Below are 144,179 nucleotides of genomic sequence, written 5' to 3' on the forward strand. Positions count from 1 at the left end.
TGAATTTCCATATGTTGTGGGAGGGACCCAGGGGAAGGTAATTGAATCTTGGGGCAAGCCTTTCCTATGCTGTTCATGATAGTGAATAAGTCTCACAAGATCTGATGGTTTTTAAAATGGGAGTTTCCCTGCACAAGCTCTCTCTCTCTTTGCCTGCTGCCATCCATGAAACATGTGACTTACTCCTCCTTGCCTTCCACCATGATTGTGAGGCCTCCCCAGCCATGTAGAATTGTAAGTCCACTGAACATGTTTCTTTTGTAAATTGCGCAATCTTGGGTACGCCTTTATCAGCAGTGTGAAAACGGACTAATACAGAGGCTTATGTTTATATTTCTTTTTTTTTTTTAGATGGAGTTTTGTTCTTGTTGGCCAGGCTAGAATGCAATGGCATGATCTCTGCACACTGCAACCTCTGCCTCCTGGGTTCAAGCGATTATCCTGCCTCAGCCTCCCGAGTAGCTGGGATTATAGGATGTTCCACCACCCCCAGCTAATTTTTTATTTTTGGTAGAGACAGGGTTTCTCCATGTTGGTCAGGGTGGCCTCCAACTCCTGACCTCAGGTGATCCGCGCACCTCAGCCTCCCAAAATGCTGGGATTAAAGGCATGAGCCACCATGCCCAGGCTATATTGCATTCTTAATAACAATTAGACTCTGTGGCATCAAAGTTAATCCTTCAAAGATATTTTTTTTCTTTCTGTTCAGAAGAAGAACAAAACAAAAAGCAGAAGCAGAAGCAGAAGAAGAAAAACAAGAAGAAGGCGAAAAGGAGGAGGAGGAGGAGGAAGAGGAGGAGAAGGAGAAGGAAAACATAAAGAAGCAGCAGCTGCAGCCCTATTTTACTTTCTTTTCAGGACAGGACCTAAGACCATTGTAAGCCCTTGATAAAATGACCATTACTTTTTTTGGAACTATTAACCAATTGCTATTCTCAGAATAAGGATAATCTTTCATAAAATGGTGCCTCAAAGTAGCTGTTTGTCATGCCCAGACCTTTCATTCTCTCGAAGTTTAACTCAAAAATAAATAATTTTAGTTGGGTTTGGGGTGCTAGCAGTCTTCCCTGGGTATGTTGTGACATCTGAATAATTTCCAAATGAAAATAAAAACCGCTAAGTTTGCCTTATTTTATGGGACCCCAAATATACCACCCTCTTAGTAAAAAGAAAAATAAACATATTTATTAACTTCAAAACAGTATGTTTTTAAAAAATAACATTTTAAATATTTTTCCTTTATACAACTCATCATGTTCATTGGAGAAATTTGGAAAAGCATTAAAAAATTGAAAGAAGGCTAAAAGTAACTTAGCTGCTGCCATTCTTTTTCCTATTTCTAAAAACGGTAATGAGTACTAATAGATAAATGATATTAACCAACGATTGGGCACAGTGGCTCACGCCTGTAATCCCAGCATTTTTGGAGGCTGAAGCGGGTGGATCACCCTAGGTCAGGAGTTCGAGACCAGCCTGGCCAACATGGTGAAACCCCATCTCTAGTCTCTACTAAAAATACAAAAAATTAGCCGGGCGTGGTGGTGAGGGTGCTTGTAATCCCAGCTACTCAGGAGGCTGAGGCAGGAGAATCGCTTGAACCTGGGAGGCAGAGGTTGCAGTGAGCCGAGATCACACCATTGCACTCGAGCCTGGGTGACAGAGTGAGACTTCATCTCAAAAAAAAAAAAAAAAAAAAAAAAAAAAACTAACAGGGAATTGACTAAAAGCCAAACTAGCTTTTCTATATGAATGATGTCATTGAGTTGCCCATCAATTGTATTCTGTAGGTTTTGCTATTTTTGATTTTTAGATTAGAAAAAAATATCTTATTTAGAGGAGTTACAGAATTTGTTTAAGGCTCAGCACTGCTGCTATTTTGGCTAAGTAATTCTGTGTTGTAGGGAGTGTCCTGTGCATTGTAAGAAGTTTAGCAAGATCTCTAGCCCATTAAATGCCAGTGGCACTCCCACCTTAGTTGTGACCATCAAGAATGTCTTTAGACATTTTCAACTGTCCCCTGTGCAGCAAAATCAAGCCCCAGTTGTGAACCATTGGTTCTAAGTCACTCTCCTGGTTAGTGACAGGGGCAGGAATCCAAGCCTATTCCATTTTTCTGGATAGTTGTAATCTTATTCTAAATACATTTTACAACTTGTCTTCTCAATTTCACTCCTAGTATAATTGGCTTAAACATTCTTCTTCTTCCTCTTTTTTTTTTTTTTTTTTTTTTTTGAGACAGGGTCTTGCTCTGTCACTCAGGCTGGAGTGCAGTGGCACAATCACAGCTCACTGCAATCTTTGACTTCCAGGCTCAAGTGATCCTCCCATCTCAGCCTCCTGAGTAGCTGTGACCACGGGTGTGCAACACCACACCAGGCTAATTATTATTATTATTATTATTATTATTTGTAGAGATGGAGTCTCCATATGTTGTCCAGGCTGGTTTCAAACTCCTGGGCTCAAGTGATCAAGATGGTTAAAAATGTCCCTTGAGAAATAAAAGCACATGTGTTACCACTAATGTCATTAGTGTAATAAGTTTTAAGTACAATACAACAATTAACCCCAGCTATATTTAGCCTACTAATAATTACTGGCGTTCCATGACCTTTGGATTCCCGTGGCCACTCTCAGTTTTCCAGGGAAAGCTCTGGCCAAGGAAATAATTTTTATTAATACTTGTGAAATGAGTCATCATCTTCTGAATTGTGTACCAATCTACTAGTATTGGTTCTTTCCACAGAATTTTGTTTCTTCCCCAAGGCCTAGACACCTGCAGTTCCATCAAGGAGGTGATCATAAAGGAAGCTTAGTGTATTATGCACTTACTAGAATTAGAGTGCAAGGCTTTACATAAGTTATCTCATTTAATCTACATGGAAAGCATTATTTGCATTTTGCAGATGAGTACACTGAGATTTGCTAAGTATAAATTATTTATTCAAGCTCAGAAGCGAGAAAATGGCAACACTGACATTTTTTACCAAACCTGTACTGTTTGAACTTGCATCACATTAATGGACCTCAAAGACATTTCCTCTGACAAAAGCCTTAAAATTTACAGATAATGCAGAGATTGTTCTACTACCATCAGCTTTGATCACACCTGCGAAGTTGCTACAAATACAAATGCAAGACTCTGGGAGTAGGGTACAGCGATTCCCTTTACAAATCCTTCAGTGATTCTGAGGTATACTTAACATTGAGAACCAATGGTCTCCCAAAAAACTTCCTCCACTTCACCTCCCTCGACCTCGGTCAGTAATGTGCGCACCTGTGTTCATTTTGAGTAACGGCAAAGCGTTTTTGTCATTTTTTTGTGTGTCACATGTAAGGTTTTCTTGCTTCTAACCTGACTTTAGAGAATATCTATTTTTAAGAATTTCTCCAATTTTCCTCTTATTTCTCTTTTTTAAAATAATGTTTTTATTTGAGATGTAACTTACATGACATGTAATTTACCCACTTAAGGTGTACAACACCATGGTTTTTAGGATATTCACAGAATTGTACAATAATCACTTTTAGTACATTTCGGTCACCTGCAAAGAAACCCTATAATTATTGGCACTCACTCCCTTGTTCATTGACTTCTGACGTCTTATACCTCTTTCTGTATTTCTTCATATTGTTAGGCTTGATTTTTACAAGACTCTTACCTGACAGAGGCTGAAGAGAATGGCGTATTACGGTGTGCATAATACACCAAGCTTCCTTTATGATCACCTCCTTGATGGAACTGCAGGTGTCTAGGTCTTGGGGAAGAAACAAAGTTCTATGGAAAGGCTAATTCCATCTTTATCATACATTTCAAAACAGATTTCCTAATCATTCATCACATTTGTTCAAACAGTACAGGTTTGGTCAAAAATGTCAGTGTTGCCATTTTCTCGCTTCTGAACTTGAATAAATAATTTATACTTACTTAGCAAATCTCAGAATTAATCCTAATTCTGATATTGTTTTTGACACATTCAATACTGATATTGAAATTATAGTCATCAATTGTGGTGACTAGTTGTTTCCTTTACAAGTTTTCTTACATTGTTTTAGATCCATCATATGAATAACACTGTCAAGCTTGTTTCACCCTAGTTGACTACCTTCCCCAGGCTACAATGAAGTTTCCAAAAAGAGATCTCTTCACACTATTTCAGTTTCCCCTTTCACAGTCAATTAGTAATGGCTTCCAATGAGGGGCAAGGCAGAAGAGTTGGAGCACTGCCCTTGAGAAAACGCCATGATGAGATATTGCCACAGAAGCATGTGTCATCAAAGGTCATAAGATAACTGAGGTGTCTGTATTTAGGCAAAAGCACAGGCTCAAAGATATGAAAATTGCTTAGGCATACACATCTTTACCACGGCCTTTTAGCAACTGGGCTAATGAAAAGGAATAAACAATAAAACCTGGAAATATTTGAGATTAGAAAATTAATCTGGCATAGTCCACGAAGTCAGTATTAATAGGTTAATTCCATCTTTATCATACATTTCAAAACAGCTTTCCTAATCATTCATCACAAACCATACAGAAAGTTCTTTGACAGGTCAGAAGTGTGGCCTTCCTTTCGGAATAATTTAAGGTCTTACCTCACTCATGGGGGCTACTTGGAAAGCCCCAATAGACCAATAAACACTTCTTTCTGCACAATGCCCTGCCACAATCCATACCACAAAAACATGTGCATTAGTGACTCATCTCCACCATGCTATTTTCTCCATGGCATAATAAAAGTAGTTAATTAGATCACACTAGAATGCCTATCAGTAAACTGCAGAAGTATAAATGGCCCCTTTTAAAGCTATGGAGCAAATAAAAGCCTCCTTGTGAAATTCTTCTGAAATGAACATGTAAGTACTGGGAAGAAACTTACCTGCATTCTTTCCTTTTATCTGCACACCCCTCCCTGCTGCTTTATTTTTTAAGTCACCCAGACCTTGTCTTTTCAGTAATGTCATAATCAGCACGCTGAAAGCAAGGTTGCTGATAATTGTTCTTTATGTTGCTCTTTGTTTAGTATCTGATTCAATACATCTGTGTAGACACCATTTCATCACCTTCTTAGTAACAGAGGTGAAAAAAATCAATGGCAATCAGATTACCTTGTTAACAGAAAGGCTAGAGGGTCAGTGTGTTAAGTTCACAGTGCATCACCTTTCATCTAAAACATTTCACTTTTTTTATTATTTATCTTTATTATTATTTATAGCACCAAGCCCAGAGCATTTCCTAACACAGAGTGTGGCCTTGCATTTGTCTTCGGCAGAGCCAAGCATTTCTGCCACATCACAGATAGGTTGGAGACCTCTTGTGCAGGCTGGATTAAAAGTCTGCAGACAGCCCACCGCTGCCATTTCTCACAAAGTGGTTTGGACCAGTCCCGAAGGACTCTGGTTGAAAGGCCAATTTTGTGATTTGAGTTGTCATATGATATTGTATCTATTGTCGTGTTTGTTATTTACTGTTTGTCCTTATTAAGATCACTGTTATTATCCATAGGAGAAATGTGCCCCAAGCTATGTAAGAGGTATTATAATGTGTCCAAACAGCAAAAGCTCTCAACGGGGAACTTCCAGATGAAAGACATAGGACTGCACAGGCCAAAACAATGGAGACGGATGCAGGGTAGTCATACACAGAGGGTTAGGTGATTACTGCAAGAGGAAGTGCTTTGAAGAACAGGTGGGTATGAGGAGGTTTTTGAAAGTGGAGAAGGATGTTATGTTATTGCAAACATGTTATTGTTTGAGCTTAGTGGATAATTCAACAACATTTAAAAAAATAGAAAGGCACGATTGGACCTAAAACTCTAAGACCAACTGGAAGACACAGAAAGCATGTAGGAGAGACACCGGTTTCATTGCAGTTGATTTAAATACCAAATGGTAAGGAAAGACTTGGCCAGTGCTTATCTTTGATTGTAATGCATGGGTCAAATGTCTGTTCGCCTCTGCTCGACTAGTGGCCCTGCCAGGGTCTGTGTGGGATCCTTGAGCTTGAGCTCAGGCCTCTGCATCATTGGAGTATTCTAGGACCCTCGAGAGGCCCCTAGAAACAGAAATTTAGCTGAGTTTCTGGAGATGAGGCCCTGGAATGAGCTGAGGTGGCCCTGTAGCTTGGTATAAGTGAGCTAATTTTTCTGGACTATTTCTGGGCTATATTTTGGAAACAGGAATCGAACTTAGATGATGACCTGAGATCATGCCAAATATTCAGATTTCACGCCAAATTCAGCAGGCCATGCCCACCACAGCCCCAGGTTGGCTGCCAGGTAGACGTACCAGTTGCTTTCAGAGAGCCATGAGATTTAGAAACTTCATTCCATTGACGCTTCATAATATTCTCAACAAAGTGTGTACTAGGATTTCCTCTTCACACACAGAAATTGGAAAGCCAAATTATGTAAGTTGTAAGAGGCAGAATAAGGATTTGAGCTCAGGCTCATTTGATTTCGAGGCTGTGTTTGTTCCCCTGCATTGTCGTTTCTTAGACTGTGATCCCTGGACCGACAGCGTTGGCGTTTCCTGGGATCTTGTTAGAAATGCCAATTCTTGCATGGAAGGCTTTGTGCCAGTAAGTACAAATGGCTGGACCCATCATTTCAGGGATCTATACTCTCCCCAGCAAGCTTTCTAGGTCGTCACAGATCTACTGAATCAGAATCCTTGGGCATGGGGTCCAACAATTTGTGCTTTCATAAGACCCTCGGCTTATTCTGGTACATACTAATTTACACACATTATCAGAGGCCAGCGCTGCATGTCCTATAGTCCTCAGAATCATTCTGGAATCCCGGTGTTTCAGCTAGCAGCACAGCACAGAGTGGGAGACCTGGAACGATCTCAACACCAGGACTACTGTCCCTGTCTCCAGTGCCACTAGGACAAGGTCAGAGCAATTTGGGTTCCTTAGGAGATGACATATTGATGTCATGCATTTAAGCATAATTATTCATTATAAGATGCAACATCATAAGGCCATATGCAGATTAGGTTAAATAGCAGAGCAGTCTAAATAGACAACCAATGATGTCTATCTCAGAGCAATAAAAAACTCTTGTTTTACCAAAGAGCTATTGCCCGGACCTGCATTTTCAAATTTCTAAAGGGACTTTTGTACACTAAATTCTAAATTCCCTAGAGAATTCTTAATCAACATTTTTTAAATTTTCAAAATAAGTCATGCAACCATCGATTAGGATTCTTCAAAATTGTCAGAGGTTACAAGGATATGTGAGTGGTCCTGGATTAGATCCTGGTCCAGGGAAGGACAGAACAACCACTTTGTACCTCTTTTATTAATTCGCAAATTGTCTTTGGCCTCTTCAGGGAAAATCCGTGAGTTCTTTTGATAGAATCACGACTGTGATTCTATTATCTTTGATAATTTCCTTGCTCTTCACTGAACCTTTTCTTTTTTGTTTTATTGTGTTTTCTTGCACATATAACTCTTTCCTTTTCTTCTCTATCTTTGCTACTTATTGTGATTTAGCTTTTAATAATGGTTTGAATTTTAATTTGAAGGGAATTATGCTGTAAAACATCTGTAAGTAAATAAACTTACAGATTTACTGTAAGTAAATTTACTGTAAGTAAATAAACACATATATATGCATACATTATAAACCAACAACTCTTTTTAGGTATCATTTTGGCAGCACATATTTAAAATGTTTGTAGAATATTTATACCCTTTGGCAAAGCAGATACATTTCTGAGGGTCTATCCTGAAGAAATACCCATGAATTTGGATAGAAACTGTGTGTAAAACAAGACATTATGATTTTCAAAACCAAAAAAGTGATAACAACAAAAACTATAGCCTACAATCCTAAACTTAGCAAAATGAAAAGAATTAACTGAGCATCATACCATCATACAACTGTAAATATGTAATTATGCAAACACTTTAGTATCTTGTAAAAGTACTTTTATATAATTAAATGTGAAAAAAGCATAATATGAAATTGTCGATACAGTATGATTACAATTATAAAATACATATGCCTATGATAAGAAAATACGAGGTAATAAACACAAATGAATAATAAGTGTGTTGGTAGGTTAATTGTATAATGAACAATTTTTCTTGATTTCTTTTACAGTTTCTGTAACACTGTTATATTAAATTATAATTTTAATAAAATTATTTAAACCATTCCAATTGATGCTAGTATCAGAATGGATGGGTGAAATATATTGATCATCTTCTTTTCGTTATATTTATCCATCACTTTATTATGTATAATCTGTGAAGATTATTTGCATTAAAAGAGAAATTAAAAAAAAAAAAAAAACACTCTGAGCTCTTTTAGAGGCACCTGGTTGCTCTTCCAGGTTTTCCAGGTGTCTTGTTGCCAGTTCATTTCCACAGCGTCGCTCCTTTTGAGCAGCTCAGACACTGAATGGTACTAACACTGCCTGCAACGTGTGCCTTGCTTTGACTCCATTTGTGCAGGAGGACTCTGAGGAAAGCTGCCACTACTAATGGCTTCAGCTTCTGTTCAGATGTCCTAATAAAACTGCATAGTAAAGACTGAATAAAATGGGACACAGCTGTACTTTCCACTGAGCATTATGAAATATGTACAGGTAGACATATATACATAGATAAGATCCAAAACTCACTGATACAATCAATGTTTATATCCAGATCATCATTCTAGGCAACCAAATCTATGTCTCAAATCAAGATCACACTAATTATCTATATTCAGTCAACGATATAAATCTTAATACTTAAATCCTGCATATCTTTTATTTTGCATCTCAAATGTGGGTTGAACTAAACGTTAATAAAAGTATAACCACTAAATCTTGGAAATCTACAGCTGCCACTGTCCAATCAAGTGTCTCCAATTGCATCTACTGGTATGATGGAAAAATAGTGGGTTCGTAGCAGGAAGATTTGAGTATGAAGCCTATTTGGCTACACATGTACAAAACCGGGTAGCCTTGGTCAAACCTCAACTACTGTATTTCTTCATGTTAAGAAAAAGATTATAAAGCCTCACCTATTTTGCGTGTTCACTTGAGATCATAGTGGAAAATGTAACAAGTCACTTTTCTTATTGAATTCAAGAATATGGAACTTTGTCTTATCAACACTGCTCTTTTCCCCATTACTGTCATTTTCCCCATTACATTATTAAGGGTTTACATCCATCTGCATGTACTTGTTATAACTGCTTTCATTGATTGAGCAAAATGACAAAATCTCACCAGAGATTTTATTTGTGCTGCCACTGCCAAATCTTATTTATTTGTCCTATCTGTAACTGCAGGCTTCATATATACCTCAGTCACAGAACTAACTTATCACCTTGTGCTGAAACAATCTGCTGATTTACCTCTCCATTACTTTACTTTTTAAGTTCCTTAAAGTTGGGGACTTTTTTCCCACCTAGAGTATACAATTCCAGGACTCAGCACGGCTTCCAGATGATTTTAGGCACTTGTGGAATATTTGTGTGAAGTCTTTTGAGGAGACACATCAAATTGATTGGAATGAGAAGTGTTGGGTATAAAGATTGAAAAAGATGAGAGAAAACCTTAAATGATGGTTAAATTCATCAGACTTTATCCCAAATCACTAAATGTTTCTTGAGGATGATGTGAGCGAAGTTTTAGGAAGATTAATCAGGGGGAAAGCAGTGTAAGTCCTGAAGAAGAAGGAAGCCAGGAGACTAGGATAAGTTAACAGGGGCCTCAACCACAGCTATGGATGAGGGAATAAAAATTCAAGAGGCGATGGATGAGAACTTACCAAAGATATATCAAAATACTACTGTGGCATTGCCTCCATCTTTAAATACCAGTCACTTCTTTTCAGATGCTGTGGTAGATTTCAAAGGCTAAGGCTACCTTGTTAACTTTTGTTGCACTAGATCTTGTCTAAGTTCTAGAGGTGCTGATGATCTAGATCATTAGGAGCTAGATATAAATGGGTTTATTCTTTAGTGAACTGCACTACTTAAGCAAGACTCTCTTATCAGTGATATGGTTGCTCCTCTCAATAGCCACATTTATCAGACTAGCGTGATATTGTTCCAAATGATGTCATTTTGATGAAATAAACTGGAAGGGCACTTTAGAATTTTTTCACTAAAAAAATTATCTCAGCCGGGCGTGGTGGCTCATGCCTGTAATACCAGCACTTTGGGAGGCCGAGGTTGGTGGATCACAAGGTCAAGAGATTGAGACCATCCTGGCCAATATGGTGAAACCCCGTCTCTACTAAAAGTACAAAAATTAGCTGGGTGTGGTGGCGGGTGCCTGTAGTCCCAGCTACTCAGGAGGCTGAGGCAGGGGGAGCTCTTGAACCTGGGGGGTGGAGGTTACAGTGAGCCGAGATCACACTACTGCACTCCAGCCTGGTGACAGAGCGATACTCCGTCTCAAAAAAAAAAAGAATTACTTTAAGACAAAAATTAATCAACATTTGACACCTTCTTTAAATCTACTTAACAAATGTATTTTTAAAGTTTTATTTAGGAAAGAAAATTGTCAAATCCCAAAGGAAGAAACGAGATACAGGAGACAAAGAGGCCAATGATTGAGTGAATTCAACAAGGTTTTCATTTTTTATTCATTGATGTGTGTTTAAGCATCTTTCAGATTTAACTGAATTTCAGGTTGAATACATGTAACTACTAGGAACCTCTTCACCACAGAATCCCATGGCTGGAGTCATTTTAATTAATTAAGGGTTACAGACGTTAGTAACGAGTTTAGGCTGCAGAATGAAATTATTTCATGAAGTGGCAAGTTCCTCCTGTGTTTTCACTTCCTTCATCTGGATTAGGGCAGGCAGAAGTGGAATCTTGTCAACAGATTTTTAAAAGCCTTATCCCTAGGATGACTTCAAACCTAAATCTAATGACTTGTATAGAAAAGTAAGGAAAAATAAGTATTTATAACTAATATTATAAGTAAAAAAAATATTCACATAGAAGCAAAAGTAATTCACTCCTATTTGGGAGGTTCTTGCAAGTTTCTGAAATGTGGCAAGTTTCTGAAAAGTTTAGAAAAGGGATCAATAGAAATTTTTCCCATCTCTACAAATCTTACAGAATATGGAAGAAAATCCTATTTCTTGTTGGATTCTTCTTAATACCTGATGTAAAATAATTTAAAGACAAAATAAGAAAAAATTCTCCAAATAATTTCTCTCTCTCTATATATATATCTCTATATCTTTCTATCTATATATCTATAAATATCTATATCTATAGATATATAGATAGAAAGATATAGAGATATCTATATATCTATAGATATATATAGATAGAAAGATATATAGATATAAAGATATATACAGAGATAGATATAGTGTATGTGTGTGTAGATATATTTAATCTCTCTCTATATATAGATAGATAGATATAGTGTGTGTGTGTGTGTGTGTGTGTGTGTGTAGATATATTTAATCTCTTTGTGAAGTCCAGTACTACACTAATTAAAATCAAGAATAGTAGGAATACTATGACCCTGTCCTCCAGTAGTTCATAATCTTGCTAGTTACTTAAGATGTATATACATAAGAAACACTTTTTTTTAAATTTTATTTTATTATTATTATACTTTAAGTTTTAGGGTAGATGTGCACAACCTGCAGGTCTGTTACATATGTATACATGTGCCATATTGGTGTGCTGCATCCATATACTCGTCATTTAGCATTAGGTATATCTCCTAATGCTATCCCTCCCCACTCCCCCCACCCCACAACAGTCCTCAGTGTCTGATGTTCCCCTTCCTGTGGAAAAAAAAAAAGAAAGAAACACTTAAAAATAAAGGCACGATGTAATAAAGCAACAATATATAGAGTAGAAGGAAGGAGATATAAAAGAGATGAAAATGACCAAAATTAAATGATGCTGACTTAGTGGCAGATTCTGTGCTAGGCAATTTTAACTTAAAAATATTTTTAATTACAAAATAAAAAATAATTTTCTTACATTTCTTAAAATTGAGAAAACACATGAGAATAAAGGAAATGCAATCTGTGAATTCACTGTCTAGAGTTAAACATCAGCCAACATTAACATTGAACATGTGGCATTTCTTTCAGAATTTCCTGTGCTAGCGGCATATCACTACATATTAATTACATCATATAAACAATTTGATTGAATTTTTGCTTCACACATCATGAATACTTTTCCATGTCATGAAATTTTTTTCTGTAATGTCATTTTAAATCTCAGAAATAACCCCCTTTATGGATGTGTCATTATTTATTTAACTAATCTACAAAGTACTCTTCTTATCTCCTTTAATTCCAGCAATTTTCCATTTTAAAAGTAACTTTCCCACTTCATGCATCTAAGTAGTTACTATAGCAGTGACAAAAAATTAATATTTTGTCATAGCTATTATGTTTGATTCTAAGCTCCTTGTTTGATTCTAAGTTCCTAGAAAATGGTATCTATATGCTAGCCATCCTCTGGACTAGTGCAATGCACAGAGTAGAATCAGTAGTATTGATAGCTGATCACCTAGCTCCAAATTGAGTACAAACATATTTATCTTAGTTTGTGTATACACACAGGGAATAAAGGAGAAGGGGATTGCCTTAACTGATGTATTAACTTGCCAGTTGCACAAGTAATAAGAAAGGTGGAGAATTAGAGTTAGACAAGTAAAAATAATTTTAAATTAAATAAAATTTAAATTTAAATAAACTTATTAAAAAATAATTTTACTCTAAGTTAAAGAGACAAATGGAGGAACAAAAAAGTAAATTGGTTCAAACACATGGAAATTAAAGACAGTCTATTGTATTTGATGGGATTTTATAAAAGAAGGTTATGACATAATTAAAGCCAAGGAAAGAAAACAAATGGGGTAATAATATTTAAATAGAAATACTGTTATGAGTTATGTTAGAAGGAAGGTAAGAGAGAGTAACAGGAAACAGATTTACCTTCTTGCTTGGAAAAGAAACCCAGAAAAATTAGATAAAATAAGCAAAACCAATGTTTTTTTATGGTATCTGATGCGAGACAATGAAGTACAGTAATTAGTAAGAGACAAGTAACAAAGAGGGTAAGTCCTGTGACTGCCTCAGTTTACTTTCTTGAGAGAGTTTCTTGTCTGTGGCACAGCGGGCATAAGTCAGGCCGACCATGACCATCTTCCTGAGCTGAGACAGAGATGAACGTCCAGAGAGAGTAATTTGGCAAGAGCTGTAGAGAGCTGAACTAAGGGAATGCCAGAGAGCTACAGAGGACTCCCCTTCAGTGCATGTGTGTGAGGAAGCCACTCAAATCCAGGAAAGGAGCTACCAAAAAGGACCAGAAGAAACAGTACCCAGTGTTTGAATAGGATTGAGAAGAGTGTCTATTCCTTATTGCCAGGTTGGAAAATTTCATAATTTAGGAATTGTTGGCTGGGCGCAGTGGCTCACGCTTGTAATCCCAGCACTTTGGGAGGCCAAGGCAGGCGGATCATGAGGTCAGGAGATCGAGACCATCCTGGCTAACACAGTGAAACCCCGTTTCTACTAAAAATACAAAAAATTACTCGGGCTTGGTAGCAGATGCCTGTAGTTCCAGCTACTCAGGAGGCTGAGGCAGGAGAATGGCATGAACCTGGGAGTCGTAGCTTGCAGTGAGCTGAGATCGCACCACTGCACTCCAGCCTAGGCGACAGAGCGAGACTCCGTCTCAAAAAAAAGAAAAAGAAATTGTTGAATGGAGTATTTAAAAGGGGCATTAGTGGGGGATAATTGGCTCTAGACACTGCTCTGGCCTTGCATGACAAACATTAAAAGCAAGACACCTACACAGACACAAAACAAAACAAAACAAAACAAAACTATTTCTGAGTAACTTAACTGCATCCTAAAACAGAGCTCTAGAATATTTATAGTGACACAAAATGACTCAACACCCGACAAGGTAAAATTCACAATGTCTGGCATCTAATCAAAAATTACCAGGAATGCAAAGAAGCAGAAAAACATAAACTACCATCATGAGAAAAACCAATCAATTAAAACCAGCCAAGAACTAACACAGATTTTAGAATTGGCAGACATAGACATTTAAACAATTATACTGTATTCCATATGTTCAGATGGTAAGTAGAAACATGGGGATATAAAAATGAACCAAATCTAAATTCTAAGGAACAATTTTACAATGTCTAAGATAAAATATACACTAGGTGGGTATATTAGTCAGTGCAGTCTACTATAACAAATTACCATAGACTGGGGGACTTAAATAACAAACATTTGTTTCTCACAGTTCTAGAGACTGAGAATCTAGAGACTGAGAAGCCAAAAGATTTGGTATCTGGTGAAGGATCTCTCTCTGGTTTGCAGACATCTATCGTCTTGCTGTATCCTCACATGGAGGAGAGAAGGAGCTAACCCTGTGGTCTTTTCTTATAAGGCCACTAATCCCATCATGAGGGCTCCACCTTTGTGACTCGAAACCCAATTACCTCCCAAAGGCCCTGCCTTTAAATACCATCTCATTGGATTAGAAAGAACACATTAAAGGTTATGGTTTCAACATACAATTTTGAGGGGAGAGAAAAATATTCAGCCCATAGCAGTGGGATTGACAGCAGATTAGATATGGTAGAGAAAACAATTAATGGATTTTAAGATATAGCAATAGAAACATTCCAGAATTAACTCACAGGGGTAAGCACTAGTGTTGGTCAGGAGGCAGAAAAGCCATAGGCCACAGTCTTATGGTATATTCTGCAGGAAAGGCAGGGCATGGCATAGTAAACAGTTTAAGATTGGCCAGCTTGAATAATTCTAGCAGGCTTTGGGAACTAGGGGTTGCCCCAGGTTGTCTGGTACCTGACCCTGGGTTGATATAGGGTAGAACTATCGGCCTGATGTATGAGAGTTAGAGGAAGGAGGTGATTGTGGTATTGATTGTGGATTCTGTAGTTTGTATATAAAAGGCAAGCTCACTGGCAGGTTGTTTCCCTTCTCTAGGAATCTGCTAGCCCTAGGAGGGACATTCTGTCCCCAGCCAGCAAGGACCCCTAAGGATATCAAAACAACATAAAATATAGAAAATAAAAAACATGAATAATACAGTTGGTCCTCTGAAATTCTGACAACAGATTAAAGGAATACAAGTAGAAGTACAAAGAGTACTTGTCGTTCAGCCCATAGCTAAGTTTCCCATTTTTACGGCATTATCCAGGAAAATAGAGCTGAAATTTTGGGGAGTCTCTAAAAATATTTTGATGGAGCTGTAAAACGTGTTAGAAATATGCTAAGATCAAGGTGGCAGGTCCATTAGTTATGTTGTTGGAGGGTATGGACTCCTAATTTAATAAAGATTAGTGACATTTGTGTGTAATCCAAGGGAATGAATGGTAATGGCTGGCGATGCAAGGCAGAGTTCACGATGGAGGAGTGTAGTTGGAGAAAGCACTACTCCTCTCCTTAAGGGTCAAGAAATTGACTGATATAAGGCAAATACCTTCTGGGGAAATCAATAATCTGTGTTATTTTTTAGAATGGCACAGATAGTAGTAACCTCTGCCAGGTTTGTCTTTAGGCACGGGAGTGTAGTATGTATGCTTGGCAGAGAGCAAGCAGTATGCCAGGATCACGGACTGAGCAGACAGCAAGTTCAGAAGCATAATGGAATGTCTAAGTTAAAGGAAGAAAAGCAAAACTCTCCTATGTCCAGTTGGTGCCTTTCAAGAGGCAGTTGACTGGTATCACAGAGGTGGAGATTTTACTGTTGAGATGAAGTCATCTCTGGTGCAGGAAGTGAAGCCATCTCCATTGGTAGGGTTGTTGGTTGGGGCTGTGTCATCTGACATTACAGCATCTCCAGCAGTGAGCCACAAAGGCCACAACGATTTCTCTCTCTCTCTCTCTTTCTCTCTCCCTTTCTCAGATTAGAAAAAGAATACTTGCAAAACAAAGGACTTGTATCTAGACTGTATGAAGGATTTTCAATCTACATAAGAATATAATTCATTAAAAATGTGCAAAAGAGTTTAACAAATACTTCAAAGAAAGTGTAGAGGTAGCAAATAAACGTATATTTGATTAGTCATTAGGGACATGACATTTAAATCACAATAAAATACCATTTAATACCTATTCAAATGTTTGAAACGAGGTGAGACAGAGAGAAAGTGGGGAAGCTGACCATACAATATGTCTGTGAGGATGTAGAGGAACTGGAATTCTCATATATTCCTGGTGGGAATATAAAATGACGCAATTACTTTGAAAAACAGTTTGGCATTCTCTTAAAAATTTAAATATTTATGCACCATGTGATACACCCATCCCACTTCTAGATATTTACCCAAAAGAAATAAAGGTGTATACTCATAAAAAGACTTGCACACAAATGTTCATAGCAGCTTTATTTGTAATAGCCCTAACCTGGAAACAACCCAAATGCCTATCAATATGGGATTACATTAATACATTTCGATGTATCCATAAAATGGATTAGTACTGAGCAATAAAAAAATAAACTACTGACACATGCAAAAGCATGGCTAAATCTCAAATTGTACGGAGTGAACAGAGAAAGAGCATACGTATCGAATGATTTTATTTATGTACATTTCTGAAAAATTCAAATTAACTGATAGTGAGAGAAAGCAAATCAGTGATTTCTTAAGGATCGGGGATAGGAAGCGAGTGGGGAGTGGGGAGAAAGTTCAAACGAGTGCAAGTAAACCTTGGAGGTAATGGATAGATTTACTGTCCTGACTGTGGTGATGATTTCATGGGGTGTATATGTGTGTCAAGATGTATCAAAACGTGCACTTTAAACTTCAGAAAAGAAGTTTTTCAAATGGCAATTTAGGAGAGACATGGAACAATTATTATATTGAAGACATAATAAAATCCAAAGCCTGAAAATCAGACCTCCTCAATCAAAAGAGTGGACAGAGTATCACTTTTTTTTTTTTTTTTTTTCCCGAGACAGAGTCTCGCTCTGTCGCCCAGGCTGGAGTGCAGTGGTGCGATCTCGGCTCACTGCAAGCTCCGCCTCCCCGGTTCTTGCCATTCTCCTGCCTCAGTCTCCCGAGTAGCTGGGACTACAGGTGCCCGCCAGCACGCCTGCCTAATTTTTTTTTTTTTATATTTTTAGTAGAGACGGGGTTTCACCATGTTAGCCAGGATGGTCTCCATCTCCGGACCTCGTGATCCACCCGCCTCGGCCTCCCAAAGTGCTGGGATTACAGGCGTGAGCCACCGCGCCTGGCCCACTTAAATATTTTTAAAGTCAGGAAGAAAATGTGTTGCTTTTGATAGATAGGTAGGTAGATGGATTGACAGATGATAAATGATAGATTGACAGATGATAATGATAGATGATTAGATGATAGATGATAGAGATAGATGGATAGATGGATAGGCAGGTAGATAGATTAATTGATAGAGATAGATTGATTGACATATTGATAGATGATAGCTGATAGATGAACAGATGATAGATAAATGTTAGATAGATATAGACAGATATAGATAATAGATAGATGATAGATAGATAGATAGATGATAGATAGAGATAGAAAGATTGATTGATTGATAGATTGATGGGATAGATAGATAGATAGGAAACTGCATAGTTAAAACAAATGAGACGTCCTCCTTCTCAGCTATTTAGCTATCACAATAAACTCCATGATATAGGAGGATCCTCATGTTACAGTGTGGGAAAAGCCAGGTAGAGGGGGTCACTGCCTGGGGCTGTAAGGATCCAGGAAGTCAGTGTCTGAGCCCCTTTGCATTATGTCTCCTGTCTGTGATACAGCTGGAAAGGGCTGGAAGGGTTGAGAAGAAATCCCTCTACTCCCATCCCTTATGGCCAGAGCTTTGTCACTCTCAGAAGACACTTAACAGCAGACTCATATTTCTCATTTAACCCCTGTGCAGATTTAACCATGGCTACCCAGGATCATAACATGAATTTGTTGAAAGTTCAGAATGTTCTTGGCATATGATACAGCAACTCTGCAGGGAGATTTTAGTTCATTTTGTGGCACTTCTGCTGCTCTAACAAGATATACAATAGCACTGAACTACTCATCAGATGATTTCCAGGAAGAAAGCACTTTGCAGATCTATTAGGAAGCCACAGGGTCAATGCCTAATGCTTCTTCTGCACTCCAGGATTTGAACCTTGCAGTTTTCCATTTTGGCCAGGCTCTAAGGGAAAGAATAAGGCTTTTAGTTTGGGAAATAAGTACAAAGAAACAGTTATAAAATTTCATAATGGGAGATAGTGTTTCTCTTATTAAGCCCCCAAAACTTTTACCACTGAACATCACTCTTGGCTTCGAAGAGCAAGACTAAAATAATTATTTGGTGCTTCTTTTTTAAAGTTAAAGATTAAACGAAGAAAAAAAAAGTTGCAGAACAGAAGGAAAGCCTCCAATTGCACTGTGTAATACTAATGTCTCCCTAGGAAAAGAAAGAGCAAAAGTTTGAGTTAATTGTATTAGTTTGGTGTGTCTGAATAGTTAGCTAACTCTAAAAACCTGTCAGGCTGCTCAAGAATTTTTGTTTCTTAGTTTTTCTACCTGTGCCTGCCCCACCCCAGTGAGACCCTGGGACCTTATGCATGCCTAAAGTAATAGAGAAAGGGGGAGTCTAATGTGGAATTCTGGAGGATCTGTGTATGCAACAATGAAAAATTAGTATTACATTTTATATATATATATATATATATATATATATATTTTTTTTTTTTTTTTTTTGAATCAGAATCTTGCTCTGTTGCTCAGGCTGGAGTGCAGTGGCACGACCTCGGCTCACTGCAACCTCTGCCTCCTGGGTTCAAGCAATTCTCCTGCCTCAGCCTCCTGAGTAGCTGGGATTACAGACACGTGCCACCACGCCTAGCAAATTTTTGTATATTTTAGTAGAAATGGTGTTTCACCATGTTGGTTAGGCTGGTCTCAAATTCCTGACCTTGTGATCTGGCCACCTCAGCCTCCCAAAGCGTTGGGATTACAGGTGTGAGCCACTCACTGCACCTGGCCTGTATTTGATTCTTTACAAGTAGGATAGCACTTACATTATCAAGAAGCTGAAAATACCACAAATTTGACTCTGACAATCCTGCTATTCTTAAATTATCAAGTTAAACATCAGATAGAGAAAAATATTACCATCCATTTATAAGAGAGTTTTGAAGACATCTAATATTCTACGAATTGTACAGAGGTGGGGACCAGGAGGGTGTTTTCACTTATAAATGGATTATGTACCCATCCAATTCACATTTTGATGAGTAAATCTTTCTGCAGTTACTGAGGTCCTTTTGTCTTATCAATCAGGCTTCAAATTCACTGTCCATTTCAGGTTGTACCACCATGAGGAACTTTCTCAGGGATTCTAGTAAGTTCTGTGATTATATCATGAAAATCTATAAATATAGCCCATATATCCTTGACTCTAGTTAAAAAAAAAAAAAAAGAGGAGGAGCTACCATTATCTATGATTTTATCTAAATCCTCTGGAATATTTATGTGTTCATTATCTTGTACCATTACTATAGTCCCCAGGATTCAAAAACATGCACTTGGTTATAAATGATTAAACTAATATGGCATGTTCTATAATTTAGGGTTTCATTTAATTCTCACAATAACTCTGTGTGGTAAGTACTATTATTGCTTTTTTTAACAGATAAATCTGAGGCATTGACAAGATAAGTAAATTTAATCAAAGCTAGTTGAAGCTAGAATTATGGTATGAATTCAGAAATTATTATTTTAATAGCCTGCATGCTTAATCACCACACTGTGTTTCAGAGATAGTCATTCTCTACTGGTTTATAAGATTTACAAAAAGGTTGTACATTGATCTTATATATCATCATGAAAAAATCTTTACTGTAAATAATTAAAACTGATTCAAGACTTGGTTCCACCCTAAATGTATTAATTTTTAGGCATGAATCTATCTTCTTTTTGAAAAAATCCATATATATAATATAATAAATTATTATTACCATATGATTTTATTTAGAACTGTAATAACTTAATTATAATATTTTATTTAAAAATTAAAATAAATTTTTATTTCTGACGAACACTGTAGGAGAGACTTTGTGCTAGTCTGACCTTCCTTGGGCTTTAACTAACAGACACAGAAAAAAAAAGAAAATGTCATTGGATATAGTAACTTTGTTGATAAAGATGTTGCTATATCAATAAAAAAGACTGTCTTTTTCTCCAGGCCTCACCTTTGCTTGTTACACAATGATATCCTACCACTGGCGGGAATACTAAAAACCAGCAATGCTATGTCTGTAGTTCAACAGCTCCTAAAGCTGTTTACTTGAAGTAACAATACTTTCCACTGTGCATTGTAAGTGAAGAACTGAAATGAATGTACTAGCAGTGCATTTAATTAGAAGATTTAGTCAGGCAGGCAAGAAAATCCCCTAACCAGAAATAGCGACATGTGGGCTAGTAGTGTTCTAGCCACTAGTAATTGCTTAATGGTACAGAGAATCCCGGTGAAAAGCCCATGAGATATTCTTACTATTAGTGTAAACTGAATTCAAAGCTTTGGTTTGCTTGCTTAGGTATTATGTGCACTTAGGAGATTAGATTAATAATAGCCCAAACGAGTTCTGTTATGGCAAGTACAATCTTAATGTCTCACGGCTTTAACCATATTATTTCAGCAAGTCCTAGGTCTTAAATGAACCTCATTATTACAATCTAAGTGGCTTTGAATGAATTCAATCTCATAACAGAAAAATGTCTAAACCTCCCCTTCTGAGTCCCCCATTTTTCTATGGTTCTATAACCCTACCCCCATATTGAGAACTTTGAGGGATCTTGTCATCTGTACTTCACCGTGAAGACCTTGACTCACTGAATTTTCCATACATTCACAGCTCTCTTCATTCATATAGACTCTTTTCTCTCTTTGTCCACAAGTATTGACTTGTGGTAAGCCCAGTCGTCTTTCTCTGGATGGAGATTAGAAGTCTGCTGGCAGGCATCTGGGGTGCCAGGCCTGAACTCCCTCAAGTTTCTTCAATTACAGTGGTCATATTTGTTTTACTTGGATGCTGAAAATGTTTAAGAGACTCACCTGCCTCTTACATCAAATTGTAACTCAACTTATCTGGATAATTGGTGACTTCATGTTTGTCATTAAATGCTTCCTTAACTTCTCTCACCCTCCTCATTTATCCCTGTTTATTAAGATCATCTTGCAGCCCTAACACTTAGGAGTCTCTTTAGATCTTTTCCTTCATGCCCTGTGCTTTAGGACCAATCTAGCCAATCACAGGTCCCACCTGCTGTTATTTTAATTTGCAATTTAAAAAATCCTGAGTAAAACTGAGAATCTAAATATATTTATTGGCCATTTGTATCTACTTCTTTGTAAATTGCTAGTTTTCTATCTTTTTTATTGATTTGTTTGAGCTTTTATTAGTTAAAATAATTAATTATTGTGAAAGAATAATTAATTATATAAAATAACTAATTATCTTTGTAAAAAGATCAATTATTTTTTCGTTGGGTTGACTCTCCTTAGACTTCTAAACATTACAGTGTGTACTTGTTATCCAGAATATTTTTAGTCACATATATCTAACATTTTCTAGTATGTGAATTTTGTGTTTATTAGGAAGATCTACTCACAGCTCTCACTGCCTTTTTATGCCTATGGTGTTCACTTCACTTCAAGCCCATGCCACTGTATGCCTATATAACTACTCATTTCTGGAATGACCCTGCAAACTCATATCTCTTCTCCTCTTTGCGCATGGTTGCCAGTCCAAACTGCCTTAAGACAAACAAACAAACAAACAAAAACAAAAATCCAACTAATGATTTAATGCATTCAGGTTTCAGAGCATGTTCTTACATTATTTTGATAATGCAGGTTTTCCTACCTGAATGTGTACTCAAGAGATTCAGAATGGAGGAGATTTCTTTGGGAAGCCAAAGGTAGTGTACGGACTGTAACTGGGGGCCTGTGAGTGAATTGCCTCTTCCAGTTCCAGCATATGGCCACTACCATCTCGTAATTTCCCTTAGTTTCAGAAAAGGTGCAGCTTCATTAGGATGGCAAGATATACATAAGGTGTCATTAAAGATCCTATGTAAGTCACAGCTAAAAATATGTATGAGAAAAAATAAAGTTCAAAATGATTGCCCAACAACCATGAGCCGTTCAAGTAAGTTATATTGCATCACTGAATCATGTGTTATGCTCTCAAAGATAATGTATTGCCATAAAGAAATGCTCATGACACAATGTCTCAAAAATGATATAATGGTAGTAGTCATATTAGTTCTGAGCCTTCATTGAATGCTTAGCTATTTACCTAATTTCCTTTTTAAAATGTTCACTGCAAAAGCAAGATATAAAACTGTTCAAACTGGGAATTTTTTGACTTGTCTGCATTTTTTCTGAGTTTAGTAAATGAGCACTATATGAGTTTATTAGTCAGAAAATATTATTTCAAAAAGCTAAATATTAATTCAAGGCCAAACACAATGAAGCATTTCATTTATATCTTGTCCTAGAAATCTCTTAAGTGCCCTTAAAGGATCATTAAACACACCTTTTTATTATCGTTTGCACACTTCACTGGAATATATATACCCCTTACTAGAATGTAAGTTTCCTGGGGGAAGAGCCATGTTTATGTTTTAATACACTGCTCGGCACAATAGGCCTTCACAGAACATCCACAGACACGAATTACCTCTGTCCATCCAGATAGGAAAAGCCTGTTTTCTAAATTCTCTACAATCACATAGGGAGCAAGAAAAAAAGTATTTTAAAAGTAATTTTGATTGTTTCTAGTGAAAAATATCAAGAGGAAAACAGTGAAGTCAGCAAAATGTGCCCAGAAGCTGAGTCCTCTTATTAACAATGTGGATATTAATTTATAATACAAAATAATATATATGCATAACTTAAAAACTCAGAATATCCAAAGTAACATCCTTTTTTTATAACAACCCCCACCAGACTCTAAATGCAACTAGCATACATAATTTCTTATGATTTATTCCAGAGGCCCTAAACATTCATAAATGTATTAGATTATGCAAAACACATGGAGATATAGATATATTTGTTTATATTATTTATAATAGTAGAAATATATATGAAAAATTTGTATATGTATGAAAAAATGTGTGTATATATCTAAATATATACATACTTAATGAAAAATATTATGTACACATCAGAAAATAATCCTATTGTACTTGATTTTTTAAATTTAACATCTCTAGCAATCTTTCTTTTCAGAAAAGTGCATTATTGTGCACTTTATTTTTTATTTATTGTATCTAACAATCTTTCTATTCAGTGGACTTTATTATAATATAATACCACTTTATTGACAGATACTTTGGTTATTGCCAAAATTATGCTTAATGCTTTTGTAAAATATATATATATAATTTATATATGTGTGTCTTATATATATAATAAAGTTGATATGTATATAATATATATAACACATATATAAATTATATATGAAAGTTAAATATATGTATATGTATGTATATGCATACCTGTGTGTTTCTGTTTGTGTAACTTACAACACTCCTAGTAGAATACTCTTTTCAAATATGGAAATGCATTAGTAAATTGCTACCTAGAAAGTTGATAGGAAGTGGCAGCCTGGCTCCACCCACTTCAGCACTGGGGAGAAACCAACCTTAGCATTCGTTTCATCAGAGAGATAAAAAATGGTAACCTGCTGTTATTTTAATTTGCAATTTAAAAAATTCTGAGTAAAACTGAGAATCTAAATATATTTATTGGCCATTTGTATGTACTTCTTTGTAAATTGCTAGTTTTCTATCTTTTTTATTGATTTGTTTGAGCTTTTATTAGTTAAAATAATAGACCTTTGTGAAAAGATGAATTATTTTTTCCCTGGATTGACTCTCCTTAGACTTCTAAACATTATAGTGTGTACTTGTTATCCAGAATATTTTTAGTCACATATATCTAACATTTTCTAGTATGTGAATTTTGTGTTTATTAGGAAGATCTACTCACCCCCTGATGATTAAAACAATCCACGATTTGTTTTCTAAATGGTTTACAGATTGACTATTGATCTGGATTTTTGTTTTGTTTTGTTTTTGCATGTAATTAGTCACTTTCTTCTCTCCCCTCCTATGTCCCCTTCTAGGAGCCACACTTGAGAGATGAATTTTCTGTAGCCTGAGGATTTGATGCAACCTCAGTGGCTGGAACTAGTATCTGCCCTTTCCTCTTGTTAAATGTCTGATGTCAAGATTGGCTTCTCAGGGACCTACTTGACTCTAGTAGGAGGTACAGTGTGGGCCCTTGGAAACTTTGTACCAGCGATAGCATTGATTGTTTACTTTCCTCTTCATTTTCACTTCCATTAACTCAAGTGGCAAAAGACTTTTGACTTCTCCCCTGATTGTGCAAAAGGCTGGGAGGAACTGCATGTGGGTCTCTCTACACTACACACATCTCTGCCCACCTCCGCTGACCGAAGGCTTTGCAGCACCTCCCGGCTCGGCGCTTCCTACAATATCTCCTGCCATCTTTACTTAGTGATGTGGATGATTGGAAGCTTCTAGCCACCAGCCCTTTCCACAGTTTGAGTACTGCTGATGCAGTTTTGTTATTGCTTGTTTGTTTTCATTATTCTCTTGTAGGGATGTCAGGGGGTGGCAGTGGGAAGCATTTGAGATCTGGCTTTACTCCTCTATCTTAAATAACAGGAAGTTCAAACTATTGTAATCATTTCTAAATCATCCACTGCCATGGGAAAATGGCTAAAATAAATAGCCCACAGCAATCACTTCTATAAAGAAAATTGTGTCTCTTGAGAAAAGATATTAAAATCCAAGGAAATTTTCAAAAGGAAATTTCAATGTTATTAATTGGTCCATATTAATATAGAACTATTTCTTATTCTAATCTTCTTTGGAAGTAACAATCCTTATCAAATTCTTCAAAGAATATCTAAACCTGAAAGTATATAATATTAATTCTTTTTGTTCCTGCTTTCCATCATCACAGAATCTGGCAGAAACAACATAAAAAAGTTATGAACCAAGAATACTAACATAGCAATGGAATACATGAATTTTTTTCCCATGGCAATTCAACAGCTGTTCTGTGGGGATCAAATACCTCTACCATTAAACAATACAGGAAATTAATAATTTCAAGCACAACTTAGATCACTGCTTTACTTATGAGTTTTCAGGCCCAAATCAGATTTTAAGTGTGTGTGAGCAGCTTTTAAATAAATGTTAAACAATTGTATTGCTCTAGGAAAAGTTTGACAACATTGAATATGTAAGCATTAACATTTTTGTATTAAAGTCAGATTCAAATGATCATCATCAGAAGTCTATTCTTTACCTATTTTTCAAAATTCTTGATTTCTCTTCCTATTTAGGACAGTTGCATTTTCACAAAGCTGTTTGATGTGGTTTTTTTTGTTTGTTTTTTAACAGACAGATAAATCTGAGTTCAGTGTTTAGTTTCTGACTCTATATAAGCTTCATGTTTCTCACTTATACAAGGCTTGTGGAAGACACCCTCCAGGACAAATTTTCTTCTGTACCTTCAAAGATGAAAGACTTCTACCAAAGGGATAAAATTTGCCTCAAGCTTTCAAAAATGTGATACCCAAGTTCATTACTTGTGCTCCATTCCAGTCAACTGGAGTCAAATCCACATAGCAGAATCGCCACCCGAGACCTTGTCTGCCATTTAGAAAATAACTTCCCAAACCACAGAGGGTTAATTTGGAGCCCATCTCTCTATACATGGATTTGTTTTTCTCTCTGAAGAGTCCAAGCCAGTGATAACCAGGGCAATATCTTGTCGGACACTGATATTTCTGCTGTCAAAAAAACAAAAACAAAAATAAAAATGGGTAACTTTTTTTTTTGTCTCCCTAAACCTCCCATACAAGGTCCCAAACTACCGCCCTGGGCCTATGGCTTCCTCGCAAGCTACCAGATTGTGCAATGTACTATCACAGAATGTCATATTAGAGCCCTGTTCCAGTCGCATCCAATAAGTAATCTGGCATGAAGAAAAGTTAACTGAATTAGTGGCCAGTTGGGACACTTTGTGACCTACTCTTTAGGAACCAAGTCCTCTGAACTTTTCCATTCCGCTTCGCCTTCATACTTTAATAGGGACCGAATCTCCATTAACAATTGAACGGCGACAATAAGTGCCATCAGGAAAAGGAAATTCAATTTTCGTGGGGGATGACAGCCTTACCTTTTTGCGCTTAATTGGCCGTATTGTCTCCAAAAGTTAATTGGTTACTTAGTCCAGGTAGTTAGTAAAATGTTTAGCTGCGTCAAAAAGCTCAGGCTCCCACTGTTAATGGGCCATGAAATGGAATGTTTGATACTGCAAATAAAATCAGTGATATTCAAGGATGTTATGGTAGGTAATGCGTTGAAACTGCCATTTAATGGGTCCTGGAAGATTAGGGTAGTGTCAGCCGGAACCGCCCGGTCTCTTTTCTGACATTGTTAGTTGCCTCTTCATTTACTTAACGGCTGTCTGCACTGATTACATAGGCATAAAACTCCCTACAAAAAAACAACAGAGACACGCTCTATTAGCAGTCCAATTAGAACTATTTGCATATTACAGTTCATTTCTGCTTAAGTGAATCCCTAATACAACTTTAGGAAAAAAAAATTCTATTGTGTCATTTGAAAGAAAGAGAAAAGAAAAGCCTTAAAGGTGAGCTCTCCTTTCTTTTTCTCACTTCATTTATCTCTCTCTCTCTCCCTCTCTCATTTCGAATATTATCTACTTTGAGTTGAAAAAGAGAAAATAACAGCTTTGAACTTGAGACGATGTTGTTGAGATTTATGAAGACTGGAGCATTCTTATGATAATTCAGTCCTTCTGCAAAAATCCAGACCAGTGTCACACATTACCGTTATGCTTCACTAAGAGAAAGTGTCTACTTTTGAGATACGTTTATCGTTTGTTTTAGATCCGCATTGCTTTGAATTTTCCAGCAAAGATGTTAATCTCTGTAACAATGTCCCAGGCAGGGCAGAGTCCTTTTTGTGGTGTCCCTTACCTGCACCATTACAGAGAGCAGAAAATGCGGTTCTGCATCTGTCTCTGTGCCACTAAAGGTTCTGACTGTGTACACCTGGCGCATCGTCAACTGTGCATAGTATCAACACACGTGAAATCAATTCCTTTTCACATAGGTAAGGACGGTGACAAGTAGGGTTAAAAGCAAAACTGGAGACTTCACTTTACCAGACATTTCTCTGATTTTCCAAATCTTAGTCCTTAGAAATGTCATCATTTGATGGCTACTTATAAAGGCATTAGGGACACTTTATTTGCATTATTATTAATATTAATAATGATGATCATATAGAAATCAGAGGGTTTTTTATTGAGGTTGGAAAGGAATCTTTCCCTAGCATAGGCCCTGATAAATACTACTGAGTTAAAAGCAACATGCTTTCTTAAACTGATGCTTGAAGTGTGTGGAGAGTGTTTTAGGACAGCAAGCGCAGTTTGCCACAAATGTTTTCAAGACGCTCCATGGACATTCACATCATTCCCCAATCTCACTGAGTCCTGTGAGTTTATGGGAGACTGGGAGATTACAGGAATAATTATTAAATGGAAAAGGAGAGTGTGGGAAAGGAGAAATGGATCAACTGCACTGAGTCTCTGGTAGGTCCTGCAGGTGACAGGAAGAGGACAATGACGGCCCACTGGGTACCACTGACAGTTTCAGTGGATGGTCGGGCAGGAGGGTAGTCTGAACTGTAGGAGAATGAGGATGCCAGTATAGGAAGTTTCAAAGCACTTGGCATCTCATGGCAGTCACTACGACTGACTGCAATGGTTATAATGATGGTTTTTCAATCTAATGTTCAACATTTTATTTGAGATGCATATATAACTCCTTCAATTAAAAAAAGTACAGAAAGCACAAGACTGGAAATCCCCCTCCAAAACATCTGGACTGGACAGCAGAAGATCAAGAAGCATGAGAGGGAAAGGAGTTTGTTATTTTGGGGATTATCGTGATGTCAGCAACTCATGTTGCTGGCAAGTTTCCCTTTAGACAAAGCCCTGGCTCCCACCACAAGCTTATAGCCATGCCCTTGAATTTTCTCAGGCCTGGGACCAGTGAAAACCCTCGTCTGATGAATGATCCTCTTGCCCTGAATGGACTCTAAGATGAGATATGCCAATAGGGATGCATTAGAGCCATTTGATTGGTCCTCGGAGTAGTTACCTAGAAGAGCCACACGACACATTTGATGTTCACACACTTACGCTAATACCCACAGAGTTTTTCCAACACTCACATCACCCACTTCTCTTTTGTCCTGCAAACCTAATTTCACAGATCAGCCCACCCTCTACGATTCTCTGAATTTGCCAGTCACTGGAGGAGTTCAGGTGTTGACCATGACAAATGGGAGAGGAAAGAAGGGGATTATTAAAAGTGACAAATAAACTATTCAAGAAACGTGAGCAATTCCTAACTGGCCCTTTTTCTTGTTCATCTCTAAGCCACCATTTTAAGTGTAACAAGTACACAATTGTAAGTAAAAAGCAGAGAGGAAAGACAGCAATAACAATAGCAGCCACCCAACCCCAAAGCAGTGTAAACAAACCAAACAAAAAAGCCTATCAGAGGGAAAGGCAAAATCCTCGATCTGTCATTTTCAATTCTTTTCACCACAGGAGCAGAGGCGCAGTGTGAAACTTGCTGGCTCTGCCCGCCATAGGTATTGTTTGGACACCCCGGTGGGTCCTCTGTGCCCTGCCTGCTGCTTTCATCCAGCTCTCATTAACACTACCACCAGATGAGCACCGGCAGAGGAAGAGGCGGACACGCCGGCCCATTGCCTGGGTGCAGCGGCCCTGCCAGGGGTGGCAAGGCAGTGAGTGCCAGGGACAGTGAGCCAGACAGCTTCAAAACACATACTTTTGCCCCTGAAAGCAGTCGTTGCACCCCGCCAGGAAAACAGCTCTCTGGAAAAGCACTGCCTGCTAGTAAAATGGACTAAATCAGTAAACAGTGATTAAGGCTCTGGCTCCACGACTGTTGTCGCCACCTCAGACACATGGCTTCTCCTCCCTACACACACGCACACACAGAAAAAAAAAAAAAAGAAAGTAAAACCAAGCAATAGAGCCAAAGTTGAGATCCAGAGGGAGTTGGCTGAAGAGTTAAGGAGAGAGAACAATTCATGTTCCTTGATGGGGAGATGCTGTTTTCCTGAAAAAATGAAATGAATATTTTTGGATATTCATTTCTCTCACTTTTTGGATTTGCAATGAGAATTGCCTTTCTAAATAAAACATCAAGCAATGAATGTAAGCAGTAGGTTGTTCAATTCAACATCTACTCCTTATTTGTCTGATTCAGTAATGTGCAGAATCTAAATCCCTCCAATAGGTGGGATAAACGGAAGCAGCAAAACATGTCTTGATGTGTGCTGTTTAGTAGAAACATGTCACTTCATCAAATTGCTTTCTTGAGTCAGAAGAATAAATCCTACATGCACAAGTATACATACATATGTACCCTTCGATCTTCCTATGTACAGATATAGACAGATTTCATATGTAAATACTATTACATAATTTCATGCTTTTAATTTTTTTATAATGCTATTACCATAATAATTTAAAATATGTTGTAGCTTTCACCATGAAAATGTGTTTACATGGAGAGTAGTCACTGTGGAGTCATTGTGGCTGTGCTTTGAACCCAGCAGAGAAGGCTGACTGGAACTCTAGAATACAGGAGTATAATTCAAAAAGACTCAGACAACTTGGAGAAATGGTCAGAAACAAGCAGAATGAGGTCTTCTGAGTGCAGGGTCACATATCAGGGAAGGAAAAAAACCAATGAACTCCACAAATGGGGATCTAGGGCTGGCAGCAACTCCCAGGCTGACTGTGAATCAGAAGTATGGACCATGTGGGCTAGCAGACTCCTGAGTAGCACCCTGTCAGGCCCCAGGATGAAACTGCATGTAGCCTTAGCCCCCCCAACTCAATCCTGGTTCAGAATGAAATGATTCAAGTGAATGAAGAGGAATCCAAGCAGGAAATTTTAATCAAAAGGAAAAAAGACCAACCCTCAAAGACTTAATGTCCACACATATATAGATGGTAGTCCTCAGAGGAACTTGCCAAATATTGTATGGATTATTTCCCAAACATCTCTAAAAACAGCAGCTAGTAAAAAACAACTCAATTTATCATTGGAGAACCTCAAAATCCATGCCCCTGCCAAATCTCCTGTTGAAATGTAATCCCCTCTGTTGGAGGTGGGGCCTGAGAGAAGTGTTTGGATCATGGGGGCAGATCTCTCGTGAATGGCTTAAGGAGCCAGCCTCTTGATGAGGAGTGAGTTCACGGGAGATCTGGTTGTTTAAAAGTGTGTGACATCTGCCCCCTCCACTCATGCTCCTGGTCTGGCCATGTGGGATGTCTGTTCCTCGTTTCCCTCCTGCCATGGCTGTAAGTTTCCTGAGGCTTCACCAGAGACCAAGAGGATTCCAGCACCATGCTTCCTGTATAGCCTGGAGAACTGTGAGCCAATTAAGTATCTTTCCTTTATAAATTACGCCGCTTCATGTATTTCTTTATAGCAACGAAGAAAGGCCTAACACAGGGGCACAGGGCATCTTCACCAAGTGTGGTCCCTGCAGCAATGCTAAAGAGTGTTCACAGATGACGCTGGGTGCTGGAAACTAGACATGGCAAAGGGAAGAGGAAATAAAGACTTGGGGAAAAGCCCAAGATGAAGAAGAAAGAGGAAAGGAAGAGCCTAAGTGTAGTTATGGATATACAACCATACTCAGGGGTCATGTGGGCAGTAGAGGCAGAAATTAATCCTTGGACCCTGATTTTTTTTTCAAATGCAGAATGTAATAATAATAGTAGAAATGACAGTAATAAATAATATTCACAGAGGTATCAAAAACTCTGTTGGCCGTTAAGAATCTCCACTTTGGTCACCTCCCACACAGGGGATTACATTTCAACAGGAGATTTGGTGGGGGCACAGATTTTGACAGTTTCTCCAACGATAAATTGAGTTGTTTTTCACTAGCTGCTGTTTTTAGGAAACTGAGCCCTAGAAAGGTGTTTAACTTATTTGCCAGCTCACTGTCTCCAGGGATTTTGACTAGCATTTAATTGTTTCCCTCTTAACAACAAATGTATTAAGGAAATTCTGTAAACGTAGGCAAATCACTAACCCATTATAAGGTTTATTATTTCTCAGTCTAAATTGTGTTTGCATTTGTTATGGGAGTGGTGGTAAGAGCATTCAAAGTTATTGAAGTGTCTTGAGGTAGTGATTCTGGTTAATGTTTGACAGTGGTCATCGTGGTGAGCCCTGGTGTGAGTGTGTCTGTGCAGGACTGGCTACTTAATTTGCAGGGCCCAGTGAAAAATTTAAGTGTGGGACTTTGACAAGGACCCAGACATCCCTTACCCAAAGGCTGAACTCTAACACAGGGAGAACAGCCCACTCCCAACAGATTGCAACCTCCCTTTCAGGATGTGCTAGGTATCTGAATTGGCACCTGCCAATATGCATTCTGAATGCACCCTAATGCTGCAGGAATAGGGCAGGGCTGGTATGCACCTTGCCCTGCCCCAAGACAGCACAGCACTCGTACCTATTCTGACCCTCCCCAAGCCTGCACCTAGGACTTGCAGGTGGCCAAGGACTATACTGAACAGAAATTTGCTCTGGTTGCATGTCCATGAAACACACTGTGTGTGCCTCATATATAACAATAACCTTTCTAGGGAATTTTAAAAAATATTTTCACATTTAATTAAGATAAACATTGCAAGATTGTCCCAAACAGATGCTATTTTGAAAATTATCCCCCTTATGAGGCCATGAACAATTTCCAACAACACAGAATAATTCATGGCTGCCCTTTTAATTTTTGTTTGTTTATTTATGGTTTTTTAGAAATGTGGTCTCACTGTGTTGACCAACCTGGAATGCTGTGGCTATTTACAGACAAAATCATAGAACTTACAGCTGAAAAAATCTTGTGCTCAATTGATCATCCTGCCTCAGCCTCCCTAGTAGCTGGTGCTACTGTGCCAAGCTAATTCATGGCTCTCTTTTTTGTCCAAATCTGGGAACCAGTTTATAGTCTCATCACTGAGAGTCATCACTTTCCCTTACATCCAATTATAGTATCTAGCTAGCTATCTGTTATTTTATATATTATATTATATAGTGTTAGATATATACAAATAAGCATGTGTATGTGTATATTTTTTTCAGTAAGAGAAGTAAATTTATGTCAATGCTAAGTTCTAATTTCCAACAAACTCCCTTTCAAGGAAGTGGTGTTTTCATTAGTCTTTATATTCACAGACAAACCCAATACACAGCTATTATTAGGGAAAATGTGTCCCTTTATGAATCTGTTTGAGAAATGACAAATAATATTGAAACTATCCTAAGGTGGTAATTTGATGGAAGAAAATAGTTTCAAACACCTCTTTACTCCCATTTAATTTCACCTTTACTCATGGGTAATCCCTGATGTAACTCATTGTTCGTAAGCTTTTCTAAAAATTGAGGAATCGTTTTGCTATGAGACGTTCATTTGGAGATCTAGAAAGTCAGCTCAAATTTGGAGGAGAATATTCTTTCTTAAATATCTTTACACTAATTTTGTTTACAGCCAAGGAGGATCATGTCAGTCCTGCAACTTGTCAGTGGAATTAAGTTTCAAGCAACTCTTGCTTTTTTGCCAGCCTTCTTCCCCTCTCATCAGATGGGTATGATCAGAAGTAGAGGTTGGGGCAGTTCTTTAAACTCTGCCATATAATCTGCATGGGTCCCCAACCCTAGTAAAAGCGTGGTGTTGGCTGTATAGACATAGTTTTAAACAAAGTTTCTTCCAATGATTGCTACCTTAATCCCCTTCTATATAAGAATTGGAGCTGCCGCTGCTCTTCAACCCCAGGAAAATACGTGTGGTGTTAAGAGAGTCAAAGTCACCTAGACAGAATTTAAAGGACACCAAGTCACTTACTAAGCTTTCTAATTCCCCTTTCACCATCTCCCTCAAATATCAGACATCAGTCAGGAGAACTGTGATTATCCCTTCCCTAAACTCCTCCTTACCCTAAAAATCAATCTTACACACCTGCCAAGGTGATGGCCATTTAAATTAGCCTATCTGATCACCAAAATTAAACCAATCTAGGTTCCTCCTTTGCATTAAGAAGTCAGCTTCAAAAAAAAAATACCTGATCACTGTCAGTGTCATTAAGTAGGCAGCATGTTATGGTGGGAAGGGCATGGACATTAAAGTGATTCAAATTTTGATTCTGCTTCTATTAGCTTTGTGAACTCAGGGAAGTAGCTTGATCTCCCGGAGCCTCAGAGTCTTTAACCAAATGTAGACATGATCACCATAAATGGGACAACCTGTGGGTCTCTCCTTGTCGATAACAAGGTTACCTATAAGTTTGATTATTACTTATTGATATATATGTAACATAAAATGAAATAATATTTTCATTTTTTTGTGTGAAATCAAGGTTTTAAGGAACTGGGGAAGAAGGCAGATATATATATATACACACACACACATATATATACATATATAAACATATGCACACATAATATTATGTGTATATATAAGCTTTCTATATATATATCTATATACATATAAGTTTTCTCTCTCTATATATATATCTCTCTATATATAGATCTCTCTCTATATATATATCTCTCTATATATAGATCTCTCTCTATATATATATATATCTATATATAGATCTCTCTCTCTCTCTCTCTCTCTATATATATATATATATATAGATATATCTCCAGGATGATATTTAGTAGTATGATCTCGGCTCACTGCAACCTGCACCTCCAGGGTTCAAGTGATTCTCCTGCCTCAGCCTCCCGAGTAGCTGGGATTACAGGTGGCCACCACCATGCCCGGCTAATTTCTGTATTTTTAATAGGGTGGAGTTTCACCATGTTGGCCAGGCTGGTCTCGAACTCCTGACCTCAAGTGATCCTCCCACTTTGGCCTCCAAAGTGCTGGGATTACAGGCATGGGCCACCAAGCCCGGCCAAATATATTATATTTTCATAACTTTCATGTAGAAAAGGCGATTCACAGAAAGAGAAAGGGAAGTTCCAAGTGAGCCTCCCGGTTTAAGTGGTGGATACCTGGGATATAATCCAAAGGGATCTTACAGCCTGGAGAAGACAGACAGTAAATGAACATGGAAATAGGAAAGAAAAATTGGCTTACCTTTCAATTGGTCTAACACTACTTTCATTCATACTCCCAAATTCTCCCACTACACAGATTGTTATAGGGGGATACATTGTTCCTTAATGGGTAAAGTTAGTGCTTGTGTGCTTGTTTGCATACAATGAATTAGCTCCAAAAGGGAAAAGTGACCAGAAACTATTTCATTTTCTCTATGCATCTCTGTTAATAAGAAGGTGTAATTCCTTAGAGAAAACATTGCTGAAAGAGAGTTCTGCTGGTGTGTTTGTGGCCCCCAATCAGGATAACAGTTGGAAACTGAAGCAGATAGTCTTAGAGTGAAATGCAAATCAAACACATGAATATACCCACATATATTCCCATACTATTTTCATCATTGATTAACCAGCCACATGACCTTTTCAGTAAGAGAAATAATTGGCAGTTTTAACAGACGAAAAATTGATCCCATTACTCAGGATAGAATTTTCCACCTTTTTCAAAAGAGATGCTTATTAAAGAGGTCAGATTTTTTTTCCCCCTCAGGATCATGCATATGTAAGTAAGCATAGCTATTATGTGCCATCTATGAGAATGGACGGGTGAGCCATAAACACAAACATTCACATACAGCCAGGTCTCCAGCGTTCCTGTTCACCAATTACAGTAATGCTGATGACATATCTAGTTTAATGCACATGGCATTAAAGTAGTCCCCCCTTTTCTAGGAAAATCTAATTACACCAAACCCAAGCACTCAATCAAACCTGTTATTCTGTGGCTAAACAGCCTGGCGTTAATGCAATTTGAGGAGATACAGGCCGTGACTAGAGACGTCATGTATTAACAATATCTAATGGGAGCTCCCGTAGGTAAATGAATATGCTAACAAGCAAGATCACTGCTAAATCTAATATCTTTAAGCTGTTTAATTCCAAATAGTCCCTTAATAAATCAATTGACCGGGAGAGCTGATGCCCCTATCAATTATTCAAGAGGGCAAATAAATATTTCAGATGATTTGATAGGAAGGCTGGTGCTGGTCTTATAGAAAGCTTTGCATTTCATTAGCCTCTTGCTAAAAGTTTTATAATGAGCAGAACACAGGTGGCATCCCCACTGCAGAAATGGAAAAAGGGGAAATAAGAGATTGGAGATCAAGACTTCCTTCATCTCTGCATTATTCCATTATCTAAACTTTTCTTTTGTAATGTGAAAATTGGAGTCAAGTCCCCCAAAGAATTATCATTCTCTGCAATCACAAAGGAAATTAAAATGATCAAAAGTATGTCATATTGCAAGAGTCTTAATTGTAATTCCTATTGGAAATGCAATTATCAGATACCAATATCATGAATATAATTTATGCGGTTCCACATCCAAATAGCCCTTCACCAAATATTTAATATTATCAATTCCATTTTCCAGAAGAAAAAACTGAGTTCCCCTAGTCATTTAGAAAGTGCTGATTAGGTCACCTGTGTTTGAAAGCAGGCATTTTTTTAATTCTTTGGAGACCATTATTCATATTGAAAGCATACATCCCTGTTTAACATGATATCTGTCTTATGAATAATCCACATTTAGGTTGTGATCCTTTGTACCAAGAAATAAAAGAAACGGAAAAGCATTAAAGTGATTGACATCATTTTTCTTAATGTGCATGTGAATGTTTGTGTGTTTCAAATGGACTTAGTAGAGAAAGATTCAAGAGGAAAAAATGAATGCAACTAAGTCACTTATCCCTGGAATAGTGGACACAAACAGTAACACTATTGCTTCTTGTTTCATACTGTGGAGGTGGTGACCCAGATGCTACTGGAAATGCTTGAAAACTACTGATGCCTTAAATAAGCATTTCCATATTATCTGTGAAAGAAAAGTATTTGTCTATTTTTTTCTTAAGCTCAGGTATTGATCAAACAACAACTTTATCAAATTTTGAGATTACAGGCTGTGAAACAAAAACAGCGTGTCATCTCTTAACAGCATTTTACAGTTTACAAATGTACAATCTCTCTTAAATTACTGTAAGCATTATTGTTATGAGAAGTACTGCAGAAGATAAAAAGAATTTAGATTATCTGAAAAATAAAACTTAATTGTCAGAATGTTTGAATGTAAAAGCAGTTGACGACTATTTTTCTAAATAAAAAGATCCACATTAAAATCAGTGAATGAGTATTTTCTGTGCAGGCAGTTATACTCTACAAAATGCTCAGTGAGCTATGAAAAAGACATCTCAGCTACAGAAAATCATAATTTAAATGTTAGGTTTGTTCATTTTCAGCTTCATGAATCAATAGAGTAAATCCTTTATATTATTCTGTAAGTAAAATCTGGTCATGTTTAAAATCAGATTTTGGGACTTCTACTCATCAGAAGTACCTTTTCATGGAGCCATTTAATTAAGTGTTTATTTCTTTAATATTCTCAACCCCACAGAAACCATCAAGAATTTAAACAAGATGACAGATGTAACATATCTGGCAATGTCCTCCTCCTCCCCTGCCTCAAATACCTAGTGATTACAGAAATTTATTGTTAAACTTATTTTACCTGAAAAAAAAAGAAATTCATATTGAATCAGAAATTTAAAAGATATACCTTAAAGACGGAAGGCATGTTAAATTGGACTTAAGAAGGGGACAAGAGCCAGAAATCTATCAGGAGAGAACTTTTATGGAAGGTAGAATTGTGTCCTGGGGTGCTCCAAAGAGAGCTAGCAGAAAGGGCACCCCATGGGATGACACTTTGGATGCAATATCTGGAGGGTCTAAGCAACCAAGCCCTTTACAACTCTAAACTTTCTGAAGGGATCAGGAAACAGAGTATGGTGATACCCAGGCTGGAAATAAAGCCTTCATACTTAACAGGTATTTTCTCTTCATCGCTGAGAAAGGCCTCTGTAATTAGATGCATAAACTAGTGCATATGAACAAGAAACACACACAACTGGACAAAGACAAGAAAGATCCCTATCTCCACAACTTTGGGAAACAGAGCAAACAGATCAATATATTAAAATAAGCACAGTTGGCCAGTCGCAGTGGCTCACGCCTGTAATCCCAGCACTTTGGGAGGCCGAGGCCAGTTGATCACCTGAGGTCAGGCATTTGAGACCAGCTGGGGCAACATGGTGAAATCCTGTCTCTACTAAATTGCAAAAATAACCCGAGGCATGCTGGCGCACACCTGTAGTCCCAGCTACTCAGGAGGCTGAGGCAAGAGAATTGCTTGAACTGAGGAGGCGGAGGTTTCAGTGAGCCGAGATCACACAACCGCACTCGAGCCTGGGCGACTGAGAGAGACTCTGTCTCATAAATAAATACCACAGTTAAAACCCTAAAAGAGATGTAAGAAGCTAAGCAGTCCACTGCAAAGGCAATTACAGAGTTCAGAAATAAAATTATGATTATAAAAATATTATTGATTATAATACTGATAAAAATGGTAATAAAATTTCAATCCAGTGAATGAATAGTGCAGTAAGCACAACTGAAGAATGCATTTAGTGAGCTGGAAGACTATCTAACATTTGTAGACTCCTGTCTGAATATTCAACAAGAAATTGATCTTCCATTCACTCCTGCCGAAGACCGGCTTGAGACAGAAAATATTTCAGTGTGGTGGATGGAGGCACAAATTAGTCATCTCTCCTCCCCTCTAAGAACCCAAAGTTTTATCTTGAGATTAAAGTAAATCATCAAACCACAACTACCAGGGCAATAAAATCTTAACTTTTCAAAGCAATGTCTTCTTTGAGTTGAGATTTAACATTATATTCTCAGCCTTCATAGGAAGGTATTACAAGACCTTTCGAAGAATGTTCTGTATTTTCAGAAGATCAGAGTTGAAGACATTGCCCATCATATTACCTAATGTCCCATAGATGACGATCTATATGACACTGTTTGTGCTAGAAGTTTAGTACCAGAAAAATTATTTTTTCCCAGGAGATTTCCTTTATATGATATAAAATCTATATTTCAATGTGTATCTCTTTTGTTTTGTTTGCCAGGAAGCCCCTAGCTAAATATATTAATTAACTAAATGATTCCAGATATGTGAAACATATATTTGTATATTCTTTATGTGGTTTTAAACCTGTCTTATTTTTTACATTTGACCTTAGGCTTTTATAGAAATAGGCAATTAAAATAAATAAAATTGACATTTTAAACTGCCTAAAGTGTTTTATAAGCATCTAAGTTTATGTAATAAATAAATAATAAAACATAAATTGAGTAGGGTCCCACAGTTCATCTAGGAGAATGGCCTCTAAATAATGTTTGGAAACCTAAAGCACATTAGATTGAGTTCTGGCTTACTAAAATCAAAGCAACAGCTTCTAAACTCCAATTACCATCAAAACTATCCAAATCTTACCTTCAAACTTAACAACTCTTGAAGACCTTTCCCTCTTTCCTCTAACACATACACCACATTAACTTCCTTCTCATCTAAAGTGGATGACATCATATCCGCCTTCTCAGAACAGTAAGCTTTACAAAGAAATGTTATCTTTGCCCCACTGCCAATCATACAAACCCACATACATCTTCCATCCCTATTCTTTCACGAATTGAGTTTGAAAGAATGGGGATGTGGCAGGGTATGTGGAATTGAATTGTATTTTTATTTTCTTATATTTTATACTAGCAATGCATAACAGAAAAGAGAACTTGAACAAATAAGATATAAACAAATTAGATTTAACAGACAAATATAGAACACTCTACCCAACAAGAGCAGAATGCATATTTTTCTCAAGTACATATGGAATAGTCTCCAGTGTAGACCGTATCTTAGGCTACAAAACAAGTCTTAATCAATTTTAAAAGACTGAAATTATACAACTTTTTTTAATCACTATGGAATGAAACTAAAAATAACAGAAGAAAAACTGGAAAATTCACACATATGCGATGAGAGAGAGCATTTCTCCATGATAACAGGAAGAACAAGGGATGGATAAGGATGAAAATGTAGGTAGATTTACATGATTGGCAGTAGGGAAGAGGACAGTTATTGATAGTGAAGTATAGAAGTCTCCAACTATTGTTGTAGAACTATTTCTCCTTACAGTTCTACCAATGTTTGCTTGATAGATGTTGGGGCTCTGTTACTTGGTGCATATATCTTTACAATTGGTGTCTTCATATTACCTTATCATTTTATCAATATATGATTTTCTTCTTTGTCTCTTAGAATAGTTTTTGACTTAAAATCCATTTTATCTGATAGTATCGCCCCCTCAGCTCTCCTCTGGTTACTATTTATGTGAAGTGTGTTTTTTCATTCTTCCAATTTTATCCTATTTATTCCTTTAGGTCTAAAGTGAGTATTTTGTAGGCAGCATATAGTTGGATAATGGTTTGTTTAATTGTGTTGTTATCCATTTTACCTATCTCTGCCTTTTGATTGGATAGTTTAACTCATTTATATTTAAGGTAATTCCTGATAATGGAAGACTTTTGCCTTTTTGTTATTTGCCATAATTTCCTCCATTACTGGCTTATTTTGTGTTCAGTTGAAATTTTGTGTGTGTAATGACATGTTTTGCTTCTCTTCTCATTTTCTTTTGTATATAGACTACAGATATTTCATTTGCAGTTACCCTGGGGATTATATATAACATCTTAAAATTAGTACACTCTCATTTCAACTGATGCCAAATTAACTATTATTGCAAGTAGTAACTCTACAGCTTTACTCTTTCTGCTCTCTTTTATGTTTCTGATGTCATAAAGTATATCTTTACACATTATGTGACCAATAATATTGATTTATAATAATTAATGTATTTGTCTTTTAAATCCTATAGTAAATACAAAGTAGAATTACAAACCAAAATTACTATAACAGTGGCTGTTTTTCTGTTTCTCCACGTTATATTCACATTTATTGGAGATCGCTCTATGTTCATGAAGCTTTGAGTTACCGTGTAGCCTTTTTAAATGTCAACCTTAAAGACTCCCTTTGGCATTTCTTGTAGGGCAGGTCTAGTAGTAGTAAACTCCCACAAATTTAGCATATTATGGAATATCTTAATTTCTCCCCAAATCCTGAAGGATAGATTTTCTGGATCTGGTATGTGAAGGAGTCACATCTCTTTTGCTGCTTTCAAGATTCTTTGTCTTTTACAAGTTTGATTATAATGTATCTCTATGTGGGCTTATGAAGTTTACCTACTTGGAGTTTATTGAAATTCTTAGATTTGTAGATTCATTAATTTTATAAAGTTTGAGAAATATTCAGCCATTATTTCTTCAAATAATCTTTTTTTGTTCTTTTATTTCTCTCTTCCCCTTCTCAGAATCCCAAAATGCATATGTTGATCAGCTTGTGGGTGTCTTACAAGTCCATTAAGTTCTGTTCACTTTTCTTGATTTCTTTGTCTTTCTGCTCCTAAGACACAATAATTTTAGTTTTTCTCTTTTCAGACTCACAAGTTCTTTCTCTTCCTGTTCAAATCTGCTATTGTACTTCTGCAGTAAATTTTTACATTTCAACTATTGAACTTTTCAGCTCCAGATTTTTTGTTTCTTTAAAACGGTATGTTCTATCTTTGTGTTGACATTCTCATTTTGTTCATATTCCCTTTTTTTCATTAATTTTATTACCCATGTCCATGCCTTCCTTTAACTCTTTGAACATACTGTAGACGATTGTTTAAAACACTTTGTCTAGTAATTTCAGTGTCTGGACTTCCTAGAAGATGATTTCTGTCAGTTAATTTTGTTTCTTGGAATGGGCCAAGTTTTTGTATTTCTTTGTATATCTCATGAATTTTGTTGAAAATTAGAAATTTGATTATTATACTATGGTAACTCTAGAAACCAAAATCTCCTTTTCCCTAGGATTTTCCCTGCTTTGTTTGTTTATTTGTTTTTAATGGTTGAAGGCTATAATGGTCTATTTGTTTTGAGAATTTTCCAAATTATTTTTGCAAAGTCTATTCCTTGTTGCATGTGATGATGGAAGTCTCTGTTCTTTTGGCTTGTGTTCAGCTTGTATTTTGATAAAATTTTCTTCAATTTCAGGAGCTTTCCCAGTCTTTGCAAACTGGTTCTGTTCTGGAAGAGCCAACACTTTAACAAAGGCCTATTCTGAGCCTAGAGATCAGCCTGAGGTGAAAGAGTAAGGTTTTCACAGGATTTTTTTGAGCATACATCTACCTGAACAGGTTCTTGGCCTTCTAAATGTCCCTGTAAATATGGCTGCTTCTGAATGTCCTAATTTTCCAAAGAGCCTCAGCCTGGTTTCTTCTCCAGAGTTTAGTTGGTCTATTGTATGTTCTACCTATAAACTCTTGGCCCAGGTGGCTGCAGGTCTGTAGTCACCTTGCACATTTTATGAGCAGTATCTGCCACTTTTCCACCTGAGTTGTGAATTAGACAAAACAAAGATGAGCACTTTGTGTCAATCCTTCGTGCATTTACCAGGCAGGTTAAAACAGATGGGCACAGTAATTTTCAGATAAGGTCTGCTCTGCTTCCTCTAGTTGAAGGGAAGGAACTGGAAACCAGGCTGCTGCTATCTCAAACTGAAGACCACTGTCATGCCCGGGAGAGGCAGGAGGAGGGTGATTTCAAACGCCACAAAATTTTTCTATTCTTTTAAGATGGGTTTTTCTTGATTGGGTGTTCACTTATTTGCTATAAACCTTTTATTGTTTTCCAGCGCTCTGAAAATGTTGGTTTAGTTTCTGCATTTTTAAAAAATAATTCTTTTTGAAGAATAAAAGTTTGGCAAGCCTTAGTCTACCACTTTGTTCTTTATATGCATTTTCAGATTGCCAAATTGCTGAAAACCTTAGAAATATTGGTGGAATAGCCAAAACATTAAATCAAATAAAACAAAAACAAGTTATAGTAGTTTGAAAGGGTGTTCAGATTTGAAAATGAAATCAATAGATTTTACTCAGGCTCAATTTAAGCAATTTGAGACTGACAGGCTTTCCTGTTGATGTGCCTCCACGTTTTTATTAAACGGAGGGTCTATATTTCTGTAATTAAAGATATTAGGGATAAAACAGGCATGAGCAACTAAAGGTACGTGAAGTTGATGGGAAGGTAAAGGCTTACTCATTTTTAGTTTTTTAAATGATTTCTAAAACTGTATGCAGCAACTTTTGCTTAGAGATAGTTTTCAGTAGATATTAGAGACAGATTATGTGAAAGATAGCTGAAAGTTGTCCATTTCAGGAAGTCAGGTTTATCTTCAGAAAAGACAAGGTGAACTTAATGCCAGCTGATATCACAGCAGAAGTTAAAGGTAATATCAGTATCCACTAACGGTGCTGATTATCAACATGTCATGGCAATAAGAGAAACGTCCTAGTACATCTAAATACACTACAATAAACAGACAGCTGTTTGATGCCATAGCCCAATCTGATAGTCTTTAAATTATGCTGCAGATCCAGTGCTCAATCTCTCCCCACTTCCTCCTGGAATATTTCTCTCTCTTTTCTCTCTCTCTCTGATCTATGACTGGCTAGTTTATATTTAACAGAAACCCACCTGCAGCTTTATCCCATTGACCTTTATAGGCCTTCATGTTTAGCATGGTGTTCATCTGCCTTTCCCTTGAGTCTTCTCCAAGCCTGAGGGTAAATATGATATATTCCATGGTGGGCTGATGTAAAGGAGGAATAAAATAATCTGTAACAAATGCTTAACACAGCTCTGATACCTAATTAATAGTGATTGCTACTGATGTTCTCCTTCCTCTTTTCTAATGTTCTAGTTTATCTCTCTTCCTACCAAAAACTGGTACCCAGAGCTGTACAAGATATTTCCAGCTTTGCCTGATCACTTTGTAGTCCAGTGGGAGCATTTCAGATATAATCCTTTGTCGAGTCCTGAAAAAATGGTACCATTTGTATAATTTCACCTGTCTGAAGACTTAAATTTTTACTTTTAATTTAACTCATAAGGCATTTTTCTCCTTTACCTATAGAAAAAATGATAGATAGACATATAGATATACTTACTATTGCTAAACCATATTTTTCCCAACCTATTTTTCAGAATTGGATTTCAAAAATCCAAATACAAGGCCTTACACTTTGAAATGTCCTCTTCTTAGACTTCATTCATTTTGGATATCAATTCAGCTATTGAATTTTTAATATCATTTAACTTCATGCATCAGAAAACTCAAGTGTTCTTTATCTTCCTATGTTATCGATAAAAATATTAAGAGAGATAACTATGTCTAGAGTGTCCTGCGGCATGCCAAAAATACTCCCCCAGCTAGAATCTGCCATTTAACACGTATTTACACAACATCGTGACATGGAAACAAAAGCTACGTTTGAGACATTGTATAATTCGGTTTACAAACATTAACTCTTTCAAGCATTACAGAGATCTTGAAAATTGGATATCATCATCCCTATTTGTCTCCTAAGAAAACTGAGTCACAGAGAGGTCCACAAATGTTCCCATGATCACTCAGATATCTCCCTTTTCTCTAACCCAGTGGGATTTGTTGCTAGGACCAAAATATCACTAAGCATCAGATGATAAATAAAGCAACCAAATGAGGCTGCCCTCAAGAGAATCACTTGCCATTTCTTACTCTCCACATGTTCAGTCTGGCATCATATTTTGAAAATTATAAAAAATTCAAAGCAGTTTAATAGAATAGTCTAAAATCAAAGTATAAATAATATCCTCTTCTAATTAGAAGTACCTATTTCCATGTGTTCAGTTTTTCACCATTTACCAAGATGACTTTCTGAGATTGTGTGATTTGCACGGTGGGTTTTGGAAAGACCGTCAAAGTTATTGGGTTTCCTCATTGATATATCAATGTAGGTGCATCAGAAGCACACCACACTCCATTCAACTTAAAACCCAATGATAATTTTACACATAATAGGGTGAGAGGTGTCATACAGATATTATTTTTATCAATATTTAGTATTTTAGAAATAATTTCTAAATGATATTTGAGGGAGTCCGGGAAGGAGATGTGAGAAATTTAATATATTTTAACTCGTGTCTTATTTCAGACATTGAGCCTCTTAGGAGATGAGTTAGTTATTTATCTACACATGCTTTTCTTCTCTTTTCATTAATTTAATTTAATTCCATTTATATGTAACCTGAGAGTACCATTCCCCTGCAGTATGCCCACTCCATTTGTAAACTGAATTGAAGTCATCATGTCTGCTTTAATGGCTGTGAAGGACTTAGAAATTAATAGCTCTCTCTTGAATTAGTAAATCATATTTTTCCAAAGAGAGAAAAGTGCCTCATAAAAATAAGTGACTAGAGTCACTTTTATTTTATTTTTATAACAAGTCTTTTTATGCTATAGTTTTAAACCCCCTTTACAATAACATCTTACATTTATATCATACTTTATACTTTTCAAAGCACTAGCATGCACATTATCCTATTTTTATCTCCACAACAACCTTCAGACTGAAGTAGAGAAGATGTCAGAGAAGGCCCGTGCTATAAACTGAAGAAGCAACACATTAAATGACTATTCACAAGTGAGTTCATGGGCAAGTGCTAGGCCTCCTGGCTGCTAGTACCAGAATACTCAGTGTTACTCCAGGCAGATAGAAAAAGGGCTAATGGAGAAAGAGTTTCTTTTGCTTTTTCCCAGATAATTTATTTTTTATTCATGCCAGAATCTAAAAGTCTACAAAGTCTAAGTTTCCCCAAATATATGATTATTCAATTCACCCACAAGTCTTTTTTCCATTTTTTCAAAAATACAATAATATCATTATTAGCTATAGTCACCATGTTGCACAATACCTCTCTTAAACTTATTCCTTCTGTGTAATGAAAAAATTGTACCTTTTGACTAATATCTCTTTAACAAGAAAGACTTTCTTGCTAGGATGCTTATACAATGATTAAAAAATAACAATAATATACTGCCAAATGTAGAAGGTTGAGAATAATAAAATAATAATTGGAAGTAAATTTGTAAAAACATTTTTGGCCGAATTGAAGAAAATAATGTATACTTCACATTTTAAAATCTTTGTATGCATGCACACACACAAATATATATATTTCTTAATAGTATGAATAATGAAACAATCTTCCAATTTGAATAAGTAAGTCTAATTCAAAAAGTTAATTTTTTCAGACTCTATATTTTTAATTTTTTAGTTTTCTTAGAAAAAGAGCAGAAAACCCTAATCTATCTTATTGTTATCAGAAAACTTATTAAAAATGTATCCCTCCATTTTCAATAAATACTATATTTGCTGGTTATGTTGAACACCATATGCCATATATAGTTCTTAACATATATATGCTACTTCAAAACAATATACATTTATATATAGAGTTCACAAAATCTCACATACACATAAATGAACTCCCAGTGATATTGCTGAGTTCAGTCATACAGAAACATATTTTGATGTTTTTGAGCACTTATTATGTCCCAGGCACCAACCTAAGTAATCGGGTTAAAAGGACAAATAGTACACAGACTGCCCAGTCTCTGACCTTGGGAGGGAAACACTTTAACCACTAACAAAAACATAATATAGTATAAGGCAATATATAAAATGCAGTGTGAGTACAAATAAGAAAATTATCAATTCTTCCTGAATGATTTGGAAGACGTTGCAGAGGAGGGATTATTGAGTTTGAACTTGAGTAGGAGACTAACTGGAAGCTCTGGGAGCAGGCAATGTAGGTGTTTGAAAGAGTTGAGCAAAGTCAGAGATGCTGGAGCCCAAAAAGGAGGGTGAGAGAGGACTTGGGGTTGGTGTGTTCTTGAGTTGGGGAATAATGGATCTGAAAGAAGAGTCGAGAAGATGCTAGGGTTTTGCAATGTTTGTTAGAAAGTTATCAAACAAGAAAAAAAAAGGCACCAAAGTTAAATTAAAATAGCAAAGTATTACCAATACGTTTTAAGACATTTCATTTGTATAAAGAATAGAAACTAACTTAAATTGACATAAATCTCATGACCTTTCTTCAAACACACACACGCACACACACATGCACACATATATCCAGGTCACAAATTTTTCCTATGGACCCAGGGCATGAAGCTGTCAGGAAGACTCACAAGCATCAAGGGAGAGAGCCTGGGAGGCTCTCAGGAACTGGGAGATTCCTGTTCCTTTCTCTCTTAGGAGCCTTTTGGATCTCTGTTCTTGAATTTATCTCCATCTGCCTTGTTCACTTTCTTCCCAGATTGTCTCCTTGACCATGGCAGATGATGAGGGCTCCACATTCCTGAGTTTGAATGTCCTCTCCATTTGAGTTCTGTGCAATCCAATTTTGTGATGAGACAATGTGACAGAACCAGGCTGGAACTGCCTAACAAAATAGTGACACATGGCAGGGCCATTGTACCAGGTTATCTTCTGAAAGCTCTTGAAGGGGCCTTAATAGACCCAGCATGTGCTAGATTCTGTTGGTTAAGGGCACAGATGTTAAATCTAAATTGTCTATGTTCAAATCCCAGCTTCAGCTTGTTTGTTACATGGTCTTGGGCCATTTACTTAACCAGACATTATATACCACATCACCACCATTTTGCTTGGATAAGACCACCGAGGCACAGAGAAACTCAACCAGTTCAGTGCATACATGAGTCAGAGCATGGGTTTGCAGTCTGACCCTTGAACACAGGCTCTTAATTGCGAAGCTATTCTAATTGTAAGGAAACACATTTAGATACTTTATTTTCTTTGCTAAGACATTTAAAAATATTTCTTTGCTATGCAACAAGGACTTCTACTCAGGCCAGAAATTATTAATGATAGAGAAGTGAAGAGAGAAAAAAAAGAGTTGGAAAAGAAAGTACTTTGTGTTTATTTACCTAGGAAAACATAATTTCTTTGAAAGGAAATGGTATAATAAAATTTTATTGCATCACTTTAGATTTATTTAAAACATTTTTTCCAATACATATATTTGTTGTTCCAGATGGATCTTTCTGTGAAAAATAGTCTTTAATATATTTTGGTAAACAACTTGGATAGCAAATTCTTCCTAATTCTTTTACTCTCCTCCACTCCAGAAGACTAGCTCATTGTCAAATTCTGGATCACTCTGAAAATATCTAGGCTGGTTTTATAATATTATTTATCTTTATTGCTGCAAACACAGCAGGTGAAGAAAAATGAAGACAATTTGGTAAATAATGGACGCAGAGATGACTTATTGTTTTTCTGCAATGAGAAATAAGCACAGTTTATTATGTGACCTTTTTTCAAGTGCCTGTCAAGAACTCAGAAGTAATAAAGCCTTACTTGCAAAGAGTGACTGATTAAAAAGAGATATACACTTAAAATGTTGTATCTTTTTATTAAGAGCTAATCTTTTATTTGTGTGTTCATAAAAATAATGATATTTATAATCCTCCCCTCAGAAAACCCGTGGCTGCCCCCCATATAATGCACACAAACTCACCTACACTTGCTGATTACATTTTTGGATATATTTCAGTTTAAAATGTATTAAAAAGGATGTTAGGGAGAACGATCTTTTGACTTGTAAGGACCTGTAGTGTGCAGCTCCAGGCTTTTATTTCTATGAATAAGTGAGATGTTACCACCTTCTTTTCTAATATTGATTCTAGAATTTCACTTATTTGGAACATTTGGACCTATAGGTATATAACTCAACACCTTAGAGTGTCCATGAATATCATACAATATCACTGTAGTGCAGCTTCAGTAGTGCAGCATTAAACAAATTGGCATATTGAAAAGATTTTGTTTCTTTTGCCTTCATGGTGTTCTAAAATTTTAAGATTATTCACAAAGAAGACAAGATGATTTGTGTTTGAAAGGCATAAACATTTAACACATGTTTCCTTTGTGAAGCCAAGTTTTTATTAATTTAAATGAAAGCTCTTTTTACATGAAGAGTTCTTAAGAGCAGAAATGCCCTCTGAAATAAAAACAAAATTAATAAAATTAATGAAAACACAAAAAATGTAACTCAAGTCACAATAGAAAAGTTTGCTTATTATAGCACATGGAAGGGGACTAGATAAAAAATTTATAACTGACTTTATAGAATACACTATTTAAAGAGTGTCTTTTCTGGTCTGTACTCTGCCCTGTAATTAGCAAGATGTTGAATTATCATCCTACACAAGAAAGAATGTATTTGGGTTCAGTGAATCAAATGATTGCTTGGCCAAACACACACACACACACACACACACACACACACACACACACAGACACACACACTCTCTCTCACGCCACACACTTAAGTAATAGTATATTTTTTATTTTCTCAAAACATCAGAAAGGAAAGAAAGATTTCCTTTAAATTTCACAAACAATAATGTTATAAATTTTTAATTTTACTAGTAAAGCTCACATTATTAAAGAATATAAATTAGGAAAATATGAGTAATGCTTTAATAAACTATATTCTATCCCAAGTGTAGTTCTGTTTTGCTTTCATATTTTGATGCAATTGTTTGTCTTTAGGTTTTGAAAAGTTTTCTTAGAAATTGCATTTTTAAAAATTTGCTTAATACTAGGGCTATAGCTCTGAGTGAACAGAAAAAAAAAGAAAAAAGAAAAAAATCCAACTAATGAAAACATCTGGGTATAAGCTGTTAAATTATTTTTTTTAACAATGTATTTTCCATAGCTCTCTTCCCTCCTTAAAATTAGCAGGGTTTGAAAACCTTACTCAGTTTCTTTGATAAGAGATCAATTGCCTTATATTCACTCAGAAGAAAGCTTACCTTGCACTTTATTCATAAACTGACTTGAAATGTGAAAGAAATAATTCTAGGACATCCTGCCAGCAACTAAAAAACAACTCAAAATTTTCTTGTGTGCTCATGTATATTCCCAATTTTATGCATAGTGCTCAGTTGTTTTTTATTGCTCCCAGAGGAAATAAGCAAAACGTGTGTGTGTGTGTGCACGCACACGTGAGAGAAACAGAAAATGTGTATAAAGGTGCATATGCGTGTCTTGTGTTCACCTGGCATACTGGTAACTTACTTGGTTAGTCTGATGACCAACATGGTAGGAAAGTCATCTCGAACGCAACCAGAGAACAAAGGAATTTACCCAAGCAAGCTGATGATCAGGGACACGAAGGCTTATCTCTTCTCCAGTCATCTAGTCACAGAGTAGATGGCTTTGTGATACATTTTTAGACCTGATATTTTAGGATATTACAGGTTCAAAGATTGAAAAAAAATGTTGAGTTTGCTTTTGTAAGTCTTCTACGGCGAAACAATGGAGTCTTTCAACAACATTCGTCTTGAGCACTTTCCCCGGCACTGTTAGAGTGATGTAAAATCAGAATTAACTAAAAATTTGTTGTCGATACGTACTGTTCCTTTCTCTATTTCCTTCACTCATTTGTTTCTCTACACCAGTCTTGAGATACACATACATACACACAAACACAATCTGACACCATAGAAATACGGGTAATTCATAGCTGTACAAGTTGTTTCTAAGTCTTTGCTTCATTCGCCCTTTCACATTAAACTATAATGGGTGAAATAGATGTACAATTGCATTTATACCATTACTCATCTGTGCATTCAGCCCACAATAAGAACTGATTTTTAAAATAAAGAACTTATAATTTAGAAACTTACAAGTTTGATGTTAGACCAAACGAAATGTGTCCTGTGCCTTTAATATGTAAATCTATTGAAATCCAGTCCTTGACATTGTGAGGGTCTCCATGCTTATCACTTTATGACATTTCCAGACTGAAGGTGCAGGAGGGGGCTCACATTAATTTGCTTTATGTTTGACTAGAGAGCCTTCCCATAACTATTAGAACCCACTTCAGGCCCACTTCATTTTAGAGTTGTTGTCAGTCATTTGAGAGTGATATGCCCTGTGGCTGGGAAGAATAAACACATCATATATTAGGTAAAGCTTTGATGTATGGGGGTTGCTGAATGCCAACACCTCTTTCTGAGGATAGGAAAAATCAGAATGTGGGAATGAGATTAGGATAGGAAGGAATATGACAGACAGGGGCCCAGCCAGCCTTCCTAGAACTTTCCAGCTCAGAATAAACTGAATGGGCAAAACCAGTATTTGTTTTGTTTTTGCTTCGTTGTGTTTTATGGAGGTTGTTCTGAAGAGCAGAATGAGATTCTGGAACATAATATTTGTTTCTCTTTGCCATTATCAAACTTTAAAATTAAACAAAACATTTAAGAGCTGATATTATACACTGGTCCAGAACACTTCAATCTCAACCACTTGTAACAACTGGCCAGAAACTAAGGGTCAGCATGTAAATCCCCATATTTTGTCTGCTTATACTCCCAAATGCTCCATTTTTACACCAGTTAAAAAGTAGACTTTTAAAATTCAGTAAAAATATGGTTTTAGAGCATGGGAAAATAATAGTCTGTCCCAGAATCTACAAATACTTTTTTCACTTCTTTGGGTTACAGAATGAATTTATGACTGACTCGTATATTTTCAAGTTGGGAAGGCAATGAATTAAAGCATTATTTAGTGAAAAGCTTCAAATTTCCAAAAAATCAAGTTTTACCCAGAGGAATGTGTTTTATTTTTGCATGTGCTTGGCATCAATTTGCTCTACCTTATCTGCACTTCATCTTGAAGCAACTGTGTGTTAGCCTGATTCGAACACAGGCGTTTCCACTCATGATGCAGCTGGTTTTCATGCTAGGCTACATGGTTCTTATTGAGAACTAATTATTTCGTGTAGCTTTTATACTGTTCAGAGTCTTGAGAATCTCAATGAACGATGATGGGCATATATTACTACCTCACAGATTATATTAAACAGGCATATCTCACATTCTAATTGTATTGCCACTCTTTAGCCCTTGCACTGGGTCCTGCACGTTCAGGAATGGTCTCCTCTCCTATTCTGTCATCTTGGTTAAAGAAAAAAAATGTTGCCCTCTTTTTTACTGAGTGAATAAACCAAGAAGTTCCATTTGTTAAAAGGATTAAAATAACAGATTTAAAATAACAGATTTCTCTCCCCAAGGCCACACATTTGAGCCTTTGGAAGCAAATTGGCCACCCCAGAGGTCCATCCCTCTTCTCTGTTGTTTGCCTTAAACAATCCAACAGCATGAGGACAATGGAGCAAGTTAAATGTAATGAAAGTGGCTTTACTATATGTATGCATATAAGAAAAGAAATATACATGTATATATTTCAAGCAAGGGGATGCATATTTCTATTCATTTTAAATAACCCCAAAATAACAGTGAGCCACGATGATGAATGTATTTTAGCAGTTACGATAAATAAAGAGTAAAACAGTTTCTGTCCTAGAAAAAAGAAAAAAAAATGATAGTAGAGAACCCATATTTGCATTTAATTTCTAATTTTCTTGCAAGTGGACCGAGACTAATGGTTTCTCATCAGAAGCCTAGAATCTTGATGCATCACGATTAATAAACAAGTAAATATCACTCTTAATTTCCTTCTATGGATCTCTCCAAGTTGGTTAGTTAGGGTTATCTTGAAATATCTCAAAGGGATAAGATTAGACTACATACCTTAAAATATATAATATGTATATACTTATTTTTATAGCATTTATAACAATGGTCAACATTTACCTATTGTTTAGGTTACATAATATGCACTTATGTATCGATAGCATTTATAACAATGGTTAACATTTACCTGTTGTTCAGATTATGCCAATCATGCTGCTTTGCTAAGGACTTTTGCTGCATTTCATAGCCTTAAGAACCTAGATGTAGTCACTTTTGGCAATATCCAGCTAGTCATTCAGTTTTGGAAAATTAGAAAAATAAAATAAAGATGGCCATGAATCGCTCTCCATACTGACATATTCTTATCAACATTGCCAATAAGGTTTTATCAGCCTCAGGCATGAGGCAAATCTATCTTATTAGTGTGAAAACTAATGAAAGATCATCCTGACAATGATAATTAATTGCAGTTGTTGACAAGGACTCAGTTCCTTTACACTCCTTTGCTGTTGCTCTTTCTCGGTCTTTCAGCTCTCTTCTCTCAATTAGACATATGAAAAGTGCGGCCCTCCCCTTGGAGAAAGAAGCTTTTAGATTAATCATATTATCTTAAGGTTCCAAATCTCCATGCCTGCGTGACCTTTCTTCCGTTAGAATCCATTATCTTAAACTATCACAATAATCCTGGCTTTAGGGAGGGAGAGAGGGAAAAGGAATCAAACCTAATAGATGGCAAATAAGATTAATCTATGATCTAAGTGCCGATTACACTTGGCCCTGCCCTTGAACACCCAGGTGTAACCTTGAAATTCACATCCACTAAGACACAGCAATTGGATTGAGTGTCCCTCAAGGCCTTAAGGGCAGCTGGCCAAACTTTACCCATTACTCCCCAGTGAGATTGTGGGCTGTCTCAACCTCCAACTCTTTTTACTTGTGGAATTTGGCAGCTGTGCTTTTTCATGTTTGTTTTGGGATAGTTCACATTTTTTAGATAAAATACTTATTTTGGGTCCTTGATTTTTGTTTGTCAGAAGCACCAGGCCATGGAGGGAATGAACTTTTACCTGGACCTCACAAGAGGAAAACAAATGATCCAGCTCCTCAGAATCTGATAGCTCCACCAAAATAAATTCAGTCTTTGCTTCTTTCAAAACACTGACATACTGATCCTTAAAGCTACATATGTTTAAGAACAACCAAGGGGAGAAAAAAAAATTCCCCCTTGTAACATTTGTCTTCTGAACTTTGAGCTGATTATTTTTCTTCCACATGGCCTGAGGTCTTAGAAAGGACACCCTTTTGGTAAGATGGAACATGACATCGGGAAGTCCCAGCTACTGGTGACACAGACAGGAAAAAGGATTATGTAGAGAAAACAATTTCAGCCAAAGAGAAGTATCACTGGGTCAGATAGAGAGAGGGGAAGTAAAATAAAAATGTATTCTCATTAAAAGTTGGCCCTGTCTGCAGAAATTCAAAGTTGACCAGATAGAATGTTCTCTCATTATGATTCTGTGTTGTTCAGACCTCTAAATGTATTATAACCCTGGAAGATAGAATAAAATTAAGTGCAAAATAAGAGTAAGAGGGAAAGTTAGGTCTAAACAAGAAAAAAAAATAAGTAGATTTTAAAAATATTAGAGGTAAAACTTGGTGGGTAGAAAATATGACCATGTATCCCAAAAAAGATAGCTAAATAAAAAATGTCAGGGATATCATTTAGGGACCTGACACTCACACCATTCTTACAGTGTTACACGTATCTTGGGAGTGTCTCTCTGGCATACCCCCAGGCACAAGTTCTATCTAAAAACAGAACGACTCTTGCAGTGTTCACTTTGTGAAGGTTTTCTCAACTGTTCTCTTAACAAAAATTAACACGTATTTGTTTTTAGTTCATACTGAGATTTGTAGGACAAGGACCTCAGACCCACAGTTCCTGAGCAATTATTCTGTAATTTTCCTTGTCACTTTATAATTTAATTCCTAAAGTATTAGAAATAAATTCAATCTTATAGTAATCTCTATTTCCTTTTTTCTCTTTTAAAAGTAAATCATTAGCTTTTTTTCTTAGTAAGTGTAATGCAGTAGGTATAGAAACACCATTTTTCAGAGACCACCCTTTGGAAACTTAATTTTGAAGCTCATTTGTCAAGAAGACATGGCTGGTTACAAATTCCTGGGTGACACAAACTGCATGATCTAGAATTTGTCGTTTAACATGTCCGAATCTTGATTTGCACAAAGGCAAAAAGGAATATGGAAATAAGTCTACGTCAATCCAGGGCTGAAGATTCAATAATTCTATGTATAAAAGTGTCTGACAATAGCTGGCTGATTGGGTTGAATCCTAGCTCTGTTGCTTTTTAACTATGTGACCTTGAGTAAATCGCTCAACCACGTTGTACTTTAATTTCCTTATTTTGAGAGTAGGAATAAACAGTTTTTACCTTATAGTGTTTTGTTGGGGTTTAAACGAGTTAAATGAGGTAAACTGCTTAGAAGATGTTTAAGAAGTACTGTAAAACTGTTTGCCATTACTGTTCTCCTTGCTGTCATTATTAGAGTCTCAGTGAAAGTTACTCTTTTTTTTTTTTTTGCGGTGAACTCAAGAACACTGGAAAACAACAATGTCACTGGTTTCTTAGATTTTTGCAAGGATCACAGCTGTAAAAACATCAAAGAAATAAAGGACTGTGGAAGCTCTGGTAAAAACACAAAGGGTTCTTCGAGGCTTCTTTTCTCTTGTGAGTTAGGACAGTGCCATTTTGACTGAGTATGGGAGCCCTTGTCAGCTGTCCTGGGAGGGTTAACTCACACCTAGGCGGGAGCCTAATGCCATTAAGTCAGGGAGAGTAATGAAATTTCATTTAATTTGTCAGGAAGAAAGTGCTAATGTTAAAAGGCATTTAATAAAAAAGGGAGAGATTCTTTGAAAGGGAGTCCTTAAGTAATTACTTCAAGTGTCTTATGCCTACTCACCAGAATATTTACATTAGTCTCTTACAGTGCCAGTGTGTAATTAAATTAGTGCAGCATTTACAGTCCCTGTTTTTTTTTTTTTCTTTTAAGGAAGTGTGATTTTATTAATAATCCTCCTTTAAAAAAGAGAGAAAAAAATAACTTCATGTAATCAAATCAAATGTTAGCATATTTTTGTTCTTGAAAATTTCTTACTAAGAGAATTGCTGAGTTAATGTTGCAGGCGTGTGCATGTGTTGGTAAGAAGCGCTGATTCCAGGGCAGAGTGGCTGTGCTCCTTCCTCATCTCCACTCACAAAAGTGCCATCTTTTATCTACTCAGACCTGACATGGAGATTCAGGTCAGCAGCCAGAGACTGTCAGCATATTGCAGTGGATACCCCTGCCTAGTCCAGGTTCTCTTTTCAACTTGTCTGCGAGGCAAGGAGGGATACAGATGTGCGAGTGAGGGGAAGTCCGCAGGAAGCCGGGTGAGGCAGGCTCATCCCTCATCACTCTGCGCACAGAGCAGCTCAGGCTCTCTCCGGCAATAGCAAGAGGAGTTCACTAATGTGTTGGGAGTGGGGGACGGCCCATGGGACCACGACTGAATGCATTTGTACTTTTACACTCAGGTCACACTGAGGAAAATGATTCTTGAACATTTCTTTGGAAGTAACTGCTGCTGTTTTCCAGATTAATTTATGAACATTGTAATGAATGAGTCTGCACACTGATATCATACAAATGTTTTCCTTTTATCAGGTCTGTCTTCCAAGGGATATGGGCAAGAACATAGGCTGCTGATTGCAGACACAATAAATAAGATATAGAAAAGGAAGTATAGATTTATCTCATATAGGGGATTTGAATATTAAGAGAGATCAGGTTATCCAAAAAGTGTGTAAACTATAAAGTGTTAGTAATTCTAGCTACTATTATAACTATAGCTGGAGAGATCTTACTAAATTTCAGATGTGACTGTATCACTCTCCTTCTTATTATCATTCAGTGGTTTTCCACAGCTTCAGTGAAAGCGTGAACTTTGCAGTAAACCATGCATCGCCTCTGCTGATTTCCAGAAGTCACATCCTTCAAGAATCTGCTGTTTTTCAAAATATCAGGTCTTCAGAATGGAAGAATTCTCTTATCTCTAGACCTTTGCACGTGTTTTTCCCTCTGTCTAGAGCTGAGCTGCCCAGCACTTTAGCCACCAGGCTCGTGTGGCTATTTAAATTTAAATTTGAAAAAAAATTAAAACGAATGAACATAATTTAGTTCCTCTCATGCATTAGGTATGTTTCAAGCCCTCCATAGCTGTATGTGGCCGTGGCCACCATATTGGGAAGTGCAGCTATAGGCCGTTCACTTATTGCAGGGGTTTCATTAAACACCTCAGGTTTATAGCCACCTTTTCTACCTTCTGAATCCATCTTTAATTTTTCAGCTTAGCTATCACTTCTGCAAGGAAGTCTTTTCAACCTCCCTCTCATCCCTTCAATAAGAGTTGAGATGTCCTTTTTTAATATCCTACCCTATAGAAGTTGCCTATATGTTTATCTGAATTTTCCGATCTAAGATGAGACCGATTTTCTGCTCAGCTCATGAGGTCAGGGGCTTGTCTTCTGACTTGATCAGCATTATATTGTGCACTTGGAAAGCAAATAATAGTGAAACCATGATGGAGTGTTTATTAGGCACTGTTGTAAGCACTTTATATGTATGCTCTTACTTAATACATAAGTAGGTACTATTTATCTCCTTTAGTACATAACTGGCTGCTATTGTTATCCCAATATTGCACACAAAGAATCTGAAGCACAGAGAGGTTAAACCACTTACAGACACCCAGAGGGAGAGGGAAGGGTGAGGCTAGGCAGCTGGGGCCAACTTAGACTCTGAACCTCCATGTCCTTGGCGTTCTAACAATTTTTGTTGAACAAATGTAGGCGTACCTATGAATAGGCAATAAAGCAGACAGTAGTCAGTCTTTCCTAACATCACTGTTTTATAAATTGTACTGATTTTCCCACCAGCCTGACTGTATAAAGTATCGTTTTCTTTTAGTAAGTGTTTTATGCTTTCTCCTTCAGTCCTCAACTGTAGGGTGAATAAAGAAGGCGTATTATACTCCCTCTACAAGTAAGAAACCTGACGTCTAGAGAGGGTAAGCAAGATAAAAGGCTAGTGGGATGATACTATAAAGTCAAAGTAAGACACAGGCTTGGCAACTATTCAAGTGACATGATGCATATGGGCAATGAATCCAAGTCATCAACTTTGATTTTCTTTGGCATTAATGTCTAGTTTTCTCACTGCTCAAGTCATATTAATTAGCAATATCATTTCTTTCTCATAACTGTGTGTGTTGCTAATGTTACTTATTAGAATGAAATAACTAGATATTGTTTTCAACAAATTAAAATGTCTATAAATAGGTCCCCAATCAGACATTAAGCCTCATGACTATTGTATCAGTACAGCTATTAATAAATCAATAATGTGGTTTTTGCCCATAGACTATTTTTAGTATTTCAGATTGAATGTTGATCCCACAAAAAAGAGACTTTTTTAAGGCAAATTTATTTAATACCAAATTTTGGTTTAAGTGAGATTCTCATTACAGCTGACGCTTAAGACTGTATCTTTCTGCAGGGTCCAAATACATTAGTAAATATGAAAATGGAGGGTTAATTGAATCTCTGTGGGACTATATTCCATTTTCTTGGAAAATCAAAGCATCAGCATGGATGAGTTGGTGTTCTGGATTTTGTATACTCAAAGTAATAGCTACCTAATGCTTTGAGGACTTAATATCGAGTGATAGTCTATGAACTTTACGTATATTGACCCCTGTATTCTTGGCAAGAAATCTATAAGGTTATTGTCTTTTTTATGCAGATGAGAAAGCTGAGGCATAGTGCTATAATAACTTCCCCAAATCATACTGTCAGGGAGTGACAGACTGTGATTTGAAGTTATGTAATCTAATTTCAGAGCCCATTTTCTTAACCACTATTCTCTATATCCTCCCGATCAACAGGTCCAAACGCACATGCAAAATTTAAGAGTGTTTTAGAATAATTTTTCTTAAAAAGTGAGAATTATAAAGAACTTTCTGTGTTTTATTGGAGGGTGCCATCTAAAAGGAAAATTCCGTTTGGATTGTCAACACAGTTTTAAAAAGAGAAAAACTACTAAATAGAAAACTACAAGAAGGGATTCCTGGTATAATTGAGCTCTTCAATTTGATTGAAGAATTTAGCTAGTTAGCTAAAGAAAACTATTAAGGAACAAATATTTTATAATCTATTTTTTACTTTTACTTTCTTACTTTTCAATATAATATCACCTTTGTCCAATGGTAGCAAAAAGCTTCAGTTGGTTTTTAGATACTTTTTCTAAGTCAGTGACACTTAATAGTGCATATTGGCCACATGCGGTGGCTCACGCCTATAATCCCAGTACTTTGGGAGGCTGAGGTGGGCAGATCACGAGGTCAGGAGATCGAGACTATCCTGGCTAACACAGTGAAACTCCGTCTCTACTACAAATGCAAAAAATTAGCCGAGTGTGGTGGCGGGCACCTGTAGTCCCAGCTACTTGGGAGGCTGAGGCAGGAGAATCACTTGAACCCAGGAGGCAGAGGTTGCAATGAGCCGAGATCATGCCATTGCACTCCAGCCTGGGCAATGGAGCAAGACTCTGTCTCAAAAAAAAAAAAAAAAGAAAAAGAAAAAGAAAAAAAAAAGAAATGCATATTGGTCTTTAAATAACCTTGTCTGGCTACTATCTAATATTGATCCATATAAAGCTAAATGTATCTTCTCTTTTCCCAAACCCAAAGGATAGAAAAAGTAAAAATAAGGTAGCTTAAAAATACATTCACAGTTCTTTATTAGCAACAGCTTCAGTCAAAACCCAGGTGTAATTTTTCTCCTAATCACAAAGTGTCACTAATGACATTTTACAAATATATCGACCGTATTTTCTTGAGAGCTGTTTATAAAGTGAATACAATGGTTCATCCTGGTGTTTGGCCACCTTTGTTACTTAGCAGGATTGACTGGAGATAGGATCTGCCCAGCTCTGCTGTAATTTGTCCTTTAGATGAGAGGGAATTGGAAAACCCGGACGCTACCAAAAATGTGAATTCAAGTGAAAAAAAAAAAACACGTCCTAGCTTTTGAAGACCCTGAAGTAGTTGAAAAAAGATGATGGGTGCTTTTGACTCTAAAGCTCATTCTAAAGCAGGGAAGAAAAAAAAAAAACAGCAGATCACTTTGCTTTTCCAAAGAATGCTTTTGAGAAATGTGGCATTCCACAGAAGAACCCAAAACAGCTAAAGCTTTTAGATGGAATTAAAACAATTGCTGACATTATTTAGAGCTAAACTACAGGCAAAGAAAACAGTGAATGACCCAAAATCATGTATGTGGCATTAAAAAAATATATATGTATATTGAAATGGGGAAAACAGATTCAGAAGAAATGATTTGTAAGGATGTGGTTAGAACTATTTATATACTGGGTTCTATTTGTTTTACAGCTAGTGGTGCACGGACAGCATGAAAGGTTATCTTTGACAAGGTTTTAGCTATTATTTTCTTCCAGTGAAATGGTATTTCTTGAGAAAAAAAGGTCTTTGGAACAAAATAACAATAAATCCTGATTTAGATACATAAACCTGCCATTGATATCACATAATATCAGTGTTCTTTCTCACTCGATACAGGCGTTTTAAAGATAAATGGTAAAACTGAACTGGAAATCCATCTGGCCGGCTGCCTGCTCTAATGAATAACCCCACTTTGGCTCGTGCAATGTAAGCAGAAAGTTCTCTCCCGGCCTCTTTCGTCTGTCATGAATCTACAAGACAGCCGACATAATATCTGGGCGACAACGGTGCGCTAACAGTGCAGTGACTTCCATTTTCTTTGCTTTCTATTGATTTTCACTTAATAACTGGCGAAATACTAAACGTCCGCCCTGAGTACCTAATAAATCCTGCCTGAGCTTTTTATTGAGGAGAATTTAATAAAAACAACCATTGCGGCTGAGGGATTTTTCTTCTGGACAGAACATAGGGGTAGGGGACAGCGAGGTTGGGGCAAGAGGAAGCCATTTGATTTTTTTTTTTTTCAAACAGGACTTCTTCCCTTTGGAAAGCAGTGCAGTGGCAGTGTCAAGGAAGCCTGTGTGTTTGCAGCAGGTTCCTTCCAGAAGCAGCTGTAAGTGCCACCTCCAGGCCATCTGGCCAATGTGAGGAAAGGAGGCTGCAAGGGCTTCGCAAAAAACAACTTTCTGTTCCTCTGGTATCCCCTGGTAACTGATTTCAAGTTATGGCCGAGGACTGCCTTATCGCTATCAGTGGCTGTCAACAATTTATAAGTATATTCATTTCCCTGTTCAACTTAATTGGTATTTTGGATTTGACACTAGAAAAGCAAGTTTGACTTGCCTGTTGGAGTCCGAGGATACCTCCAACAAAATTCTAGACAATAAAAGAAAGGGTAAGTGTCTGAGGGGAGGGGGCACTCACAAGTTATTCCATTTAATGCTAATTCCAGGCTTCCAAATTCATTTTGGGGCAATCAAAGAGCAAGAGCTCTGTGTATGGCTTTTTAAAACACAAAGAAAATAGAGAAGCATGGGCTTCCCAATTTCCCTGCACATAAACTTCTAGAACAATTTCTATTGTTGATACTTTAAAAAAAAAATCTTTTTCTTTTCTGTGACGTGGTCTTTTAAACTCATAGCACAACTTATGGCTCCCTCTACTTCCTATATTTTAATTGATCTTGAGGTTATTTTCAAGTCACTGGGCTTAATGAACAAATATTTTAGAATTTCTTCCTTTATATACACTCATTCCTGTCTCCATAAAATGTCTAATCAAGAATTCACATGTGTAGAAAATAAAAAAATAGAAGTACATACCCTTAAAGTGAAGTTAGTTGTTTCTGTGATTTTATAAAATCCATGGACCTCAAGTTTGAGTATCATCGTTATAAAAAACACAGCCATTCAAGCCACGCATGGCACAGTTACTCATTAACTGGGCAGCTTTTCCTACAGAACATGTGAATATGGGGACAGAGGCCATGTGATAATGATGCAGGCTTCATGTCATGGACCGGTATCGAAATCCTAGCTTCTCCTCCTCTGAAGTTGGGTTACTTTGTCCATGAAATGGGGATATTCTTGGCGAACTAGCATGATTGACATCATCTCACCAAAATCTCAACAAACATATGGGTACCCAACAAATGCTGTTGATTTATTTCACTGGGGTACTTCAATAATGAGAAGTAGTTAATCAACTGGGTTAGGGTTTGAAATTGGCCAAAATCTCAGAAATCACCCTGATGCGACTTAACTCTTCTCTGCCTCAGTTCCCTGATCTCTAAAATGGAACTAATATCAATGTTTTTAAAACTATGAAAAGAATTAATGCACATTAAGTCCTTAAGAGATTTCCTGATGTAAACCGTGGACCTGGAGTGACAACGCTGTGTGAGTGTAGGTGTATCAATTATAACAAGGGGGAGGAGGCTGGGCAGAGCAGGGGTGGTGGGGCAGCTGTAGGGGGGCAGGAGCTGTATGAGTAATCTCTGTCCCTTCTACTCAATTTTATTGTGAACCTAAAACTGTTCTAAAAGAAATTAAGTCTATTTTGAAAAGTTTCCCTGCACATAGAAATACTCCAAAAATGTTGGCTCTTATGATTTACAAATAGTGCTCAAAAATAACTGAAAGCAGTTTGTGAATCTTGACAAAGAAGAACTTGACCGTTAAGTCATTCTGATGACGGAGCTTTCATTTAATTCAGATAGCAATGCCTTTTTGTTAACCTCCATTTTTCTTTTTGAGTATTATATCCTTTCCATGTCCAATTCTTGCTGAAAGGGGAAATGGAAGTAAAAACCTTTAATGTTTTCCATTTTTTCGATCATTTGGTTTCTTCTCTTTTTCAGAGCAGTCTCTTTTAGATTCTTGTGAAACCTCATCTGTTCTTCCCTGGGCAAAACATGTTGTTTTCATTGTGTTAGATAGGCTAACACTGGAGAAAATTCAGCAGATCACAGTGCACATCCCCAGGTTGCAATGTGGGGACGGACGGTTCAGACGTGGAACTCTCAGGTATTTGCCGGACTGGCCCGTGTAAGACCTCTCATCGGTTTGCATAAAGGTGTATTGCTATTCAGATAATGTCTTCCCCTGCTCAACAAAAGGTTGTTGTACTGAGCTGTGATTGTGACAAATGATTTACTATTAGGAACATTCTGTAATTATTGTTCGGTGGGACCGCAGACCGATACATCATTAACATGATAGACGGCCTTTTATATCAGCAAAAATAACTAAATTAATAAAAATGGCTTCATTCCAATCCCTGTCAGAAAGCCAATACTCAGAACAATCAAGTAGCAGTGATACCTGAGGAAGCCATAGTTTATATCCCCCAACAAATCAGGTTTTATGCATAAGCAATAAAATATTTGTATATATAATCTCTGTAATATGGATCTGTATAATATAAGAGATTTTATGGAGATCAGCTCAAAACAAAAATATAGGATATATAAATATTTTCTTCCAAATGATTTAGATTTAAATTTATGCTTTTATGCAATTGGATTGCAGTTTTAGAATATTAGAATTTGCCTTTGACATCTTCTCTTTCAGGATGTCTTAAGCATTGAGAAACATTTTAATGTAGATTCTACAGACTAAAGTTTCGTTTTTCCTTTCTCTTATTTTCGTCTCTTTTTCCTTTCTCCCTTCCTTCCATACTTTCTTTCCTTCTTTCAATCCTTTCCTCCTTTCTGTCTTTTCATCAACAAACCCCTAATTTATGCTTTAAATCCTTAGCCTCACATTTCTGACATTTCTACACAGAATGAGAGGAAAGAGAAAGATCTATTTCTGAGTACTCTGTTGAAATAGACTTATAGAAACAAAATGCAGGCTACAGGCATTGATACAAAACCTTTAGAAATCACAATTACATTTCTAGTTTTTTTTTTGCACTTTAGTACTGAAAACAAATTTCAATTAAAAAACGGACAATTATAATAATGGGGACCTGCATGGACATCTAAGACTAGGAGCTCTCAAGAAATCAGAGAAAGGATAAAACAGAATGCAACTGTTTTCTATTATTTTCTTCCTTCCTTACTTTCTTTCAGCGTATTTTTGTCCACAATCTCATATCCAAAACTCTTGGGATGAGATGGGTCCTGTAATTCAGAACTGTTATGATTTTGGAAGATATCTTGGCCACAAAGCCGAATACTATCTGCCATCACCAGGGGATCTAGGGTGGCAGATATGTATGCAACAGCACATATGAATACACACTAACTGGGATAAACAAAGATTGTCTCATCCACGTAGGTGTGGGTCACATTTTGCTACAAATGAAATCAATTTAGGTCAAAAATAAATGTTGTGTAGAGACTTTTAGATCAAGGAATTGCAACTGAACTGTTCAAACCAACTCTAAGAATCCTGTTAATTTAAATATAATCTAAATTTACCTTGTGTGATTCCATTCACTTTGAACACTTTTTAAAATACTTTATTCTTTTAGAGGAGTTTTAGCCTTACAGTAAAATTGAGAGGAAGGAACAAAGATTCCCCATATACCCCCTTTTTTTTTTTTGAGACAGGGTCCGTCACCCAGTCTGGAGTACACCGGCATGATCTCAGCTTACCCTAACCTCCACATCCCAGGTTCAAGTGATTCTCCTGCCTCCGCCGCCTGAGTAGCTGGGATTACAGGTGTGAACCACCACACCCAGCTAATCTTTGTATTTTTAGTAGAGACAGGGTTTCACCATGTTGGCCAGGCTGGTCTCGAATTCCTGACTTCAGGTGATCCATCCATCTCGGCCTCCCAAAGTGCTGAGTGCTGGGATGACAGGCATGAGCCACCACGCCGGGCCTCATATACCCTCACATTCTCATACGCAGTGCCTTCCTTCCATCTTCCGCCAGACAGGTGCCTTTGTTACAACTGACGAACCTACAGTGACACATCATCACCACCCGAAGTCCACAGTTTACCTTAGTGTTCATTCTTGGTGTACTTTCTGTGGATATTCCATTTCATTATACATTTGTCCTTTTGCACATTCTGACAGGGTTGTTCCACTCTTTTTTTTTTTTTTTTAAATAAGAGACAGGGGTCTTGCCATGTTGCTCAAGCTAGTCTGGAACCCCTGGGTTCAAGCCATCCTCCTGCCTCAGCCTCCCAAAGTGTGGGGATTATAGGTGTGAGCCACCATGCCTGGCTTTGTCCGCTCTTTGCAGGAGCTTGAAAATAATAGAAATCACCACTTTATGGATACTCAATAAACACACGTTATTGGTTGAGTAACTGGTATTGTAACATAGTAGCCTTTTAGAAATGTGCTCCTGTGACTTCATACTTCTACAGAAGTTGCAAGGATCTAAACGCTTCAAACTCTGATAAACTTTATTCACTGACAAATTTATTCTCAGAAATGTTCATACCTTTGTGGAAAAGGTATAAAAATAGTCTATAATTGTCTACATAGTATAGATATTTTATTAAGTAAAGACATTGTTTTCGAAGCCAGATTTCTATCTAAAATGATTTTGAAAAACATTATCGTAGCTCAGTTCTTCCAATGCCATTGGCATAAGTGAAATCACTGTCAGTGGCTGGCTATAAAGGGAAGAGTTGTACAGAACTGTAGCTCAAAGATGCTGAGATGATATGAAAAGTGATTTTAATTCTGAAACTAAAGAAGGGAAGAGTATTGTGCAAGGTGAGGGGAGGCATGCAGGTAAGGGATCCAGTGCAACCTTTCCTGGGTAGTCAGCGAGAGAATCATGCAATTGTTTTTATGGCTAAAGCTTGATTGAGACCTATTTTAAAACTCGTCTTTTCTGCTTTGGCCTTCTCTTAAAGGAAGACAGATGCCCTTGAAAAGGAGTCTTAAAAGTATGATTCACGGACTTGGGAAGAATTACAGGATGCAGACAGCCTAGAGTGGTGCCTCCTCCCCCCAAAGGAGTTCACATTTCCTTCCTCTTAATCTGAGTGAACCATTAAAAAGTTACTCAGTTCCCTGGAGGCTCTTCCCAAGGAATCTCCTAAAAGGAAATACCCTGCACTGGAAAGGTAATTTACCTAGACAGGATTTCAAAAACTAAGTACCAGTTCAGAGATAACCAGTGACTTTCCATGGGCTGGTGTATTCCTCCTTGTAAAGATTCTCCCCTGAAGTCAGTTAACAAATCAAAAAGGTAGGCAGAACAACATCAGGAAAGAACACACTACCCTTGCACATTTTATTTATTTATTTTTATATGAATTAAGTCCTCAAACGGATAGTTTCACTGCTGTTGTAATATCAAACTGTAAATACGCAATACATTGATTTTTTTTTTTTCCTGAAAATAGGCTCGTATTCAAACCAGAAACATTTTGTGTTCTATTCTGAGAATGTTTTTAATTATTTTAGCTAGTGGGAAAACTCTTTTCTTCGGGATAGGGATGTGGGAGGGGAACAAAAATCTGTGCTCTGGACCTTAGGGAGTGCTGCGGTAATTCAGTTTCTGAGGTCTTCAGGAAGCCGGGCTTAGGAGTTGATTCCCTTTTATGGCTAAATAACTCTTATGAATTTGTCTTTTCAAAGTCCACTGGAAACTGGAAAGAGGAGCGTGATTACAGAAAGCTGCAGCTGTGAATATTTGCAAAGCAGCTTGGTTTCCCATCTCTATCCATTCCCTCTCCCCTGCCCCCACCTCCAGCAACTAATATCTTAGCATCTTATGGAGTAATATGATAGAACTGTCAAGAATGAATGAGGACTTTGGGCCGTATTAATTCTCATCAACAAACTAATGTCTAATGTTTTGTAGGCTACAGATAAGAAGTTGACCACTGCATTACATTTGTCAATAATTTTTGCATTTTCTAGGGTTAGGTTCATGGAAGGAATTTTGTCCTGATGGTCGTGAGAACGCTGTCAAGATTTTGTTGCTCAAATAAGATCAGAACATGCATTTGTCGTTTGCACAGTTTTTCCTGGAAGAAAATGGAGAGGAACTATAAACATGGAGAAACGTGGAAAAATGCAAATGCTGGAGTTGGAGGTGGCTTATATAGGGAAGTCTCTGTATATTGAAACAAATCAGGGAGACTGGGCCAGGCCAGGCAAGAGAGGACAGCACATTCTCATCTTTTACTTCATCTGAAATTGGAAGTACAAGATTCTGAAATTCTGGTAGATTAAACGAGAACGACAAGGCATCTTTTTGCCTCAAGGAACTTAATGTTTTGTAGCCACAGAGTGGGATTCCGATACCATACTTTATTATCACAAACTACAGTAAAAAAAGAAACCAGTTTTGAGAATGTCTGGATTTGTATGTTTTCGATACATAATACAACTCTTTCTGTGTGAAATGAAAGGCAGATCGTGGGAAAATGTATGATTCTATTTATAGTCAAATTCAAATTATCTGATTATAGGGCAAAATTAGGACAGACTTTAAACCTGCCCTTTTAGTGCCTAATTTGCCACAAAAAATAGTAAAACTACTCACATTTGATAAGCAATCTGTCTTGTTATTTCTTGTCCTATGAACTATGAAAAAGAACTAAGAAAAATTCCCCTCTTTTTTTTTTTCTTTTCATAAAACTCAATTCAGGGCCTGCATATTATATTCACATTTTTCTTGTGTGCTTCCTTTTGTATGTTTTGGCCACACTGGTGGAATTTTCTATGATAAGAGGACCACCAATCCAGTATGCGTGGTGTGGGGTTGGCCCGTTGAGTGGGCCCCACTGGGCCTCCGGGGAAGAGGGCCAGGAATTCACAGGGCTTGATTACCACCAGGGCTTTTTCTGCTTTTAAGTTAACTATGTTCTTCCTGGTAAATCAACGCCTCGACTTCGGAGATTTAACATCAGCTCTGTGACTGAGCAGAAACTCTGAAAAGAAGACATCCCAGTAATGCCTACCTGACCTTTCTCCAAGCTTGTTATAAGGAAAATAAGAAGGTGTCCAGGAGAAAGGGAGTCGTTAGATGTGGAACTACTAGGGGGACTTAAATGTTTTTAAACCAGCTTCCATGGTGACATATGTAAACAAAAGTCAAAGTGTCTTCATGCATACAAGATAAACATTTATCATTTAGCTTTTCATTTTGTGTCCATAACACTTGCATCTGCCTGTCATGCATATTTTCTTTTTAAAAAAGCATAAAATTAAATTTACCAGGATGCATCCATTTGTGATTTCTCTATTTACTTCCTGTGATCTAACACAATCTGGTAAATATTTATGGGACACATATGCCATTAAAGTGACTGGATTATATGTTGGTGACATGAAGATAGAGTAGTTAATACTTGAGATTGGTCAAATGGCTCTGTTAGTATTCAGATTTTCTGTTCTTAATATGGTTGTTAGCATTCTATTTTTGATAGGTTTGGTTTTATTATTGTGACCAATTTTTTATCTCTCCTTGTATCTATGGCCTATGATGTGTGATTTTTCACATGTGACTTAAGGAGATAAGTATATGAACTTGTCCCCTGACTTAGGGTTACCCATATGACTTGCTGTGGCCAAAAGAATAAGGTAGAAATGACAGCATGCCCTAAGAGGCATTGCATGGTATTGCTTTCTTTCTTATGCTTATGCTTAGCCATGAGAACATACCTGGGCAGCACCGTTTGTCCCAAGGGGAAGAAGAAGAACATAGAGAACAGAATCAGCTGAGCCATCCCAGCCAAGCTTAGCTATGATCAACTATGTCCCAACTGATCTCCAGATGCATGAGTGATCATAAGCCCTAGCTGTCTAAAGTCACTGCCTTTTGGAATGGTTTGTTATATAGCAGTCACAATAAGATTTATTTTTCCATTCATTTATTAATTTTCAAACATCAGTTGGACACTTCCTAAGCCCCAAGTTCCGTGGCGGAGGCCTGAGATACAAAGTGCAAATTTCCAGGGAAAACAGAAAATGCAGCAGTAAATAAAATAGATGCGCAAAGTGCTGAGATGAAAGTGTGCCTTGGGTGCTATGGTGAATCCTTAATAGGATGGTATAAGAGGCATTCTGGAAGAGGGATAATGCCACACGAAATTTTAAAGAGTGAATAGGGATTAGGAAGGCACTAACATTGGATTTTGAAGAGAAAAAGAGTAGAAGGGCGTTCTAGACAGAGAAAAACACATCGCATTTGCAAATACTCTCATACTGAGAAGCAGCCTGGTGCTTTGAGCCCGTAGCAAGGAGCCTGACACAAGCAGGAACCATGCTTTGCGTTTTTTTTAACTCAACATGGTACTTAACATAGCCAAGTCAAGTATGGTTAAGGGATGGCTTGGCAGTACTATTGGGCACTGTCTTCAGTAGAAACTAGAGACAATGTCTAAGAAAAGTCACCTTAGGGGTACCCAGCATCCTATGTGAATTCAGACCTAACTGCTTGAGAATGTCAAACTAAGGCAGGAAGTCTTTTGATTATCTGTGGTGTTTTTCTCTTCACTTCCTGCTTTGATCCTATAGCACAGGAACTAAAGTATTCTAAGGGAAACTACTTCCTTGGTATTTTTGGCATGCCTCTTACCAGGAAATTGGTGGAAGTGTCAGGGGTACCCTTTTCAAGAGATTTCCACTTAAACCAAGGGTGGGGGTGGGGGAGGCATCCACTACCTAACCATTTAAGGCTTTAGGCGTTTGTGGTTTGCAGATTTTCACCATCATAAAACTTCGTTGAGAAACAGTTAGGAAGTCCTTAAAGGTCGTATCATCACTTTGTCTTAGCTGCCAAGTTATAACTCTGCCATTTATATGAAACTATTCTTTAAGTAGAGAGATCTGAAACATAAGTATGTTCCAATTGGAAAGAGGCTCTGAGGTAGATCACCTGGCAGTTTTCCCCTCATTTACCAAGTTGGAAAGAAATGCTCTAAGGAAAAAAAATATATATATTGGTTCAAGGTCCCATTAATTGAGGACAAAAATGGAACTATAGCCCTGGTTCCCAAGCTGGGGGTGCTTAGCACCACCCAGCTCATGGATTCTTGACTTTTTACGCTGCACACATTAAACCTGAATCATGGACAAAACTTAAACAGAGGAAAAAACAAAGTGTTTCAAATATCTTAGAGCAAGAAACAACAAATCAAAAAAGAAAATGGCAATTGGAATCTTTAAGAACTGAAGGAAGTTGCTTTTCAGGTATCAGGCTAATTTTAGAATGAGTAAACAATTAGTAAATTTGACACGTAGGTGTATGAAGTAGGGAAAGATACGGCAGGGGAAGAAGAGGAAAGAAGACACCACATCTTTAAATTGAATTGAATGTTCTGTGACTTTAAATGAAAGCTCTTCTGTTGTTGGGCAAATAAATTTAAACCACTTAACATGGCAGAGAAGGTCAGGCAAGCTTATTATAGTGATCATAGCGTTACAGCTATTGCGATTGACCGCTGCTCTCTGGAATCACCAATAATCAGAGACCGCAAGCTGTGTTTGCAGAGAAAGGTCATCATTCATTTTTTTCAAAGCATTAATATCTTTTGTTTGTTTGGCTCAACATGAAACAGGAATCGATAGAGGTAATTCACAGAGCAATTAGCCCCTCATCTGTCAAACGGCATCTGGGTGTATTTAACAAAAAGACCTTTGGAAAGGTTTAAAAAGGAAGAAAGTGCCTGTACGATCAACAATTTATATTTTCTACATGACATGTTGTGTATGTATCTGTAAAAAGGGGGGCCTTGGGAGTAAGAAAATATACATAAAGCATGCTATAAATCTACACTTCAGTGTTACGATGTTGCAGTGTAGAGATAGACCCTAAAAAGCTTAGATTACATCCTCATCCCGTTCCCAGGAAGACAGCAAGCAAGTGGCATTTGGGGTCTTTATATCATGTTTGAACACAGCCATGGTACATAGATTTCTCTGAATAAAAGACTTCCAGGAAAAAACTTACTGTGGACACTGTAACAAATTGGAGAGGGTCAAGCGTCAGGAACAAATGTTCCCTTTTGGCTTCAAAGCCTGTGATTTTTGTGCTGGGCTAGACTGCTTCCGAGACAGGTCACAGCCTTCCTGTGCCACCCATCAGCCGGCTTGGGAAGAAGTCAGTGATGGAGACGTCTTTCTCACTGCTCACCAGTGGCCACACCACTCTTGTGTTAGCCCTCTCTCTACATGTAATTTGCCAATATTGGAATGAAAAGCAAAATGCAAAATTAAGTTAAAAGACTTTTTGTACTCTCAAAAATGAATTGTGATCTGGATCTGTTTTTCTTTACTGAATTTCAAATGTGTGTACTATGGAATGAATGCGATACATATCAAAGACGTGGACTTTAAAAAAAATCAGCTTAGGGACTTGTCTACACGTTTACACGAATGCTGTTACTCTCAGCAGGACCAGATGTATTTTTAAAATGTATTTTCTTTTCAATTCTGGCTTTTTTTTTCCCCTTGGGTTTTTTTTTTTTTTTTTAGCTTTTCTTTCTTTCTCTCGCCGCACACCCCCACCCCAGCCTTCTGCCTTCCCTTTTATTTGGGTCTTCTCCCAGGCCATAAAATGATGGCTAAAAAAGAAGTCATGAGATATAAAAGAAAGAGACAAAAGTTTTGCTTACGTTGTGACTTGTTTTTGATTTTGAATTTAACTTTTTTTCTTAATATCAGATCATTCCAACAGGCTCCTTATCAATCTCTAGGGCTCTTTCTAGATAACTGTGTCTTACCTGAAAATTATGTAACATAGTTAATTTAAAAAGCAAGCAGGCCAGGCACAGTGGCTCACAGCCTGTAATCCCAGCACTTTGGGAGGCTGAGGCAGGCAGATCACCTGAGGTCAGGAGTTCAAGACCAGCCTGGCCAACGTGGTGAAATCCTGTCTTCACTAAAAATACAAAAATTAGCCAGGCATGGTGGCACGTGCCTGTAGTCACAGCTACTTGGGAGGCTGAGGCAGGAGAATCACTTGAACCTGGGAGGCAGAGACTGCAGTGAGCCGAGATCACGCCACTGCACTCCAGCCTGGGCAACAGAGAGAGACTCTGTCTCAAAAACAAAAACAAAAACACAACAACAACAACAACAAACCAAGCAGCTACAATTAACTTTGAGTAGAGTCACACTGTGAAGAAAATATCAAAGCAAAAGACTGAAAGAAAATCCTCAAGTAATGTTGTCTTGGAGTGGAGGGATTATGGAGGTTATTTTTGTTTCATTCAATTTCCCTATTTTCAAAATTTTCTTTCTTTTTTTTTTTTTTTTTTTTTTTTTTGAGATGGACTTTTGCTGTTGTTGCCCATGCTGGAGTGTAATGGCACGGCCTCGGCTCATTGCAACCTCCACTTCCCTGGTTCAAGCAATCCTCCTGCCTCAGCCTCCCTAGTAGCTGGGATTACAGGCATGTGCCACCATGCCTGCCTAATTTTGTGTTTTCAGTAGAGACAGGGTTTCTCCATGTTGGTCAGGCTGGTCTGGAACTCCTGACCTCAGGTGATCCGGCTGCCTCAGCCTACCAATGTGCTGGGATTACAGGCATGAGCCATCATGCCTGGCCTTAAAATTTTCTATAATAAACATATTACTTTTTAATTGGAAAAAATAAAACATTACTTAAAATTAACGCATTAACACAAATAAGACAATCATGTTTTTGTACATGCATTATATTTTATACTGACCCCAGATGACCACATTTTTACTTTTTATAAACACTGCCAAACACTCTATAGATTTCTGTAGACATCTTATAGAATTTTTCTGGGCAAAATTAAAATCAGTTCTTAGAGTCTCATGAAATTGTACAGAGGATGTAAAACTGAAGTTGAGTAGAATAGCCAGAAGTATCATAGCTCATGGTAAATCTAATTTTCTGAAATTACGACATTCTGTTATAAGAGAATTTCATTGTCAAATATATGGGTTCATCTTATTTTTCTGAAGTTGGAATTTAATCCTGGAGACTTTTTGACACAGTATTTTCTTCCTTCCAACTTCTTTTTTTTCTGTTTATGTGAGCTGTGTTAGAAGTTTCCATACATTCACTACATGGCTTCCTTTAATTAGATGGATTCTCCGTAATCCACAAACACTAGCCAATAATTGTTTTCCAGACTTCCAGTTACTAAAGCAGTCAGCAGTTGCCTGGGCTCTATTTTGCTTTCATGAAAATGCTATAATATACTTCAACAACAGTCCAAATCATCCCACCTTCCAAGTGGTTATTCACAAGCAGGGGTCATTATTTCCTTGTTAGACTGTCTTAGGGGTGGGTCTGGTTTCCACGGGCTTTGCACATTCTTCTGATTTGTAAATCAAACCTGAGTTACAAAGATGGACTGCCACCTCCTCTGGGCTCTGCTTAGTGTCACAGGGGTACAGTTCATCAGACAAACACCTCATAAGCATCAGTTCTGGCTGCCTTCCAGGGAAAACCATGTCATGCCATTGAATAACACTTAGGACCCAATCTTTCATCCTCCTCCTCCATAACTAAATAAATTGGGTAAAGGTCTTGCCCTGTCTCAAGATAACAAGAAGTTTAAAGAACTTACTAGTGTTTCATGTTGCAGACACTATGCTTTAGAGGAGTGAACAAAAACAAGATGGCGGCTTCCCTGAAGTTCAAAGGCAGTTCTGATAGCAAATGAATACTGACAGTCCTTCGTGTTTCCCTCATGGGTACAAATAATCCTGCTGAAAACAGGAAGGGGATTTGGATTGAGGGCTGAAAGAAAATGAGCATAGACTTTTCTATTGCTATCCTACTCAGAACCTCATTATATAGAGCAGGGGTCAGCAAACTTTTTCTGTAAAAGACCAGAGGGTAAATATTTTATCCTTTGTGGGCTACACCACTTTCTTCACATCCACTCAACTCTGCTGTTCTAGTGTGACAAAGGAGCCATTGATAATCTGTAAACAAAAATAAGTGTTGATCGGGCTCTAAGAAAACTCTGAAATATGAATTTCATATAGTTTTCATGTGTCACAAAATAATATTATTAAGATTTTTTTTTTAACCAAACATTTCCAAGTGTAAAATTCATTCTTGGCTCACAGGTGATACCAAAGCAACCATGGGCTGAATTTGCTTCTCCAGTCACAGTTTGCTCACTCTTGCTCTAGAATTCAGAAGTTCCAGTGCACGCTTGTGAATCAGATTTTACAGAACCAAGCGTCCTTCTTGGCTCTCTCTCAGTGTAGTGACAGCTGCTGTTACCATGTAACTATCATCTCACGTGAATAAAGGTGTTTTTCTTTCATTTGAATCTTATCTTTTGTTATTTGAGAAAAGGCTCATTAAACTTCTTAAACTCATTGAATTTAGAAGAGAGTCTTAATTATGTGTGACTCAGGCATTAGGGGAGAATATGCATAACCCGACCAAATTAAACGGCACAAAATCATGTCTTTCTATTTTAAAAATAGATATTTTGTTTTCAGGTAAAATCCAAGATAGTCTACAAAGGCAATAGAACTTTAAATGACTGTTTATTCAGGCAATGAATACATAAATAATTGGTAAATGATTTTGAAAACTATTTGGTGACAAAAGAAAACGTCCCTTTCTAATGCAAGTTGGAATAAATCAGAGTACAAACCCTACATTTATGTGTGTATATATTTTATATAATAGAAAGATAAGAATTAAAATGTTAACAACATTTATGGAGATGGTGGAATTACTTCTTTGTGCTTTTTTCCTACTTTTCAAATATTTTGCAATATGGTTACTGCTTGTATTTAGGAAAAAAAAAAAAACAACTAATGTTACAAGAATATCTTTTGCTCCCAATTTTTAAAAGTGTTTTCATGAAGAGACCTATGCCTCTGCAGCAATCTTGGACAAGGGATCATGAAATAATCTGCATGATTCATTGACCGCTGGAGGGCTTTGTGATAGCATTGAAGATAACCTTCTCTGTGAGCTCATAAAAATAATTACCTGAAAGTTGTACAAATTCAGCATTTTTATGACATGCAAATAAAGAAAAGGAAGGAAGAATGTGAGATAACACAAAGTAAGATCTCATAAAAAGGACAGCAATAACTATATGTAAAAAAGAAATAATGGATGTTACTAAGTTCTGTAAAATTTTGGCAGGTCAATAGAATTAAATGAGAAAGAGCTAACAAACCTCCCTCCTTTGCTATTCAAATGATGAACAAAGCACCAATTACTCTCTGGCATGAAAATCTTATTTATATTTATGACCAAAGGTGTTTTTAAAAAGCTTGCCTTCATTTTCATTTGTAAGTTTCTTAAAAAATTGGCTGAAGCCAAACAATGAGACTTTCATTCATGAGAACAATGTAACAACAAAAAAAATTCTTCCATGCATTGTTTAGTGGATTTTTTATTTCAAAATTTTTTAAAAAGCAGATCTCAACCCACAGCCTAAACCATAATTCCTACTTATGCATTTATTCCTAGTATATTCTAGACACCACCAGGAAGGGATACACAGGATAGTTTATGTTTTTCTTAATTTAAAGAAAAAGATCTTGAAAGAAGCTATGAGAAAAAAATGTTATATTAAAGATATTGCTAAGTGTCTAGTTTGAAAAGATCGAATATCAAAATATATTTATTTATGTGGTTCACGACTTCAAGATAAGCAAGTGTATGAGAATAAAAGAGCCAGTGGCTTCTCAGAAGTGAAATAATGACATTTTAGGCATGTGATACCTTTTGGCCTGAAAGCTTCAGACTTGGTCATTAGATGTGGCATGTCAATAATTTTAGAATAAGGATACTAATAGAAATATAACTGAGAGAGGCGTTACTGGGTGTATCTTCCCTTCTCTCTCTTCCCCTGCTTCTATTCCATAGAAACCCAGTTTCCTAGTAATCTACTTGACTGATGGACTTGTAAGGGAGAAGAAATTATAGCTGCAGGACCCGTCCACTTTGCTTCACCTTATCAAATGTACTCACCAATTTATGTTCTTAGCACTTTTCCACAGTCTGACAAGAATCAGGACCATTCCAGGGCTTTTTGAGCACTCCTGTCTCTTGGGATGGTGACCTTCTATCTCGACAATTCAGATCAAGTCACCAGTACCACCCACAGGCCACTGATAGATTTTCAGCCTGCTCTAGGTGAATGAAGAGGGAACGCGATTGCAGACTTTAGTTTTTTTTCTCCTCTACATTCTGATTCAAAAATGTACTTTAACATTCGAAACTCATCTGCAAAAGATTCAACTCCCCATCATTAGCTGCTGATTAAAAGTTTATAATAAATGAAGGAGATGGATGCTATGCGTGGATGATGTGCGCCTGTTCCTTCTAGTTGGGGGCGTACCAATGGACTCACTAAATTTATGAAGCTGTGTATGAGCGCTAAGTGAGTTCTATAGAAAATGTTCTTAAAAATTGAAGACTTCATAATTTGGCAGAGAGAGAGTCATGGAAGACTTTGTAAAGGAACTAAAATGTGAGTCAGACCTTAAGGATGAGTAAATTTGGATGGGTACACAGAAGCAGAAGCAAGAGAAAGTAATGACCTGTGTTGATGATTACTATTACATTGTATCTGAGGGCCTCTGTGGGTTCTGCAAATGCTGTCCCATTCCATTCTCATTAGATGAGGAAGCTGAAACTCAAAGAATATATGATTTTCCAAAGATTGCACAGCTAAGAAATGTGGAAAGACGGACTCCAGCTCAGATTTTCCTCATTCTGAATCTTACGTTCTTTTCGGTGCACTGAACTGTATCAGAATGTTTTTTAGAATGCAGACTGACAGGAGAAAGAGTGAGGAGGTGTGAATAAACACAAGCTTCAGGATGACAGAGCTTCCTTCCTGGAGACAATGGTTGGGATGAAGCAGCGAAAAAAATTTTTTTCTAGGAAGAATTTCAAAATGAGATTCCACCTGCTTAACAAGCATTTGTCAAACCTGAAATTATTTTCGGATTGCAAAAGTATTCCATGTTAATTGTAGAAAATTAGAAAACTGTAGAATCACCAGTTAGAATCAACCAGAATTAGCTATTGTTAATGTTCTAGCGTATCATCTTCCAATCTTTTCATAATTTTTCTCCAAATATTACATATTTATGTATATATTAGTCATAAAATTAAAATTTTGCTGTTTTTGTATTTTGATGTCTGAATTAGTAATATATCGCAACCACACTCCATGTCTTCTATATTCTTTGGAACCATTTTAAATAAATATAGAATATGGCATCCTATGAGTTACCATAGTTTATTAAACTTCTATTATTGAATGTTGACATTATTTCTAGTTTTTCTTAATTATAAATAATGTCTATTTTATCTTATAAATCATTTATCCCTGATTTTTCCTGAAAAAACAATTTTTAAACAAAATTCCAGCTTGGCTTATTTCCCCTTATATAGTAAATTTAAATCAAAATTTAAATTGTATGTTATCCTAGGAACCGAAGCTCAGGTCAGACTCCTGAGGGGATAAACCAACATCCTAGCAGAGGCTTGACCCAATTATCATCATCACTTTAGGAAGTTAAACTTTTCCATATCAGAAACAGGAGCGGAGGGAGAGAGGTTAAAGGAGAGATTGAAGAAGAGGGAACAGAATAAGAAAGAGAGAAACACTGGTTGTCTTCCCTCAGGAATCAGATACCTGTTCTCCAGGTAGGCCAATTTTATTTTATTTTATTTTTAAAAAGTTCAGACTCCATGGTGGTCCTGAGGTGAGGTAGAAAAAACTCTTTAGACTGTGTCCAAGTGGCTATTTTCCTTTTTAAAGCCTAGTAACATCACAATGATGGATTTCTCCATTTGGGACCATCACACAGTGAAGGAAACCACCCGGGCTTACATCCCAGTTACTCAGTTTCACAGCTCTGTGGCTTTAGACATGGCCTTTAATGTCTCTCGATCTCAGCATCCACAGGGTAAAAGGAGGCAGGGATGCCAACTAAAAATCTTTGGATCCTGACAATTAAATCAGATTACATAGCATCAGGCAATCAAAAACAACTAGCTCTTTCCTCCTCCCTTTCTTCCACCCTTCTGCTCGTTGAGAGCAATAATTTTTTTCTTTTCTTTAGATTTCTTCATTGTAAAAAGCAGAGTTCATTCATTCCAAAAAATTTTAAATCTCTTGGCACTGAGAATTCAAAACATTGTCCACGCCCTTACAGAAATCACAGTCTAGTGAAAACTACAGGAAAGCTAACATAAATTACAAGGTCAAGAGAGAGAGACGTTGGTACAAAGTCATGTGTTCCCAAATAAAGGAGGGCCAAATTTATTGGCGAAAGGGGATCAGGGAAGTAACCCTTGACGAGGTCTTACAAGATGAGCACTTGCTCGCCAAGCTGGGGAAGGAAAGTGAGCATTCTTGGCATGGGGTAGCTCTTACCCTGTGGTAGTGAGGAGAGGGTTACTGGTCAGCAGAAGGGCCTTTAACAGAAGCTAGAAGTTGTTAAGAAATGCCACTTCCTCTGCAGAACCCTTTCTGGTTCCTTATACAGGAAACCCTCTACCGCCTTAGCACTTTAATTGCACCACATCTGTGGATTTCTTTGACATTTACTACTTCCTGCTTTGCACTGGAGATATTTGTGTACATATTTTACTTTCATTATACCACTAGAGAAACAAGAGACTGTTTTATCCTTTAATCCTGGTATTACCTGTAGTACCTTCAACTTTATATATATATATTTATTTATAATACAATTTATTTATTTTAAAATTTCCTAAAGTGTCCCCATTTAGGGGGTCACATTAGACACTTTGTCCCTCAGCCTTTGGGTTTAAACCCCCCTCAGTCAATAAGTAAAATTTTATTTTACTTATTTTATTTTTTTAGAGACAGAGTCTCTCTTTGTCACCCAGGCTGGAGAACAGTGGTAGCTCAAGGTAAACTTGAGCACCTGGAATCATGTGATCCTCCTGCCTCAGCCTCCCAACTGGAGTAATGAGGACTACATGTAAGAACCATCATGCCCTGTTTTTATTATTTTCTTTTTTCAGAGATGACATCTTTCTACGTTGCCCAGGCTGGTCTCGATCACCTGGCCTACAGTGATACTCCTGCCTTGGCCTCTCAAAATGCTAGGATTACAGGGGTGAGCCATCATGCCACGTCTATATAGACCAGGCATGGTGGCTCACCCCTGTAATTTTATCTATCTATCTATCTATCATCTATCTATCTATCTATCTATCTATCTATCTATCATCTATCATCTATCTATCTATATCTATCTATCTATCTATATCTATCTATCTATCTATATCTATCTATCTATCATCTATCTATCTATATATATATATAGAGAGAGATTTTATTTATAAAATCGCCCGTGTAATTTCTTAAGAAAGCCTATATGTTTCATATTCATTCCCTTCATTATAGTGGGGCTCTTGGTCTTTTTACTTACAAAATTCATGTTGGGGAAGTTTGCTTTTGAACTTCATACTGGGGAATACTTTACGTATGAACTTCATATTGGATACTTCTGAACTTCAATATGAACTTCATATTGGATACTTCTGAACTTCAATATGAACTTCATATTGAAATGCAACGCATTCGTGTTACAAAACATTGCATCCCAACCATTGGTAGGTATGTAACACCTCCTTCTTCATTCATGAAAACCAACTGAACAGATTTTGATCTTGCTATCAAATAAATGGATTTCTCCTAATATCATAGATTCTTCAAGAGTAGACAATTTACCCCCCATTCAATTTAGAGTTCCTTGGGCAGAGTCTATGGCCTGACAAGGAACTCCAGGAGATTGTGATTTGCTAAGTTCCCAGCAGGGGTGGAGAGTGGCTGGGGTCCCTTATGGTTGTGTGGCCAATTTAGGGACACTTTGTCCCTCAGCCTTTGGGTTTAACAACCTTCAATCAATGGACTATAGTTGGTTTCAAGTCAAATCTGCCAAGAAGACTGTTAATATTCACCTCATAATCTTGGTTATTATGGGTAGTAATATAAGCAATACTATATTACAATAATATCATCTATAATGGCTTACATTTATTGAACATTTACCATAGCCAGGCACTTTGTAAACACTTTGTCAATACTAACTGAATTAACACTCAAAGTAATTCAATGACATGGTTACGATTAGCATTCTCATTTAATAGATGATAAATTGGAAGAGAGAGAAGTTAAGTATTTGTTACTTGCCCACAGATTACACCTGGTAAGTGAGGGACCCTGAATTCAGACCACAAACGATGTTGCTGTGGAATCTGGGCATGTATTCTTTATGCCATTTCATTACTCCTTGAAATGACCCAATCAGGAAGACATTATTGCTCCCATTTTATAAACAAAGTGCAGAGAGTTTAAGTGACTTGCCCAAGTCCGCACATTGAAAATTGGAAGAACTAGGCAGGGTGCGGTGGCTCACATCTGTAATTCCAGCACTTTGGGAAGCCACGGCAGGCAGATCACCTAAGGTCAGGAGTTCGAGACCAGCCTGGCCAACATGGCGAAACCCCATCTCTACTAAAAAAATACCAAAAATTAGCCAGGCGTAGTGGTGGGCACCTGTAATCCCAGCTACTCAGGAGGCTGAGACAGGAGAATCACTTGAACCTGGGAGGCGGAGGTTGCAGTAAGCCGAGATCGTGCCACTACACTCCAGCCTGGACAACAAGAGAGAAACTCCATCTCAAAAAAAATAATAATAATAAAATAAGAAAAGAAATGAAAATTGGTAGAACTAGGATTTAGAGCTCAATCTGTCCAACTCTAAAGCCCAAGTATAGGACTCTAGGCTCCCTATTCCTGTTTAAGGTTTAAACACCTGCTGGTTGTAAGTATATGGTATCTTCCATGTACCTATGGGCATTATCAGGCGATAGTTTTCTAGGATTAGGGAGAAGTAAACGTGGTATCCTAACACTAGTATTTTATTCATTGAGACCAACTGAAGCAGGATTTGATGACTCTATGAGTGAATTAATTTCAGGTTATTTGAGATATTAGGAACATTGCTTACTGATCCACTGCTCTGCCGTGAAAACCATAGTCACTTTACCATATTTAGTTATGGTCCATTCTTGAGGCTATGGTTTAGGGACAGAAGGGGTCAAGAACACAGGTAAAATAATGAGAAGGAAAGGTTCTAAAGGAGTACAGATCTAGCGTGCAGTAGGTAAGACCATGGTCTTCTTTTGGAATACTGAATTGATATAAGTCAAAGACTAGGAACACCGAATATGCCTTCATGTTCAGAATCCAGGTTGGTGTGGGAGCCAGAGCCCACAGGCCAAGGCAATTAGACCCCTCCTTGGGTTTGGTAGGAAGTGGAGATGTAAGTAGCTCCTGGTTATGACCTCAGGGTTTGTGTTCAATAGGAAATATGTGATAAATGAGTGCCAACGAATTGATACCAGTGAATTCATTGCGTAGAGACACCTAAGTGGACAGCTTCTTGTTTGGTTATGATGGTGATCACATTTATACTCCACCAAATATCTTGGAGTTTTGAAAATGGCCTGATGAATTTGCTGACCACAGCAAACTTCTGCTAATTAACCTCAAGTATCTACCTCATGTTTCTCTTTCCTTCAATTAAATAGTCATACGTCACTTAACGTCAGGGATATATTCTGAGAAGCATATCGTTAGGCTATTTTGTCGATGTGCGAACATCATAGAATGTCCTTACACAAACGTAGATGGCATAGCTGACTACACACCTAGGCTGTATGGTATGGCCTTTTGCTCCTAGGCTATAAACATGTACAGCACTATACGCAATTGTAACACAATGGTATTTGTGTATCTAAACATATCTAAACACAGAAAAGGTACAGTAAAAATCTAGTCTTATAATCTTATATGACCACTGTTGTTTATGCAATCCATTGTTGACTGAAATGTTGTTATGCAGCCCATGACTGTATATGATAAAATTGTCAAGTTATCATTTTATTCCCTGAGGTACCAAAAGAGACTTAGCAGAATGCATAATGCAAGGTATGATTCCTTATCTATTTTGAGGATGAAACCAGTGATGTGTGTTTATTTATAGGTTGTTCTTACAATTGTCCCTCTTAAATGAAACCTGACAATTGGAAGGACCTGCGAGAAATGATAATGAGTGCTCCTAAATAAATAAGGTTGTATGGAAGCAAGGGACTTTCTTCCCAAGTATATAACTGAAATTGACAAAGCAGTCACACTTTGCTTTGTAACCATCAACAACTAGTTATACAGCAAATAATCCCTTAACAACCTAATTATATATTCCTGTTGCTTATATTAAATTATTGAACAGTTCAGAAGGCAGTTATTTTGGTTAGATTGGCAGGTAGGGTAGTTAAACTCTTAAACCTGTAACTGGCTTATTAAGTTAAAATTGGATATGAAACAAAACAGGTTCTATTTTGTTGATTGTGATTTTATTTCATTTTCCAATCCTGACTTTCAACCGTGTTATGTCAGAATCCCGTTTCACATTAAAAAAAAAAAAAAATACCTTGGCACTATCCTACAGCTTTCCAGTCCCTCACAGATGTAAAACTAAATTTAGCCTATTTTTAAATTCACATCTCATATTGGTTTTAAATGTCTTCTACTCCTTTCCACCAGTAGCTTCTAGAACAGACTAGACCCTGGCTGCTTGGGTTAGAAAAGGGAGAAAAGAGTGTTCCTCTACCATCTTATTCTTCTCCCTGTTCTTGGTCAAGCTCTTCTGGCGCTCCTGCTCTGACTGGGACCAGGAAGAATTGAAAGCACATTTGGCTTCCCCTGTCCTTGAATGACCTTCTAGTGTTGAAGGGAGGATGTCAAGCACGAGGGAGAAAGAGGAAGGATTTATCTAAATTGCTAGGTCAGGTTGGGGCAGAGTCTTTGGCTTCACTGATTCTCTTCAGCAACTATCACTCATGATGTAGCCTTTCTCCCTGAGTTGGTATAGCTTAACCACCAACACCTTTTTCTGAAGATCTGCGCATTCCTTTGACGTCTCCAGAAGTTTTTATCCCCCTCCGGATTAGCCTAGCAGACTTCTGACCCATTTAATCTCTCTACTTTCTCAGGTGGAAACACAAGAACCACTGAGTCCCCTTTGCACAATCTGAGGGCCAAGGAAACCACTGAGGGTTAAAGAGAAAAGATTCCTCCATCATCTTCCCAGATACATTTCACACCACAGCCCCAGCAGCCCCACCCTCACATGCTGATCTGAATGGCTTCCCAGTAGACTTCTTATGTCTGATGACCTCTTTTGACCAATCTTGGGCACAGTCTTAATGGACACTTCACTTAGAAACTCAAGTAGGCACATGTCAAGTCTTGCAAAATTCCCCCTCATCACGATCCTCTTCTCTGTCATGGCAACACTGGAATGTGCTGTAGCTTCTTGGCTCCAGCAAGCACCTAGAGGGACAGCAAGAAGTCAGTCTCCCTTTGTCAAAGGGGCCCCCAAGCTCTACATGTTATTTTTCTTGAAGTCCCCATTCTGGCCTTCCATTAACTTTGGAATGAACAGGAATTAGTCTCTTCCCATGAACGTGCATTCCTCAAAGAGCTGAGAGAGTTACTTCACCACGATACCCTCTGATGGTAGACCAGAAATAAGATATGAAGCTGAGAATGGGTGATCAATGGCCACAGATCTCTATTCACATCACTTGGGGAAAGTGTCTGGCCCCACCTATAGGTGGCTCATTGGTGTCTTGAGTCAGACTATAAGGTTCCAGTGATTCTTCTTTCGTATAGATTCTGATTGTTGATTTCAGGGAAATCTAAAAAGTTAAGACTCACTATGTAAATACAGGAGCTAACCAGGATGTGTTTTGTTTGCAGGGGCCAAATGGATACCATATCACTCCCACTTCTCCTTTCCACTGCATCATCTGTCATCTGAAAAGGGAATACATTTAGAATCTCCAAAATCAGAAAGTTGGTGCCATAAGGGAGTTGCCAACAATCCTCCACCAATTAGTAGTAGAACTGGAACACTTTTCCTCCTTGTTTTAGCCTGAGTTCTTTCCAGTTGCAGTCATGCCTTTAACCACAATATCCATTTGTGATCTTGGATTTGTCTTGTTTCTAATATTTGAGGGACAGAGGCAGGGAAAGAAGCAAATGAGGTTACCAGAGCTAGTTTTGTTTTCAAGGGTCAAATGGGTACCATGTCACTTCTACTTCTTCTGCCCACTCCATCCCTACTTCCAGAAAAGCCAGTGTATTTTCTCCTTCTTCCCCTCAAGTGTCCTCTAGAGTTTTCCACACTGCTTCTTAATACACACAGCTCTGCTCCTTGCTCCTTACTGGAAATAGGCTCAGTGCTGACGGGATCTGACCTATTGGTGGGTGGAGGGGAATGAAAGGTCAAAGCTGCATTTGACCCTTTGTTCCACAGACTTACTTCATAGCCGAGCAGTCACATTTTGATTTAAACTTCTTTTTTTCTAGGCCCTAGATCGGTTCCTTACCTTGGAGCATGCCCCCTTTGCTGATCTCATACATTTTTATTTTATTTGATGCTTGATGTTATGCTTGGATTATAGAACTTCCATTCGCTAAAGGTTCTGTAACAAATTGTTCTTTTGTACAACTGCCAGATATCTCAGACTAAAAACATATTGGGGGGAAAAAGCCAGATAAAAAATTAAATGAAGGCAAAATTAGAGGCCTGCTAATAAAATCAGATTTTCTTGACACTTTTAGTCAATGCAAAAATAATTGTGGGAATATAAAAGGTTTTTTATGGTCAATTATTCTTGTCTTAGTAAGTATCTATAATCATAACCCCTCAGAATATGTAATAATCCTCTGCAGAGGGAAGTGAGACTTCCCCACAGAACCATAAGGAAAGTAAAACGTTATCATATGCATGCATAAAATATATCAATATTGAAATGTGCTGGCTGTAAGGTCAGGTAGGGAGATAGCTTTTTTTCCACCCTGAAAAAAAAAATATATATATATATACTATCTGACTTCATTGGGCTGCTGACATCCAATTGATCTGCATTATTCCTAGCTGGCAAGAGCCTATATACCTAAATGCCTCAGATAATAGGTATTACAGTATTAGGTAAAAAGCCTCCATGCCGTCTATAGCAAATATCAAAAAGGTAGAAAGTGTAAAATAAGGGAGATTAAGATGACACCAGAAAGCGTTGAATGAGGTGTCATTTTGCATTTAGAAAGACAACCAGGAAAGTTAAGACAGAAGAAAAAAATGCCCCTTTCTCACTAGCTGCCCTTAAAGGTTTACAAATGATCTGTTAACAGAAATGAGTTTCTCTTGGGCTTCAGACACCATTTATTACGCTGGGAGAGAGACAAAAAAGGAGATGGAAAAGACTGGCAAATTATGCTTATTTGAAGGCAAAATGCTTCCCATCAGCAATATGATGAAAATGTACCAAAGGTGTCAGCCAGATGTTGACATGTTAATATTTTTCATGAGGTCTTTCACCGAGGAATGAGTACAAAGAACTTTTTGGGTGTTCTTTAGAATATGAATTGAAATGCATTGTTATGCTAGCTGCCTTGCCTGGGAAATCATGATCGTATTTGATGATGAAGAGGAAGAGGAAGTGTGTCCTAAATAGGGGGCTTGAACCTCGATTCCCTGGCTGCCTCCCAGATGTCTTGTGCTACGAATGGGCTCATCTGATCTCTCCTAGTCAATTTCATTCTGGAAAGTAGCCAGTGGGCCTAGTTCATGACCCAGTGATGTCATTATAATTCATTCTCCCTCACCACAAAGACTTCGGAACTTTCCAATTTACAATGGGTCTTTTTAATAAAGAAGAGTGTCATGTACAGAATTTTTAAGTGTTTCTAATGATTTATCTTTTTTTTCTTGTTATAGCCTCAAAAAGGCCTATCTTCTTTGTATGAATGGACTATCAAAATCATTTAAAGAATTTTATATCTTTGTTAAAGTACACGATGTGTTTCATAGGCTGAAAGAGGATAACTGAAGCTTATTATAAGAGAACATTGTGTCCGAACAGAGAAACTTTACATTTTATGCATAAAGAATAGAGGATCTAAAATTTCATTCGACTTAGGCCATGCTTCATCATGAACACTCACAAAGTAATTCTAAGTAGGAAATATGCCATTTTTAGGGATGTATTCTGTGTTTTGAGACTGGATTTATAAGATAAGGGAGGGGCTGGGGGCTGAGAGAGACATATGTAAGTCATTTCAGAGCACAGGCTATATCGTCCCTGTGTTCTCTCAACACCTCTCATGGGCTGTAAGGAAATATTCACTGATAAAGATTACACATGAATTGAACTCAGCATTGGAGAGTTAGGGCCGTCTCCCAGAACCTCACCTCCTTGCACTTGGTTAACCCTCCTTGCTAAAATAAACTTTGCTGGATGACATCACTTATCCTTGGCATGGATCTTTAAAACCCTGGGTAGTACAAGCCTAGTGGATGATCAATGCATTTGTGGCCTGCACTGTAATTTAACTTGCTCTGTCTGACAGGAGATGTGGAATAGCTAAAGAGAGGCTTTACTTGTAATCTTCTTATCACCTTATCCTGGAGTGTTTGTGAAGAGCAAGGCCTTCCCTACACTAACTCCCAGTTGAGGGTTAAGGCTAAGAAAGAGAAATTGCCCTGTTATGTGTCTGATGGTGTGACCTGACAAAGCCCTCTGTGGATACCTTGTGAACCCTAGCCTTTCACGGTCAAATGCACCTTGCCTCTCCTGAACCACTTGTGTGTGTTTTATGAGCTAATTAACAGAAATAACTTGCTATAATTATGATGTGCTGCGAGAGAAAAAAATTTGTACTCTTTTCTTATCGTTTCTTTTTTTTTTTTAATTTTCTTTCTCTCTTTTTTTTTTTTTTTTTTTGAGACAGAATCTCGCTCTGTCACCCAGGCTAGAGTGCAGTGGTGCGATCTTGGCTCACTACACCCTCTGCTTCCCAGGTTCAAGCAATTCTCATGCCTCAGCTTCCTGAGTAGCTGGGACTACAGGTGTGCACCACCACACCCAGTGATCCTGTTTCTTTTCTAAAGCATAGAATTCTAAATTAGGTCATCACCCTTAGACTACTACTAGCAAGAGACCGTGAGTGAGCAGAGGGAGGTGGCCAGACAAGTGCAGGCTGGACAGGAGACAGGGAACACCTTACCATGGAAATGGTATAGAAATGGACAAGACTGACAGAAAGAGTGGGGGGTAGAGGAATATAAAAAGAATAAAAAAAAGAAAAGGAGGCAGAGTGAGAGAAGGAGAGAGAGGGAGAGAGAGGGTCTTAATGAGAAATACACACAAGTGGAGGAGCTCAGGAGAAAAGCAGCTCAGAGTGTGGCAAAATGAAGGAGGGTGTCATGCAGACAGAGGGCTTCCTGGAGAGGCGGGCACTCACCTTTCCACAAGGCAGTTTTCCTGTTTTTACAGAAAGCTGAGCAAGAGTAGACAGCTTGTCTGTCTCAGGTGCTCCAGGGCCAGCTAATTCACACTTTTCGTGATGACTTTGAGGAACATAAAACTCTTTAGTGTAAGCACTCTGCGAATCTGATTGAGGGAAACACTCTTGCCACTTTCCTTCCAGGGATCAGATTCTGGCTATGTTAGTGGGACAGTTAGTTACATAGGCTGGCAATCACAACCAAGGAGAAAATGCTTTATCACGGCCATAAATAGGAAGAGCTGGGAAGATCCAGAAGGGACATGTGACAAGCTTTATGGAGGAGATATACAGTGACAAGTATTATTATGTACTAATTACAAGAAAGGAAACGATTTCTGTGACAAAATTAATAAGAGTTGCTGCTATTTTTTGTAAGCCCCTTCGTGGGCACATGCCTTCTGTAAATATGTTTGGATGCATATGGATCTGTAAATATATGTGTATGTGTGTAGGTATGAAAATATGTATGGTCCAATAAATGTCGAATGCTCACAGAATCCCTCAAGGTAAATATTATTATTCCAATTTTATAGCTGAGAATATTTCTAAAGCTTAGAGAGCTTGCAAAACGTATCCAAGAATACATGCCCAAATATTTATAAAGTTTGATAATGATAGATTGGATTCAAAATTTGCAACTATTATCTATAGGTTACGTGATATATATGACCAGAATGAGAAAGAAGGAAAAAAAGGTGTTAAGTGAAGGGAGATACGATTGGAAGATCTGTTGGAAACCAGCTCAGTAAATACTTCATATGCTTTTTATAGAAAACTATATTCTATCTTATAACAGCTAGAAAAATAGGGGAGGTTTCTGGCCGGGAAGTAATATGATTAGATCTATATTTGTCAAAAGTAAAAGGTAATTGATTAATGAAGGGTTGAGAATTCAGATAGGATGTTGATGGTAACAGGCCAAGCAAAGCGTGATATGAACTGAATAACCCATAGCAACAAATGTGGTGGCTATGAACTTAAACAAATATGGGTATAGTATTTTTTATAAAAATACAATTAACCAACTACTTTCTATGTATAAGGGTATTTATGTTTTCCTTTTTATTTCTACACTATGCCTTATTTTTCAGGAAAACAAAGGTTAGATTGGGCATTTTTAAGATGATTATTCTGTATCTTCTTCCAAGTTTCAAGGACAGCACATCTTTTTCTTACCACTTATCTACAGAAATTTACATGCACAACAGAGAATGTTTGAACATAAAGTTATACTGAGGCTTAGACACAATTTATTTCATGCTCCATATAAATTTATTTCACCAAATTGAGAGCCTTAGAAAGGAAAAGGCCATGCACTTTTGTCCCTCCCATTACCAGGACCTTTCCAAGAGCTAACGTCTGCTATATCCATCTCTTGGCTTTGACGGTAGGTGTTTTAAGCTGGCAGGAGGATTAAGAACAACACTTAATAAAAAGCACTTAAGAATATGCCTTTAGAGTTAAGCAAATATTGGACCGAGGCCTGATTTTGCCACTAATTAAGTAACTTTGGTCAACTTACCTGACTTTCTAAATCTGGGGGTTCCTATTCAGAAAATGTGGATAAATGTGGTTCCTACCATATCAGGTTGTAGTGAGAGTTAAATTAGATTCATACAAGCCTCTTTCTGCAGTACCTGACAAGCAATACGTGTTCAATACTTGCATCCAATAACATGTACACACTGAACACTGAATGTACACAAAACACACCGATGAGAGAATGGAAGGCAAAAAAGTGGAGACAATAGAAATGAAAAATTATTTCAAGATTGACCATGAGGAGGTACAGAGAGAAGTAGTAACTAAAAGGGAGGCGTCAATGCAAGCCTTTATTTTTTAAGATGGGGAAAATGAAGCAACTTTTTTATGCTGATGGAAACGATTAAATAAAGAGGGGGAAACTGTAAATGTAAGACAGAAGAGTGATAATCAGAAGAGAAGTTCTTGCTACCAGGAGGAGGAATTTGTCTTTTGTAGGCATAGACACAGCCCCCATGCTCACACACTTCATAATAAGAGAGGAGAAGAAAAGCTTGAGTGAAGACAGGCATAAATTACACTCACTTGTTGGTAGGTGAGAGAATGCCCAGAAAACGAGAATGTTTCCTCAATGAAGTGTGAGGTGAGGTCATCAACTAAGAGTCAGGATGAACAGAGGTAGGAAGATTTTTTTTGTTTTTTTTTTCTTTGAGACTAAGTCTTCCTCTGTCTCCCAGAGTGGAGTGCAGTGGAGCGATTTCAGCTTACTGTAACCTCTGCCTCCCAGGTTCAAGCCATTCTCCTGCCTCAGCCTCACGAGTAGCTGGGATTACAGGCACCCACCACCATGCCCAGTTTATTTTTTGTATTTTTAGTAAAGAGGGAGTTTCATTCTGTTGGCCACACTGGTCCTGAATTCCTGACCTCAAGTGATCTGCCTGCCTCAGCTTCCCAAAGTGTTGGGATTGCAGGCGTGAGCCACCACGCCCAGCAAGGTAGGAGTTTTAAGGAGAAAGAAAAGAAATGAAGTAATCATTCAGAGAAGAGGAAGAGCCAGATAAATGCAGAGAAGGCCTGAGCAGTGCCCAGTGCCTGGCTGAATTTTGTGATCGTGTACTTAACTGGCAGCCATTCAAGCTATTTGTGAAATTCCCTCCAGGAAAATCTCCTTAAACGGGTTGAAAGAAAGAAAAAGGGGCTTCCTGGTTGGTTTACCTAGAACCGAGATTCTACTACTTGACTGAGAGAATAGGAGAGAGGAGAGAGGGAAACAGTGATACTTGCAAGGAAGCGATTACACTCGAAGGCCACGGAATGCAAGATAAAATAAAGCAAGAAGAGTTGATGGATCAGCAGTGCAAGACCACTGAAACAGAGGTCTTAGGGATGTGGGAAAATTATAGTGCTGGAGGTTGCTGTGCAAAGTCAACTGGAAAAACACAATTTGTGTTTGGAGAGCAAGATTTTTGAATTTGAGATTTAGGAGGTGGAATAGGACCTGCTGATACTGAGGCTTAGGGTGTGACCCTGGGATTAGCCAACTGTGACAAATTAGAGGAAAAGGTGAACTGGCGATTAAGAGACCAAGAAACCAAGAACCTTTGGAGCTAGATGGGTTTATTCTCATGGATATAAAAATTGCCAGGAATACTAAGTAGCACATATAAGGTGTTTATTACGCATCAATGTTCTGAGAGTTTTATTTGTACTCTTTGATTCCTAGCATTTAAGGCTGCTACTCCTAGTATCATCTCTACTTTATAGCAAAGAGAGTTTAAATAATTTTCCCATGGCAATACAATTAGCAATGATAGAAGTGGGCTGAAACAGAGGCTCCAGAACCTGTTCTTGTATTGACCACACTGAATTTTCTAGAATTATAATGATAGTAGGGATTTGGAAAGTGAAATTATAATCTAGGTTCCAAAATTTTTAGTGAATTAGGGCGCAAGGTCAGGATATCTGTAGGAAAAAAAAAAAAGGAGAGGGTAAAGAGCCAGTTCTGGAAATTTTAGAAGAGCCTGGGGGGATGATGGTAAAAAGAAGAGTGACCACAATTCTGCCACTGAATAATTTGAAAATCAGAAGAAAAAAAAAACTTTTTTTTTTCTTTAAGAGAATGCAGAGGGGACAGTGTCCTCAAGATCCATTCTGTTTCTACAAACCTGACTTAATTGGGTGGATGGAAACTACAGGACATTGGCATTTATTTCAATCTCTCCCTATGAGTTTAATGTGCATGCTCATTTGGGAATAACTGAAGAAAGTGAAGGAAAGAAGAGAATTTTCTGAAAAACAGAAGATAAAGAATTTTCTGGTCATAAAATGAGAATTCCAGTATGATAAATGGAAATGTTTGAGAAAGAAGGAAAGGCAGTCATTAATGTTATTGGTGCCATTGGTATGTGTACCTTTGAATAACTTCCTTTTCCATTCCTTGATTTTATTTTTACTTGACAACAATGGTTCAGTCTGATGGCATTATTCTTTCATTGTGAGCATCTAAAACTATATTTGGTAGGAAAGGAATGGGATGTAAATATTTTAAAAAGTAGTAAGAAGATTAGGAAATATAGTTTATTGTTAACTGGTGTCAAGAGGGTGAGTTTTAATCTATTTAGGCAGTGGCTTGGGCTGAGTTTACAATGTCATGTGCCAGCACCTTTCTTTGAGTTTTCCTCTCTTGGATGCTTATTGTCCCATATAACTATAAAAACTGACTTTACTTAAAGAAAGATTTAGAGAAAAAAATGAAGGAAGAAGAAAAAGAAGGAAGGAAAGGAAGGATGAAAGGAAGGAAGAGTGGGAGGGAGGAGGGAAGGAAGGAAGGAAGGAAGGAAGGAAGGAAGGAAGGAAGGAAGGAAGGAGGAAGGAAGGAAGGAAGGAAGGAAGGAAGGAAGGAAGGAAGGAAGGGGGAAAAGTGAAAAGGCAGTAATCAAAAGAAGAAATTGAGCAAATCCTTACATGGCAAGACCAAACTGAATGAATTGAATGGCAAGTACAGGCATAGGAAGAAGGATAGTCCAAGATTACTCATTAGCCTAATAGGAAAAAATAAGAAGTGAAATCAAGTTGTTTTCTGAAACTTGAGTGTGTAGATATCATCAAACGATGATATCATTTTATATGTAGTTTCTGAACATTGATGATCCTTAAAGAAATAGTTGGAATTAAAATCCTTTTCAAAAAGCTATTAAGATATACTTTTATGGTCTCTATTATGAAATGCCAGTTCATACACTTATTTTTGATTATTTTTGAGGAATTAATTGTATTGTAAGAATAGGGAAATTATAACATCTTGGAAATAGTCACTTACTACAGATGCCTGAGTTTGTTGGCCAAATATAAATTCTACGTCTGGGTTTAAAACCTCAGTTGCCCAAAAAATAGCATGATTTGACTTCTAAGTAGTGTATATGTCAGCTGGATAACTATATAAGTAAGCAAGGGGGACTTGGCCACATAATAGATGACCCAGAAGAAGAAGGAGTATAATCATGCCTATCCGTGGGCTCTTCCAATCGCACTTATAGAAGAGGGCTCTATTCAGAACTTTGGGGGTCGTTGATGAGCTTGGGCACACAGAAGATAACCATTGTAAATTTTTTTCTTGGTTAGAAGACAATTTAAATAAATATAATAATAATCTTCAAAATGTTGGATGTCTGTTGTATGCCATCCCAGAAAGGATTGTTAACAATTATTTTGAGAGGGGCAACTTATAGCTGTCTGTTTGGAAGAAGGTTCAAATAACTGGAACTTTCCAAAGATAAAATAGACCATTATAGCAGATAATGCATTCCCTTTAACAGGAAATACTTATCTTAACTGTAGGTAACCACTTAGACCCACAGACAAAGATATTTGGGTATCAGTTGGGAAGAAATAAATAACAGCTGGTAATTGCTGAGTAATTACCAAATGCCAGGCACTGCTATCTGTACCGTCTCATCTATCTCAATAATCAATCATCCTTTGAGGTTGATTATATTCTTCGTGTCTTACGGATACAAACCATAAAGCCAAGAAAATTGCTAGTAAATGACACAGACAGGATTGAACTCCAAACTTTTAATAACCATCCTATACTGCTTCTTAAGGAAGTTGCAGTGGGAGACTTCCAAGGTCAGTTTAAACTCTAATGATCATTGATTTTGGAAGTCACACTTTAAGGGTTTAGAGTAGTGGTCTGGAATTAGATCAGGGTTCAAATCTGGACTGAGTTTACAATGTCATGTGCCAACACTTTTCTTTTGACTTTTCCTCTCTCAGATGCTAACTACAAAAACGGACTTTACTTAAACCAAGATTTACAGAAAAAAAAAAATGAAGGAGGAAGAAAGGAAGGGGAAAAAGAAAGACATTAATCAATAGAAGAAACTGAACAAATCCTTACATGGCAAGAACAAATGGAATGAAATGAATGGCAAGTACAGGTATAGGAAGAAAGATAGTTCAAGATTATTCATGATTATTCGTTATTCCTAGTTATCAATGACTAACCTTGAGTGATGTACTTGAACTCTCTGAAGTTTATTGTCTTCATCTATAAACTTGAGGTCACAATGTTTCATTCACAGGATTGTAAGAATTAAATAAGATAATGCATACAGCTTTTAAACACAATGCCTAGCACTAGTTATAACCTTGACAAATAGTAGCTATTTTTAAGTGTTCCAAGACATAAGATATTATTAGAATGGTATTTTGCACTACATGTTGCAATCCTAAATTTTAGCATTAGAATATGTTTTAAAATTTTTATTGGGTTTAGACCAGGTTTAAATCCTCTGTGAGAATAACCATTTGATTTCATCCTTCAACTTTTTCTTCAGTAAGATACCAACTAAAAACTAGTGACAATTTTGGAAAAAAATGATAATATGTATCAAAAATATTTAGTATCAAGAATGAATGAAGACAACTAACTAAAATAGGCAAAGAACAGGTAGTTCACAGAAAAAGAGACACAAATGGTGAATAGATAGGAAATCATGCTCAAACACGTTTTTATTTCTTTCCCAACCCACTGGAAAAATTATTATCATCATCCTCATAATTGTAATATCTAACTCCCTCTTTTATTTCTCCTTGGCCTCGTATCTTCCTGCAATTACCACTGGGTTTCTCTTTTCCCATTACAGCAAACTCCTCAAAAGATTTATTCATACTCACTGTTTCACTTCTTAACCTCTCTCTTGTTTTTGAATCAATTCAAACGCAGTATTCTGTCTGCCTTTTTCTCAGGGTAAAAGAAAAAGTATGTTTCCCCCAGAGTTGCCGACTGCCATTTTGAAATCATGGATAGAGCTGATTCTACAGAAATCTGAGCAGAAAGGTAAGAGGAAAACTAAGTGCTTAATGACATCATTGGAGAATTCAATCTGACTAACTTTGAAGCCCACCCACTTCTAGACATTTCTGTGATCATTTAACCAGTTTGAATTGGGCTTTGTGTTTCCAAAAACACACATGGATGACTAAGTTACCCCCTCTGACAGGGTCTATGGATGAAAATAAATTCCTGTAGAGGAAGATAACGTCTGGCAGCCCCTAAGGAGAAAATTTCTAGAGACAAATGTATTTTGGCATCCCAGAATACCAGTTAGTAGTCAGTCCACCAGTTAGTATTCAGTCCACATAATCCCTGCAGATTTGTACTTAAAGAGCACAGGATAATGCCCATATGAGCCAAGACAACTCACTGAGAGATTCAACCAAGATCAGAAAAGGTTTGTGAAAAGTTGAGTGATAGGCTTCCAAAAACATCAGGAAATGTTTTGAATTAAAATATATGATTTCTTTGCTCTAGAATTCAGACTAAAGCAATTTTAAGTCCAAGTCGTTAATTTGTAATTGATTTATCAAAAAGTTCTTGCCTTCTCCTTTTTCTCCTGGTTAATTTAGCCAGTATTTAGCCATGACTTGTGTGAGGTGCTGGAGACACAATTATGAATAATTGTCCTTATGCATTATTGCACAATATAATCGGAAGACAAACACAACAAATATGACTTTTATTTATTTTCAGTGAGGTGAATTAATTTTGGGAGATTGATTTGCAAAACGCTAATTAAAGTTCTTTAACCTTCTTCAGAAGAAGATACTGTAAGGCAAATTAATTAAGACAGTTGGCTTCTTTAAGTTACTTATGAATTATTTTTCTCTTGGCTCTTGTTGACTGGGAGATCCAAAGGGAGAGAGACAGAGGTGAGGGAATGGTGACATAAGGCAGCCTCTATGGGGACCAAACAGAGCTGGGGAAACGGGACTACAGGAGGGGATGAGCAGAAACAGAGCCTGGTGAATCTTTAGAGTCAGAGCCGAGCTATGAGACCACTCCACCTTAAGGTGGTTTAAAAAGACTTGTATTCAGGACATGAAAAGTAATCAGCAGAAGCCTGGATAATAAATTCTGTCAGAAACCTTGCCAGAGTGCCCATCCTAGGCCATAACCTTGCCTGTGGGTTGACTGAAGCCATTTTCTCTGCATGCTGCCCCCTCTGTTGTGATAAATAATTTTTACTCAGCATTTATATATAATTTTTCTTTAGGTACTCTTTCTAAACAAATGATGCTTTACATTTCTCAAATAATGCTTATATAATTGTACATTTTAGAAATGTAAGTTATTGTTCTAGTTTCTAGTCATCACTCATGAACATCGATTCTCACAAAAAATATGTTCATGGTAGTTCTGAAGTAGAAGAACAATCATTACAATTTAACAGATATTAAAAGGACAGGCATCTGAGAAGCAGAGATTTGCTTTCAGAGGAAGACACATTGAACTCTGTTTTAAATATTTTTTTAAATTTCTCATCACTGAAAATTTTCTTAATGTGTCTTACAATGATGATGAAGTTACTTGAATTGAATTCGGTTCTTTCATGATAACTGAATGCTCTTATTTACCATAATCTCTAAATTCTTAAAGCCTGTACTAAACTTTGTGCCCAACACAGAATAAAACAAATGGTCATAGAACATAAGGTTATCAATACATTTGAGTATATTTATGTTTGGCAGAGTCTGACATCCTGACTTTATGTTTATAGATACTGATGTTTATGTTAACATAATGTATACACAGTAAGTGTATGTGTATTTGGAGAGAGCTTCATTACATTTATTGTACCAAAGAAGATTGATTACGTGGAAAAGACAACTTCCTATCTCTTATTTTCTACCATTCCAAAGAAGAAAATTATTGTCATCCTTATGTTCACTATTATCTTCCAATAAACTCACTGGTGGCCACTCTACTGGTTTTTGAGCTGTGATGAAATTTTAAAAATAAAACAACACCAACAAGCAAAATTATAGTCCTTACATTCAAGGAAGGACTCTTCTTAGACAGAAGCTCTTAATATGCATGTATTGCGTACAGAAAAGAACAACTAACCACACAGTCTTTGAAATCCCACAGGAGTGAATGAGACCATGTCAGAAGAGGAAGAGGTCATCTGAGTTGGGCATGTGTGTGTATTTGTGAGAAAGAATCTCACAGAGGGAAGAATCTTAAAGTTATCTTTAGAGGATTGGCAGACTTTGGACTATGGAAAGATGGGGTGTGGGAAATAAATATATAGGAAGGAAGGAAGGAAGGAAGCAAGGAAGGAAGGAAGGAAGGAAAAAAAGGAAGGAAGGACCAATGAAAGAAAGAAGGAAGGAAGGAAGGAAGGAAGGAAGGAAGGAAGGAAGGAAGGAAGATAAAGAAAGGAAGGAAGGACCAAGGAAAGAAGCAAGGATGGAAAGAAGGGAGGAAGGAAGGAAGGAAGGAAGGAAGGAGAATACTAGAGCCTTTCACCTGGGATATAGAAGGAAATGAAGACTTTAATTTCCAATGAAATATCTCACAAGTTGAACAACAACACAAAAATCTTACTTTTCTTTAATGCCATCAGAATCTGTGGACACAAAGAAATTCAAAAGAACTATACTTCAGAAAGACAAGCCTTTTCTAAGTAAGTAAAAAATACAGGACACATTCAAAGCCGGTGGTCAGTTGCGAAAAGTTGGGGACAGGTGGGCTGATGAGCAAAGCTGTTAGAAAAGAACAGTCTGTGCTTAGACTAGAAGAAACAAACCAGACATTCTGATGAATTCATGGGATGCCTTGGCAGTGGATCTGCAGGAGCTCCAAAGGCAAAGAGAATCCTCTCAGTGAAGCCACTTACAGGGGAATTTAAATGATTACGCAGAGGCTGGGAGTAGCGGGAGGAAGATTTCACAGCCTCACAGTCCCAGGGTTGTCAGAATCTCAGTGTACTGATATCTCACTGGGATCACACCATCACACAGCTTCACTGTCTGTGGTTTCATAGGCCTCTGGGCCTCAAGGAAATGGTAAACATAGACTGTTTTCTTTATTTTCTTAAACTTTTAAAAGTCAAAAGTTATTCAAAAGATTGGTTAAAGAAAAAAAATCATAAAGTATTATGGGGCTTATAATATGCATAAGTAAATGGTACAATAAAATAGCACAAAAGGTGGGAGAAAATGTAAATGAAATTATACTAGTATAAGGTTATTTCATTGAATACAGAATAGTATTAAGCTAAGTCAAGAAAGACTGTGATAAATTGAAATGTACACTACACTGTAATCTCTAGAGCAACCACCAAAGTAATAATGCAAAGAGGTATGGTTAAAAAGGCAGTAGATGAGATAGAATGGAATATTGAAAATTACTCTATCGACCTCAAAAGAAAACAAGAGGAAAAAAGAAAACACAACAGAAAAATAGAACAAAGAAGAAACCAGTAGCAAAATAGTATACTTACATATGTATAGATAAGTAAATTAAATGTAAATGGGTGAAACAGATCCCATGTAAAAATTTGAGGATTTTCAGAATGAATGTTTTTTAAAGACTTAGAGATATATCCTCTATAAGAGAGATGCACTTTAAATATAAAACAACATGTAGATTGAAAAAAAATTTTAATGGGAAAAAATATGCCATGGAGCCTATAATCCCAGCACTTTGGGAGGCCGAGGCAGCCAGATCACTTGATGTCAGGAGTTTGAGACCAACTTGGCCAACACGGTGAAACCCCATCTCTACTAAAAATATAAAAATTAGCCAGGCGTGTTGGTGGGTGCCTGTAATCTCAGCTACTCAGGAGGCTGAGGCAGGAGAATCATTTGAACCTGGGAGGCGGAGATTGCAGTGAGCCAATATTGTGCCACTGCACTCCAGCCTGGGTGACAGAGCATGTTGGCCAGGCTGATCTCGAACTCCTGACTTCAGGTGATCTGGCTGCCTCGGCTTCCCAAAGTGCTGGGATTACAGGCATAAGCCACCGCATCTGGCCTCTTAACAAATTTTAACTACACAATACATTATTATTATCTATTATGGATAGTCACATGCCGTACATTAGTTTCCCAGAACTTATTTATCTTTACACTAATGTTTGTACCCTTTCACTAACATCTCCCTTTTCCCTATTCCCCAGCTCCAACCACCTTTCTACTCTCTGTTATTATAAATTTAACATTTTTTAGATTCCTCACATAAAAAAGATCATGCAGTATTTGTTTTTCTGTGTCTGGCATATTTCACTTAGCATAATGTTCTCCAGATTCATCTGAGTTGTCATAATGGAAGATTTTTTTTCCTTTTTAAGGCTGAATAATATTTTACTGTGTGTGTGTGTGTATGTGTCATATTATTTATGTGGCATGTGTTTGTGTTTGTCTGCTGATACCAAGTTATTCCTTGCTATCAGCAGAAGATTGGTTCTAGAACTCCCTGAAGATACCAAAATCCACAAATGCACAAGTCCTTTACATAAAATGATGTAGGTATTTGGATATAAACCTATGCACATTCTCATATACTTTATATCATCTTTACATTACTCATAATACCTAATAAAGTGTAAATGCTATGCAAATAATTGTCCTACTGCATTTTTATTTGTATTATTTTTATTGCCATATTATTTTATTATTTTGATCTGTTGTTGATTGAATTTGTAGATGCAGAACCTGAGGATACCATAGCTAATTGTGTATATTTATTATGTATTCTTATCTATTCATCTGTTCATGGACACTTACATTGTTTTCATATCTTTCCTATTGTAAATAATGTGAATAAAGGATTGTGGATACCTCTTTGAAGTAGTAGTTTTATTTCCATTAGATATATACCCAGAAGTAGAATTGCTGGATTATGTGGTCATTCCATTTTTAATATTTTGAGGAACCAATTTTGTTTGTGGTGAGGGCTCTCTTCCTCGTTCTTAGATGACTAGTTTCTTGCTGTGTCCTCACATAGACTTTTCTCCAGCATGTGTGTGTATATGGGGGATAGATGAGAGGTTAAAGAGCTCTCTAGTTTCCCTTCTTATAATCCTAAGGGGTCAGGGCCCACCCTTCTGACCTCATTTAACTTAGGGGTGCCATCTCCAAAGATAGTCAGCCTAGGGATTAGGGCTTCAATGTGTAAACTTTGAGGAGGATACAAATATTCAGTTAGTATAATAACACCCTGTCTATATTAAAATGTTAAATATAAAATTAAAATATCTATCTATCTATCATCTATCTATCTATCTATCTATCTATCTATCTATCTATCTATCTATCTATCTATCTATCTATCTATCTATCTATCTATCTATCTATCTATCTATCTATCTATGTATATATCTTGTTTCTCCTATCCTAAACCAACCAACCAACCAACTGAACAAACAAAAATCCTCTCAGGCCCATATGACTTTAATGGTGAGTACTTTGAAATATTTAAAAGAGAATAAATACCAATATCAAATAATATCTTTCATAAAATAGGAAAGAAAGAAAACATACTTATTTGATATGCGAGTTTAGCATAACCCTAACTCCAGAATATTAGGAAATAAAATAAACCAATATATAAAAATGATAATATATTATGTCCACACATGATTTGTCCCAGGAATGCAAGGTTGGTTCAACATTCATAAGTTAAATTCACCACATTAATAAAATAAAAGTGAAAACAATGTGATTATCATAAGAGAGACAGAAAACATTATTTGACAAAAACCAAATTTTTGCCCATTTATGATAAAAACTCTCAGAAAAGTAGGAGTAGTCTCAATCTAATAAACAAGATAGCTACAAAAAAATTTCACTTAGTGTTTAGTGTTTCCATCTAAGATCAGAAACAAGATAAGAAACTTTTTATTTCATCACTTTTATTTTATTTTTTCTAAAAATTCACCTGTGTAACAAAAAAAATGGCATATAGATTTTTTTAAAGTAAGACTATCATTATTCACAAAAAACAAGACATTTCCATAAGGAATTCTAAGGAAACTATCCTCTCCTACAACAAACAATACATAGAATTAATTAGAGAAGGAATATAGCAATATTATAATATACAAGGTCAGTATATAAAAATTAATTACTTTTCTATGTAACAGTAACAACTAATTGGGAAGTGAAATGTTCAGATGCTGCTATGTATAATAGTTTCAAAAGAAACTGAAATATTTAGGGGTAAATTTGACAAAAGATGCACAAGATCTGCATAGTGAAAACTATAAAATATTGCAGAGAATTTAAAAAGATGTAAATAAACTTAATGATAAATCAACTGAGATAACTAAATAAAGATAGAGACATATCTCATGTCAACAGATAGGATGATGCAATATTTTTAACATGACAGATTTCTTCCAACTTAAAGTATACATGCAATGCAACATGAATTAATGTCCCACAGAATTCAGAAATAACTATTATCAAGCTAATTCTAAAATTTCTATTAAAATGCAAAGCCAAAATATTTTAAAAATGAAGAAAATTTAGTCCAATTTTATAACTTAATCTCAAGACTTAGTATAAGGGTATAACAAAAATTAAAACAACCTGGTGTCGTGACCCACAACTGTAATCCCAGTACTTTGAGAGGCCAAGGCTGGTGGATCAATTGAGCCCAAGAATTTGAGACCAGCCTGGGCAACATGACAAACCCTCATCTCTACAAAAAATACAAAAGTTAGCCAGGAGTGGTGGCATGTGCCTGTACTTGGCAGGTTGAGGAGGGAGGATCATCTGAGCCAATAAGGTTGAGGCTGCAGTGAGTCATGATCATGACATTGCAGTCCAGCCTGAGCGACAGAGTGAGATCCTGTCTCAGAAAAAAAAAAAAAAAAAAAAAGACATGTAGGTCAATGGAACAGATTAGACAATCCAGAACAGAGAATATAGATCCACATTTATACAATCAGCTAATTTACCACCAACTTGCGAAGATCATTTAAAGTAAAAAAGGATACTCTATACAACAAAATGTGCTAGAGCAATTGCACATACACATATATATACATATATACACATATATGTATATATGTATATGTATATATATAAGTATGTATATGTATATATACATATAAGTATGTATATAAGTATGTGTATGTGTATATACATATAAGTATGTATATATGTATGTGTATGTGTATATACATATAAGTATGTATATATGTATGTGTATGTATATATACATATAAGTATGTATATATGTATGTATATATGGGAGGTTATTTAGTATGTGTGTGTATATATCTATATATCTATATCTATCTATCTATTTGTCTATCTATCCTACTAGTTCTGTCCCTCTAGAGAACCCTAACACTGGTGGTATATTTGTTTCAATTCATGAACCTACATTAACACATCACTATTACCCAAAGTCCATAGTTGAAATTAGGGCTCACTCTTGGTTAGGTACATTCTATGGGTTTTGACAAATGTATGATGACATGCATCCACCATTGTAGTATCATATGAATAATTTTATCACTCTAAAAATCCTCTGTGCTAGGCTTATTCATCTAGCCCTCCTCTCAGCCTCTAGCAACCACTGATTCTTCTATTTTCTGCATAGTTTTGCCTTTTCCACAATGTCGTATACTTGGAATTATATAGCCTGTACCCTTTTCACATTGACTTTTTTCACTTAGTAATATGCACTTAAGCTTCCTCCATGTCTTTACATCCCTTGATAGTTCATTTCTTTTTAGCACTGAATAGTATTCCATTGTTTACATGTGCCAAGATTTATTTATCCATCCTACCTCTTGAAGAACATTTTGGTTGCTTCCAAGTTCTGGCAATTATGAATAAAGCTGTTATAAACATCTATGTGCAAGTTTTTTTTCTTTGACATAAGTTTTCAATTCATTTGAGTAAATACGAAGGATTATAATTGCTGAATCATATGGTAACAGTATGTTTAGTTTTGTAGGAAACTGTAAAAGTGTCTTCCAAAAGAGCTGTACAATTTTGCATTTCCATCAGTAATAAATGCAGGTTTTTGTTGCTCTACATCCTCACTAGCATTTGGTGTTATCAGTGTTTTAGATTTTGGTCCTTCTAATAGGTGTGTTGACTAGATGTTTTTAACTTTCATTTCCTTTCATTTTTATATCATCAAAATATACTTTAAATTAGATTATATTTTCTAGTTATTGTAACAACTCATGAAATCACTAAATAGTACCAATATGGTTTGGCTGTGTCCCCACCCAAGTCTCATCTTGAATTCCCACCTGTTGTGGGAGGGACCAGGTGGGAGGTAATTGATTCATGGGGGCACGTCTTTCCCTTGCTGTTCTCATGATAGTGAGTAAGTCTCATGATATCTGATGGTTTGAAAAAGAAGAATTCCCCTGCACAACCTCTCTCTTTGCCTGCTGCCATCCACGTAAGATATGACCTGCTCTTCCTTGCCTTCTGCCACGATTTTGAGGCTTCCCCAGCCACATGGAACTGTAAGTCCAATTAAACCACTTTCTTTTGTAAATTGCCCAGTCTCAGGCAAGTTTTTATCAGCAGCATGAAAAATAACTAATACAGTAAATTTGTACCAGTAGAGTGGGGCATTACTGAAAAGATATCCGAAAATGTGAAAGCGACTTTGGAACTGGGTAAAAAGCAGAGGTTGGAACAGTTTGCAGGAATCAGAAGAAGAGAGGAAAATGTGGGAAAGTTTGGAACTTCCTAGAGACTTGTTGAATGGCTTTGACAAAAATGCTGATAGTGATATGAACAATAAGGTCCAGGCTGAGGTGGTCTCAGATGAGATGAGGAACTTGTTGGAAACTGGAGGAAAGATGACTCCTGTTACATTTTAGCAAAGAGACTGGTGGCATTTTGCCCCTGTCCTAGAGACTTGTGGAAATTTGAACTTGAGAGAGATGATTTAGGGTATCTGATGGAAGAAATTTCTAAGCAGCAAAACATTCAAGAGCTGACTTGGGTGCTGTTAAAAGCATTCAGTTTTAAAAGGGAAACAGAACATAAAAGTTCAGAAAATTTGCAGCCTGACAAGGCAATAGAAAAGAAAATCCCATTTTCTGAGGAGAAATACAAGCTGGCTGCAGAAATTTGCATAAGTATTGAGGATTCCAATGTTAATCCCAAAGACAGTGGGGAAAATGTCTCCAGGTCATGTCAGAGGTCTTCATGGCAGCCCCTCCCATACAGGCCCAAAGGTCTAAAAGGAAAAAGTGGTTTCATGGGCCAGGCCCAGTGTCCCTGTACTGTGTGCAGCCTAGGGACTTGGTGCCCTGCATCCCAGCTGCTCCAGCCGTGGCTGAAAGGGCCAACATAGAGCTCCAGCCACAGCTTGAGGGTGCAAGCCTCAAGCCTTAGCAGCTTCCACGTTGTGTTGAGCCAGTGAGTGCACTGAAGTCAAGACTTGAGGTTTGGGAACCTCTGCCTAGATTTCAGAAAATGTATGGAAAGTCCTGGATGTCCAGGTAGAAGTTTGCTGCAGGGGCAGGGCTTTCATGAAGAACCTCTGCTAGGGCAGTGTGGAAGGGAAATGTGGGGTTGGAGCCCCCACACAGAGTTCCTACTGGAGCACTGCCTAGTGGAACCATAAGAAGAGTGCCAATGTCCTCCAGACCCCAGAATGCCAGATCCACTGACAGCTTGCATTTTGTGCCTGGAGAAGCTGCAGACACTGAACACCAGCCTGTGAAAACAGCTGGAAAGAAGGCTGCACCCTCAAAGCCACAGGGACAGAGCTGTCTAAGACCATGGGAACCCATCTCTTGCATCAGCATGACCTGGATGTGAGACATGGAGTCAAAGGAGATAATTTGGGAGCTTTAAGATTTGACTGCCCCGCTGGATTTCAGACTTGTGTGGGGCCAGTAGCACCTTTATTTTGGCCAATTTATCCCATTGAGAATGGCTGTATTTACCCAATGCCTGTACTCCCACTGTATCCATAAAACAACTAACCTGCTTTTAATTTTACAGGCTGATAGGGGGAAGGGACTTGCCTTGTCTCCATTGAGACTTTGGACTGCCGACTTCTGAGTTAATGCTAAAATGAGTTAAGACTTTGGGGGACTGTTTGCTGGGAAGGCATGATTGATTTTGAAATGTGAGGTTGTGAGATTTGGGAGGAGACAGGAGGAATGATATGGTTTGGCTCTGTCCCCACCCAAATCTCATCTTGTATTCCCACTTGTTGTGGGAGGGACCAGGTGTGAGGTGACTAAATCATGGGGGCAAGTCTTTACCTTGCTGTTCTCATAATAGTGAATAAGTCTCATGAGATATGATGGTTTTAAAAAGAGGAATTCCCCTGCACAAGGTCTCTCTCATTCCCTGCTGCCATCCATGTAAGACATGACTTGCTCTTCCTTGCCTTCCGCCATATTGTGAGGCTTCCTCAGCCACATGGAACTGTAAGTCCAATTAAACCTCTTTTTTTTTTTTTGTAAACTGCCCAGTCTTGGGTATGTCTTTATCAGCAGCATGAAAATGGACAAATACAAGTACCATATATAATCATTTCCAAATACGTGCATCTTTGACATTTACCTTTTCTACATTTTGAAATTAAATACAATCTCCCTTCTAATGATCTCTTCCCAAATCTTTTTTTTCCTTCTTCAACCTCAAAGAAACCAGGTTTTCCTCATCTCATTTCTGTAACTCAATTTTTCAACCTTCAGTCTTTTCTTCTCTTGATGCTGCCTTCAATTTCCAAAGCAAAGCAATTTGTCCTTGTTCTGTCTACTCAAAATGTGCAAATCCCCATCTCACTGTGAAGTCATCAAAAGCCATGACAGTCTCATTCTGACTCATCGTTAATTATACCCATAAGTGGACATGTTTTGTTAAACTTGAAGCTTCAACAATTTGGGGAGTCTTCTTAAAAAATAATATAGCATCAGATATGAAGTAAAATATTTATTTTTAATGAGAAAATAAGTCACAACAAACTGTATACTTATAAAGTTAAATTCCACAAACAACACAAACAAAAATTATCATAATAAATTTCAAGTTAGGAGTCTGTCATCTCTAGAACACTTTAGTGCCTCTTCATATGACAATTTTACATCTCTTTCTACGGAGAAACTCAAAAAATAATTTAGTTTTTCTTTTCAATGTGGTGAAAAATAGTGCTTTTACATTATTGAATATTTAAAACATATTTTTAAACTCCCCAACTCGCATGATTAGCAATTTTATATTAAAGTTTAGAATTATTGTCAAACTTAGGGAAACTTCTCTTATTTCTTTTCATTTATGAGCTATGAGATTACAGGGAATTTCAATTTTTCTGGAGGAGTGAAATATTCTTTGACATCACTCATTAGCAAGGAGTTTGCCTCCAAGGGAAGTGAAGCATCATTCATAGCTTTTTCAACATGAATGTTTTATGTCAAATCCCCAAATATAGAATTTTTTCCAATGTATTGATGTGGTTCGCCACTTTAGGTTACTTATAAGAGCATACTTGAAGCCATTCCTGCCCTGGGATTGCTAACAATAAATTAACCAGGCATAGAAGTAACAGCGAACCATATGACTTATCCCATAAAGCTGGACTAAACCAGACTAAATGAGTTCCCAAGGAATCTTCTATGATATCTTCAAAATGCTGAGGGTATTCCAGTGTGTTATTTACATAACGAAAAATGTGAAAAGGGCACGATCAGAGAGGAAAGCAACAAAAGTTTTAACTCATTACATTTAACATATCTTTTGCAAATTTTGCAAAATCAGATGCAAACACATGCTGCGGCCCCTCTCTGGGCTTTCTAAAGCTTAAACAAGCGAGAGGTCCTAAGGCTTAAGCTTTATCAGTTTCCCATGAATCAGCCTCTGGTTTTTGCCTGTATCTGTTTTCATCTACATTGTCATCTATACACATACTAAAAAAAAATCTATATTTTCATCCATATTTATGTTCCGTAAATCGTCTCCTAACCAGCACAGTGCCCTTATGCCTAAAATAGTTTCTGACTTATGGTAAGCACAAGATAGGAGCTTTTAGAATTAGTTGGATTGGACTGAATTTAATTGACAACGTGTAAAAAATTTAATTGGGTTGGTTCTTATCCTTTTTATGCCTTATGGCAAAACGAAAAGAATGCAGCAGGCTTTAGCATTACTTACTATATTTTTTAAAACTTAGGAAATGTTATTTTACCTCCTTGAGATTCTGTTTCCTAACCTGCAAAATGGGGAAAATAATACTTTGCAAGAGTCTGCAAATTATCTTCCAATATTCATTCTTGCCTTCTACTATAGAAAGAGAACCCCTGGTTTTAGCTGGGCACATGGCCTAGAATAAAAGCTACAATGTCCAGACTCTCTTGCCATTAAATCAGATGAATGAGATGTAAATTGTCATGTAGTGACTTCCCAAACTTTCTGGAAAGAAAGATGACAGACGTCTTGCCTTCCTCTTCATCTTTTCCTCTATCTTGATGCTTAGAATGTGCATAAGATGCTAGAGTTCTACCCACCATCTTGGACTAGGAGGCAGAGGACCGCAGCCTACAGGGAGTGGAATAAACAGATTAAAGTCTTCTAATCTGGCAAGACTTTGAGGAGCAAAGCTACCATGGCAATTTGGGGCTGCCCACCTCTAGATATTAAATTAATCACTATTATTTTGAGCTTCTGTTACTTGTGCTGAATTTCATGCAAATGGCTGCATTGCAGGTTTTGTGAAGGCTCTATATGCAAGGGACCTAGCACAGTGTCTGGCATAGCATTGACGTCTATTATAGCAGCTGTTCAGCATTCTCTTATCTGGATATTTTTGCTTGCCCCATGAAGCAGCTCTCAAAAGTTACTACATTCCTACTGCTAGCTAGTAAATAGCTTCATTCTTTAAGTTTCTAAAAATAAGCCTTCTCAATGTCATCTATGTATCACATTCTGTAGCCTTATCTCCTTTACAAACTGTTAGGAGAAAAATCCATCAGGATGGGATTAATATTTTCCTGCTGTGTAGACTTTTAAGAATGTGCTGGTGTGTAATTTTTCCCAGCATATAATTTTCATCCTGCTTTCTATTTTTTCATCTTGCTGTTGTCAACTCTAACTTGGAAAACATCTTTAAATAGATACTTGGAGCAAAAAAAGGATTGTGCTTAAAAAAACTGTGGTATCTGTTTACACAGTTTACAAAATGACCGAGCATTAGCCTTTTAATAGAGGCTTATGGAGCTGGATTGGTGAAAATTTATGCCCGAATCTCCATAAAACTGAACTAGTAGGGAAAATGGCATTATTCTTGTTTCCCAAAAAGTGACCTTAATTCATACTGTTATTATTTTTTAATGGAAGAAACTATACACATTTTCATTTCCATCTTCCCAAATCCCCATTTTTCATGAAAGTTTTCCTTAGCTTCCGTGCAGTAGATCATTTCCTCTTGGACATCGTTTGGCTTCATTATCTTGCCAACTTCTTTGGGTCTTGACTTATAGCTCTTTTCCACTAAAGATGCAAAACGCAAATAGAGTCTAAGGCAGAAGACTGATTTTCCAGGAGCAAAGGAATGCTAAGGAAAGTGAGTTCCCAGCCTTTCAGGAGTTAGTTCTTTCTTCAATTACAGCCCCTCCTCTCCCCTCCTAGGGAGCCCTACGCGATATACTTGTTAGGGGAACACACAAGGTAGCATCAGCTCAGGAAGGGCCCCAAAATTAATCTCACCTGGTACATTAGGAAACACTTCGCTGACATTTGCTGTCCCTGTCAGCCCTAATAAAGAGATTTTTACCTGTATTTGCCTATTCAACACTTCAGCCCCTCAGCCAATTTTGGAAATTATTTTTGATTTATGGCTCTCTCTCAGGCGGGTGTCACCCTGCCTGTCAATTATGCCTTAAAGCAAATGCTAAGTGAATGCTGGCTAGTAAAATTAATAAGGGAAACCTTTACTCAGAGACCCAGAAAGAGGCTTGTAAAGGGGATCATTCAACCAGGCAGCAACTCGGTGGCTGCCTGTGATATTTATAAGCGAGACAGAGGTATGTGGAGAGTTCAGTCACACACAGAAAGGAACAGCATTTGTCTCCCCTCAGTGTTTAAGGCTTAGCCACTCTGGAGAACACAAAGACCTAATGATGAAATTCTATTGGTTCCATCTCCTCAGATGGGATCTGAAAACGTTTTCCTCCAGTTTGTAAATATACACTGTTCAATTTCACAACAAATCTAAGAAATGGAAACCATATAGTTCTCATTACTTTAAAGATTTCCAACATAAATAAGTGTTCCTTGGTTTATGTAATTTTCACATATTTGATAGTAGATAAATTACTGCTAGCAAGTACATGGATGAATGAATGAATTAATTAATGAAGCAAGTCCATATAATCTTGGGGACCCTTATTTCTGGCTACATTTACAGCAACCTGGCCCATTCGCCTTGTCCCTCTGTACACTTCAGCCTCCTGGCACTCACTGTGATCCTTACTTTTCCACTCCAGGTCCTTTGCACATTCTTCAGTTTCTACCAGAAATGTTCTCTCTTGGCCTCTTTCCCTGAAGAGCTCAAACTCATCCTTCAGGCCTTAGTTCTAATTGTGCTCACCCAGAGAAATTTTCTCTTCAACCTATATGAGTTATCATTTGTAATCTCCTATTCTATCCTTTCCTTTTGCTTCGAGGAACTTATCACATTGTCATTAGGCATGCCTTTGTGAGATTATTGGCTCAGTACTTGTTGCCTAAACTAAAGTTTAAGCAAGAGGACAGGCCCTCTGGTTCTTGTTTAGTTCTATCTGCACCCCCAGAATACAGCAGAGTCCTGGCACATAATAGACTCTCAAAAGATACCTGTTAAATAAGTGCATGATGAATGAAGGATGACTCTTTTAGAAATTTAGGTTATTACATTCCTCACCCTAAACTGGGTGCACTATGCTCTCCAATACATTATTTTTTTTTTCTCTCTCTCTCTCCTATGAGAATACTTGAGAATACTCTCAACAGATGATTTGAATACTCCCTTGGGGTCGAGGAAAGAAAGAATAAAAAGAGAGGTGTTAGTACCCGGCTTAAGCCTGAAAGACAAGAAGGAAAAACAAAACTTTATAAATTCATTCATTGGATACTCATTTTAGTTACTGATCACCTACTACGTACAAAGGATTGTTATAGGTACTGGGGATAACAGAGAACAAAATGAACTTTGTCTCTTCCCTGGTGGAAGTAATCAATGGGTGCTGCTGAGTGCAAATTCTGAATTAATTTATTTCCTCAGGACCTGTGGTTTTCTCCTGGTCCTCCCAATTGCGTTTTTAGTTGGAAATGCATCCCCTAAAATTGAGAAAACTGTGATCTTGGGCTGGCCAGACTGAAACTAAGACTAGTGATAATCATGTAGACGAATCAAGCATCGGTGCTGGAGGGGAGTCGAAAGATCATTTTATTCCACCGCCTCACAGGAGAACTGAGGACCTTGTTCCCTAACGCTATTTCATCCACATGAGCTGCAAAAGAACTTCAGCTTATTAAGAACAACTACTCTTAGGAAACTTGACATTTCTTATAACGTCCTGGAGAATATGTCATGTTACAATTTATAGTTTTTCGCATTAAATCAAATCATTGTAATTATTACTTCTCAGAGTGAATAAGCACATCTGTAATGTATATGATTATTTGCAGAATGAATTTCAAACATGCAATTCTTACATGTTCTAATCAGAAGCATTTAGGATTCAGTTTGTGAGTCCTTTTCTATGACCTCATAAGACCCAGAACTCTCTTGCTGACCTTTGTTATAGAAAGGAGAAAGCCATGGGATTTGGTCTTGGACAGTTCTGGCATCAAATCTAGATTCCACTATTTTGTATTTCGTGACTCACAGATAATTCTACCTGCCACAGCGATGGGAGGGACACAGTACTGGATAATAGCATAGATTCTGGAATCAGATTTCTGGATTCTAGGCTTGCTCTACCACTTTTCACCTTTGTCATCATTCAAGTTGTTCAACAACTCTGAGTTCTAGCTTCCTCATCTGGCAAAGGTGGCGATAATGAGGTCTTCTCACAAGGTCATTAACACATGATATTTTAAAGCACTTAGAACACAGCCTGGAAAACCATCAATATTCAATAAATGGTAGACCTGTAACTACCAGTCAGGGTTCTCAATTTCAAATAAGGGAAATTGATGTTAGTTAACTCTAGTGGAAAGGAGCTTACTGAAAAGGCATTTATTTGTCAGATTCAAGGGGAAGGGTGTCAAACTTGAGCTCAGAAAGGAACAAAAGAAGCCAAGGTACAGCCAAGACACTGCCAGGGAAAGGGCCCCCTAACGATTGCCTCTACCAGTGGTGTCCTCAGAATACAGGATTTATGCGTTGGAGCTCTGAACATCTCACTCAGCAGCAGCTTCCCCCAATCATCTCTAACCATGTCAGCCAGCAGCCTGTCCTAAGATGTTTGGTAGTTCCAGGCAGGAGTGTCTTTCTGGAGGGGCTTCAGCCACATGGCACATTCCAAGTGACAGGGACCTATAGCCATCTTTTATGAGCCACCCTCCCCCTCTTCCATAGTGCTGGTATTATCATTCTTCCATTTTGAAAATGGGAAAGCTGAGGCATAGAGAGATGATGTAGCTTGCTCAGCTATCAAATGGCAGAGCAGCCCATCAATAATTCAAACGCAGGACTAAGAACTCCAATACCATATTCTTTCCACTGCACTGTGCCCCCAAAGTTGTGATCTATGCTTTACATTTGATATTTTACCTACTTTTGTATTTGCCATGAGGCTAAGTATCCTCATTCATTGTAAGCAAATTAAATTGCAGCCTACTCAGCTTTCTCACTAGGGCCATCCCCCAACCACAGACTAATCTGGATTTACACAGTTTTGCCTGTGGCCAATGCATTTTTTAAGGGAAAGGAATTTGGATATAGATGCAAATAAATAGATGTACAGATAGCCGTTCAATTAGTCTAAATTGTAAGAGGAAGTCGGTGTGATCACATCCTTCTCACTGGATCATTGATGTTCTAAAGATAGGTTTTGAACATTTGGGGAAAGTTTATTTGTGTGAATGTGAATACTAACATCTCTTCCCTCCCTAGAAAACAACTTTTAAGTTGGGCCCCTGAGAGTCAGCAAATCTCCATCTGGGGTCCATCTCTGTCACAATTACATCTTTTTATTCCAGAACAATTAAGATTGAGTGTAAAAACTGCACAATTAATAAGCAAAGATTTTGAATGACACAGAGTAGTAGAATGTTCTATTTTTGTATATTCCAGGAATCACAGATTTCATTTTGTGCTGAGCCTTATTTGTCTACAAAATCCAAAGCTCTGGAAAAACATACCTAAGGGGAGCAACTTCTCAGATTCTTGGCACTGTGAGACTACAAAACTTTGGCATGTATGTGGTTGTTAGACCCCACGGAACATGAAAAAGTAAGAGAGAATAAAACCTCCAATTTATGTAAAGTTTTAAATTAGACATCTCCTTTAGTTGTAAGATATACAACATAGCCAAAGCCTTAGAATATCTTGCTTTGTTGTTGAGTGTTGGTTCATTTTAGTCCTTTTAAATAGATAATTTATCTGTCCCCCCAGAAGCCTGGAAAGGGTATAATTTTCACTGTTTTATTTGAAAGGAAATTGGAAATCAGAAAAATTGAGTAGTAAATTCAATTCTAATGCTTATATGGCCCAGTCTGGATTTGAATTTGTCTCTCTGATTCCAAGCTCTATGTGTCCATGTACACTACGCACACATGTACATACAGAGAAATAACAGGGCCATCTAGAATTCAAAGATGTTATCTCTCCCTACAAATTTGTGCAGTAGGGTAAGATCAAAGGAGATGAAAAAAAGAAAAGGGGAAGAATCAGATATTAATGGCAAATTAGTAAGAGGTTGGGGAAAGGAGGAATTGGGAGAAAACGACATTCCGTTGAATAGTGTATGTGAAGCTTATCACTCAGGGACGATGTTTTATCAATGTGAACATTTTAAACTATTTCTACACAGCCAGTGTTGCTTGTCAGCAGAGATATGAAAGGGATAAATATAACCCTTGGGGTTTCACAGCTTCGTACTTTGAAGAAATCAGCAATCCTTCTTCAGTTATCAAAACCCAGCATTTCTCATAGTGATGGATGCAGTTTCCTTTGGAATTACTCAAGTGGAGGTAGCAAATGCTGGAATAAATTGGGGGCTTTTCAAAACTGAAAGCACAATTTCATGTGGTCCAACTCTTGCCCTTTATTTATCAGAGTACCTTCATCAGCACATTCACCTTGAATCACTTAGCTTATTCTTCCCTTAGGTTGGCTGTATGCCCTCATTGGGTTGTTCTCTGTTGGAAGGGGCAGTTTCTAAGCACACTCTTGTTGCGACTTCTACCCATTCATGCTAGACATGACGTCCAGGCTACAGTAATGTTCTTCACTGATGGCTCTTCCAACTGTCCAGAATAACTTTCAGCATGAGTTGTTTCCTTAGCTCTCTCTCTCTCCAGTAGCAAAACCAGTTGATCTCCCATTCTTTCAGGTTCAGTAATGTTCCCACTTGTAGACCAATCATACCCCTGCTTCCTGGGACTAGAAGATGTCCTAGGTTGGTGGCTGATATTATTTCAGCATTGATGTCAGTACCTCTCTGACATTTTGTCTTACCTCCAAACATAGGAAAGAAAGGGTGGTGGTGGGCAAGACCTATGACACAGAAGAGGGTTATGGATCATGTAGATTCCTATTCTTCAGCCAAGATTATTTCTGCCTGAAGGATGTTGTGGTCATTTGCTCTTGTTCTTGTCCTACTTAGAATATTGTTCTCCTAATACTTGGATGCCTCAGTCCCTCTTATCTCTTGGGTCCTAGGTCAAATATGACTTCCATAGAGAGGCACTTCCTGATCATCCAATTGAAAGCAGCCTCTAGCTCTCCAGGTCTACTCGTCAATATCACCCTGCTTTATGTTCTTAGGGGTCTCATCACAATTTAGAATCACATCGTTTATTTGCTTTGTCTCCATCTGACTATAGATAAGCTTCCTGAGAAGAATAAATGTAATAAATGTATCTGTTTTTCAATGTTGAAGTATATTCAATTTGTTGAATGAGTAATATTGAATTAGTTCCCTAAATGGTTTTTGTGACCTTTCTTGTGTTTATATCTATTTTCTCACACATGAAAAATAAACATGATTATTATGCAATCACAGAATACATGGAACCATGACTTAGGGTCACAATTTTGAATAGCTGGTGTTGTGTTATTTTGCAAATTTCATGATGTTAAAATGATAGCATTGAGCAGTACCTTCCCTAACAAAAAGTCATGAGTCTTGTTCTTTTATTACATTTTCCTACAGAATTACCTCACTTCTTTCTCAGTTGATTGACATGATGATTTTATTTATTCTTGACATTCCTTTAAGAGGTTAACCTTGAGATAGGAGGGATCCTGTTTGCTGTTGCCCCCTACTTCTGTGCTTAGTGTGGTGCCTGGAAGCTCTCCATATACTTCCACATGCATGAGTGGATGTTGAAGAGAAGAACACTAACATTTAGCCCATGCCCTACTCTCAACTGGGTTTCTATCTTCAGCCAGGGCCTTTGCCTCAGTATTCTGTATCCTCATTCTATCCAAACCAGGCATTGATTGACCTTCTACCCTGAACTTTGGAGAAGCCCTGTGCGTGGATGGATCTCCAGGACCTACAGCCCAAACGCCATGCTTTTGCCTGTACCTTCAGGAACTCTCCAGCCAGACTCTGGAAGATCACAAGCTCCATTCTCTTTCTTGGACATCCACATGTTGGCTGTTGCTGTGTCTCCCTAAAGCAGACAGAATGCCTGGTGGGGAGATTACTGCTGCTCTCTGCTGGACTCCATGCCACCAGCTCTTCTGCCTGATAAGATAGTTCTGGACCGCAGTAGGTATGAGCAGTACTTCTTCTAAGAAAAGACAATCTGAAGTTCCTGGCAAGTGCCAGCCACAATGCTGTTTCTGAAGAAATTCTCATTGGAAAATCTTCAGTTACAAATTAAGAAATATAACTTTGTAATATTGATACCTATAGACTGAGATAGGAAAATAAAACCATTTGAAATTCTCATCCCATTTTTTTTTTTTTTTTAGACGGAGTTTAACTCTTGTTGCCCAGGCTGGAATGCAATGGCGCAATGTTGGCTCACTGCAACCTCTGCCTTCTGAGTTCAAGTGATTCTCCTGCCTCAGCCTCCCGAGTAGCTAGGATTACAGGCATGTGTCACCACGCCTGGCTAATTTTTGTATTTTTTTTAGTAAAGACAGGGTTTCACCATCTTGGCCAGGCTGGTCTCGAACTCCTGACCTCATGATCCACCCACCTTGGCCTCCCAAAGTGCTGGGATTACAGGCATGAGCCACTGCACCGGGCCCTCTAAACTTTTTGATTGAGCCCCATCAGTAAGTGTTTTCTAAATATTACCTACATGTGTTTACTTGTAAGTTATATATATGGATATTATAAAACATACCTAATATACATTTTAAAACTATGAAATCGAAATAAATTAAAAAAAATTCGTCTAGCAAAATATCATCTTCCATGCTTCTGCACATGCCTTCCTCCATAGCTCCACTTTTAGAGGGACAATCACACAGGAAGTTCAAGATGCATTTGTTCTGCTGCTCTTTGAAACCACTGTTTACACTTGTGTCACACTGCAGTTCCTGATGTAGTGGAGAGGTGGTGACCCCAACCTATTTGTGGTGTGAGATTACAGAAGCATTTAGAGAAGCTGACAAGTTCAGGATACATAGTTTTAACATAGCAAAATGAAGTAAGTTTTGATGCTGTTTTTATTCAACAAATAGGGGACACCAAACAAAATCTGGCTGAAAAAAAAAAACAGAGTGAGAACGTGTGTCTTCATGATCTGTGAGACAGTTATCAGAAAGACTGCAGAAAATCATGGGGATGTATACATATACAGGGCATGGCTTCCTGGTCATGAATAAGCAAGGCACGTTTCATTGGCAGCATGTGTTCAATAAAACCTTTGTGCACAGGCCAAAATTCAGCCTGCCAGTGATTTTCATGGATTGTGTCAGCCAATGTTATTAGCTAATTGTGTAGTTAACCTAGTGCAAGAATTTTATTGCAACAGTATATTTGGTACTTACATATCAGGAAGTTTTTGATACTCAGCCCCGCAAGGCTTTTGAACAGAGGAATTGGGTTTTTAAAAGCATGTTTACAGCTAACTGGAATTATCACTGCCCTGTAAATTCAGCGTAGGGGAGCAGTCCATCAGCTTCGTTTTTAATTAGTTGTGGCAATTAGTTGGTATTTCCTTTTTTCTCCCAGGAAGAAATCATGAACAAAGATCCAATCTTTCATTCCAGTTCAGAAATGTGTCATTTTGCTCTTTGACCAAAATGCCTCCCAGCTGCCCTCTCCTGTCCTGAGCTCAAACAATCCCAAACGGTTATGTTCAGTGATAGGAAGACATTCCTAGTCTGACATTCTGGTATTGGTGTTAGGCTAAATGCTCAGGATGGCATGAAATAGCCACTGAGAAATGAGAATGCCCCAGTGACAACACAAAGAAATATTCTATTATCTGAGGTAGCAACTGCAAGGGAATAAAATACTAGATCCACAAAATGTGTGCTTCATCAGGCTGCATGTGTTTGCCATTGCCCTCTGTGGTGTGATCACAAAGGCAGGATTTCATTTCCCTCTAAATACTATGCATATAATAATGGCTTTCAAAATTTCACAGCATGAGCCTATGATGGTCCAAGGCCAATAAGTTACTGTTGATAATTCAAGAGAGCTTGAGTTTAGCAAAAGTGACTTTAAAGAATTTTGAGTTTGTACAGAGCTCAGATGAGGCCACAAGTTTGACTATGGCCTTCTTCTATCTACATTTGTCCCACAAGTCTGCAAAATTGAACCAGCTATTTCTTTTAGCAACTCAACTTTAGATAGATATTTTCTGGTCAGACTAGATGTTCAAGGTGGTTCTGAAGCAGAATATATTTATGGAAATTGGTAAGTCATAACATTTTCGGCCTTCCTGCCATCTCAGGGTAAGGTTAAATAAATGCATTTGTTTTTCTCTCCTCAAGATGTATATTTAAAATCACGTAGAATATTTGTGGTCTATTTGATAAAAATAAGCAATGCCAGAACCTTATTTTGCCTAAAAAAGAAAAGAAAAAAGAAAAGAAAAAATACTATCATCAAGTAAGCTTAGAACTTAGCCAGGACAATTAGAAACTGATTTAGAAATATGTGAATCATTTCAATATCACTTAAACATATAGAGGCGCTGAACATCGGAGTGACTGAAATAAATATCTTTACCCCTGCATTTCTGTATTAATGTATAGAACAGCATAATAATATATAAATAACATTAACTTATCATTGTAAGAATGTGGATTATATTAGCATTTAAAATGCAAGAAATAAACCTAAATAGATTTACATCAACATATTATCATTACAGAAATGTGTAAAGATAGAAAATTATAAAGACAGTAAGTTACTCTTTATCCCACTACCTGCAGATAACCCTATTAGCTTTTCTCATACAAACTATAAAGACTTGTTTCCTAATATGTTTCTCACTATCGCAACATAAGCCCCTGAACATGCTTCATTTTAATTGCTGCATGATATAGCATTATGTGGATACACTGTAATTTATTTAATCAATGTATGTATCTTTGTTATTTGATTTTATTAATTAAGTTACAAGGAAAATAATTTTAAATAACATCTCTTCTATCTATAATTTAAATATTCCATATGATACACACCTAAAATTGTAATTATTTGGCCGAAGTGCATGGGGATTTTTAAGGTTTTTCATTAACAATGCTAAATTGTTTTCAACAACAAAATAATTTCAAGTTTAAGAAATAATTATTTGAGGGGGAGAGACTATAAAATATTCAAAATATTTGAACCAATGGTTGTACTCACTAAAACTATGACTAATAAAAACATGGAAACTATGAGGAGAAAAAGAAAAAAACATGAAGAAAGCTGAAAGCATTTGAATTTCTAAACATTTACATTTATCAACTCAGTTTACAGTGCATCTCTCTGTTTCAGATCCAGCATATTTGCAGACAAGTTAAAATAGCCAATCAAGAAACAAAGTCAAATGCTTTGTTAATGTTAGTTGATCACTCATTTTTATTAAAAATACTTGGTTCTTGATCTTTATATAATTATGAATATGAGACTGTGATGAAAGCTATAGATTTTCTTAGAACAAGCACAAACACACAGTATTTTACATCTGTTATCAGGGATCCACAGATCCCAAAGATGCTTATTCCATAGTCCCTTTAGGTATTAGAGAATTTGGGTTAAAAAACCCTAAAAATAATTATTAGCTCATTTTCAAAACATCGTGAAAAAGAAACAAATGATGGCAACCTTTAAATGCCATATCTGAAGAGCTTACCACTTAGCATTCACAGAATCAAATGGCATTAGTGAGAAAACAAATTATAGAGATGTTGAGTCATGTGGGTCTACACATTTTGTGGGACACAGATTCCTTTGAGATCTTGATGAAAGCAAGGGATATTTTTCCCAGAAGAAAATGTTTGCAGACACAATCAGCCACCATTTTGACATAGTATATCTGGGTTTAGGTGGTGAATTCAAGGATATTCTTAATCTTTTTCTCAGTGTCCACAGATTACAGGCTGAGAACGCTTGAACTCCAATCCCACCACAAACTAAATTTTACAGATGAAAATGATAATGCAAAGAGTAGTTAAAAGATGTATTTCAGGCCAGGGTTGGTAGCTCATGCCTGTAATCCCAGTGCTTTGGGACAAGGAGGGTTGCCTGACCTCAGGAGTTCAAAACCAGTCTAGGCAATGTAGTGAGATCTTGTCTCTAAAAAATAAAAAAATAAAAATTTTAAAAACCAAAGTTCATAGTTTTTTTTTAAAAGTATATCTACTTATAATAGGAGTTGCCAGTTATATTGGCATTATAATCCATATTTTCTGATCTTCCATTTAGTGCCATTTCAGACCCATTTTACAGATCAAAAACTAAAATTCAAAGAGGGCAAATTGCTTACCATAATCAAGTATTATGTGACAGAGAACAATAAACTGACATTTCCAGACTCTCGATCTTATAGGTGTCTCCTTTCTCCCCACAAAAAAAGAAAATACTTTTGAATTCAGGAATATAAACTTCAGGACTAGATCAGTTAACTATAGGTGATCAAGTTATTTATCTCAATTAAATAATGTGTTTTCACTGAGATACTTTGTAATCAATTATAGAAGTTTCATCTTTAAGAGTTAAACAGATGTATTTATATACCTGGGTAATTCACTATGCAGATACTAGCTTCTCAGGATGCTTATCCAATTAGCATTGGCAAATGTTTTCATTGAGAGCTTTCCTTTCCTCACTGTAAATTTTGGCCCTTGCAGTTATGAAGTTGATAGTAACAGCTGGTTTAATTTAATTAATTAATTTATTTTTAATAATAGAGAGGGGGTCTCACTATGTTGCCCAGGCTGGTCTCAAACTCCTGGGCTCAAATGATCCTCGCACCTCAGCCTCCCAGACTGCTGGGATTGCAGGCATGATTTTCCATGTCTGTCCACAGCTGGTTTAATTTTTGAGTGTACAATGTCTACGACCAAGAAAGTTCTTTAAATAAATCAAATACTGCTCTTTGAAATCCCCTCAGGCACACTAATTTGAAAAACATATGGAAAAACATACGAAGAAGAGATGTAAAAATGTCCTGGTTTTGATACGATCTTTCACATATGCTAGTTTCCAATTTGGTGACCTGGTAGTCCAGTACCACCAACAGTCAGGATGTCCACCTTGCTGAAGATAATATATCAATAGATATGTGGACAAACAGATCCATAGGCCATCACTTCTCATCAGCTACTGGCTGTTTGATCATATCATTGTTATCAGAACCATTGGAGGCAAGTGAATCAAAGGGTAGCTGGCCACTGGGTTGTTGTTTCCTAGGCCTATTAGAAAACTAAATGTTGGCACTTATTAAATGAGTATTCTCTTGCATGTTCACTGCTTGCAAATTTCTTATTTATAATCCCTGGTTTTATTTTTCAAGAGAAGGCTGAATTCCAGCCTAGTGAGTCAGTACACAGAGAATCCATCACAACTGAGAACTATGTCCGGGGCAGCCAGGGTTGAGAAGTCGGGGCACGGAGCACAGTGATCATCCCCAGCTGAGCCTGAGTTTTGTTTTCTTTGCACACATTCTGCTCTTCTGCCAGATATATTTAAGGATTTTATTTTCATAAATGGCCACTTTCTACTACTTATACTGTGGAAACTGTGACTGTCCATACACCAAAGATAGCTTTTGTGTCCATTTCAGAACTAACACGAAATAGAGTGGAGAAGGGTTTCTGAGGACTGTATCAGTAGTCAGCTATAGAAGGAGAAGAAGGGAGAAAATATTTGAGAACAAAAAATAAATTCTTAGTTCCTCTTAGAATCTGTTCTTCTTGCTATGAATTACCTGACCTGGCCATAGGTGTGTTTCATCAACATTATGCTTCTTTCTACAGAGATTATGGGTACAAACCATCCAACCCTACCTAGAATTGACCTTAATTCAGTGGGTAGATAATCAGACCACTCAGTAAGAGGGACACCATTTTGATCTAATATCTTGCTTAACTGGATTGTGTGATCTTTGGTGAACTTTTTGTTGTATATAGAAAGGGAAAAAAGATGATAATCTTACAGCTTGTCAGACATCCAGTTATCTAAGCTTATACAGAAAATTGAATGGGCAAAATCAAGTGGTCAAATCATCCAAGCTTTGAATCCTCCTGTGAATTGTTTATCCTCATTTAGTTTAAACTAACTCAATTGTTAAATAGAGATAGTGAGATCTTTCTGTTGGATTTTTGTAAGGCTTCAATGAGAAAACACATAGGGCCTGGCACATAGTAGGTACTAAATAAATGACAGCTATTCCCAGCAATAGAATGAATAAGATTGTAACTTTTTAAGTTCATATACATTTCTGATATATTGCAGCCTGAAAAATGGAAAAATTGAGACAGCATACGTAAGTTCCAACAAACTTGATTCCCAAGAGAAATCTGAAGTCTTCCAAAGATCTGAGAGTTATTCCCATTACTATTTATACCCATCAGCCTCCATTTAATACTGCAAGTTGGGGGATTAATGTGTAATTCCAGGGAAATCTCTAAAATGATGATGTTTAAAAAAGTAGTTCTAACAAGTACTCTCCACTCTATTTCAAGTAAGTTTTGAAGTGGACACAAAAGTTATTTTTGGTGTATGGACAATCAGAATTTTCATAACATGGATGACAGAAAATGGCCATTTAAGAAAATAGACCTTCCACATATGTATATCTAACAGAAAAGTAGAAAGTGTACAAAGAAAAATTTGTAACATATCATCCCATTTCAGTAGTTACTCTTGGTAACAAATTATTTTGGAGTAATCAGAAGACAATGCCACCTAATTTCTCTGTTACAAAAGATAAGTTAATTACTTCATTTAATTTATTTCCAAAGAAAATTTTCTCATTATTTTTCAACTAAAAAATACTAATATATATATTTTAGAGAGAATATTTTCCATTCCAATAACAGCCTAGAGTGATTTAAGCCAGAACTCATTTGAGCTTAGCAACTTTCCATACAATAATACTTGATATACATATTTTAGTTGTTCTGATACTACTGTGTGAACACGTGTATATTTCCAAATTCTAATAAAATAAATAAAATATGATTCAAGCCATATGCTTGAATGGTTAAGCAGCTGCTTAATCCAGTTCTTTAAAAAATACATACATAAAATAAATTGGGGCATAGGTTTGTGGAGGCCTGTACACACTTCATTAAAAAAAATTAAAATGGCCAGGTGACCCCTGAAAGAAGGACTTTATAATACCCCCAAGCCATCCAGGTCACCTTAGCATTTGCCTTCTCCAGCCTTACGTTGGAAGCCTTGGGCAATAAAGCTGGCTCCCAGTATGATTTTAGAGCTTGTATGCCCAATTAACTGAATTTCTCCACATGTTGGTGAGGTTGCTGGTCTAGGCATCATGAGCGTGCACAGTTCACATGAAGCAGAGAACAGAAATGATGAACTGCGTAATTCAACAAAATCGAGTGGAAACCTTGTCTCCCCTACTATCCGTTCTAATTTACCAGTTCACTTATGTAAAGCCTGTCAAACAGTTGAGTCTAATCCAAATTTGGAATTGCAGAAATCACTTCTACGCAAACAAATGTTTATGCCATCACCATCATCATCATCATCCAGGTCCACATCATCATTATATTAGGGTTCTCCAGAGAAACAGAACAAACAGGATGGATGAATGAAAGATAGATAGATGATAGATAGATAGATAGATAGATAGATAGATAGATAGATAGATAGAGATGATAGATAGATGATAGATAGATAGATAGATAGATAGATAGATAGATAGATAGATAGATAGATATGTCAAAATAGATTTGGTATTGGAATTGGCTAATACGGTTATGGAAGCTGAGAAGTCCCATGACCGGCTGTCTTCAAGCTGCAGAACTGGCAAAGCCAGTGGTTTAATTCAGTCTGAATACAAAAACTTCAGAACCAGGGGAGCCAGGGCTGTAACTCTCAGTCTGAGACTGAAGGCCTAAGACCCTGGGGAGCTGCTGGTATAAGTTCTGGAGTGTGAAGGCCCAAGAACTTGGAGTCCTGATGTCCAAGGGGAGCAGAAGAAGGATGTCCCAGCTCCAGGAGAGAGAACAGATTCTCTTTATTCTTTCTATTCTATTGTGCCCCTCAATGGATAGGATAGTGCATATTCAGATTGGATGAGGGTGGATCTTCCTCACTCAGTCCATTGATTCAAATGCCAATCACTTCTAGAAATTCACAGACCATACCCAGAAATAATGTTTTACCAACTATCTGAGTACCCCTTAACTAAGGCAAATTGACATCTAAAATTAACCATCACAATCATCATCCTTATCTGGATACCACATGCCAGGAATTGTGCTAGCTCTTCCCATACATTACACAAATTAGGTCTCCAAGCCTCAGTATAAGGTAAGGATCCCCATTACAACTAAGAAGAAACGGACATTCAAAAAGATCCTTTTTGTATTTGATAGTCTAGTACAAGATAGAGATATCACTACCCTTTTCATACAAATTTATTTTGTTTCATTTTGCCACTTGCTTCGTGAACATGTATAGAATGCATTCCACCTACCAGCCACAGTGAGGTCTTGTAGAAAAAGGATTCACTCTATAATCCACTGAATGAGGTTTAAGTCCCAGATCTTATAATTACGCACCTAGAGATTGATTTTAAGCATGCAGCTGCTTAACCATTCTGAGTTTTATATCTTCCATTTAAATATGAGGAAACTCGTACCTACTTTATAATAAACACATGGGGACTTAAAAAAGGTAGGTGTTCCGTTAATCAGTCTTGTTATTAATTTACTTTCTTGTGACCGAGAATTCAGCTATCTTTTAAAAAGAAGAGAAATGGCTGTTGACTATCTTAAGAACTTTTACAAAATATAGCCGATTTTTAATTACTTGCTTAAAAACAATAGACAGATCCCCTATGGTAACGTAGAACGAGCTTGTCTCAAAATTCATCAACCCAGTGCCTTCAGGATGTTCCATTTCAAAGGAAACCAGAAGTCACCGCTCTGACTTGTCCTCTGGGTCAGAGCAGAAATTCTGCCCCCTCTGTACCCCCACACACGCCCCAGGGCCTGGTTAGAATCCCAGGGGCCAGTTCATGCCACTTCACCATAAATCTTCCCATTTCTGAAAACAAGGAAAAAAATATCATCAGAATTTGTCTCCCCAAGGCAAGAAGTAAGAAGTCCAGTTGTAGGTCTTTTGCCTTTTAAAGTGCAAAAAATGCATAGTTTTTTGAGAATATGTTTTTGCCAATTTGTACTTGGAAAGGCATAAATGTATAAAAAGGGAATTTCCTTTTCTCTGAATAATTAGGAGGAAAAAATGTAGCTTTCAGACAGGGCACATCTGCTTCAGTTTTTCAGTTGTGTATTTAAAGGAAAGGCTGCCAAAAGCAACCGATTCTTTTTGTGCACCCACTGCATGCTGGAGTCCTTATTCACTGTGTTAGATATACATGTTACACACAATCTTCTATGAGAGGTATTATTACAATTTCCATGTTATAACAACAACAACAGTTTTATTTATGGTTATTTGTATTGTATTGGTAATAATTTTACTTGGAAATGAATATATTTGTACTTATTTGTAACTCAGACTTACAAAAAAGCATTTGATATGGCTCGCTCCTATTTGAAAGATGAAGAAACTCAAAGAAGCTGAACGCCTTTTCTTGTCAGACGGTAAATGCCCAGGCAAATGTTAGAGCCACTTTTGGGGTCTGGGGTCCATTTTCCCACAGTGAAATACTTCCTTGTCAGTGGGTGTCCAGCTTGTTCAAATTTTCTATCTGTTCCCTTAATTCAGAAAGCATGTTGGATGCTAAATAAATTTGGGGTGATTTGCTATATATGTTACTTGCACATTTATAGTGCGTCTTGCAAACAAGATTTGCACTGATAACTGGATTCAGTAGAATAAATGGGGAACGGAATGCTGAATTTACTGCAGGTTAAGTAGACCACCACAGAACCTGGCATTTCGGCACTGGATGGGGTTTTCAGGCACAAGAGGTCCAATTCGTTTCACCTTTGGTTATTTCTGATTTAAAAGTTATTTAAGATTTCAAACATGGTTAAATATTGCTCTAAAATGCATTGTTTTACTCTTTTGTATTATAGTGAATATTATCTGATATTTCTTTACTAATCCAGGATCTAAGAGTAACTCAGGACCAAGTACCTGGGATCAATTCAAAGATTAGTCCCAACTCCTCTCCTTATGTCTTTCTCCATAGCCATACCACATACACTTACAGAAGGAGAATGCTCTTCCCCACCCCTTGACTTTGGACTTGGCTGCATGACTTCCTTGAAAGCTAAGAAGTTGTTCACAAGCAAGGGATTGATATGTTTTTGTGTCATGGGCTTTCCTGCTTGCACCTCTTCCTTTCACCATAATAACTTCCTCCAGGTTGTTTCTGCCTGAGCCCCAAAGGGATTAGACATGGAGCAGACCAGAGTGCTGGCCATAAAAAGAGGGGAAAGCCAAGCCTAGCCGGATCCCATGCATGAAGCAGAGCAGCCCAGCTGAGCCCCACCTACATCAGCTGACTCTCAGCTGAACTACAGACATTAACAAAGTTAATGTATTATATCCTCGGGATTTATCACAGTAATAAATGATGGATGCTGCTAATGAATATATTTTTTTGATAGTAAAGTAGTACAGCCACAAAATGTATAACCATGGCTGAATCTAATGTCTCTAAATGTAAGAATTGGCTGGGCTCAGTGGCTGATGCCTGTAATCCCAGCTCTTTGGGAGGCCAAGGCGGGCGGATCACGAGGTCAGGAGATCGAGACCACCCTGGCAAACATGGTGAAACCCCGTCTCTACTAAAAATACAAAAAAATTAGCTGGGCGTGGTGGCCTGTGCCTGAAATCCTAGCATCTCAGGAGGCTGAGGCAGGAGAATTGCTTGAACCCAGGAGGTGGAGGTTGCAGTGAGCTGAGATTATACCTCTGTACTCCAGCCTGGGCAACAGAGCGAGACTCTGTCTCAATAATAATAATAATAATAAATAAATAAATAAATAAATAAATAAATAAATGTAAGAATCATTTTAAATGAACAAATTCAAGGATATCTGCTATTTTTTTCCCATAGAAATTGAACCCCATTTAAAATAAGACTTAAAGAATAAGACTTTTGGCTGAAGAGGTAAATGGAGATCACCAAGAACCACCTTCCCCTGTCATTATTATATTGTCCATCCAAGTACTGACAAATATCTCTCATTTGTTTATTAATTTATCCAACAAATGCTGTTAAGTGCTAGCAGTTACTAGGTGTTTGGGGATGAGCAGCCCAGGTACTGGAGTGAATGAATGCAGAGTTTAAAAGAGAGACAGAATTTTGAGAAAGCTTTTAAATAATAGTAGGTAAAATGAGTTGTGTAGTTATTGCAAACCAAGTACTGATCTCTACATTTTATATGAATTGTCTCATTTAATCTTCTAAACCCTAGGAACTGAGCTAATACATTTTCATTTTTCAGAAAAGGAAATGGAGACCCAAGAAGATTAAATAACTTGTCCTATGTCAGGTATCCTGTAAATGATAGTGGCTGGATTTGAACGTATATAGTCTCATTCCATAGCCTAAACTCCTCACCAGTACACCATAGCTCTAGGTTAGGTTACACCTGAGCAATAAATGTCAAGGACTGCAGTAAATAGCCAAGTTCTTGGAGTGGCCCCACGTGGATACAATTAGCTGGTCAAATTCAACATCCATGGGGCTTCGGTTACCCTAGTTTGATTCACACTAATGTTGATTTTATAGGGGCCCAAAGACCTCTCTTTCTGAGGATAATGCAGAATGGTGTCAACTACCAGCCTTCTTATGTCTCCTTGCTTGTCACAGAGAACTTTGAGTCATACACTTTACACCATTCATTTCACTTTTATCCTAGACAACTTCAATGTCCATAAGAATGACACAGTCAGTATCCTGATTCATAGGTCTTGACCTCAACTCCAATAACCTTTATCTCTATTCCATCAACACCATGTGATGACCTTAACCTTGACTGCATCGCTATCAGGAATTGCACTCCCTGATAAAACTTAACTAGCCCATTCTCTAATCACAGACTCTAGTCCTTAGAGCTTTCTAGATTTTCCATTTCGATTACATTTAACATGATATTAAGGTTCCTCAGTATCTTAATTTCTTGAGTTTCTTCTAGTCTATCCAAACTTTCTTCACTTACTTCCATATTTAGCCTGGCTAATAAGGTGCATTTCCTCTGAATGCCTGGCCTACCCAGGACTCCTGATGTACATACCCATCTCACTGGGTCACTTCAATTTCCTGCTCCATCACTTCTTACTAACAGACTTCCCTGTCCCACTACAAATTCATGATTCTTAAACCCACCTAGATTCTATACCACTCAAGTACCCATATATGTGTGCTGAGTCATTTCTCCCTTCTTAACAGTGATTATTCCAAAGAGTCCTAAGTGCTATGGGCCGAATTGTGTCCTCTAAAATTAATAGGTTGATGTCCCAAACCCCAATACTTCAAAATGTGACTGTATTTTGAGATAGGACTTTTGAAGAGGTAATTAAATTAAAATGAAGTCATTAGGGTGAGTACTAATCCAATACAACTGATATCATTATGAGAAGGGATGAGAACACAGACACACACACACAGAGGGAAGACCAAGTGAGGACACAGGGGGAAGGCAGCCATTTACAAGCCAGGAGAGACTAACCCTACTGACAGCTTCTTCTCAGACTTGTAGCCTCCGGAATAGTGAGAAAATACATTTCTATTTTTTAAGCCTTCCAATCTGGGCACCCCTAGCAAATGGATACAATCAGTCTCTTCAAATCTTCATTTCCTTCTCGCTTTTCTTGTAGCAAGAAACCTCATCTCCTAATTTTTGAAGAAAATAGGAGATTCCAGGATTGAACTCTAACTGCTTCCTGTCATACCTACCAAATCCAAAGAAAGAGGAACTTCTACCTTTGCCCAAAGCAGATGCTCCATTTCCTCTTTGGAACCTATGTCTTCTGGTCTTGTCGACAGTACATTCTCCTTCATTCTAGACATCCCCTCTTTGCTAGTTATTTTTCTTTCCAACCTAGAAGTATGCTAAGGTTCTGACTATTTGTTTTTTGTTTTTTGTTTTGTTTTGTTTTTGAGACACAGTCTCATTCTGTTGCCTAGGCTGGAGTCCTGTGGTGTGATCTCAGCTTACTGCAACCTCTGCAAACTGGGTTCAAGCAATTCTCCCACTTCAGCCTCCCGAGAAGCTGGGACAACAGGCGTGCACCACCACACCTGGCTAATTCTTGTATTTTTAGTAGAGTTGGGGTTTCATTCACCATGTTGGCCAGGCTGGTCTCGAACTTCTGACCTCATGATCTGCCTGCCTCGGCCTCCCAAAGTGCTGGGATTACAGGTGTGAGCCACCACGCCCTACCACGACTATTTGTTTTTAAACGATGTTAATAAAATCCTGTGGTACCATAAAAATCATTATAAATTTTCTTTCCCTTCATAGTTAAAATTATTGAAAACTGTCAACATTTCCTCAGTCCTCTGTCAGTTCTCCACCCATTGAATTTGACCAGCTATGGCACTAATGCATGGAAACTGCTCTGACCAAGTGGCAGCCAACTTCCTGATCCAAATGCATTGGGGACTTTTCAATGCCAGTCTTAGTTGACAGCTCTCTTGTTATCCAATTCTCATCCATTTGTTGTTCTCCTTGGGCTTTCCCTTTGTTTTTTTCTTTCAACCTTTGACCTGTTCTTTCACCATCTATTTCTTAGATTCCTCCTCCCTATTTTTTTTTAATCTGTTGATGTTCCAGTGGATTCTGTCTCTCTTCTTCATTTTTCTTTTTCTTTTTTCTACTAACCTTTATTTTATTCTTTACTAGAATTCCAACTTCTTAGAGTCATCATTATGATGACTTTTTAAATTTTATTTTTATTTTTTGCAGCAAGTATAGTGTAATGGTTAAGAACACAGACTCAGGACTCAAACTATCAGGTTTATCTTATGGCTATATTACTTCCTAGCCAGCAATAACCATGGAAAAGTCACTTAATCTCTCTATTTGAAATTTTCTCACCTGTACAATGGGTGCAATTTGGTTGTTTTGAGTATTAAATGAGTTAAAATATGTAAAAAACTTACAAATGTCTGGAACCTTACAACCACTGTCCAGAAATCCAATTCTGTATTTAAGACCACTTGCCATTGCAAATATCCCAAAATTTTACCTAAAGCTGAACTCTTCTTAATATAAAACCTTTCCTTCTGGTTGCTTTATATGAAAGATTTTTATCCCTGTTTGCCAGGATGAAGGCAGAACCTGGTTGTCTGCCAAGACTTTTTCCTCTCCTTTCTCTCCATCTTTCAACAGTTACCAAGCCATGTTCATTTTAATATTGAATTTCCCTCCTTATCTGTCTCCTACCTTGCATCCCTATAGATGCTGTAAAGCAGGTCCTCATTTTTGAGACATGTGTGTTGTGTATATTGGAGAAGGGGGGTCTGGACTATTGCAACAAATCTCCCTGTGACTAGCTGCAACCTTCTAGCACACTATTCACTTGACACTCCAAGTGTGTCTGTAAAAAAAAAACACATTTATGTCATACCTTCAACAGCTTGTATGTATTGACTATACTTTCAGCATGGTTTGCGAGGCCCTCCTTTAATTATACACTGTTCTCTCCTTTCCAGCTTAAACTCCTACCAATGCCCCATTGTTCAGTCAAACTCAGCTACTTGCTATTGTTGATTCATGCTATCTTTCAAATCCCTTTTTTTCCTACCTGCAATGCAGGTTCCAATTAAATACTGAGTTTAACTAAAAAAGCTTTAAATATGTAAAACAAAAGTAAGTTCAGATAAAGGGAAGACTTAAATTTATTAAAATTCTCATGAAGAATTAAACAAGCTAACCATATCACGTCAAACGTCTTTCTGGTATCTTATAATCTTTTCATTAATTTTTCCCCATTTTACAAATAGCTTCTGTCGAAAACATAGCTTCCTTTCCCTCTCTTTTTAGAGGTATATTCACATTTATTTTTCCATTTGGCAACCTTTCTCCCAATTATATTTTAAAACACCTTGAGTTTGGATATTACAATAATGAGTCCTATTTGGTAAAAAAAAAAAAAAAAATCACTAATAGATTGATTTCTTCAAAATATAACAATGGGGCCGGGCACAGTGGCTCATGCCTGTAATCCCAGCACTTTGGGAGACTGAGGCGAGTGAATCACCTGAGGTCAGGAGTTCGAGACCAGCCTGACCAACATGGTGAAACCCTGCCTCTACTAAAAATACAAAAATTATCTGGGCATTATGGTGGGCGCCTGTAATCCCAGCTCCTCGGGAGGCTGAGGCAGGAGAATCACTTGAACATGGAAGGCAGAAGTTGCAATGACCCAATATCCTGCCACTGCACTCCAGCCTGGGTGACAGGCTCAAAAAATATAAACAAATAAAAATAAAAATAATATAACAATGGATAGTACCATTATGGTGACTTTCATATTTTTCTGTGTGAGTGTATGTATGCATTTACATTTTACAAATTTTCTGTCCTATATACTTATCACATTTTTAATAAGAAAAAATGTCTAAAATGAAAGAAATTGCCAAGGAGTATACAATTTATAACATGTATTGGAATCTACATGTGTGTTCTCTTAGCATAAAACATTTGCAGTTAAGTATTGCTCAACGCAAATGTGAAGACACCTGCCAGTTGAATGGTACCTTAATATAAACCTCCTGGGGATTTGCTGTATTCTTGCCAGATGTAACTTTCAAATTTTCCCTCCAGCCTATATAGCACAATCATTGATGAAACACATAGCAGAATCAACCATACGACTTTGGAACTGTCTCAGAATCAGTGTTGATAGAAATATGTTTGACTTAACTCTTTTTAACAAGATCTGAGGAATCTTCCCACATCTCAGTGTGCGTAATTGTAAGGTTTTCATTCTTGGCTGCAAACACACAGGATTTCTCTGTCTTTTCTTTCTTAATCAGTTCCCTGGCTTTGTCTCCACATCTCCCTATTTTTCTCTATGAATACTACTGCTTTGTTTATAGTATAGGTGACAAGACACAAACCAGGGTTTGGAAAGAGTGAGTGTGAAGGGGCTGACTTCAAGTTGCCGTTTAGGAAACGTGCTATAACTTCAACATTTGCATCTGGCATTTTGTAGCCTGTAGCCCCCTCATCATATGCTATGTGTGAATTCCAGTCGGATGATTCATTCTGACATGGGAGTTCTTTGCCTCTTTTACTCTACAAAAATGTGAGAGAATGAGAGTGAAGGGTCTCATTCCTTCTAATTTTTCTAAGCAATCTTTATTTTTCCCATAGCTGGGAAAGAGATTTTCCGATGAGAAATCTTGCAGTTATGACTAACAATTCCATGTTTCACAACCGAACTCACTCTTCTTGTTGCTCTTTTTTTTTTTCCGATTTCTCACAATTCAAAGTGAAGTGTGAGATTACTAGTACAATTAAGACTCTGGAAAGAGGAAAACTGCATATTATGGCCTTGATAACCCTTCATGGAGAACAAGTTGCTCCTCTGCCACAAATGCCAATTTTAGAGTTGGATTCAACAATAATAGTGAATAGAAGAAACACAGGAAAGCAGATATGTGTTTTAAAATCATCCACAACCAGAAATGTTTATCTAGAAACATTAGGCTCTGGCAAGATGTCTTTCATCTCCCCCTTGCATGTATTCCAGTTTGGGCAGGATAGCCTTATCTATTATCTAAGTACTTTTATAACCTTATTTTGGAAAGGTCTCCCTGGTCACACGTACCTTAAGCTAGAGAGGAAGGCAGCTGATTGCCTATTTTTTTAACTGAAATAGTTTTTGTAGAACAATGCAAATTATATTTATACCATTGCTTGCAAAGGTTAAGATAAATGAAATTGTCACATCCACTGAGATGGACATTGAAAGTTTCTCTGTTTAGGGAGCAAAGCACATATTTCATCACACAGATAAAGCAATGTACAAGAAGTAAAAGTAAAATTGCTAACACACAATCTATCCAGAAGTTAATTATTTTGAGTTAACATACAAGTATTTGGTATGTAAGAGTCCGATGTTAAGAAAGTACATAAAAGTCATGAAAATTGTGTCATCCTTAACAGAGATGCCGTAATAGATAAATATCACTAGTAAGCTTCCACACACAACATATTACCTATTTCTCCTAATATATTTTTCTCAAATCCATAACCTATATTTCCCTTCATTTCTATTGTCGTTGGATTAGAACTTTGCTATTTTATTAATAGTCCTCTATTTTGTCTTCCTGCCTCCAGACAAACTACTCCAGCTCTTTTATAATCATCTAATTTCCCTTGTACCTGACTTGATTCAACAAATTCATATTTCTTTAAATGACAGTGATAAAAAACGCATTTAAATAATCTAACTTTAAAAACGGAATTTCTCGAGTTGTGCAAATGGGGAGTGGGAATGGCTAATACAGATATGGTTCTCAAGCTCATTTAACAGGATATAATCATGACTTTATTACTCTATTTATTGACTTTGATTAATTATACTTGCTTGCTTTCTCAGAAAGAACATCTTGATGTGTTGACAAGATAGCTTTAAGAAACCTGATGCAAAATTCCAGTCTACCAAACAACCATACTAGAAAAAATAAAAGTCTTTTTTAATGCACTTGGGGGAAAAACAAACAAACAAACAAAAATTTGGAAAACAGTCTGTTTAGTCCTAATTGCTTAATGTACCATCCTTGAATAATTGTTATGTCCAAGGACAGGGGACTCTTCAAATGGCTAAATTGGGGTCAAGAACCTAGAACTTGATCAAATGTCCAATACACAATATAAAATGAACTGGCACATAATGAGACACTACAGTATGATTTTCAAAAACCGCAAAACGACTGGCAATAAAAACAATCTTGTAGATGTTTTAGGTATTGGCATTATGAAGCATATAGTTTAAAAATAACTACATTTACTATCTTCAAGGAGATAAAAGAAATAGAGGAAAATTTAAATAAAGAGCTGAAAATAATTTAAGAAGACAAAAGTTAGGAGTTGCATTAGCATTCAATTGATTGGTTTAGCAGCAGATTAAACACAGCTAAAAAGAGAATTATTGCACTGGATGTTTGTTTAGAGGGACATGTACAAAATAAGAACAAAAATTCAAATATTTGAAAAATAAAGGAGAATAAGATATTTAAGAATACTGTAAAAAAAAAACTTATAAAATGTGTGAGTTAAAATTCCAGAAACAGAAAAGAACAATGGGTCAGAAAAAGTAGCTGAAGAAATAAGGGATGAAAATTTTTGATGCTCAAGAGAGATAAGCCACTGAATTTTAAAAAAATGAACACCTAGATTTTTAAAAACCACACACAAGTTAACACTGCTAAAAATCAACACTAAGAAGAAATCATACAGGAAGCCAATGAAAACAGACAGACGACCACTAAAGAAGCAAGAGTAAGATTGACAACTGATTTCTCAAAGGAAACAATAAAAGTCTGAAGACTATAAAAGTATATATTGAAAATGCTAAGAGAATATAAATGCAAAACTAGAATTTATACCTAGTGAAACTATAAAGAAGATGACAGAAAGACGTTTCTTTTTTTGGGACTGAGTCTCACTTGTTGCCCAGGCTGGAGTGCAGTGGCATGATCTCAGCTCACTGCAACCTCTGCCTCCTGGGTTCAAGTGATTCTCCTGCCTCAGCCTACTGAGTAGCTCGGACTACAGGCGTGCACCACCACACACAGCTAATTTTTGTATTTTTAGTAGAGACGGGGTTTCACCATGTTGACTGAGCTTGTCTCGAACTCCTGACCTCAAGTGATCCACCCACCTCGGCTTCCCAAAGTGCTGGGATTACAGGCATGAGCCATCACACCCAGCCAATGCTTCTTAATAGAGTGAAATGAGGTCAAGGAGCAGAGAGAGAGAGAAAAAAAATTATGACTAGCAAAAAATAGTGTAAGATATTATTCATGTAGAAAGAAAAATATTACACATGGAATCTCAGAAATGCAGAAAGAAACAAAAAGCAGCAAAATGATAAGAATGTGGGCAAACATAAATGATTATAGTACACGATTAACAATATCTATGGATTTTAAAATATAAATATTAAAATATACAAAAACAATGATATAAAACTCTGAAAGTAGGAAAAAGATAAAATTTTAAGTTTCTTGTATTGTCCTGTATGAGGATAATAAAAAATTAATATTTGATTTTAAAAAGTGATTTCTATGGCAACTACCAAAAGAAATGGTAAAAGGATATAATTTCCAAGCTAATAGACAATCTAGACTAATAAAAAATAGCCAAAATATAGATAAGTGAGTAGCAGAAAAGGGGATATGGAATTACTGCCTTAGATGATATTTTTAAACCCAAATTATATCAGATATTCATGTGACTTCTAGCTATCATCGTTGACACTGACCGCTTGGTTAAAGTAGTGTTCTAAAGGTTTCTCCATTCTAAAATTACTATTTTTCCCTTTTAATATTCTGTTATTTGTAGGAGAATCACTAAATCCAATCCACACTCAAGGGAAAGGGGTTTAATTAAGCTTCACTTAACAGTGGAGTATGTTACATGTGCTATTTGAAATTAAGAAAAATTTGCCCTTTCTCCCTCACTTAATTATTCAATCATTTATCTATAAACATTGACTCTTGAATCTTTATTTTACATTGGTTATAATCCCACATTGCATTACCTATTTTGTTCAGATTGCTCCAGTTTTGGCCATTTGCAGCTTTCCCAGATTGATTGCTGTGTGTCTTTGACTTGTCCCAGTACCAGCTTTCGTTTGTGGAGCATTTATTTTCTGTCACTACATGATGCTCCACAGTTATCTTGCAGTTTTCCTGTCTCTGCTCTAGAAGGAGCAATTTCACCAAGTTGCTCTCTATTTATTTTTATTTTTCTACTTTATTTATTTATTTATTTTAATTATTATTTTTTGAGATAGGGTGTTGCTCTGTCGCCAAGGCTGGATTGCAGTGGTGTGATCAAGCTCACTGCAGCCTTGATCTCCTAGGCTCAAGTGATCCTCCAATCTCCATCTCCCAAGTAGCTGGGCCTATAGGTGTGTATCACCCTGCCCGGCTAATTCTTTTGATTTTCAGTGGAGACGTGGTCCTGCTATGTTCCCCAGGCCGTTCTTGAACTCCTGAGCTCAAGCAATCGTTTTGCCTCAGCCTTCCTAAGTGCTGTCAAAACAGGCATGAGGCACCACACCTGGCCTACATTGATTTTTAAATGAGATAAAATGTATACTGATTAAAGTGAGCAAATCTTACTTGCACAGTTCAATGAGCTTTTGCCTCTGTATAGACTACTACTTCCTTCATCAACATACAGACCATTTTCGTCACTCTGGGAAGTTCTCTCAAACACTTTCTCAAGTATACCAACTCCCCTTCTTTTTTTTTTTTTTGCCATAAACCTATTTTTAAATTATTATTATACTTTAAGTTCTGGGATACGTGTGCAGAACGTGCAGGTTTGTTACATAGGTATACATGTGCCATGGTGGTTTGCTACACCCATCAACCCGTCATCTACATTAGGTATTTCTCCTAATGCTATCCTTCCCCTAGCCCACACCCACCCCTTGACAGGTCCCACTGTGTGATGTTCCCCTCTTTGTGTCCATGTGTTCTCATTGTTCAACTCCCACTTATGAGTTAGAACATGCGATCAAGGGGAAGAAAGGATATCAGAGATTGAAGATCAACTTAATGAAACAAAGGGTGCAGACAAGATTAGAGAAAAAAGAATGAAAGGGAATGAAGAAAGCCTCCAAGAAATATCAGACTATGTGAAAAGGCCAAACCTACATTTGATTGGTGTACCTGAAAGTGACAGGGAGAATGCAACCAAGTTGGAAAACCCTCTTCAGAATATTATCCAGGAGAACTACCATGCCAAGTCCCCTTATTCTAACTTCTGTCATCATAGTCGAATTTTGCTGGTTCCATCTAAATAGAATCATACAGCATATACTTTTTTGTTTCTGGCTTCTTTCACATAACATCACACCACATGATGTTTTTAACATTCATCTACATTATTATGTATATTAGTAGTTTTGTTTCTATGCGTCTTAGTCTGTTCCTGCTGCTGTAACAAAATACCTTAAACCGAGGAATTTATAAACAATAAAAAGTATTTCTTACAGTTCTGGAAGCTGGGAAGACCAAAATCAAGGCACCAGCAGATACAGCTTGCTCTCTGATTTATAGATGGTGCCTCTTGCTGCATTCCTATATGATGGAATGAGCAAAAGGGATAAATTCACTCCTTCACACCCATCTATAAGGGCACTAACACCATCCATGAGGTCAGAACCCTCATGACCTAATCAGCTTCCAAAGGCCTTGCCCCTTAATGCCATCCCCTTGGGAGTTAAGTTTCAACATGAATTTTGGGGGGACACCAACATTCAGTCCTTAGCATCATGTTCCTTCAAGTGAATATAGCATAGCGATTTGTCATCTTTTACACTGTTCATGAACATTTAGACTCCCCTCTCTTATTGTTATTATGAATTAATATGACTAGAGAGTGTGCATCTTTTGGCAGACATATTCTCTTACTTAGTATAATGCTTTTGAGATTCTTTTGCATTATTGAATGTATCAGGAGATCACTGCTTATTACTGACTAGTGTTTTGTTCTATAGATGTACCACAATTTGTTTATCCATTCACCAGTAGATGGATGTTTGGTTTTTTCCAGTTTTGGCAATTATGATTAAAACTGTTATAAAAATTATGTACAGCCATTTCTGGGGATATATGGCTTAGTTTTTCATGAGTAAAACCCTACTGCAGGTGGGGAGTGCGGGGCGGGGTGCAGATTGCTGGGTCATATGTTAGGAAATTGTGTTTTCTAAAGTGGATGATTTATTTTTCATTTCCACCAACAATGTAGGGGAGTTCCATTTGCCCAGGTCCTTGGCAGCACACTCAGTGTTGTCATTTCTTTAAACCATTGTAATAGATGTAGAGCAGTGTCTCATTTTGGTTTTAGCTTGCATTTTCCTAATGACTGATGTTGTTCAGTAGCTTTTCATTTGCTTATTTTCATCTTTATCTCTTCTTTTACAAAGCGTTTTCTCAAATCTTTGCTCTATTTTTGTATTAAATTGTTTTTTATTAAGTTGCGAATGTTCTTTATAAATTTCAGATGCTAGTTATTTATCAGATATGGATTTTATGAATATTTTATCATAGGATGTCATTGGTCTTTTCATTTTATTAAGTATCTTTTAAAAGCCAGAAGCTTTTAATTTCGAAGAAGTACAATTTATCAATATTTTCCTATTTGTTTTTTGTTCTTGTGCATCTAACAATACTTTGCCTGACCCAAAGTCATAAAGACGATCTTCTTTCTTATAGAAGTCTTATAACTTTGGGTTTTATTGTTAGATCTATGATTCATTTAATTTTATTTATTTTGTTGGACATGGGTTGATGTTCATTGTTTCGCATATAAATATTCAAATTGTTAAGCTCTGTTTGTTAAAAAGTATTTTGATTTTCGGCCAGGAACAGTGGCTCATGCTTGTAATCTCAGCACTTTGGTAGGCTGAGGCAGGCGGATTGCTTGAGCTCAGGAGTTCACAACCAGCCTTGGCAACATGGTGAAACCCTGTCTCTACAAAAAAATTAGCCAGGTACGGTGGCATGTACCTGTAGTCCCAGCTACTTGTGGGGCTGAGGTGGGAGGATTGCTTGAAACCAGGAAGCTGGAGGCTGCAATGAGCTGATACTGCACCACTGCATTTCAGCCGGGGTGACAAAGTGAAATCCTGTCTCAAAACAACAACAACAAACAATTTCCTTTTTCTGTTGAGTTATCTTGTCACTTTTGTCAAAAATTAACTACGTATGCATGTGGTTATTTTTGGAACACCTATTTTCTGTTTTATTTCATTGATCCATATGTCTTTCTTTGCTATTACATTATGAAGATGGAAGCTTATTTTATTAATTAGAGACCTTTGTTCTTTCATAACATAAGTGTATAATCCTGTGTATTTTGAGACGGAGTTTCGCTCTTGTTGCCCAGGTTAGAGTGCAATGGCACGATCTTGGCTCACTGCAACCTCCACCTCCTGGGTTCAAGCGATGCTGTAGTCTCAGCCTGCTGAGTAGATGGGATTACAGGCATGCGCCACCATATCTGGTTAATTTTGTATTTTTAGTAGAGATGGGGTTTCTCCATGTTGGTCAGGCTGATCTCAAACTCCTGACCTCAGGTGATCCGCCCTCCTCAGCCTCCTAAAGTGTTGGGATTAAGCACTTCTTTAGGTACATCCTGAAATGTTGATATGTTGTTGCTTCATGTTTTATACAATTAAAAATATTTTCTGATTTCCATTTTGACTTCCTTATTGACCCATGGGAAAATATGGAAGTGTGTTTTATTTTAAATCTTAAATATTTGGTGACTTTCTAGATATCTTTCTGTTATTGATTTCTAGTTTAATTACTATAGTCAGAGGACAGACTTTGTATGATTTTAATTCTTCTGAATTTGTAGAAGGTTGTTTTATATCCCACAATATAATCTCTCTTGATCAATATTCCAAGTGTCTATAAAAGAACATGTGTTCTGCTGTTTTTAGGTGGAGTATTTATAATTTTCAATTAGGCCAAGTTTGTTGATAGCATTTTTGGAATATTCTGTATTTTTGTTAATCTGTCTACTTGCTCTATTGATTACTGAGATAAGAGTGCCAAAGTCTCCAAGAACAGTTATGGATTTTTCTATTTCTTCATTCAGGACAGTCAGTTTTTTCTTCATATATCTGGAGCTCCATTACCATCATACACAAAACGAAAAGAAAAGTCAACAGACCAACTGACAATAACTAATATAACGGTGTAGTAGAGAATTTGGTGTTACCCAAAGAGAAGTCTAGCCTTTGTCACTTGCTCCTGGGAGGTAACCTCTAAACTCTTGGAATTTTCCAAGTGATAAGCCCCTCAGATCATGTGATATATGAATCAATCAATCATGCCCGCGTAGTAAAACCCCAATAAAACTTCTGAGTTCTGAAGTTCAGAAGAGCTTCCCAGATTGATGGTGTACGTGTATATGTCACCCATTGTTTCCAGGAAGGTAAGGTGTCCAGGGGGCAACAGAAGCTCCACATCTAGGACATCCCCAGATTCTGCCCTATGTGTCTTTTTCCTTGACTGATTTTAATGTATCCTTTCCCTGTAATAAACTGTAACTGCAAGTATTATAGCTTTCAGAGAGTTCTGAAAGTCTTTCTAGTAAATTATCAAGATTGAGGCTGGTTTGGGGAAAGCCGTGAACTTGCACTTGGTGTGAGAAATGGTGGTGGTCTTGTGTGCATCCTTTCCTCTCACTTTGCAATTGGACCTTAACTCTCTGCAGTTGGAGCTAGAGGTCTTGTAAAAGGCTGGCAGTCTGGAGGACTGTGCCTCAACCTTACAATTTGGCTGATTCAAAGGACAGGATCTCATTATCAATCTAATGAAAAGTCAAGACTTTTTTCTGGCCCTGACTTCTATAAGAAACACACTACATTACGCCATCACTAAAGGTGATTTAAGTACCTAGAAAACTCCCAACCTCATTGCACTGTTACAAAACTACAGAGGTATTTTTTGTAATTGTATTTTTAAAAGCATTTCCCTCCAAATTCAGAACACTTTTTAAAAAAATTATTACATTCTTATCAAAAAGGAATTTAATTTACCAATTTAAATTACTAACTATGAGTCTGCTGATTCTACATTTTTCATCACTTTATATTATCTCATATTCATCATTCATAGCATGATGGAAATAAAGTAGTAAGGAATTTTTTATTTAATTATCATATTAAGCACTGTTCAAGTTTATTGGCTGTTTGTATTTCTTCTGTAGGCAATGGGTTAAGTCCTCTTTTTATTCTTCTGTTGGGTAAACAGTATAGGTTTTGTCCCGTGATTGACTTTAAAAGGTCTTGAAATGTTAAATGCATAACATTTTTATCTGTAAAAATTACTATAAATAGTTTCCAAGTTATTTCTTTGTATTTTAGTTCCCTTATTGTGTAAAACATGGAGCCTTAAAATGATTTTGATAGTTAAATATATTTTATATTCTCATTTAGTACTTCTTTGATGCAGAAAGCTAACTTTCAACTTTTAACAATATAGTCCACATAAAACAATTTTATGGGACTTAAAAAATCCCATAGTTATGTGCATCACTGTGCAGGAAACAACCTAAATGGCCCCATATATGACAATGTTTAAATAAAGTATACTCCAATTTCTAAAATGCAATATTAAGTAGCTTTAAAAAGTACACTTGAAAAAATATATTGTGGGAAATGTTTACAATACAATGTTATGTGGGAAAGCATGATTCAAAATTATGTAAGTCTAGGTCTATAAAAGAAAAATATGTAAATATATTTATATAAATACAAAAATAAATAAAAGTCTAGAAGAAAATACATCAAAAATGTTAACTGGCTTCTCTAGGTCATGGGATTACAAGCAGTTTATTTTGCTTTATATTTTTTCCCATAAAAGGTACATATTACTTTAAATTGAAAAAGTAGGCTAGGAAATAAAAGCCCAGGACATACTACTAAATATAATTCTGTAAAATTACTTCTATTTGGTGACTAAAGTAATTTAAAATCAACTAAATGGTATTAAATTCTGTGGTAAGAGGAATAATAGCCTATAAATACATCCATAACCTAATACCTGAAATCTGTGAATGTGTTCATTTACATGGCACAGATAATTTTGCAGATGGAATTCAGTTTATAGAGTTTAAGATAGGAAGATGATCCTGGAATATTTATGTGGGCTCAGTTCAGTCACATGGGTCCTTAAAAGTGAACGAGAAAGGAGTAAGTGTCAGGCAGGGAGGATACTATGGGAAAAGAGGCAGGACAGACTCAAAGCTGGAAGGTGCTGGACCTGCCTTTGCTGGCCTTCAAGACAGTTACCAGTCAACAATTGTAAAGAAGGGCCCTCAGCTGACAGTCTGCAAGGAAAGGGGAACCTCAGTCCTGCAACCGCAAGGAACCTGAATTCTACTGAAAATCTCAATGAGTAAGGAAAGGGAGTCTCTCCTACAGCCCATAGTAAGGAAGAAAGCCCAACAGAAATCTAGATTTAGCCTGATGAGACTCCTGTGAGGTTCTGATTCATGAAACGATAAGATAATAAATCTATGTTGTTTATAGCCCCTATATTTCTGGTAATTTTTTCAGAAAGCACCAATATAAATGTTTACTAAATGTGAAGGTGAAGTTTCAGATAAAATATGCCTTGGTGCAAGGCTGCAAGAAAAACATACATAAATAAATACCCATAGATGCTATGTTAAATTATACATCCAAAGTTTTATGAAAATACAGGTTAAAAGTAATTTTGCCTAGGGGATTCAGGAAAAGCATCAGTGGATGTTTTGATATCTGCTTGTCACAGTACGGTCACTGCCAAAACCCAAAAATTAGATCTCATATTTATTTGAAGCATATTCAATGATGTTTATTGATCTATTAGCCAATATATAATCTTTTTACTCTTTTTTGTTTGTTTGTTTGTTTGAGTCAGGGTCTCACTATGTCACCCAGGCTGGAGTCCAGTGGCACCATCAGGACACACTGCAGCATTGACCCCGTGGGCTCAAGCAATCCTCTCCTGTCAGACTCCTGTAGCTGGAACTACAGATACGCACCACCACACCTGTATTTTTAGTAGAGGCAGGGTTTCGCCATGTTGCCCAGGCCGTTCTCTAACTCCTGGGCCCAAGTGATCCACCCACCTCTGCCTCCCAAAATGCTGGGATTACAGGCACGAGCCACTGTGCCCAGCCAAATGATATATAATCTAACTTTAAGCCCAAGGAAAGTAGGCTTCATCAAAGCTACAAACAATAGAGATTTTCCCTGGGCCACAAGTTCCAAAGGTACTTTCAGTTGGATGTTCTAGATTCCAAGCTCATGTGGCAGTAACACCAAATACATAAGGCTCTACCTGGCCAAATTAAGGAAAATTTCTATACTCTATTTGGAAAAGAGCTCTTTAAAACAGCAACTAAAAATTGTATTTTGTCATTTTTTAAATAAATGCACTAGCTTTGGGAGCATTTTTAGCTTTACAGAAAAACTGTTTGGATAGTACCAAGAACTCCAATGTAGCACTTTCCCCAGCCCTAGTTTCCCCTATTATTTACATCCTGTATTATTGTGGTACATTGGTACCATTGATTAACCCATATTAATACGATATTGTTAACTTAAATCCATAGCTTACATTAGTGTTTACTCTTTGAGCTCTGCACTCAGTGGGTTTCGACAAATATATAATGACATGTAGCCACCATTACAGTATCATATAAAAGAGTTTCAAGGTCCTAAAAATTCTCTAGCTCCACCTATTCTTTTCTCCCTCCCACCCCAAACCTCTTGCAATCACCGTTGTTTTTACTGTCTCCATAGTTTTGTCTTTCCAAAATGTCACATAGTTGGAATCATATAGTATGTAGTCTTTTCAAATTGACTTCATCCACTTAGCAAGATGCTAGCAAGTTTCCTCCATGTCTTTTTATAGCTTGATAGCTCATTTTCTTTTATCACTAAATAATATTTCATTCTAAGGATGTACCACAATTTTGTCTATCCATTCATCTATTGAAAGGCAACTTGGTTACTTCCAAGTTTTGTCAATTATGAATAAAGCTGATATAAACATTCATGTGCTGTTTTTTATGTGAATATAGGTTTCCAACTGATTTGGATAAATACCACACAGCATGATTTCTGGATCATATGGTAAAAGTACGCTTAATTTTGTAAGAAGCTGCCAAACTTTCTTACAAAATGCCTGTAGCAGTTTGCATTCTCACCAGCAATGAGAGTTCTTGTTGCTCTGCATCCTCCTCAACATTTGGTGTTGTCAGTGTTTTGGATTTTATCCACTCCAATAGGTATGTAGTGGTATCTTACTGCTGTTTTAATTTGCAATTCCCTAATGACATGATGTTGAGCATTATTTCAGATGCTTAGTTGATATCTATATATCTCACTAGACATGGTATCTGCTCAGCTCTTTTGCCCAGTTTGGAAATTGGGCTGTTTATTTTCTTATTAATGAGTTTTAATAAATTTTTATATCTCTTAACTACCAGTCCATTGTCAGATATGTGTTGCAAAGATTTTCTTCTAATCTATGACTTATCTTTTCATTCCCTTAACATTATATTTTGCAGAGCAGAATTTTTAGATTTGAATGAAGTCTAACTTACCAATTTTTTTCTTTCGTGGATTGTGCTTTTGGTGTTGTATCTAAAAAATCATCACCAAACCCAAGGTGCCCTATGTTTTCTCCCATGCTGTCTTCTAAGAGTTTGGTAGTATGGCATTTTGCATATGAATCTACTTTTGCGTGGCCAAAATCTGTCTAGATTCATTTTCTTTTTTCACTCATGGATGCCAGTTGTTCCAGCACCAATTATTGGAAAGTCTACTTTTTCTCCATTGTACTACCTTTGATCTTTAGTGAAAGTTCAGTTGACTATGATAGTGCTGGTCTATTTCTGGGCTCTTGTTGTGTTCCATTAAACTATGTGTATATTCTTTCTCTGCTATCACACTGTCTTGATTACTGTAGCTTTATAGTAAGCCTTGAAGTTTGGTGGTGTTAGTCCTCCAAATTTGCTCTTCTCTTTCAATATTTTGTGGGCTATACTAGGTATTTTGCCTGTTTGTTTAAACCTTAGAACCTGTGTGTCAATTTCCAGAAAAAAAAGCCTAATCTACTGGGGTTTTGACTGAGATTGCATCAAATTACAGATTAAATTGGGAAGTGACGTCTTAACTATATTGAATCTTCCTATCCATGAACATGAAATATCTTTCTCTTTATTTAGGTATTTGATTTACTTCACCAGAATTTTATGGTTTTCATCATATAGATACTATACATAGTCTTCTAGATGTATACAAAAGTATTTCATTTTTTGTTGCTAATGTATTTCATTTTTAATGTTATATTCTAATTGTTCAATACTGATATGTAGGGAAGCAATTGATTTTTATTAGAATTTATTTTTAACCTATCTATAGTAGACTTAGTGGGCTAAATGAGAAGTGGGCATTGCCAGTTGTATCTCATTATTGTACCAGTGAGGAATCTGAGACCAGAGCTCATGATTTCTGGCACTGTTTGACTTTGGCCATCAATCTAGGTAGTACGCATTTCCTCAGCGTATTAGTATCCGATATATTTTTTTTAAGAGTCAACTCTAAATTTTGACAGCTATTATCAGAACCCATCAGGCAAGTATCTGCATTACATAAGGAAACATCATTGCTGATAAGGAGACAACTCTTCATGGCTCAGAAGATTGTTGCTGGGATAAGATGAACTCTGTGGTCTCAGGGTTCCCGTTCTTTGCCACTGTAAAATCATCCTTCTCTGAGTAGTCTACCACAAGCCTTGGGATGAAAGTCGGTAAACTGACAGTGTTTGAAGGAGGCAGTTTCATCACTGGCATATTTAGCCAAAGTGAGATTTATTTCCCCCAATCCATGGGTGTCTGCATCAAGCAGTATATTCATTCTTCTTTCACTAGCAGGAGCAGAAAAGACTCAGTCAATAGAAAGCTGAAGCTTCTCACTAATAAATGGCAACCATTAAGCCTTTGGCACATATACGCCAGCGTGATCTGTAAAGTCAGCAAGCAAATTCTCCAAATACTTGGCGAAGTGAGCACTCCTAGGGTATCATATGCACACTGTGAAATGTAGTTTTAGGAGGAAGAAAAAACAGTAAAATACAATCAACTTTTTCACAATGGGTATGTTGTGAAAAAAAATTATACAACTTTCAAAACTTCTAAAAAATGCACGCTTCCTCCTCACAGCTTAATTCTCAAAAAAATGGCAAAATCTATGTATTAAAAACAAGGTAATAGAGTTTTATGCTGAAAGTTTATTATAAGCCTGAGCATCTTCTATTGCTCTCACTCACACTAATTCCCACTAACTAGATTTCCTTACATTTAAGAGTCTCAGAGAAACCTCCCCAATTATAAGCCTAGTTATTTCTAATGATTAGGTTACTGTTTTAAGATTCATTTTGTTTATTTATTTATTTGCGTTAATAGTGAGTATATGAATATTATGGCTTTTGTCTAAGTTATTTCTACCTTATACCAATTCTTCTCAGTTATTTCTGTTCACATCAGTGTATTGAGTATCTAATATGTACTTGGAATTATGGTAAGCACTTGGAGACACAAAGATGAATAAAATACTGTCCCTGCCCTGAAAGAGTTCATAGATAATATAAATATAGCTACTCAGGATCACTAGTATAGTTCTTCCCTTTTCACACTCATCAATATAATTCCAGAAGTGTGAGATTACAAAATGGCACAAAAGTTCCCTGCCCTATTCACTTATAAACTAAACTAAAAATTATACTTTTCTCTGTTATTGTGCACATTTAACTCAACATAAAAATGGAATCATCAATTATTAAATTTAAAATTTTTATGTGATCTGTTTTTCAAAGATTATATTTTTCTGTTAAATTTACTTTTTTAAACTTTGTATTTATTTATGTATTTAGAGACAGGGTCTTGCTCTGTCACCCAGGCCAGAGTGCAGTGGTGTGATCATAGCTCACTGTAGCCTGGAACTCCTGAGCTCAAGTGATCCTCCCTCCTCAGCCTCCCCCATAGCTAGGACTGTAGGTGCGTACCAGCATGCCTGGCTAATTGTTTTTTTTAACAACTTTTTTAGAGACAGAGACTCACTATATTGCCCAGGCTGATCTTGAACTCCTGGCCTCAAGTAATTCTCCTGCAGTGCTGGGATTACACTCTGGCTGAGCCACAGTGTCCAGCCAGATTTATTTTAAAAGTTGTTGAATTGAAACTGAAAATTCTTTGTACTGGTTATTTTTAAATCACCTATAAGATAATATCAGTCACCCTACTATTTTCTATCAAGCAAAAACTTTAAAGTTTCTTTCATGATTTTATGAATAAAATTTCATTTTTACATATAGGTACTTATTTGCCTATATGTATTTACCTACATGTAAAAATTAAATTTTATTCATAAAATTATAATTTTTTTTACCTGTAGGCAAATCACCTTAATCAAAAAACCAGAGCTGGACACATATGCTATGCCCTGATTCTTTTCTTTTTTTTTTGCCTTTTATTTTAAGTTCAAGTATACATGTGAAAGATGTATCCTTGCACAAACCTACACATAGGTAAGCGTGTGTCTTGGGGGTTGGTTGTACCGACTATTTCTTCACCCAGGTGTTAAGCCTAGTATCAATTAGTTATTTTTCCTGATCCTCTCCCTCCTCCCAACCTCCACCTCTGAGTGTGTGCTGTTCTCCTCTGTGTGTCCATGTGTTCTCATCTCTCAGCTCCCACTTATAAGTGAGAACATGTGGTGTCCAGTTTTCTGTTCCTGCATTAGTTTGCTAAGGA

General features: G+C 37.1%; 1 long non-coding RNA gene across 1 annotated transcript; it reads right to left on the reverse strand.

The window, feature by feature from the left end:
• Positions 1-16,358: 16,358 nt before the first annotated feature.
• LOC116482202 (uncharacterized) lies at positions 16,359-92,179 on the reverse strand. The gene is made up of 6 exons (XR_004251792.2): positions 92,093-92,179; positions 72,275-72,416; positions 70,343-70,450; positions 26,252-26,571; positions 22,607-22,750; positions 16,359-18,172 (listed from the first exon to the last, which is right to left on the reverse strand). It is a non-coding gene; the product is annotated as an uncharacterized LOC116482202 (long non-coding RNA).
• Positions 92,180-144,179: the final 52,000 nt, after the last annotated feature.

This window comes from Hylobates moloch, unplaced genomic scaffold (assembly GCF_009828535.3).
Source record: "Hylobates moloch isolate HMO894 unplaced genomic scaffold, HMol_V3 SCAFFOLD_14, whole genome shotgun sequence".
NCBI lineage: Eukaryota > Metazoa > Chordata > Mammalia > Primates > Hylobatidae > Hylobates > Hylobates moloch.